The sequence below is a fragment of the Oncorhynchus masou genome, chromosome 18 (genome assembly GCF_036934945.1).
Source record: "Oncorhynchus masou masou isolate Uvic2021 chromosome 18, UVic_Omas_1.1, whole genome shotgun sequence".
NCBI classification, from domain to species: Eukaryota; Metazoa; Chordata; class Actinopteri; order Salmoniformes; family Salmonidae; genus Oncorhynchus; species Oncorhynchus masou.
The window spans coordinates 20,845,104-20,949,661 of record NC_088229.1 but is presented as its reverse complement, the minus strand read 5'-3'; the positions used below and the strand labels follow the sequence as shown (position 1 = coordinate 20,949,661).

At 41.7% G+C, this 104,558-nt stretch overlaps 3 protein-coding genes across 5 annotated transcripts; 2 read left to right on the top strand and 1 right to left on the bottom strand.

The window, feature by feature from the left end:
- Positions 1-12,663: 12,663 nt before the first annotated feature.
- On the top strand, positions 12,664-16,889 carry LOC135504175 (transmembrane protein 198-like). Of its 2 annotated transcripts, XM_064922517.1 has the most exons (5): positions 12,664-12,919; positions 14,041-14,515; positions 15,425-16,000; positions 16,146-16,285; positions 16,472-16,889. In XM_064922517.1, the coding sequence occupies exons 2-5, from the start codon at positions 14,326-14,328 to the stop codon at positions 16,628-16,630; spliced, it is 1,065 nt and encodes a 354-aa protein (XP_064778589.1). In that variant the 5' UTR covers positions 12,664-12,919; positions 14,041-14,325; the 3' UTR covers positions 16,631-16,889. The 2 variants fall into 2 exon arrangements, with proteins under 2 accessions (XP_064778589.1, XP_064778590.1); XM_064922518.1 differs by lacking the exon at positions 14,041-14,515.
- Positions 16,890-22,555: 5,666 nt separating this feature from the next.
- LOC135504176 (partner of Y14 and mago A) lies at positions 22,556-35,762 on the bottom strand. The gene is made up of 3 exons (XM_064922520.1): positions 35,655-35,762; positions 33,622-33,715; positions 22,556-23,574 (listed from the first exon to the last, which is right to left on the bottom strand). Exons 1-3 carry the CDS (start codon positions 35,683-35,685, stop codon positions 23,091-23,093), a joined length of 609 nt encoding a protein of 202 aa, XP_064778592.1. The 5' UTR covers positions 35,686-35,762; the 3' UTR covers positions 22,556-23,090.
- A 117-nt stretch (positions 35,763-35,879) lies between these two features.
- LOC135504174 (spermatogenesis-associated serine-rich protein 2-like) lies at positions 35,880-88,401 on the top strand. 2 transcript variants are annotated; one of them, XM_064922516.1, is made up of 13 exons: positions 35,880-35,965; positions 62,580-62,917; positions 66,194-66,273; positions 77,808-77,916; positions 78,052-78,101; positions 80,457-80,682; positions 80,815-81,000; positions 81,218-81,353; positions 81,726-81,784; positions 83,200-83,309; positions 84,859-84,961; positions 85,368-85,516; positions 85,654-88,401. In XM_064922516.1, the coding sequence occupies exons 2-13, from the start codon at positions 62,893-62,895 to the stop codon at positions 85,954-85,956; spliced, it is 1,536 nt and encodes a 511-aa protein (XP_064778588.1). In that variant the 5' UTR covers positions 35,880-35,965; positions 62,580-62,892; the 3' UTR covers positions 85,957-88,401. The 2 variants fall into 2 exon arrangements, with proteins under 2 accessions (XP_064778588.1, XP_064778587.1); XM_064922515.1 differs by lacking the exon at positions 35,880-35,965 and adding an exon at positions 57,606-57,689.
- The last annotated feature ends 16,157 nt before the right edge of the window (positions 88,402-104,558 follow it).

Here is a 104,558-nt window from a genome sequence, read left to right as displayed (position 1 = left end):
CACTGCCAGTGTCGGGATGGAAGAATGACCATATTAATCTAGACCACAAGTTTCAGGCTGTGCTCAGCCTCTTGGAAGTTGAAAATATTTCAGAAGCATAACACGCTCCAAGCTGGAATGCCTTTTTCAGATCCAGATACTTCCTCTTGATCTCAGAAAGTGACAAGCCTTTTTCTAGGAAAGAAGGCCTACTCAATCAACAATGGATCAAGACGTCATCTAAAACATCTTTCCTAGCAGCACATCAAACAGGAACAATTCATAAAATGTTGGGGTTAGTGTAAAGTTTGTTGCGTGATATTTGTATGTTTTTCCTTTGTTATTATAATGTATAATATAGCTATTACAAGTAAACATACAATGCGTAAACTAACCAAGGCATGTTTGGTGCCTGCGGACTGCAAACTTAAATGTGTTCACAGATTCAACTTCAAGTGTCTTGTAAAAGACCACCAGCACCAGGAATATTGCAGTGAAGTGCTGTTGAACTATACCATCTGGGATTGGAGCCTCAAAGAAAGTCTCCTGCAGAAAAACAATTTCCTGTGGACTTCTATTTTTAAATGACTGCCTTGTAAGCTACAGTACACATACTAGTACACATACTAGCCTTTTGCTGCACAGTTCTTGTTTTAAGCAGATGTCTTAGCCAATATTTTATGAAGTGTCAATGGTATGTCCCGTCTGCTCAGTCTAGTAGATGCTTTGTTACCTATAATTGTGACTGGGGGGGGGGATGGTGTGACATCTGTCAGAGGAAGCAAAAACAATAAACAATTATCATTTTGGAGTTAACACAATTATTGATTTGTTAATCAATCAGTGGCTATGGTTGTTTTTAGAGGTGGATGACTATGTTTTCCTTTGTCAGCATTCACATTAAGTAAACCCCAGTTAAGACAATTATAGACACCGTCAGTCACAATGTGGAGATGGAATAAAATCATGAGTCATCCTTTAATACGTCCATTTGCACAAGAGCAAATGCCATAACAGCTGTCTGATGCTTCTACTCAAAGTCATAAACCTAAAGCAAATATTGACAATCGATTTGTGGCCATCACACGGTACCCTGACCTTTCCATTGGGTTACATGTTTGGTTTTGTTGTTAGTGATGTTAGTCATGTTCTTTCGAATGGTAGATGCTCTGTCAATTTCTATGATTCATCTCCTATAATGATCGATCCTTCTATCTGTCTATTTCACAAAATAATCCAGCAGTTCCATCAGTTCTGAGGATTTCAATGGATTTCAAGCAATTTCCAGACTGATATTTCTAACTTTCTACCTCTGGAAATCAGACACTCCTCTGAGGCGCTGAAGTCTTGTCAGCCAAGGCTTACAAAAATAGCTTTGAAGTTGTACTGTATGCCTGGAATCTGCACTTCTATTCTGAAATCCTCAGGGACAAAATTAAGATAGATGTCTTCAGACTGAGGTGACTACTTTAATGGATTGCGCATTGTACCATTGCCTTGTATCAATAAATATTGTTAGTGATCAACCATATTGATATGCATAGGTGATATAAAAGTTATACACTGCTTTATAAATCTGTTATGACAAAATGTCCTAAATACAATGTTACACTATTCTTTATTCTAGCACTAACACTTATTACAACCAAAGAGCCTGAAGGCAAAGGAATGTGTAAGTGGGTACAACAAAGTCATTTGCAATACAGCTAAAATCAGTCATGCCCACATTTCTGTCCAAAGCGGTCATGTATTTTCTTTCCCTTCCTGATTAGTAACCTGACATCGGTGCTACAGAATAAACAGGTGTATTTACCTGGGAGAAAAGTCTGACTGATGATTTCCATTTTGTGATTCTTTCCACATTAAAAAGTCTTATCAAAACATCACTGGCTACAAATGAATGTTCTGGATGTATGAGTAAACTGTGAAATGTGATCTCATAAATACAGATGCATTCATCTACCCTTTTCTTGCATACTTAACAGAGAGTTTGAATGGCTTATGACTACAACATATTCAATTAGAAGCAAAACAATGGAACCAATACAATTCATAGCAACACTGTCCAGATGGCAAAATTAATATATTGTGCCTTCATACAGTTCACACCTGTCACGTCTGCTCCCGCTCCCCCTCTCTGGTGCTCGAGGGCACCAGGCGACTCATCATTACTCACACCTGTCACCATCGTTACGCGCATCAGTGCTTCATGGGACTCACCTGGACTCTATTACCTTATTGATTGCCTCCTCTATATCTGTCACTTCCTCAGTTTCATCCCTGTGTCTGCATTAATGTAATTTTGTTCCCCCTGTCCAGATGCTCTTGTTTTGTCATGCACATTTACCCATTAAATCTTCACTCCCTGTACTTGGTTCTCATCTCCCAGCATCTGTCCTCACAGATCTGTCTGCCTGGCACCCTCGAGCGACAAATGTGCTTTTCCCACATTTTTTTGTGTTACAGCCTGAATTTAAAAATGGTGGAATTATGTTTTTAGAAAAGCTGAGGCGACCTTCCTAGCTTAGTTGATGGAGAGGAAGAAAACCGCTCTGGGATTTCAACATGAGGCCAATGGTGATTTTAAACCAGTTACATAGTTAAATTGCTGTGATAGGAGAAATCTAAGGATGGATCAACAACATTTTAGTTACTCCACAATACTAACCTAAATGACAGAATGAAAAGAAGGAAGCTTGTACAGAATAATATACACAAATATATTAATATAAACATGCATCCTTTTTCGCAATAAGGCACTAAAGTAATACTGCAAAAAAATGTGGCAAAGAAATGAACTTTTTATCCTGAATTCAAAGCATTATGTTTGGGGCAAATCCAACATAACATCACTGAGTATCAATCTTCATATTTTCAAGCATGGTGATGGATGTATCATGTTATGGGTATGCTTGTCAATGGCAGGTACTAGGGTTTCTTTGTATAAAAAGAAAAGGAATAGAGCTAAGTACAGGAAAAATTCTAGAGGAAAACCTGGTTCAGTCTGCTTTCCAACAGAAATTGTAAGACAAATCCACCATTCAGCAGGACAATAACCTAAAATGCAAGGCCAAATATACTTACCAAGACAATGTTTAATGTTCCTGAGTGGCCTAATTTACAGTTTAAACTTAAATTGTCTTGAAAATCAATGGCAAGACTTGAAAATGTCAATCTAGCAATGATCAACAACCAACATGATGGAGCATGAAGAATTTAAAAAAGATTAATGGTCAAATATTGTACATCCAGGTTTTCCAAGCTCTTAGAGACTTACCCAAAACGACTCACAGCTGTAATTGGTGCCAAAGGTGATTCTATCATGTATTGACTCAGTGGGCTGAATAGATACTGTATCTAATCAAAATATATTCCATTTTTATTTTCCATTATTTAAAGCAGTTTATTAACATTAGAGTATTTTGTGTAGATCGTTGATAATTTAAAAAATGTAAATCCATTTGAATCCCACTTTGTAACAGCAAAATGTGGATGAAGTCGAGGGGTGTGAATACTTTCTGAAGGCACTGTAAATGTAATTCACTACAATAATCAACAAGGTTTCCCACAAAGTATAAATTGCAAGTGCAGACTTTGTAGACTTCGTGAAATTGCAATCCATCCAATCCATTTTAGATGTGAATATACTAAATATTTGGCAGATGGAGGAATGAAAGACTTTCAAAAGAAAACAGAGGGTGTCCTGAAATGGACACTACATCTGAGACTGCAAAGGCTGGACACATAAGAAATACATCAGTACACTTCCATTTTACTAGTAATTTCTGTGGCCATTTTTTTCAATAGAAGTGGACCTTACAGAGAACCCAAGGTTATTGTTGGGTTACTGCTGCATAACAAACTATATACAGTACATCTCAAACTTCATTAAACCGTTCAGCGATATGATAACTTCTGGTCCACAAGCATCTAATGGCTGTAGTATGGTGTAGGCCGATTAGATGTTATGGAAATCTATTTGATATACAGTGTCACAAGACTGGCTGGAGTGTTTACGGACATTCAATCTCTTCCTATCCCAGTCTGCTGTCCCCACTTGCTTCAAGATGTCCACCATTGTTCCTGTACCCAAGAAAGCAAAGGTAACTGAACTAAATGACTATCGCCCCGTACCACTCACTTCTGTCAGCATGAAGTGCTTTGAGAGGCTAGTTAAGGATCATATCACCTATACCTTACCTGACACCCTCGACCCCCTTCAATTTGCTTACTGCCCCAATAGATCCACAGACGATGCAATCGCCATCGCACTGCCCTATCCCATCTGGACTAGAGGAATACCTACGTAAAAATGCTTTTCATTGACTATAGCTCAGCATTCAACACCATAGTACCCTCCAAGCTCACTCTCTGTTCACCCATGACTGCGTGGCAACGCACACCTTCAACTCAATCATCAAGTTTGCAGACGACAACAATAGTGGCCTGATTACCAACAAAGTTGAGACAGCCTACAGGGAGAAGGTGAGGGCCCTGGCAGAGTGGTGTCAGGAAAACAACCTCTCCCTCAACAAAACAAAAGGGCTGATCGTGGACTTCAGGAAACAGCAGAGGGAGCATACCCATATCCACATCGACAGGACCGCATTGGAGAAGGTAGAAACCTTCAAGTTCCTCAGCATACACATCACGGACACTCAAATGGTCCACCCACACAGTCAGTGAGGTGAAGAAGGCACAACAGCACCTCTTCAACCTCAGGAGGCTGAAGACATTTGTCTTGGCCCTTAAGACCCTCACAAACTTTTATAGATGCACAATTGAGAGCATCCTGTCAGGCTATATCACTGTCTGGTATGGCAACTGCACTGCCCGCAACCGCAGGGCTCTCCAGATATCGGTGTGGTGCGGTCTGCCCAACGCATCACTTGGGGCACACTGCCTGCCCTCCAGGAAACCTACAGCACCCGATGTCACAGGAAGTCCAAAAAGATCATCAAGGACATCAACCACCCGAGGCATGGCCTGTTCACCCAGCTATCATCCAGAAGGCAAGGTCACTACAGTTGCATCAAAGCTGGGACCGAGAGACTGAAAAACAGCTTCTCTCAAGGCTATCAGACTGTTAAATAGCCATCAGTAGCCGGCTAACACCTGCTTACTCAACCCTGCACCTTAGAGGCTGCTGCCTTATAATCATAAACATGGAATCACTGGTCACTTTAATAATGGGACACTAGTCACTTTAATAATTGTTTACATTCTGCTTTACTCATCTCATATGTATATACTGTATCCTATTCTACTGTATTTTAGCCAATAGCACTCTGACATTGCTTGGCCTAATATTTATGTGTTTCTTAATTCCATTCTTTTAGATTTGTGTATTGTTGTGAATTGTTAGATACTACTGTACTATTGGATTTAGGTACACAAGCATTTCGTTACACCCACAATAACATCTGCTAAATATATGTACAGTGGGGAGAACAAGTATTTGATAACCTGCAAAATCGGCAGTGTTTCCTACTTACAAAGCATGTAGAGGTCTGTAATTTTTATCATAGGTACACTTCAACTGTGAGAGCCAGAATCTAAAATAAAAATCCAGAAAATCACATTGTATGATTTTAAAGTAATTAATTTGCATTTTATTGCATGACATAAGTATTTGATCACCTACCAACCAGTAAGAATTCCGGCTCTCACAGACCTGTTAGTTTTTCTTTAAGAAGCTCTCCTGTTCTCCACTCATTACCTGTATTAACTGCACCTGTTTGAACTCGTTACCTGTCTAAAAGACACCTGTCCACACACTCAATCAAACAGACTCCAACCTCTCCACAATGGCCAAGACCAGAGAGGGTGTAAGGACATCAGGGATAAAATTGTAGACCTGCACATGGCTGGGATGGGCTACAGGACAATAGGCAAGCAGCTTGGTGAGGAGGCAACAACTGTTGACTCAATTATTAGATAATGGAAGAAGTTCAAGATGACGGTCAATCAGCCTCGGTCTGGGGCTTCATGCAAGATCGCCTCGTGGGGCATCAATGATCATGAGGAAGGTGAGAGATCAGCCCAGAACTACACGGCAGGACCTGGTCAATGACCTGAAGAGAGCTGGGACCACAGTCTCAAAGAAAACCATTAGAAACACACTACGCCATCATGGATTAAAATCCTACAGCGCAAGCAAGGTCCCCCTGCTCAAGACAGTGCATGTCCAGGCCCATCTGAAGTTTGCCAATGACCATCTGGATGACCCAGAGGAGGAATGGGAAAAGGTCATGTGGTCTGATGAGACAAATAGAGATTTTTGGTCTAAACTCCTCTCGACGTGTTTGGAGGAAGAAGAAGGATGAGTACAACCCCAAGAACACCATACTAACTGTGAAGCATGGAGGTGGAAACATCATTCTTTGGGGATGCTTTTCTGCAAAGGGGATAGGACGACTGCACTGTATTGAGGGGAGGATGGATGGGGCCATGTATCGCGAGATCTTGGCCAACAACCTCCTTCCCTCAGTAAGAACATTGAAGATGGGTCGTGGCTGGGTGTTCCAGCATGACAACGACCCGAAACACACAGCCAAGGCAACTAAGGAGTGGCTCCGTAAGAAACATCTCAAGGTCCTGGAGTGGCCTAGCCAGTCTCCAGACCTGAACCCAATAGAACATCTTTGGAGGGAGCTGAAAGTCCGTATTGCCCAGTAATAGCCCCGAAACCTGAAGGATCTGGAGAAGGTCTGTATGGTATGGAGGAGTGGGTCAAAATCCCTGCTGCAGTGTGTGCAAACCTGGTCAAGAACTACAAGAAACGTATGATCTCTGTAATTGCAAACAAAGGTTTCTATAACAAATATTAAGTTCTGCTTTTCTGATGTATCAAATACTTATGTCATGCAATAAAATGCAAACTAATTACTTAAATCATACAATGGGATTTTCTGGATTTTTGTTTAAGATTCGGCCTCTCACAGTTGAAGTGTACCTATGATAAAAATGAAAGACCCCTACATGATTTGTAAGTAGGAAAACTTGCAAAATCGGCAGTGTATCAAATACTTGTTCTCCCCACTGTATGTGACCAACAAGATTAGATTCGATTTATTTTCTAGATCAGGCCTATGGACTGAACATTCTATCGTCTTCAATTCATTCTCATGAAAAAAACAATGCCTTGCTTGAAAAGCACCTATTATTTCTTTGCCATTATTGAAACTGCGAGTGATGCAACAAGTGGAACTCAATGGATTTTCTCATGGATTTCCCAAGGGTAGAGTATAGTCAACAAGTTACGATACTCTTTGACATACAGTATATTCACAAGAACTGTAGAATCTGTATTAAATGAAAACTGTTCGGTCCATAAAAATTGTCACCTCAAATCTTCTGCGTACTGTACTTCTAGGGATTTCATTTTTCAGGTTCGGTCTTAAAAATATTGCAAATTCTGCTCCTAGTGTATACAACTAAATCTATTTCTATATCGGTTTCCCAAACTTAGGCTAGATGAGTCAACTGAAACATCAGACTGAATTTATTCTCTGACTTTGCCCATGCTACAGCCATTTTAAATTCAAAGTCGATGCCACCGTTCCTCGGCTGGACGGTGTACCACTAGACCATTAAAGTGAAAAATGCCTTCCATTTATGGAGGTGAAATGGTAATTCAATCAATACACTCTCTTCTTTCCAATCAGCAGTGCCATAAAGAATCCCACGTAGAAAGGTCTTGAGAATTAAACTTGCAGTTTGATATGTCAGTGAGCAACAGTGCCCGTAGGTATAAATTATATTCTGCATATTTTTCTCTGTTGAGGAAAATCTTTTGCTACACGTGGTGTGGTCATATTTGACATGGCTAGGTGGCAGAAAAAGTCAATTGGGACAACTAATAAAATCCATAGTCCAACAGTGTTACAAAGAATACCAAATGTCTATTTAAATGTACTTTTCAATATTTTGGACATCTGCTTATGTATAGCTGCTTGAAGAGGCCAAGAGGGTGATGGTATCACAACAGGAGACAGCAGAAGCAGAATATAAGCTCTGTCTAGGTCATCTCAACATGCAAAAAAAAGTATTTTTACACCTTGTTAAATAGGCATGATCTCCTATCTGAGTAATTCTACACAAGCAGAAACTGTGCACTCAGTTATAATACTGAGCAATAAAAGAGAGTGCATAATGTATCCAAATCTATCTTTATCATAAATCCAATCCTGCAATTTGACACCTGTTCATAACTCTCTACTGAGGTTATGACACCTCTTCCCTGTGCAATATGGATTAAGGCAGTTCATTTTTTTTAAATTAACATCAGCTGTGGTGAGTCTGGTGACTCTTCATTAAACTGCATTCAGTTAGAATCTTGGAGATTTGAGCATCGGGTTCTTGGTCACCTCCATGACCAAGGCCCTTCTCCCCCGATTGCTCAGTTTAGCCGGGTGGCCAGCTCTCGGAAGAGTCTTGGTGGTTTCAAACTTCTTCCATTTAAGAATGACGGAGGCCACTGTGTTCTTAGGGACCTTCATTGCTGCTTTGGTACCCTTCCCCAGATCTGTGCCTCGACACAATCCTGTCTCGGTGCTCCACGAACAATTCCTTCAACCTCATTGCTTGTTTTTTTCTCTGACATGCACTGTGAACTGTGGGACCTTATATAGACAGATGTGTGCCTTTCCAAATCATGTCCAATCAATTGAATATACCACAGGTGGACTCCAATCAAGTTGTAGAAACATGTCAAGGATGATCAATGAAAACAGGATGCACCTGAGCTCAATTTCGAGTCTCATAACAAAGGGTCTGAATACTTATGTAAATAAGTATTGCAAACATGTCTAAGAACTTGTTTTCGCTTTGTCATTATGGGGTATTGTGTGTAGATTGCTGAGGATTTTGTATTTATTTAATCCAATTAAGAAGAAGGCTGTAACGTAATAAAATGTGGTGTCAGCCTTAGTTTTCTGTATACTCCACAACCCTCATATACCTCCATGATGGGGTCTCACTATATGTGATTTGTAATGAGTAGTAAAACATACCGGCAGGGTAGCCTAGTGGTTAGAGCGCTGGACTAGTAACCCAAAGGTTGCAAGTTCAAATCCCCGAGCTGACAAGGTACAAATCTGTCATTCTGCCCCTGAAAAGGCAGTTAACCCACGTCATTGAAAATAAGAATTTGTTCTTAACGGACTTGCCTAGTTAAATAAAAAGGTAAAATAAATAAATACCCACTATATATCAAGCGGTTCAAAAAGGACAGTCAGAGATTCCCCCTTTGAGAGCAGGTTTGAGTTATCCAGTCAAATTAATCGCTACAGTGTCAACCCTCTGAGGAGACTTCCCTTTGTCTTTTAAACCCAATATTCTTATCCTGGCATTACTTTTGAGGGATATATATGAGTCTTATGAATGTCATGGTGGCCTTAAAGAGTTTATTTCCAAAACGCTATATCTACCAACTTCATATTTGCTTTTTTTCCATCAGAAATGATTGCTTATGGTGTATAAATTATGATTGTTCTAAAAAAATAGATTAATATATTTTGCTAAATGCTATATATCCAATGTTTAGCTGGAATGGATGGTTTGTAAACTGTATATCTGACTGTGATATGTGGTTGTCTCACCTAGCTATCTTAATATGAATGCCCTTACTATAGGTCGCTCTGGATAAAAGCATCTGATAAATTACTCAAATGTCAAATGTGAATGTTTTACATACAGATCTCATATTACGGTATTGAATTATTATTATTTATTTAAATATTGATGTCACAAATTAATCATTTGTACATTTCTTTATAACATTTTTAGTTATTTGTTACATTTGACTGTGTAAAACCTAGCAGTACTGATTATTTATCTGAGTGTGAGGCAGATATACACCGAGTTGAACAAAACATTTGGAACACGTTCCTAATATTGAGTTCCACCACCCTTTTCCCCTCAGAACAGCCTCAATTCGTCAGGGCATGGACTCTACAAGGTGTAGAAAGCGTTCTACAGGGATGCTGGCCCATGTTAACCGCAATGCTTCCCCCAATTGTGTCAAGTTGGCTGGATGTCCTTTGGGTGGTGGACCATTCTTGATACACACGGGAACCTGTTGAGCGTGAAAAACCCAGCAGCGTTGCAGTTCTTGACACTCAAACCGGTGCGCCTGGCACCTACTTCCATACCCCATTCAAAGGCACTTCAATATTTTGTCTTGCCCATTAAAAACAACAACAACCCAACAGTTAATTACAAAACGCTATTTATAGCGTTTTGGAATTAAATTCTTCAGTTCTCTTTAAGGAGCATCAAGATTCCATCTCTTTAAGAAGTGTCTAGAATCATATCTTTAGCTTTATCTATCCTCAAATGGGAGGGGTTGCCACTGGTACGGTCACATCCAAATTATTGACACCCTTGATAAAGATGAGCAAAAAATATTGTATAAAATAAATAATACAAATACCGAGCTATATTGTATGCTATATTAAAAATATATATATATTATTTTATACTCATTCAGTTGCTCAGAGGGAAATATTTAATTTAATAGTTTATTATTACTCAAAAAGATAGGGGTGCCAATAATTGACAACTAACAATTATTTTAATCTGTATTATCATTCCCCCAGCTATAAGTTATATTATCATTCCCCCAGCTATAAGTTATATTATCATTCCCCCAGCTATAAGTTATATTATCATTCCCCCAGCTATAAGTTATATTATCATTCCCCCAGCTATAAATTGTATTATCATTCCCCCAGCTATAAGTTATATTATCATTCCCCCAGCTATAAGTTATATTATCATTCCCCCAGCTATAAATTATATTATCATTCCCCCAGCTATAAGTTATATTATCATTCCCCCAGCTATAAATTGTATTATCATTCCCCCAGCTATAAATTGTATTATCATTCCCCCAGCTATAAATTGTATTATCATTCCCCCAGCTATAAATTGTATTATCATTCCCCCAGCTATAAATTGTATTATCATTCCCCCAGCTATAAATTGTATTATCATTCCCCCAGCTATAAATTGTATTATCATTCCCCAGCTATAAATTGTATTATCATTCCCCCAGCTATAAATTGTATTATCATTCCCCCAGCTATAAGTTATATTATCATTCAACTTTTTTTGTTTATCTCAGTTTAACAAATGGCATTGTAGCCTTTAATGGCTTCCTGTGTCCGTATACAAATTAGGTAACACACATGTAAAATCCATTTGTCATTCATCACCATGGGGAAAGGCAAAGAGTTCACAAATGAAGAGAGACAAATCATTGTTGACTTTCATAAATCAGGCAATGGGTACACTGGAACAGTGGTAAACTTGCCTGGTAGAGGGCCCAAGTGTGTCTTGTCCCCATGCACAGTGAGGAAAGTGGTTCAGGGGGAAAAGAAAATTCCAAGTGGCACAGATGGAGAATTACAAAACTTTGTCGCATCTTGGGGTCACCAAGTCTCCAAATCTACAATTAGACGCCACCAAACCAATGTGCTATTTGGAAGAGTTGCCATAAGAAAGCTTTATTGAGAGCTACCAACAAAAGTAAACGCCTGGAGTTTGCTAAACGGCATTGGCTCTTGGATTGGAACCAGATGCTATGGTTAGATGAGACAAAAATAGAGCTCTTTGGCCACGGACACGGGTGATGGGTTTGGCCTTGAAAGAAGGATGCATATGCAGAAAAGAACATCATACTTACTGCAAAATATGGAGGCGGATCTTCGATGTTATGAAGCTGTTTTGTTTCCACTGGTCCTGGGGCCCTTGTTAAGGTCAACAGCATCATGAACTCTACCAAGTATCATGCAGGACAATTTAGCCTAAAACCTGGTTGCCTCTGCCAGGAGGTTGAAACTTGGCCGCAAGTGGATCTTCCAACAAGACAATGACCCCAAGAAAACACCAAAATCCACAAAGTAATGGTTAATTAACCACAAAATCAACATTCAGTCTCCGGACTTGAACCCCATTTAAAACCTGTGGTTTGAATTGAAGAGGGCAGTCCATCAGCACAGACTGAAGGATATCAAGGATCTGAAAAGATTCTGTATGGAGGAATGGTCTGAGATCCTTCCTAATGTGTTCTTCAAACTCATTAAACATTATAGAAAAAAAGGCTGAGTGCCGTTATCCTCGAAAGGGGAGGGTGCACTAAGTACTAAAAAAAGGGGTGCCAATATATATACATTTTTAAAGAAAATATTTCTGAGCATGTTCATTCCTATAAAATATTATGATTATTTGAGCATACATCCTAGCGCCGTATTTGTATTATTTATTCTATACAGTCTTTTATGCTAATCTTTTTCAAGGTTGACAATCATTTCGGATGTGACTGTATATGCATATTCCCGTAAAAAAATCTTGAACCTACAGAATAAATCCCAAGGCTCTTTTGTCCGATTTTTGACATCTTATTTTTTTAATATTTAATATTCACTGAGATATGAGACTACATGAGTTTATTTAATTTAATGTGTATTTAATGGATGAGCTGTTGACTCATCACATCCTGAATCTCACCTCTTTTCTGGACCACTCACTTTTCCTAGAACGTAAACTTTCATATTCCATCCCTGACATGTTAACTTACATCATGCCTGACTCATGACGAAACATGTCTGGCAATGGGTTCAACCAATCTTACATTTTCCTCTGTTGCAAATCTGTATGACCAGAGAGACATCATGTGGACAACAACAGTATTCCCTCACCTCTGATCTGCACAAGCTTGCGACAGATGGTCACTTCTTGCACTGATGCTGTCAGCCGTCCAGTGTCCACAGATGAGAGGAACGCACGCATGAGTAGGATGTCCTCAACACAGCAAAGACAGAGGGAACAGATATAACTCCTCCACCTAGAATACCATACAAAGGGACAAATCAGTAGCAGTCTTATTTCTTCTCATCACAGATTGTAATTCTGACAAGGATAAGCCTCATGTCCGGTAAGACTACTTATTTTCAGACTCTAAAAACAATTCATGCAAACAGTATTTGTAAACTCATGATCACAAATACTCTGGTAGGCATATGTCTGTTATGTCTGATCAAAACACGTGATCCCACCTATTAATTATCAAAGTGGAAGTTGCTATTCAACTCATGTAATGCCTGTTGTATATGACTATTTAGTAATAAACTGATAATGAGGTCATGCGTCTGACTATATAAATATATAGGGAGTCTCTTTTTGGAAAATGGCTGTGTCCAGTTTTAATTCGTTATCAAAAATGCAAAGTTTATCATCCTGACATCTTAATTATATTCTAATAGTGGAAATCACTTGATTGGTGCCATAGAAAGTGATAGTGTTTTCTGTGTGACTTACAAGCAGATGTCAGGACAGGATGACATGAGCCAAACTAGACTCCACTAATAGGCCTCTAATTCAATTATCTGGGGATCTGCCTAAAAGCTTATAACATAGAGTATACTCTGTTGATTAACGCAACCCAATTTATCCTTGTGTGCAGAGGTAAGTATGCGATCAACAAGGTACATGTGCACATTGAAAGTAATGGTTTGAATGCTGAAGGTGTTGCTTTTTTTGTCCAGATTTTTGGTTTTCTTTAATTGTGTTACATAGTTTTCAATATTTTTTCCAGCTTTTGAGCCCACCTGCAAGCGACATTGTGTATTCAAAAATATACAATGCCTTTTTGGGGTTTTGGAACGGTATGTCCTACTGTTGGGGTGTTTGTTTTCTTAGCATTGTTCTGTGACTGGAGATCTTTACCATATGTTCAAAACAAAGAGGCCCAATGACTCAGTCGGCATCAAGCCACCCTTCGTTTCCTCATCTGCATCCTCTATTTTAACAAAGGGTCAAGAAAAAAAAAGTGTGACCCAGATAAAATCTCAGTTTCCTTTTCTGGTTCCTGAGGATAGGGTTATGGAGTACAGAGGGATTTTTCTTGAAATACATCGTATTCATGCAATCTATTATCTACCTTAGATGTAAATGTGAAGTCTAGATATGAAGAGTCCAGTTTGATCATTTATAGTCTGCCTATTACAGATGTCATATAATTTTCTCTGGCTGTATTTGATTCTCCTCTCGTTGCAGGTGCAGGGCAGGAAATGGTCTGATTCAAACACATCTCACAGGAGCTTCCTGTTTCCTCAGCACTTTCATTCTAACAACATGAAGCATTCGTCACATTCTTTCATTGAATTAATGAAGCAAAGTCCTGTCCCAATGGAATAGTGACAATATACTGGCTTGGTGTTGACTGTTGACGTATGCTCCCAAATGAGATTAAACCAGGAAAACAACACGGTTACACGGATGGCCTTAATTGCTAAATAAAAGCACAGTAATTATCCAGACCTGTTGAACGGCTGCTCCAAGATGGCAGACCCCAGCTCACTCTTGGTCACTGATGGGGCAGTGCTGAGCAAGGCTGAAGTTGATCAATATATCCTCTCTGGCTTGGCTGAAGTGGATGCATGTGAGTTGGGGTTCACAAGGAAGTATGACCTCATCCCATCCATCGTCTGCTCAGTATGCCTTTTGTTAGGCCTAATCTACTGCTTTTTTGGTAAGTTCCTGACCTGTAATAGAGGACAGTTGGAACTTCCACATGTGTACTCTCAAGACTTACACATTAAAGACATGATAGGCATATCTGCAATTAAATTGCAGTATTTCCACAAAACACTAATGCTCCACTAGATACATCAACATTTAATTCCCAGCTGACATTTAACCTCATCATACTAACTGAAGTGATTTCCTCAGCTCACTCTAAGCCTTATAGTAAAAACAGGAGGGCCAGGTATTTGACCTAGACTAGACAGGGTTATAATGGATAAGCTCCAGGCTAGGAGAGGTAGATGGGTCACCTGGTTCTGTTGCATTCCTCTGAGTCAGAAAACAGCCACCTGGGATGATGCAGGCAGCTTTCTGGCCTGGTCCAAATCCATTAAATGTTGATGTCTGATATAAGAAACGCTTAGTTTTTCTTAAGCTTTCTCTCTAATATTCTGTAAACTGTACAGTATACCAAACCCTGACATCTATTTTTAATAAAAAACAATCCCTACTCAGTCAAACCTAGTTCACTTTACCTTGTCTCATCGCGCACCAGCGACTCCTGTGGCGGACCGGTTGCAGTGCGGCTAACCAAGGTTGCCAGGTGCACGGTGTTTCCTCCGACACATTGGTGCGGCTGGCTTCCGGGTTGTATGCGCTGTGTTAAGAAGCAGTGCGGCTTGGTTGGGTTGTGTATCGGAGGACGCGTGACTTTCAACCTTCGTCTCTCCCGAGCCCGTACGGGAGTTGTAGCGATGAGACAAGATAGTAGCTACTAAAACAATTGGATACCACGAAATTGGGGAGAAAAAGGGGTAAAATAAAAATAATTAATAAACCTAGTTCACTTTAGTACATTTTGTTTCCTTCTCCATCTTGTTACTTAACATCCCTCTACTTGTCTCTCTTTCTTTAGGATACCGCTGCTTTAAGATGGTCATGTTCCTGTCAGGCTTCATGTTTGGATCTGCGCTAGTCTGCCTGTTGTACCTTAAGGAGCCTGTGCTGGATACCCAGTTGACTATAGAGACCAAAGCAGGTATCCTCCTGGGAGTGTCTGTACTCTGTGCCCTGGTAACTATGCTGGTACAGACTGTGGGGCTCATCATTACTGGTCTAGAGCTGGGGTTTCTGCTCACCCTTGCCAACCTACTGGTTGTCAGACAGTTTTACAGTCTTACCCCACTATGGGCACCTCTCGGTGCACTCCTAGCCACGAGCACCTTTTGTGCCACTCTCACACTGCAGTGGCAGAAACTATTCACTGTGCTCGCCACGGCTGCAGTCGGAGCCGCTGTGGTGATGGCATGCGTGGACTACTTTGTAGAGACGTCTCTGCTGGCTGGCCATGCGTACGACATCCTGTCTCAGGTTCCCCCTCGGCCCCTCTGCTGGTACAGCTGGGTTATAACAGGCGTGTTTCCTCTATTTAGTCTGATGGGGGTAATGGTGCAATGGATGCTCACTGCCAAAGGACTGTCACACACAGAAGGTGAGTGGCACAGTTTCATAAAAAATATGGAACGCTTACTTCCTCGATGCCATTACTACTTAATTCGATACTTAGGTTAAACTGACCGGTTACAACATAATTCTGTTTTTCTGTCTAATGCTATTTTACTCTGAATGCCCTCCAGTACCTGTCAGTGGACGACAAAGACAGGTCCAACTGATGCGAATCAGACAGAGAGATGCCCAGAGACGACCCCAGCTGGGCACTTACCGCCATCGCAAGCCTCCAATTCTAAAGCGTTATGCTGGAGACGTCCTGGCCCCAGTGAGTTACTTCACTCCTAATGGGCATGATTTAGCTTGATTGAGACACTTTTTTGAAAAACTTTATGCACATAGCTAATAGACAATTAGTTGCATGTCATGTTTTAAATATTGCATTTTTTTCTATCATCCGAGACAGAGGATCAATGCAACAATAATGTTTTTTCTTTACCACTTTACCTTCCAGAGTTACATCCAGAGCCTTCGTGACCGCCAGATGGGTACAGGCTCCTCTAGCAGCAGCATCATCAGCAACAGCACAGTCAACCACACCACGATAGACTTCGACTTTGAGACAGGCTTCATGGTTCCCCTGAATGCCTCCTCCCTAGTCTACAGGGTCTGAGTGACGAACACCAAATAGTAGGCATCACCTCCCAGTTCCACTAAGATGCCCACCACCTCTCTCCAGCAGACAATTCATACACTGTTGTAAAAAGAAAAACAGACTGATTCTTGAGACAAGAGATTCAGCCAACTAATTCACCTTGTTGTTTTGTTTATTATTCTGTCTTTCTAAAAGGTATCTGACAGTCAATCATAATATAACCATTGATCATTCCTCAAATAAATAAAATGGCTTTATTTTGGTCAGTTTGCTAATATACATTTTTGTGAAGATATCCATTGTTACAGTTGTTAGGTTCCAATTTTGAGTAAATAACTCACAGACACTAGAGAAGCTTAACCAAGTTTAATTCTTCCCAAAGGGTCATTATAGCTGTAATTCAGGCAAAAAAAACATTTCACACAAGTACTAATATTTAACCCTGTCTCCTAGGCTGAGTCTCCTCCACAACTGAACAGCCAACGCATCTCTGTTGCTAGACAGAACCTTAGTGATATGTTCTTCCTCACTTCATCTAACCTCACCTCTACCCAGTGCTCACCCCTCCCCAACTCAAGGCTGTCATGGTTATTGATACCAGACTGTGTCTCTTTTCCTCCCAGAGGATCCCTGATGCCTAACAATAACATATCCTGACACAATGTAAACGCTATAAACTCAACAAAAAAAAAGAAACGTCCCTTTATCAGGACCCTGGCTTTCAAAGATAATTAGTAAAAATCCAAATAACTTCACAGATCGTCATTGTAAAGGGTTTAAACACCGTTTCCCATGCTTGTTCAATGAACCATGGTGCTTGCCTACGGAGCTGTGAGGGGAACGGCACCGCAGTACCTCCAGGCTCTGATCAGGCCCTACACCCAAACAAGGGCACTGCGTTCATCCACCTCTGGCCTGCTCGCCTCCCTACCACTGAGGAAGTACAGTTCCCGCTCAGCCCAGTCAAAACTGTTCGCTGCTCTGGCCCCCCAATGGTGGAACAAACTCCCTCACGACGCCAGGACAGCGGAGTCAATCACCACCTTCCGGAGACACCTGAAACCCCACCTCTTTAAGGAATACCTAGGATAGGACAAAGTAATCCTTCTCACCCCCCCCCCTTAAATGATTTAGATGCACTATTGTAAAGTGGCTGTTCCACTGGATGTCAGAAGGTGAATTCACCAATTTGTAAGTCGCTCTGGATAAGAGTGTCTGCTAAATGACTTAAATGTAAATGTAAGCTAGTTGCCTTCTGGAAGGTTCCAAAGGTTCTTATAGTTAAACACACATATATTGAGTATGTAAGACTGCCAAGCTGAAGGACAGCCTAAAGAACAAGAGAAGAGAGAACATGCTACGAAGTGTGATTTTTGATGGTTACCTCAGTGCCCCTGTCATTTCCTAAGTCTGATCAACTTGGCTCATACTATTATTCAGTGGGATGTGCAGGTAGCCATAGGTCCTTAAATAGACCTAAGGAGATGTGGCACTGGCAGACATGCTAACATTAACAGTATTAGTAGGTACATGTTTGGCATGACAACAAACGAACACAAAGAGGAATTGGCTAAAGCTCAGACCAGGCTGATTAGTAAATAATGAATTGCAGCAGTTCTCATTGATAACCTATTATATGGGACATTCTTACCATGGCTTCCATGAGTTCCTCCCTGTTCAAGGCAATGGATGACACTTGTCAGCGAGACAAGAAACAGCATGTACAGTCGTGGCCAAATTTTTTAAGAATGACACAAATATTAAGTTTCACAAAGTCTGCTGCCTCAGTTTGTATGATGGCAATTTGAATTTGCATATACTCCAGAATGTTATGAAGAGTGATCAGATGAATTTCAAATTAATTGCAAAGTCCCTCTTTGCCATGCAAATAAACTGGATCCCCCAAAAAACATTTCAGCCCTGCCACAAGAGTACCAGCTGACATCATGTCAGTGATTCTCTCGTTAACACAGGTGTGGGTGTTGATGAGGACAAGGCTGGAGATCACTCTGTCATGCTGATTGAATTTGAATAACAGACTGGAAGCTTCAAAAGGAGGGTGGTGCTTGGAATCATTGTTCTTCCTCTGTCAATCATGGTTACCTGCAAGGAAACACGTGCCGTCATCATTGCTTTGCACAAAAAGCGCTTCACAGGCAAGGATATTGCTGCCAGTAAGATTGCACCTAAATCAACCATTTATCGGATCATCAAGAACTTAAAGGAGAGTGGTTCAATTGTTTTGAAGAAGGCTTCAGGGCACCCAAGAAAGTCCAGCAAGCGCCAGGACCGTCTCCTAAAGTTGATTCAGCTGCGGGATCGGGGCACCACCAGTACAGAGCTTGCTCAAAAATGACAGCAGGCAGGTGTGAGTGCATCTGCACGCACAGTGAGGCAAAGACTTTTGGAGGATGGCCTGGTGTCAAAAAGGGAAGCAAAGAAGCCACTTCTCTCCAGGAAAAACATCAGGGACAGACTGATATTCTGCAAAAGGTACAGGGATTGGACTGCTGAGGACTGGAGTAAAGTCATTTTCTCTGATGAATCCCCTTTCCGATTGTTTGGGGCATCTGGAAAAAAGCTTGTCCGGAGAAGACAAAGTGAGCGCTACCATCAGTCCTGTGTCATGCCAACAGTGAAGCATCATGTGTGGGGTTGGTTTTCAGCCAAGGGAGTGGGCTCACTCACAATTTTGCCTAAGAACACAGCCATGAATAAAGAATGATACCAACACATCCTCCGAGAGCAACTTCTCCCAACCATCCAGGAACAGTTTGGTGACGAACAATGCCTTTTCCAGTATGATGGAGCACCTTGCCATAAGGCAAAAGTGATACTTGGCTCGTGGAACAAAACATTGATATTTTGGGTCCATGGCCAGGAAACTCCCCAGACCTTAATCCCATTGAGAACTTGTGGTCAATCCTCAAGAGGCAGGTGGACAAACAAAACCCCACAAATTCTGACAAACTCCAAGCATTAATTATTTAAGAATGGGCTGCCATCAGTCAGGATGTGGCCCAGAAGTTAATTGACAGCATGACGGGGCGGATTGCAGAGGTCTTGAAAAAGAAGGGTCAACACTGCAAATATTGACTCTTTGCATCTACTTCATGTAATTGTCAATACATGCCTTTGACACTTATGAAATGCTTGTAATTATACTTCAGTATTCCATAGTAACATCTGACAAAAATATCTAAAGACACTGAGGCAGCAGACTTAGTGAAAATTAATATGTGTCATTCTCAAAACTTTTGGCCACGACTGTACTCCATCTAATAATCCGTTTTAAGATATTGATGTTTTCAAGTACTGTATCTATTTGTCTATTTCTTATTTATTCAGTGAGTTACAGTGTGATGAAAATAAACTAAGAACTCTATCCAATAAAATAATAAATAAGATAAATAATCCAATAAATATTTCAGGTATATTTTATCCATCTAGAGGAGTCTTCTAAGCCTAGTTCATAATTTTCATTCTGTTGGTCCCGGTCTCATAACGTTCTATGGAACTGGTAGTTTATGGTTTCACATAGTTTTATATCATTGTCTGCCCACTGGGACCTGTTTTCAACCACATAATAAAACAGAGGAATGCATTCTTGGATTAGTTTAGAGCAAATAAATATTCCAGACACCGACAGCAACCCATAAAGTACACAGCCCACTTACACTGCAACTTACAACTATCCCAAAAGCTATCCCCTGTCAACGAAAGACACCGACAGCAACCCATAAAGTACACAGCCCACTTACACTGCAACTTACAACTATCCCAAAAGCTATCCCCTGTCAACGAATTAAATTGCCACTAATATCCTAGATCACGTCAGAGGAACACAAAATAATTAGGTCAATATAACTAACAACTTTTAAAGGTCTATTCTTGGTCAGTTTAAATGACAATTGAGACAGGGTTACAATACAGATGGTGTATTCAATGCACATTATATTGCATAATTAATGAACAATGAAACAGTGATTCACTACTAGGGAAAGACAGTGAAGGATTTACTAAATATATCACTGAAGTTGCTCAATCAAGATGTGTTTCTTTCTACATTTCTCTAGATAAATATGTAGCCTGAGATAAAAAAAAACAACTAATCCTCCAGTAATGTCAAGTTTTACAACTGTCCTATGAGAGAAAAACAACTAACCACATTTCCGTTCTGAGACAACCGTTAATTAGTATGCTTATAAGATCCATTAATTTAACACGTCAATGTCACATTTTTGCCTCTTGATGTCACCAGGGCAAGTTTTTCAAATTGTTTAATCTGGTTCAGAATGATCTGGATTCTGTAATCCTTGCTTTTGCAATGCAAGATCAGATTGATCTAGCTGTTTTTGAGACGGTTTTTCAGCAAATAACCAGATAGGATCATTCTGATTCAGATAACACAATATCAAGATCACACAATCTGGCATTTCAGGCATACACCTTGCCATCTACTGGACAGGCTATGGTACTACTTCAACACTGTCATAATGAAACAGATGTGAGTAAGGGAAGGGAAAGTGGGATAGCTAGTCAGTTGTACAACTGAATGCATTCAACTGAAATGTGTCTTCCGCATTTAACCCAACCTGAGTAAACTATATTAATAAAAGGTACCTAGATTAAAAATGGTCTGCATATCACAAAAGTACATGCATTTATTTGACACTTCTCAATATAACAACTGACCACATTACTTTAAGACAACCAATTTAACATTACCTTTGGTTTTCAGATGCAAAATAGCTTTTTAAACCTTGTCACCTTAGTAATACTGAACAAAAATATAAACACAACAATTTCAAAGATTTTGTTGAGTTACAGTTCATATAAGTAAATCAGTCAATTTAAATAATTTAATTTGGCCCTAATCTATGGATTTCACATGACTGGGCAGGGGCACATCTATGGGTGGGCCTGGGAGGGCATAGGCCCATCATCTTGGGAGCCAGGCCCACCCACTGGGGAGCAAGGCCCAGCCAATCAAACATAAATAGTCCTCAGCACCCCCTTTGATGATTCCGCAGGTGAAGTAGCCAGATGTGGAGGTCCTGGGATGGCATGGTTACAAGTGTTCTGCGGTTGTGAGGCTGGTTGGACATACTGTTAAATTCTCTGAAACAACATTGGTCGAGAAATCAACATTCAATTCTCTGGCAACAGCTCTGGTGGACATTCCTTGCAGTGACCATGCCAATTGCACGCTCCCTCAAAACTTGAGACATCTCCGGCATTGTGTTGTGTGACAAAACTGCACATTTTAGTGGCCTTTCAATGTCCCCAGCACAAGGTGCACTTGTGTAATGGTCATGCTGTTTAATCAGCTTCTTGATATGCCACCCTGTCAGGTAGATGGATTATCTTGACAAAAGATAAAACGCTCACTAACAGGGATGTAAACAAATGTGTACACAAAATTAGAGAGAAATAAGCTTTTTGTGCATATGGAAAACTTCTGAGATATTGTATTTCAGCTCAAGAAACATGGGACCGGCACTTTACATGTTGCATTTATATTTTTGTTCAGTTTACATTAAAATGTCTTGGTTGTAGTGCCATTCACCTTTCTAGAACCACCCTTCCATTGAGATCAAGATAATCCAGAATTTCAGCATCAAAACTATCCAAATCACCTTTGAAAAACGACATTTAATCGTGATGAAAAGGTCAGATTGGATAACCAAATCCGAATCCCTACAAAGAGGACCAGAATCACATTCTAACATTTAATCATATCTGATTGCCGAAATCAGATCAAAAAATAGCACAATCCTCTTTATGCCCTGTAATCACAGGGATTTACATTATTAGTTGTTTACAATGTCGTAAACCATGAACCTCTTCATTATGTACACAAATTCAAACTGTATTTTAAGTAATCCAATCATTGGGAAAATATGTATCATTTCAGTACAGAGATGGGTCAACAAACAGGTATTCTTTTCAATAGGGGATTTTTGTATCTTTAATGCAACTAACTAATATATAATATTTTATACAATTCTTGACAGATCAAGATAAAAAAAAATAAAAAAAAGATACAAAATGCACAAACATACTAAGTACACAAATAAATGATATTACAACTATAATTGAATGGCAAATAAGTTCATAGCCAAGCATAAGGAATCAGTTCAATTGTTTTAAAAGTACATTTTAAATGAAGAGAAAACACCTGGCTGGCTCATTGTTGTTTGGTAATTGGTTTTGGACAAAGTGTGGGAAAAGCATGATCACTTAATTGTCAACAACATAACACGTGAAGTGTTGGGTTTATATACACTTGATATTCCAAAAGCCAAACTTCATGTTCATTGGCTGTCTGATATCAACAAATATCCAGAAACTGTTCAAGGGAAGCTCATCAACGCAGCTGTAAATGTCCATTTCTTTTACAACTGGGTGTTTGTATTTTTGAACAGTCTTAACTTCCACAACTGGTTTGCTGCCCATTTTTACAACATTTTCTATCTCATGAATCCTCCTCAAGCTGCAGTAACTCGTCCTGTAAGGCTTTGGCCCTTCCAAGCTTCTCCTGCTGCTCTTTTGTAGCTTGCTTGATTTCCCCAGAGTCCAGTTTCTGCTGCAGCTCCTCAACCTGCCTCAGCTTCTTTTTTATGTTCTTGATCTTCTTGGCCTTTTCTGCTGTTGCAGATGAAGGGTCATTAGTAGCTCCAGCTGGGTTAGATGCAGGCGTCACACTGTCACCGTCCTCGGCAAACGTCATAGTCTCAACAGCATTTGTTAGCGATTCCACATTGCTATCAGGGCCTTGCTGCTTGCGCTTTTCCTTGCGTTTCATGTTTCGCTTGGCTGTCTTGGAGAGCCCAGCTGTCTCGTTCTCTGCAATGCCGGGGATCCCCTGCTGCTGCCTTGCCTGGGCCGCATTGTCGGGGCTCATACCTGGTGGCAGATCGGGCTTGCCCTTGAAGAACTTAACAAATTTATTCTCGTAGCTGAAAGCAAAGAGGAAATGAGGAAACAACCAATCTACAGCAAAGGCTAATAACAAAATCCATATAAAAGGATGACTTGAGAGAGGTACAGAACCAGTCAAAAGTTTGGACACACCTACTCGTTCAAGGGTTTTTCTTTATTTGTACTATTTTCTACATTGCAGAATAATAGTGAAGACATCAAAGCTATGAAATAACACATATGGAATCATGTAGTAACCAAAGAAGTGTTAAACAAATCATAAATATATTTTACATTTGAGATTCTTCAAAGTAGCCACCCTTTGCCTTGATGACAGCTTTGCACACTCTTGGCATTCTCTCAACCAGCTTCATGAGGTAGTCACCTGGAATGCATTGCAATTAACAGGTGTGCCTTGTTAAAAGTTAATTTGTGGAATTTAAAATACAACAGGTGTAGACTTTACAGTGAAATGCTTACTTCCCTAACCAATTATGCAAAAAAAGGTATTGTGAACAATAGGTAACTAAAGAAATAAAAACAGTAAAAAAGTACAGTACAGGCACTGGTTAGTCCGGCTGATTGAGGTAATATGTACATATGGTTAAAGTGACTATGCATATATGATAAACAGAGTAGCAGCAGTGTAAAAGAGGGGTTGGGGGGGAACACAATGCAAATAGTCCAGGTAGCCATTTGATTACCAGTTCAGGAGTCTTATGGCTTGGGGACAAAAACAATTGAGAAGCTTTTTGTCCTAGACTTGGCACTCTGGTACCGGTTGCCATGCGGTAGTAGAGAGAACAGTCTATGACTGGGGTGGCTGGGGTCTTTGATAATTTTTAGGGCCTTCCTCTGACACCGCCTGGTGTAGAGGTCCTGGATGGCAGGCAGCTTAGCCCCAGTGATGTACTGGGCCATACGCACTACCCTCTGTAGTACCTTGCGGTCAGAGATAAAGCAATTGTCGTGCCAGGCAGTGACGCAACCAGTCAGGATGCTCTCGATGTTGCAGCTGTAGAACCTTTTCAAGGATCTGAGGATCCATGCCAAATCTTTTTAGTTTCCTGAGGGGGAATAGGCTTTGTCGTGCCCTCTTCACGACTGTCTTGGTGTGTTTGGACAATTCTAGTTTGTTGTTTATGTGGACACCAAGGAACTTGAAGCTCTCAACCTGCTCCACTACAGCCCCGTCGATGAGAATGGGGGCGTGCTCGGTCCTCCTTTTCCTGTAGTCCACAATCATCTCCTTAGTCTTGGTTACGTTGAAGGATAGGTTGTTATTTTGGACCACCCAGCCAGGTCTCTGACCTCCTCCCTATAGGCTGTCTCGTCGTTGTCGGTGATCAGGCTATTGTGTCGTCTGCAAACTTAATGATGGTGTTGGAGTCGTGCCTGGCCATGCAGTCGTGGGTGAACAGGGAGTACAGGAGGGGACTGAGCCCGCACCCCTTTGGAGCTCCAGTGTTGAGGATCAGCGTGGCAGATGTGTTGCTACCTACCCTCACCACCTGGGGGCAGCCCGTCAGGAAGTCCAGGATCCAGTTGCAGAGGGAGGTGTTTAGTCCCAGGATCCTTAGCTTAGTGATGAGCTTTGAGGATACTATGGTGTTGAACGCTGAGCTGTAGTCAATAAATAGCATTCTCGCGTAGGTGTTCCTTTTGTCCAGGTGGGAAAGGTCAGTGTGGAGTAAAAGAGATTGTATCATCTGTGGATCTGTTTGGGCGGTATGCAAATTGGAGTGGGTATAGGGTTTCTGGGATAATGGTGTTGATGTGAGCCATTACCAGCCTTTCAAAGCACTTAATGGCTACGGACGTGAGGTCTGTAGTCATTTAGGCAGGTTGCCTTCGTGTTCTTGGGCACAGGGACTATGGTGGTCTGCTTGAAACATGTTGGTATTACAGACTCAATCAGGGACATGTTGAAAATGTCTCTGAAGACCCTGCCAGTTGGTAAGCACATGCCCGGAGCACACGTTCTGGTAATCCGTCTGGCCCTGCAGCCTTGTGAATGTTGAGCTGTTTAAAAGGTCTTACTCACGTCGGCTACAGAGAGCATGATCACACAGTCGTCCGGAAGAGCTGATGCTCTCATGCATGCCTCAGTGTTGCTTGCCTCGAAGCGAGCATAGAAGAGATTTAGCTCGTTTGGTAGGCTCGTGTCACTGGGCAGCTCGCGGCTGTGCTTCCCTTTGCTGCTGCAGAGTATAAATGCATTACAGTTACCAGCCTCAGAAATTGCAGCTCAAGTAAATGCATCACAGAGTTGAAGTAACAGACACCTCCACATAAACTGTTCAGAAGAGACTGTATGAATCAGGCCTTCATGGTTGAATTGCTGCAAAGAAACCACTACTAAAGAACACCAATAATAAGAAGAGACTTGCTTGGGCCAGAAAACACAAACAATGGACATTAGACTGGTGTTAATCTGTCCTTTGGTCTGATGAGACCTAATTTGAGATTTTTGATTCCAACTGCTGTGATTTTGTGAGACGCAGAGCAGGTTAACGGATAATCTCCGCATGTGTGTTTCCTTTTCGTGAAGTGAGGAGGAGGTGTGATGATGCTTTGCTGGTGACACTGTCAGTGATTTATTTAGAATTCAAGGCACACTTAACCAGCATGGCTACCACAGCATTCCCCAGCGATACGCCATCCCATCTGGTTTGCTGCATCAGATGACCTGGCCTCCACAATCACCTGACCTCAACACAATTGAGATGGTTTGGGATGAGTTGGACTGCAGAGTAAAGGAAAAGTAGCCAACAAGTGCTCAGCGTATGTGGGAACTCCTTCAAGACTGTTGGAAATGCATTACATGTGAAGCTGGTTGAGAGAATGCCAAGAGTGTGCAAAGCTGTGTCATGACTCCCCTGGTCGAGGATCAAAGGCCTCAGATCAGCTTGGTAAATAGCTGACAACAACCAGACCCTCTTACCCACAGAAGGGGGGGGGGTTGAAACCTTATCACTCAGTCATAAATTAGGCAGGAGGAGAATCTCTCCCTTTGCTCCTCAGTATTGGGAAAGGAATTCCTTTGTTACAGAGACATTTTGCCGCCCAAAAATATAACACCCAAAGAGTGAACTTTGGAACAAGATTTATAAGATTACATAGTAATGTTAAGAATGGTCCATGGGGATCTAAAGAATAATCCTGTCACATTGTTTATTATTTTGTGATGTTATTAAAAACGGTATGAACCAAATACTATAACTTAGGAAGGACATTCTAGCCATCCAATATGATGATAGAATATGATGAATGACGAAACTGTTCGTTAATATGCTAATGTGATTTTGTTTTTCTAATGAGATAATGTTTTTTCATGTCCGTTGAACATTAACTAAGCCAAGCCCCTAATGAGGTAGAAGAGTGTGTCAGTGTGATGGACGCGCCTTTCTGACCAGAGTGCTTAAAGGGACTCGCTAAGAATTAACATGAGAGCAGCCGACGGACAGCATGAGCTGAAGGATACAAATGGTTTAAACTCTTACTCTCAGCACGAGGTGAGAAGATAACCACACCTATCAGACCAGAAAAGCGTGGAGAGTTGGCCACACATTGAAATGGTTAGAAACTCTGAAACAAGTGAAGATAATGACTAGACCAGAACATTTGACATTCTGACCAGAATATTTAACAGTCTGCAGCTGTGTCAGGATTTGGCCAGGGTTGTTCTGGGTTTTGGTCACTAGATGCCCCCATTGTGCTTTTTGACCTTATGTTTTTTCCCTTGTTCCCCATTATTATTTGCACCTGTACCTCGTTTCTCCTGATTGTATTTAAACCCTTAGTTTCCCTCAGTTCTGTGCTCTGTGTTTGTATGTTAGCACCCAGCCCTAGTGTTCTGTGTTTTCCTGTCGATTCCGGTGGATGCTCTTGTGGAATTCTGTTTTTGTTTTTGAGTGTCTCTTGAGGCTTTTTTGTGCTATTCCTACCACCTTTTGGATTTGCCATTTTTGTATTTAAGGACTTCTCCTTTTTACTTTATTAAATACACCGTCTTAAGTACTGCTGTGTCTGCCTCATCTTCTGGGTTCTGCTGACTATTCGTGGCTCAGTTGGTTAAGTGACTGTTTCTCACTCCGGAGACCCAGGTTCGTAACCGGGTCCTGACAAGCTGTGCATGTAAAGGATCTAGAACTTGACAATTTACCTGAGAAAGGAAAGATTACACCCCATCTCAGACAATCATTGGTGCATCCGAAACAACCACTACAAGCCGGAACTACGAAGCAGATTGTGACCTCTGGTGGACAACCAGAGCGTTACACCCATGCAGCCCCTTCCTCATGGAAGGATTGGTTGGTTCCAACAGAGAGACGACGAACAAAGACACCTAATTACATTGCATTTATTACCCAAATGGGAGGCAGTTCGTGAGCAAAGCATTATCATAACTTCGAGGGTAGTTCCTAAATGTATGATAAGTTTAACTCTCCCGCTCTTCATCTACCCCTCCCTCTCCATATGTGTAGCAGTCATATCTTGTAAGTCTCATGTAAGTCTGTATGTGTATTCAATGTTATTATTTAGTTAGTAAATAAATAAATACATTTGTGTAGAACTAAATAACCAGAAAAGGCTGGGGTTCTTGCGGATTCAAGAGGTCTGCGATGTTCAGAATGAGACTGATATGAGATAATGATTAATAAGTGACTGTTATTGATGTAAGAGTCATCTACAGTTGAAGTCGGAAGTTTACATACACCTTAGCCAAATCTATTTAAACTCAGTTTTCACAATTCCTGACATTTAATCCGAGTACAAATTCCTTGTCTTAGGATCACCACTTTATTTTAAGAATGTGAAAATGTCAGAATAATAGTAGAGAGAATGATTTATTTCAGCTTTTATTTATTTCACCACATTCCCAGTGAGTCAGAAGTTTACATGCACTCAATTGGTATTTTGTAGCATTGCCTTTAAATTGTTTAACTTGGGTCAAGTGTTTTGGGTAGCCTTCTCTAGGAGGAATTTTGGCCATTCCTCCTGACAGAGCTGATGTAACAGAGTCAGGTTTGCAAAGGCTTCCTTGCTCACACACTATTTTTCAGTTCTGCCCACAAATTCTCTATAAGATTGAGGTCTTTGTGATGGTCACTCCAATACCTTGACTTTGTTGTCCTTAAGCCATTTTTCCACAACTTTGGAAGTATGCATGGGGTCATTGTCCATTTGGAAGACCCATTTGCGACCAAGTTTTATCTTCCTGACTGATGTCTTGAGATGTTGCTTCAATATATACACATACTTTTCCTACCCCATGATGCCATCTATTTTGTGAAGTGCACCAGTCCCTCCTGCAGCAAAGCACCCCCACAACATGATGCTGCTTCACGGTTGGGATGGTGTTCTTCGGATTGCAAGCCTCACCCTTGTTCCTCCAAACATAACAATGGTCATTAAGGCCAAACAGTTTTATTTTTGTTTCATCAGACCAGAGGACATTTCTCCAAAAAAGTACGATCTTTGTTCCCATGTGCAGTTGCAAACCGTAGTATGGCTTTTTTAAAACCGCTTCATGCCAATGACTCCTTATATGGCTGTGAATGGGCTACGACTGAGCTTACGCTTTCTACGTATTCCCCAAGGTGTCTACAGCATTGTGACGTCTTTATACGCATTTATGTTGAAGAATATTCGTAAGGGACCACATTGAGCAAGTGGTCACATGATGGCTCCCGCAGAAAATCTTGCGTAAAGTACTGAGGTAGCCATTTTTCCAATCGCTTCTTATGAGAAACCAATTGTCCCGACGGATATATTATCGAATAGATATGTGAAAAACACATTGAGGATTGATTCTAAACAACGTTTGCCATGTTTCTGTCGATATTATGGAGGTAATTTGGAAAAAAGTTTGGCGTTGCAGTGACCCGCATTTTCCAGTCGATTTCACAGCCAAACGTGAAGGACAAACGAGAGCTATTTCGCCTACAAAAATAATCTTTTTGGAAAAAAGGAACATTTGCTATCTAACTGGGAGTCTCCTGAGTGAAAACATCCAAAGTTCTTCAAAGGTAAATTATTTAATTTGATTGCTTTTCTTATTTTTGTGAAAATGTTGACTGCTGCCAGCAGAGCCTAGCATAGCATTATGCCATGATAAACTTACACAAATGCTTGTCTAGTGTTGGCTGTAAAGCATATTTTGAAAATCTGAGATGACAGTGTGATTAACAAAAGGTAATTAGTTTGAGGCGATGATTACGCTCCCGGATCCGGGTTTGAGGTTAAGAGTCTCCTCTGTCCTACACTCGTTACCTGTATAAATGGCACCTGTTTGAACTTGTTATCAGTATAAAAGACCTGTCCACAACCTCAAACAGTCACACTCCAAACTCCACTATGGCCAAGACCAAAGAGCTATCAAAGGACACCAGAAACAGAATTGTAGACCTGAACCAGGCTGGGAAGACCGAATCTGCAATAGGTAAGCAGCTTGGTTTGAAGAAATCAAATGTGGGAGCAATTATTAGGAAATGGAAGACATACAAGACCACTGATAATCTCCCTCGATCTGGGGCTCCACGCAAGATCTCACCCCGTGGGGTCAAAATGATCACAAGAACGGTGAGCAAAAATCCCAGAACCACACAGGGGTCCTAGTGAATGACTTGCAGAGAGCTGGAATCAAAGAAACAAGGCCTACCATCAGTAACACACTATGCTGCCAGGGACTCAAATCCTGCAGTGCCAGACGTGTCCCCCTGCTTAAGCCAGTACATGTCCAGGCCCGTCTGAAGTTTGCTAGAGAGCATTTGGATGATCCAGAAGAAGATTGGGAGAATGTCATATGGTCAGATGAAACCAAAATATAACTTTTTGGTAAAAACTCAACTCGTCGTGTTTGGAGGACAAAGAATGCTGAGTTGCATCCAAAGAACACCACACCTATTGTGAAGCATGGGAGTGGAAACATCATGCTTTGGGGCTGTTTTTCTGCAAAGGGACCAGGACGACTGATCCGTGTAAAAGAAAGAATGAATGGGGCCATGTATCGTGAGATTTTGAGTGAAAACCTCCTTCCATCAGCAAGGGCATTGATGATGAAACATGGCTGGGTCTTTCAGCATGACAATGTCTCTCAAAGCACTTCATGATGACGGAAGTGAGTGCTACGGGGCGGTAGTCGTTTAGCTCAGTTACCTTAGCTTTCTTGGGAACAGGAACAATGGTGGCTCTCTTGAAGCATGTGGGAACAGCAGACTGGTATAGGGATTGATTGAATATGTCCGTAAACACACCAGCCAGCTGGTCTGCGCATGCTCTGAGGGCGCGGCTGGGGATGCCGTCTGGGCCTGCAGCCTTGCGAGGGTTAACACGTTTAAATGTTTTACTCACCTCGGCTGCAGTGAAGGAGAGACCGCATGTTTCCGTTGCAGGCCGTGTCAGTGGCACTGTATTGTCCTCAAAGCGGGAAAAAAGTTATTTAGTCTGCCTGGGAGCAAGACATCCTGGTCCGTGACTGAGCTCGATTTCATCTTGTAGTCCGTGATTGAGTGTAGACCCTGCCACATACCTCTTGTGTCTGAGCCGTTGAATTGAGATTCTACTTTGTCTCTATACTGACGCTTAGCTTGTTTGATAGCCTTATGGAGGGAATAGCTGCACTGTTTGTATTCGGTCATGTTACCAGTCACCTTGCTCTGATTAAAAGCAGTGGTTCGCGCTTTCAGTTTCACGCGAATGCTGCCATCAATCCACGGTTTCTGGTTAGGGAATGTTTTAATCGTTGCTATGGGAACGACATCTTCAACGCACGTTCTAATGAACTCGCACACCGAATCAGCGTATTCGTCAATGTTGTTGCCTGACGCAATACGAAACATGTCCCAGTCCACGTGGTGGAAGCAGTCTTGGAGTGTGGAATCAGCTTGGTCGGACCAGCGTTGGACAGACCTCAGCGTGGGAGCTTCTTGTTTTAGTTTCTGTCTGTAGGCAGGGATCAGCAAAATGGAGTCGTGGTCAGCTTTTCCGAAAGGGGGGCGGGGCAGGGCCTTATATGCATCGCGGAAGTTAGAATAAAAGTGATCCAAGGTTTTGCCAGCCCTGGTGGCGCAATCGATATGCTGATACATTTTAGGGAGTCTTGTTTTCAGATTAGCCTTGTTAAAATCCCCAGCAACAATGAATGCAGCCTCAGGATGTATGGATTCCAGTTTGCAAAGAGTCAAATAAAGTTCGTTCAGAACCATCGATGTGTCTACTTGGGGGGGAATATATACGGCTGTGATTATATTCGAAGAGAATTCTCTTGGTAGATAATGCGGTCTACATTTGATTGTAAAGAATTCTAAATTAGGTGAACAGAATGATTTGAGTTCCTGTATGTTTCTGTGATCACACCACGTCTCGTTAGCCATAAGGCATACACCCCCGCCCCTCTTCTTACCAGAAAGGTGTTTGTTTCTGTCGGAGCGATGTGTGGAGAAACCCGCTGGCTGTACCGCATCCGAGAGCGTCTCTCCAGTGAGCCATGTTTCCGTGAAGCAAAGAACGTTACAGTCTCTGATGTCCCTCTGGAATGCTACCCTTGCTCGGATTTCATCAACCTTGTTGTCAAGAGACTGGACATTGGCGAGAAGAATGCTAGGAAGTGGGGCACGATGTGCCCGTCTCCGTAGTCTGACCAGAAGACCGCCTCGTTTCCCTCTTTTACGAAGTCATTTTTTTGGGTCGCCGGCTGGGATCCATTCCGTTGTCCTGGTTGAAAGGCAGAACACAGGATCTGCTTCGCGAAAGTCATATTCTTGGTCGTACTGATGGTGAGTTGACGCTGATCTTATATTCAGTAGTTCTTCTCGACTGTATGTAATGAAACCTAAGATGACCTGGGGTACTAATGTAAGAAATAACACGTAAAAAAACAAAAAACTGCATAGTTTCCTCGGAACGCGAAGCGAGGCGGCCATCTCTGTCGGCGCTGGAAGTACTTTCAAGGTCCTGGAGTGGCCTAGCCAGTCTCCAGATCTCAACCCCATAGAAAATCTTTGGATGGAGTTGAAAGTCTGTGTTGCCCAGCAACAGCCCCAAAACATCACTGCTCTAGAGGAGATCTGCATGGAGGGATGGGCCAAAATACCAGCAACAGTGTGTGAAAACCTTGTGAAGACTTACAGAAAATGTTTGACCTCTGTCATTGCCAACAAAGGGTATATAACAAAGTATTGAGATAAACTTTTGTTATTGATCAAATACGTATTTTCCATCATAATCTGCAAATAAATTCATTCAAAATCCTACAATGTGATTTTCTGGATTTTTTTTGCTCATTTTGTCTGACATAGTTGAAGTGCACCTATGATGAAAATTACAGGCCTCTCATCTTTTTTAAGTGGGAGAACTTGCACAACTGGTGGCTTACTAAATACTTTATTGCCCCACTGTATCAGAAGCTTCTAAAGCCATGACATCATTTTCTGGAATTTTCCAAGCTGTTTAAAGGCACAGTCCACTTAGTGTATGTAAACTTCTGACCCACTTGAGTTGTGATACAGTGAATTATAAGTTAAATAATCTGTCTGTAAACAATTGCTTGTGTCATGCACAAGTAGGCGCCTTAACCGACTTGCAAAAACTATAGTTTGCTAACAAGAAATGTGTGGAGTGGTTGAAAAACAAGTTTTAATGACTCCAACCTAAGTGTATGTAAACTTCCGACTTCAACTGTATATATCTTTAGAGTTTAATTCGGGAGATGGTAACTCGTTAAACAACTTTTCCTGTGGTGCCCCAAATTCCTAATGAGTTAATTGTTAAATGATTAATTTAAACCGGGTGACAATTAAACGTAGTTCATTTATTCGATAAATAACAGTCATCACATTACTGAAAGTCACTTCACAACAGCTGTCATCAAGGCAAAGGATGGCTACTTTGAAAAATCTAAAATATGTATTTGTTATAACACATTTTTTGTTACTACATGATTCCATGTGTTATTTCATAGTTTTTTCTTCACTATTATTCTACAATGTAGAAAATAGTACAAATAAAGTAGAAACCTTGAATGAGTAGGTGTGTCCAAACTTTTGACTGGTACTGTAACTTTGTTAGGAAGCATTACTTACACAGGGACCTCTTCCTGAGGGGTATAACCATCCTTCACTCTTCGAGGCTTCCTCCAGGTTCCATCAGGTCGCTGTGTAGCAGCAATGTATTTCCCTATAACAGGAGGAGCAAACATGAGCAAATATTATACATTCACTGAAAACAATGCATTTATTTTGAACCAATGTTTTGTTCAGCTGGTAGACTCTTGCTTGCTAAAACATTGCCCTGTGTGTATGTTACAACAATACACTACTGCCTATACTACAGTGCATTTTGAGAGTTAGGAACTATAAGGTTCAATCTGCATTTGTCAAAATTGAGTTAATGACATAGCCCTGTTCTGTTCAATGTTCTCTACCTATATAGTAGTCTAAGTTCACTGATAACTGACACCATCAAATCAATGAGGGTCCAGAACTTTGAAGCCAATTATCAATCATTTATTTGCAGATAGAAACTTATAGTCCAAAACTCTCGATTTGCCACGTTTGCATCAGCAGTAGCATGAACAGTACCGAGAACAATTTAATAGAAATGTATGTTTTATAGTCGTTATTAAATAGGTAACGTTAGCTAGCTAGCCCGTGTACATTTGTCAAGCCATCTAGCTACTGTATGTTAATAGGGGGCAATTCCACAGTAACAGAGTGATGCTGAGACAGATCTCAAGTAGGCTAATGCGATTAGCATGAGGTTGTAAGTAACAAGAACATTTCCCAGGACATAGACATATCTGATATTGGCAGAAAGTTTAAACTCTTGTTAATCTAACTGCACTGTCCAATTTACAGTGAAAGAATAGTATGCCATTGTTTGAGGAGAGTACACCATTTTGAACATTTAAAGCTATTAATAAACAAACTAGGCACATTTGGGCAGTCTTGATACAAAACAGAAATGCAATGGTTCATTGAATCAGTCTGAAACTTTGCACATACACTGCAGCCATCTAGTGGCCAAACTCTAAATTGCACCTGGGCTGGAATAATACATTATTTCCTTTCTCTTGCATTTCAAAGATGGTACAAAAAAAATTACAAAACAACAGTTGTTTTTTTTTTATTGTATTATCTTTTACCAGGTCCAATGTGTTATATTCTCCTACATTCATTTCACATTTCCACAAACGGCAAAGTGTTTCCTTTCAAATGATACCAAGAATATGCATATCCTTTCTTCAGGGCCTGAGCTACAGGCAGTTTGATTTGGGTATATCATTTTAGAAGAAAATTGAAAAAAGGGGGTGATCCTTTAAGAGGATCTATGCACAAGGACTACTTCTATCAAAAACCAAAGTTAAACAAACCATACAACTCTATGAACAAGGATTACTTTTAAACATTTCCACCATACATTTTACCAAAACACATTTACTTTAATAGTGCATATCAAAAGTTTGATAACAGAATAATGGTTTGTACTGTTTGTGCCTTCATACTGTTAACAAATGTAGTATCTGCACGGTTCTTCAAGTAACGTTAAAAGGTTAAAAAGGGGAAATGTTTCAAAGTAGTCCTTGTGCATAGTTGTGTGATTTCATAAACTTAGCAACCATTTGTTTTTGTTTGGCATACATTTTAAAGTAAAAAAACTGAGTTTCGGCATCACTCTGTTACCATGGAATTACCCGTTATTTATAAGCGTAAACTAGCTACCTAGCGTCTTTGCTTAGCTAATGCATTTAAAATTAGCCACTTGCTGCTGCTGGTACTACTAGTTAGTTATCTAACAAACACATTTTGCCCCCATCTTGGCTAGCCAACATAATCAGGTATCATATCGAACTAGTTTGTTAACACAGAGATAGCTACTAACTAGAAATATTAGCTAATACGCTAGCTATCTAGCGCTAGTGTAGTGTGTTGTGTTTCAGCTAGTAACTGGTTAGCCAGCACAGAATACGTCGCGCTGAAACAATTTGTTTACTCCACAAAAATAACATCGTGGGGTTACTTTTCTGGGGTAGCTACGGGTTATTCATGCTAAACTGTGTGTTCATTCTCAAACTTCACCAATATTTAACTGGATGTCTGACTTGAGCCAGCCTTACCAGATTGATCTTCAACATAAGGGGTTGCCATTTTGCACAATTAACTACTTCCGTTGGCAGGAATGACAGGAAGTGGCGTCATCCTTACTGATAGTTCGTTTGTGCGCCAGGAGATTAAGGACCAATGGAATGGTCTAAATACCAGACTCCGCTCAACCGGGGCACCAGGCCATGCAAAATTATCCAACCCACAATTTCCACTGCATTTCGTGCTATACATCAAAGTGGAAGAACTGTCCGATACGCGTACACGTTCATCCGAGAATCACCGTCTGGGACCTCATTCAAACTTCTTCACCGACATGACTATGGTAAGTTTATACTTTACTACATAATTTTGCTCAGTTTGATTAACGATAACTAACTACCAAGTGGCTGAACCATCGGTGTATTCAAGTCTCGCAACGGAACACACGTACTGTTTAAGAACTTAACTGTCGCAAACTGAACAAAACGGGGAGGGACCTACCTGGACTTGTCCAATGGGCTTTTCCTTCTCTTGCGCGGGGTCAAATAGCAGGACCTTCTGAAAATGACTGTTTCCTGTTTTTCGCTTGCTGCAGTAATGTCAGTTGTTGTAGATTATGGGCAAAGATAGAACAATGAGCTTGCTAGAAAAACACTTCGGTTTCATCAAAAGTAATTATCCTGTAAAAAAAAACTTAGCGTGCTGCCATAAAGCTTAATAAGGCTAAGTATACACAATCAAATATCTATTTTTACTTAAACATTACCGTTAAACATGCTTTATATATATATATATAATATAACCACACTGCTAACATTATGCCTATCATTAAATGAAGACCAAAAATAAAATATTGGTTTTCATGAATTTTTACTATCTTGCCAATGTTGATTGTGGGTTGGGAAGGTCTGTGGTAACTAGTGGAAACCCGCGGCCAGCCTCATTAACCATAAGCACTGGTGAAGGCTAGACGGGATCCAGCTTTTGTCAAATTAACGTCAGATTTTACTTTTCGTAACACGTTAGGAGAAATTGACATCGTTAGGATAACTAGGTTATGGTTAGCCAAAACAATGTACTGTTGACGTTAATTTGACATGCTGGATCCCTTCTAGCCATGACCATATGCACAGATAGAACAATGAGCCAGATATCAAATCACATTGTATTTGTCACATGCGCCGAATAGACCTTACCTTGAAATGTTTACTTAATGTTCACTTAACCAACAATGCAGTGACCAGAGAGGTATACTTGCTGGAGCGTGTGCGACAGGTGGGTGATGCTATGGTGACCAGCGAGCTGAGACAAGGGGGGACTTTACCTAGCTGGGTCTTGTAGATGGCATGGAGCCATTGGGTTTGGCGACGAGAATGAAGCGAGGGCCAGCCAACGAGAGTGTACAGGTTGCAATGGTGGGTGGTATATGGGGCTTTGGTGACAAAATGGATGGCACTGTGATTGACTGCATCCAATTTGTTGAGTAGGGTATTGGAGGCTATTTTGTAAATGACATCGCCGAAGTCGAGGATCGGTAGGATGGTCAGTTTTACAAGGGTATGTTTGGCAGCATGAGTGAAGGATGCTTTGTTGCGAACTAGGAAGCCAATTCTAGATATAACTTTGGATTGAAGATGTTTGATGTGGGTCTGGAAGGAGAGTTTACAGTCTAACCAGATGTAACGGATTTGAAACGGCTAGCTTAGTTAGCGGTGTGCGCTAAATAGCGTTTCAATCGGTGACGTCACTTGCTCTGAGACCTTGAAGTAGTGGTTCCCCTTGCTCTGCAAGGGCCACAGCTTTTGTGGAGCGATGGGTAACGACGCTTCGAGGGTTCACTGTTGTTGATGTGTGCAGAAGGTCCCTGGTTCGCGCCCGGGTATGGGTGAGGGGACGGTCTAAAATTATACTGTTACACAGACACCTAGGTATTTGTAGTTGTCCATTCTAAGTCCGAGCCGTCCAGAGTAGTGATGTTGGGCAGGTGCAGGCAGCGATTGGTTGAAGAGCATGCATTTAGTTTTACTTGTATTTAAGAGCAATTGGAGGCCACGGAAGGAGAGTTGTATGGCATTGAAGCTTGCCTGGAGGGTTGTTAACAGTGTCCAAAGAAGGGCCAGAAGTATACAGAATGGTGTCGTCTGCGTAGAGGTGGATCAGAGACTCACCAGCAGCAAGAGCGACATCATTGATGTATACAGAGAAGAGAGTCGGTCCAAGAATTGAACCCTGTGACACCCCCATAGACTGCCAGAGGTCCGGACAACAGACCCTCCGATTTGACACACTGACACTATCAGAGAAGTAGTTGGTGGCCCAGGCGAGGCAATCATTTGAGAAACCAAGGCTGTCGAGTCTGCCGATGTCAATCACCACATCTTCAGAGTCGAAAGCCTTGGCCAGATCAATGAATATGGCTGCACAGTAATGTTTCTTATCGATGGCGGTTAAGATATTGTTTAGGACCTTGAGCGTGGCTGAGGTGCACCCATGACCAGTTCTGAAACCAGATTGTATAGCAGAGAGGGTATGGTGAGATTCGAAATGGTCGGTAATCTGTTTGTTGACTTGGCTTTCGAAGACCTTAGAAAAGCAGGGTAGGATAGATATAGGTCTGTAGTAGTTTGGGTCAAGGTCTGTAGTAGTTTGGGATGACCGCACCTGCTTTCCAATCTTTGGGAATCTCAGACGACACAAAAGAGGTTGAACAGGCTATAATTTTAGAAAGAAAGGGTCCAGATTGTCTAGCCCGGCTGATTTGTAGGAGTCCAGATTTTGCAGCTCTTTCAGAACATCAGCTGACTGGATTTTGGAGAATGAGAAATGGGAAGGCTTGAGTGAGTTGCTGTGGGGGGTGCAGTGCTGTTGACCGGGGTAGGGGTAGCCAGGTGGAAAGCATGTCCAGCCGTAGAAAAATGCTTCTTGAAATTCTCAATTATAGTGGATTTATCAGTGGTGACAGTGTTTCCTATCTTCAGGGCAGTGGGCAGCTGGGAGGAGGTGTTCTTATTCTCCATGGACTTTACAGTGTCCCAGAACCTTTGAGTTAGTGTTGCAGGAAGCAAATTTCTGTATGAAAAAGCTAGCCTTGGCTTTTCTAACTGCCTGTGTATATTGGTTTCTAGCTTCCCTGAAAAGCTGCATATCACGGGGGCTGTTCAATGCTAATGCAGAACGCCATAGGATGTTTTTGTGTTGGTTAAGGGCAGTCAGGTCTGGGGAGAACCAAGGGCTATATCTGTTCCTGGCTCTAAATTTCTTGAAACGGGCATGCTTATTTAAGATGGTTAGGAAGGCATAAAAAAACAGGCATCCGCTACTGACGGGGTGAGATCAATATCCTTCCAGGATTCCATGGCCAGGTCGATTAGAAAGGCCTGCTTGCTGAAGTGTTTCAGGGAGCATTTGACAGTGATGGGTGGAGGTCGTTTGACCGCTGACCCATTACGGATGCAGGCAGTGATCGCTGAGATCTTGTGTGGGAATCTGACAGTCTGTCTTTGGTGGCTGACCTTCAGTGAGTAGTTCAAACAAAGGACATGTTAGACATTTCTTTACTTCTACCACGCAATACAATAAAACACGTGTATAACCGTCACCAGTCTTGCATTGAATTACAGGTAACTCTTTATGTTAGCTAGCGATTAGCTGACTTTTGCTAGTTACAGTGCATTGCGAAAGTATTCGGCCCCCTTGAACTTTGCGACCTTTTGCCACATTTCAGGCTTCAAACATAAAGACTGTATTATTTTTGTGAAGAATCAACAACAAGTGGGACACAATCATGAAGTGGAACGACATTTATTGGATATTTCAAACTTTTTTAACAAATCAAAAACTGAAAAGTTGGGCGTGCAAAATTATTCAGCCCCCTTAAGTTAATACTTTGTAGCGCCACCTTTTGCTGCGGTTACAGCTGTAAGTCGCTTGGGGTATGTCTCTATCAGTTTTGCACATCGAGAGACTGAATTTTTTTCCCATTCCTCCTTGCAAAACAGCTCGAGCTCAGTGAGGTTGGATGGAGAGCATTTGTGAACAGCAGTTTTCAGTTCTTTCCACAGATTCTCGATTGGATTCAGGTCTGGACTTTGACTTGGCCATTCTAACACCTGGATATGTTTATTTGTGAACCATTCCATTGTAGATTTTGCTTTATGTTTTGGATCATTGTCTTGTTAGAAGACAAATCTCCGTCCCAATCTCAGGTCTTTTGCAGACTCCATCAGGTTTTCTTCCAGAATGGTCCTGTATTTGGCTCCATCCATCTTCCCATCAATTTTAACCATCTTCCCTGTCCCTGCTGAAGAAAAGCAGGCCCAAAACATGATGCTGCCACCACCATGTTTGACAGTGGTGATGGTGTGTTCAGGGTGATGAGCTGTGTTGCTTTTACGCCAAACATAACGTTTTGCATTGTTGCCAAAAAGTTCAATTTTGGTTTCATCTGACCAGAGCACCTTCTTCCACATGTTTGGTGTGTCTCCCAGGTGGCTTGTGGCAAACTTTAAACAACACTTTTTATGGATATCTTTAAGAAATGGCTTTCTTCTTGCCACTCTTCCATAAAGGCCAGATTTGTGCAATATACGACTGATTGTTGTCCTATGGACAGAGTCTCCCACCTCAGCTGTAGATCTCTGCAGTTCATCCAGAGTGATCATGGGCCTCTTGGCTGCATCTCTGATCAGTCTTCTCCTTGTATGAGCTGAAAGTTTAGAGGGACGGCCAGGTCTTGGTAGATTTGCAGTGGTCTGATACTCCTTCCATTTCAATATTATCGCTTGCACAGTGCTCCTTGGGATGTTTAAAGCTTGGGAAATCTTTTTGTATCCAAATCCGGCTTTAAACTTCTTCACAACAGTATCTCGGATCTGCCTGGTGTGTTCCTTGTTCTTCATGATGCTCTCTGCGCTTTTAACAGACCTCTGAGACTATCACAGTGCAGGTGCATTTATACGGAGACTTGATTACACACAGGTGGATTGTATTTATCATCATTTAGGTCAACATTGGATCATTCAGAGATCCTCACTGAACTTCTGGAGAGAGTTTGCTGCACTGAAAGTAAAGGGGCTGAATAATTTTGCACGCCCAATTTTTCAGTTTTTGGTTTGTTAAAAAGGTTTGAAATATCCAATAAATGTCATTCCACTTCATGATTGTGTCCCACTTGTTGTTGATTCTTCACAAAAAAATACAGTTTTATATCTTTATGTTTGAAGCCTGAAATGTGGCAAAAGGTCACAAAGTTCAAGGGGGCCGAATACTTTCGCAAGGCACTGTAGCTACAGTAACATCAACCAGTGTTTGCAGCTGTTTGAATTCGAGTCAGAGAGAAGCTAGCAATGCAATGTCGTGTTCCTTAGCTGGCAAGGTGATAAGAGTTTTCGTGTCTACCGTCTGAAAGGCACTTAATGCACGTAGTTAATGCATGTGAGGTTAATCCAGTCAATCGCACCAAAGCGATTTTGTTTTTTGTTGGCAGGGTTTATACTCACAATAGCTGGATTTGCGGAGCTAACGAGCAAACCAATACAGCAAACTAAAGCAAACATTAGCTAGTAAGCTAGCTAGCACCTATTCCATTTATGTGGTGTCGTCAAAGATGGAATCTTTGCTATCGTCAGCTTATTCCAAGATCAGCATGCAGCTGTAGTGCTTCTGAGTCCCTGTGATAAGGTTAGCGATAAACTGAACTCCAAACTGAACAGAACTAACGTTACACTCTCTTCTACCATTGTCTTAAATATATTTAATGGTCTCGTTGCAAAAGCTAAATTGTCGCTAGGTGACTTTGAAGCACCTGTGTGGCGATCTTGGAGTAATCTGACGATAGTAAAGATTATAGCAAACACCACAGAAACGGATTGGTGCTCACTTGCTCTGCAAATTCAGATATTGTAGGAAGCCATCCAATGTAAAAGAAACTATATACAATTCCAAAAAGTTGCAGCTTACATTGTGTAAGTGGTGAGCTCATACATCTGCCAACCCTTGTCACTGCGATTAGTTTCACATTTGCTAGCTTGCTACTAGATCAAAGCCCATTATAGAAGATAATAGATGATAGAAGCCCATCTCCTACTGTAAATAACCTGCACACTGTGTGCATGTGGCCAGCCAGGTAGAAAAATATGGATCTCAGAGCATTTTTCAGTACACCAAAACGCAAAGTAAGAACCCTAGTAGCCTAATATCTCAGACTAGTTGATAAAATGTTCATAAGAAAAAAGTGAAATCCTAATGGTAATGTTTCATAATGATGTCATTAGGCAGAGCAGGCAACGGATGGCATACAGACAGCAGAGCTGGGAACAGAGAGTGGGGGACAGACTGGCTGAGACAGCGAGTCTCAGGTAAATTTGTTGAGTCTTTGTTTGGCAACATTATGAAAGGTTCTCTCTTGTAAAACTTGTAAAATAGGGACATAATTGGACAATGCCATGGATACCCCCACTCAACTTAAACTGGTGACTGAACCAAGATTTGTTTAAGGTAATGGTATTAATGTTGTGATTAATTGTGTAGTTTTGGGTACCGGTAGTTAGGAGTATGGCAAAGACCTTATTTATTTTCCAGGAGACAGACTGTAAGTGAGGGTGGTGAAAGGGAAAGAGCCAGGGAGAGAGACTTCAGATGACCGTGTCACAGCCACGTCAGGACCAGGTATCAACCTTGTTGCCAGCAGCACCACTATATTGGACAGTGGCACAGCATTGTCCAGTTACCTCAGTGATGGCACAAAACCATATCAGCCACACTCACAATTTATAGTACTGCAAACTCTTGCCAACAGTGTGTCAATGTTTCAAGAGAACTGGTTTTGCGATTTCCCCTGGCTACATGGCTCACTGTAGCCAAGGGTTTTCAAGCCAGCCATCTTTTGGCCAAAGAGCGGATGCTGCCTTCATTAGTGCAGGATTTTGGAACTGGAGAAAAGCCATTGTAAAATTTGCAGCACATCAAAACGGACAAACCCACCGCCACTTTGTAACTGTAACAGCACACCAGCTATATCCAATCAGTGCCCAGTTATCCAGTGCGTGGGGTAAACAGCAGGAGGACGCAAGGCATTGCTTGATGAAAATTGTTAGTTTGGTGCGGCATGTAGCAAGACCAGGACATGCCTTTAGAGGCCACATGGATGACAGTTGGAATTTATACCAGCTTTTGAAACTTAGGGCAGAAGAGGATGATCCCATTTTACAGAAGTAGTTACCAGAGCGTACCACAATGTACACAGGCATTACAGCTGAGATTAGGTCTCTGCCGATTTGTACAATTTTCAGTAATTGTTGATGGTACAAAAGATGTCTCTGGTGCTGAGCAGGAAAGTGTCTGCCTGCGTTATGTGTACCATGATCCTGTCCCTCACCATGAGTTTATTGGGCTGTTGGAGACCACAGGCGAGGGATTTGCGAAAGTGGCAACTGATGTGGTGTTGAGGCCCAATTTTCCCATGTCTAGCTTATGTGGGCAGAGTTATGATGGTGCCTCAAACATGGCAGGAAAATACACTGATGCACAGGCAATTGTGAGGAGGCAGCAGCCATTAGCCCTCTATGTGCATTGTGGAGCACACTGTGTGAATCTGATTACACAGGCTGGCTGCTCAGCCTCCCCACTGATCTGGGATTCCCTTTCTTGGGTCCATCAGTTAGGTGTCCTCTATCAATCAAATAAATGTATTTATAAAGCCCTTTTTACATCAGTTGATGTCACAGTCAGGAAAGTTTAAGAGCATGTTTGAATCAATTGCCCCGTCCTAAGATGCACATCTGACCACCCTGAAACCCCTATGTCCAACAAGGTGGACTGTGCCGAATACTGCTATTAGAGCTGTGCTAGGGCAGTATGAGCGGGTACAAAGCAGCCTAGAGGAGATGGCAAAAACTGCATCCAAGACAGCTTCAACTGCCAGTGGCTTATTTGAGCACTTCAGCAAAGGCAAGACCGTGCTGGGCCTCACACTTGCCTCTGCGGTTCTTGGAGAGCTTGAATGCATAAACATTTCACTGCAGAAAGAAACTCAGACTGTCTCTGGTATGCAGGCTCAGGTCGACTGTGTGCAGTCTTCTCTTAGGGGCAAGAGAAATGATGAAAGCCACCTTGCACTGTATGAGAAAGCAACAACATTGATTGACTCCATTGAGACATACGATTTGCTGGCAAAGCAGTGGATCACTATAGTGCAGAATTGTTTTTAAGTGTTGGATCGTGTGAAGGTTCAGTTTGGTGACCGTTTTGACCAGGACAGTCTAAACACCCTGCAAAATTTGGAAAGAGCGCTTCTCACAGGGGAGTTGGACGAGTCTCTAGATCAGTATCCTGAGCTGAACATAGATCCTCTTTCAGTGCAGTTGCATCTCTTTCGCAACAAATACCCCTGTAGCAGCAGTGGGGAGGCAGCAGAGGTCCTCAGGAGGCTTCCAGTGGAGGTGCGGAGGTTGTTTGACCAAGTTGAGGTGCTGATCAGAATTTTGTTTGTGGTGCCAGTGTCTTCATGTGAAGCTGAGAGGAGTCTCAGTGCACTCTGCAGGTTGAAGACTTGGTTACGGGCTAGCATGGGCCAAGAGAGACTGAACACCATAGTTGTCTAATGTACATAAAGACAGGCTGGACAGTCGCAAGAAGGAAAATATCTGCCAGCAATTTGTTGGATCCATCGAAACCCGCAAACATATGTTCGGTTCTTTTGTTCATTAGTTCAGTAGTGTGCATAGCAGTGGTTCCCAACCTTTTTTGGGTACTAGAACCCTTGCATATTTTGAGGCAAGGCAGGCAAGGTTTTGAGCGGTCCTCAGGGACCCCCAACCCCTCTATTATATGTAAAGTTACTGGTGTTACTGAATACGTTCATAACACTTTTTTTTATTTCATGGACCCCTTGCGACTTCAACTGTAAGTCCTGGATGACAGGAAGCTTTGCCTCCGTGATGTACTGGGCCGTGCGCACAACCCTCTGTGGCGCCTTACAGTCGGATGCCAAGCAGTTGCCATACTAGGTGGTGATGCAACTGGTCAGGATGCTCTCGATTAGAGGTCGACCGATTCTGATTTTTCAACGCCGATACCGATTATTGGAGGACCAAAAAAAAAGCTGATACCGATTAATCAGCCTATTTATTTTATTTAACAATACTGAATGAACACTTATTTTTACTTAATATAATACATCAATAAAATCACTTTAGCCTCAAGTAAATAATGAAACATGTTAAATTTTGTTTAAATAATGTAAAAACAAAGTGTTGGAGAAGAAAGTAAAAGTGCAATATGTAAGAAAGCTAACGTTTAAATTCCTTGCTCAGAACATGAGCATATGAAAGAAGTTTTAGGTTGTAGTTATTATAGAAATTATAACTGGATGGAAGCCGTACTCGTATAAATAACTGGATGGAAGCCGTACTCGCATAATAACTGGATGGAAGCCGTACTCGCATAATAACTGGATGGAAGCCGTACTCGCATAATAAATGGATGGAAGCTGTACTCGCATAATAACTGGATGGAAGCCGTAATCTCATAATAACTGGATGGAAGCCGTACTCGCATATTAATAACTGGATGGAAACCGTAATCTCATAATAACTAGATGGAAACCGTAATCTCATAATAACTGGATGGAAGCCGTAATCTCATAATAACTGGATAGAAGCCGTAATCTCATAATAACTGGATGGAAGCCGTAATCTCATAATAACTGGATGGAAGCCGTAATCTCATAATAACTGGATGGAAACCGTAATCTCATAATAACTGGATGGAAGCCGTAATCTCATAATAACTGGATGGAAGCCGTACTCGCATTAATAACTGGATGGAAGCCGTAATCTCATAATAACTGGATAGAAGCCGTAATCTCATAATAACTGGATGGAAGCCGTAATCTCATAATAACTGGATGGAAGCCGTACTCGCATTAATAACTGGATGGAAACCGTAATCTTATAATAACTAGATGGAAGCCGTAATCTCATAATAACTGGATGGATGCCGTAGCATTAATAACTGGATGGAAACCGTAATCTCATAATAACTGGATGGAAGCCGTAATCTCATAATAACTGGATGGAAGCCGTACTCGCATTAATAACTGGATGGAAGCCGTAATCTCATAATAACTGGATGGAAGCCGTAATCTCATAATAACTGGATGGAAGCCGTAATCTCATAATAACTGGATGGAAGCCGTACTATTAATAACTGGATGGAAACCGTACTATAATAACTCATAATAACTGGATGGAAACCATAATCTCATAATAACTGGATGGAAGCCGTAATCTCATAATAACTGGATGGAAGCCGTAAATAACTGGATGGAAACATAATAACTGGATGGAAGCCGTAATCTCATAATAACTGGATGGAAGCCGTAATCTCATAATAACTGGATGGAAGCCGTAATCTAATAACTGGATGGAAGCCGTAATCTCATAATAACTGGATGGAAGCCGTAATCTCATATAACTGGATGGAAACCGTAACTGGATGGAAACCGTAATCTCATAATAACTGGATGGAAGCCGTAATCTCATAATAACTGGATAGAAGCCGTAATCTCATAATAACTGGATGGAAGAATAACTCATAATAACTGGATGGAAACCGTAATCTCATAATAACTGGATGGAAGCCGTAATCTCATAATAACTGGATGGAAACCGTTAATAACTGGATGGATAATAACTGGATGGAAGCCGTAATCTCATAATAACTGGATGGAAGCCGTAATCTCATAATAACTGGATGGAAGCCGTACTCGCATTAATAACTGGATGGAAACCGTAATCTTATAATAACTGATGATGGATAGAAGCCGTAATCTCATAATAACTGGATGGATGCCGCCGCATTAATAACTGGATGGAAACCGTAATCTCATAATAACTGGATGGAAGCCGTAATCTCATAATAACTGGATGGAAGCCGTAAATAACTGGATGGAAGCCGTAATCTCATAATAACTGGATGGAAGCCGTAATCTCATAATAACTGGATGGAAGCCGTAATCTCATAATAACTGGATGGAAGCCGTACTCGCATTAATAACTGGATGGAAACCGTACTCGCATAATAACTGGATGGAAACCGTACTCGCATAATAACTGGATGGAAACCATAATCGCATAATAACTGGATGGAAGCCGTAATCTCATAATAACTGGATGGAAGCCGTACTCGCATTAATAACTGGATGGAAACCGTAATCTCATAATAACTGGATGGAAGCCGTAATCTCATAATAACTGGATGGAAGCCGTACTCGCATTAATAACTGGATGGAAGCCGTAATCTCATAATAACTGGATGGAAGCCGTAATCGCATAATAACTGGATGGAAGCCGTAATCTCATAATAACTGGATGGAAGCCGTACTCGCATTAATAACTGGATGGAAGCCGTACTCGCATTAATAACTGGATGGAAGCCGTAATCGCATAATAACTGGATGGAAGCCGTCATCTCATAATAACTGGATGGAAGCCGTACTCGCATTAATAACTGGATGGAAGCCGTAATCGCATAATAACTGGATGGAAGCCGTAATCTCATAACTGGATGGAAGCCGTACTCGCATAATAACTGGATGGAAGCCGTAATCGCATAATAACTGGATGGAAGCCGTAATTTCATAATAACTGGATGGAAGCCGTAATCTCATAATAACTGGATGGAAGCCGTAATCTCATAATAACTGGATGGAAGCCGTACTCGCATTAATAACTGGATGGAAGCCGTAATCGCATAATAACTGGATGGAAGCCGTAATCGCATAATAACTGGATGGAAGCCGTCATCTCATAATAACTGGATGGAAGCCGTACTCGCATTAATAACTGGATGGAAGCCGTAATCGCATAATAACTGGATGGAAGCCGTAATCTCATAATAACTGGATGGAAGCCGTACTCGCATTAATAACTGGATGGAAGCCGTAATCTCATAATAACTGGATGGAAGCCGTAATCTCATAATAACTGGATGGAAGCCGTACTCGCATTAATAACTGGATGGAAACCGTACTCGCATAATAACTGGATGGAAGCCGTAATCTCATAATAACTGGATGGAAGCCGTACTCGCATTAATAACTGGATGGAAACCGTAATCTCATAATAACTGGATGGAAGCCGTAATCTCATAATAACTGGATGGAAGCCGTACTCGCATTAATAACTGGATGGAAGCCGTAATCGCATAATAACTGGATGGAAGCCGTAATCGCATAATAACTGGATGGAAGCCGTACTCGCATTAATAACTGGATGGAAGCCGTAATCGCATAATAACTGGATGGAAGCCGTAATCGCATAATAACTGGATGGAAGCCGTCATCTCATAATAATTGGATGGAAGCCGTACTCGCATTAATAACTGGATGGAAGCCGTAATCGCATAATAACTGGATGGAAGCCGTAATCTCATAACTGGATGGAAGCCGTAATCTCATAATAACTGGATGGAAGCCGTACTCGCATTAATAACTGGATGGAAACCGTAATCTCATAATAACTGGATGGAAGCCGTAATCTCATAATAACTGGATGGAAGCCGTAATCTCATAATAACTGGATGGAAGCCGTACTCGCATTAATACTGGATGGAAGCCGTAATCGCATAATAACTGGATGGAAGCCGTAATCGCATAATAACTGGATGGAAGCCGTAATCGCATAATAACTGGATGGAAGCCGTAATCTCATAATAACTGGATGGAATCCGTAATCTCATAATAACTGGATGGAAGCCGTAATCGCATAATAACTGGATGGAAGCCGTAATCTCATAATAACTGGATGGAAGCCGTAATCTCATAATAACTGGATGGAAGCCATACTCGCATTAATAACTGGATGGAAACCGTAATCGCATAATAACTGGATGGAAACCGTAATCGCATAATAACTGGATGGAAGCCGTACTCGCATTAATAACTGGATGGAAATGTGGTTTGTCTCTGTTTATCTAAGATGTTTTCCATTTTTGCATTCAACAGATCTTGCCTGGATTCCTGCCTCTTTCAAAGTTATAAGTAGGAACAATGGCTACATGTCTGGCACTGAAATCTGAGGAAGAATTGGGGTTCTTGCTAGAAAACCACAAAAGAGCCACTTACACTTCATTCAATACATGGTAGGTCTGAATGTGTCAATTTATTCCATGCAATTAAATGATTTGTTGATTAGACATTTTAGTCGTTTTTATATATATGTATATGCTTTTTCCCTCTATTGATTTACCTACATGATCACTTCTGGTGATCCTCTAGGTCTGAACATAAAAAGGATCAAATCAAAAGTAGGCTACTTTGGCAAGTGGAGCATTATGCAGACGATGTCCCCGTTTGTGATGGAAAAAGAGCTATCCTTGCATGGCAAAGCATCGAAAAGACCTTCTACAGCTGAGGTACATCGTCTTGTCATTATAAGGAATTCATATATACCCATAGAATTGGAATAGTCTAAAGGCATAATGGGTTAAATAAACATCATATCATAACCCCAAATTAAAGGTTGTAATACTCTGTTGTCAGTTGTGCCTTCTTCATTATTTCTTCACTCATTGATTGGTAACTTCTTCATTCATTGACAAATGTGTCTATAGGAACAGCCTTCAGAACATGTGTATAGCAAGAAAAGATTATATGTGCAGAGGGGCAAAAAAGTGGACTGTCCAGCAAAGCTTTTCATTCGGCATGTAACTAGGTGAGTTAGTTGGCACAGTATAATGTAATGGATGCTTCAACAATGCCTCTCATTTCTCTAAGCTTTGATTAAATATGTATTAAACTGTTTTTTGTCTTTAAGGTATGACACATTTTAGTGTCAACGGGGATGCTTCAAGGGCAAAAAAAACAAGAAGCAATGAAAAGGCTGAAGGAGGTATTGACTCGGACAAGCCCAGCTACATCATCATTCATTCATGTCAAGTTTTCAATCGCTGAAGCACACCAAAATCACACTGTCAATGAAGCGAGTTGCTTTAAAAGGAAGATGCATCCACAAGAAAACATGGGGCAGGACAGAGACGCCAGACAGCAGGAGGAAAACATGGGGCAGGACAGAGTCATGGAAAACCACATCACAGCTGAAGAGTGTGCGTTAAGAGTTGAATTAAACAAAATAATGGATGCTACTTATCTATGTCAAGACATTGAGATCTTACAAAAGACAAAGGAAGCTGTGGCAGACGTTCGAAAATCCTTCATTGGCTCCTGTCTAAAAGGGAATGGTCTTCCGTTGCTGAGCAAAGAGAACCAATTGAGAGAAAACAACCAAATGCATCGATCTCTCCCACCAAGAGTGAGAAAAGGAAAACTTAAGGGACCGTTTGAAATTTATTGGGGTGGGGCGGGATGTCCAAAATAGGGGAGTGATGTCTAACTGTTTTGGGGCTTTGGGGAGGGTTGTGTGCAGGTGCATAATTTTTTTTTTTTTTTTTTTTTTTTTTTTTTTGGGGGGGGGGGGGCAAACCCCCCCCCCCCCCATTTTAGAAACAAGTCAATTTGACCCCTCAATAATATACCATGAGTATGATTGATTGGGAGAAAAAAATCCCCACTGTAAAGCGCCAGCCAGCTACTAGATTTGTGACACAGATAGAACAATGAGACAGATGTTTTACCGGATGCATAAATCTGAAGCTTCAGGTTGTCATTTCCACTTAATCTCATTACTGAATTTGGTGGTAAACCCAGTGGCCTGCAGTGGAATTTTGACTGACATTCTGCAAATTTTTCTCATTGATGAAACATTTGCTCTCAATACAGTTTTCTGTTCCCAAAACTAGAATCTGTTGACTAAGTTTTGTAGACTTTCCCTTTGTCAAAATTTCTAAAAATGGTGTTGTTTAGGAGTGCAAGGGCGATATGCGTTATTGTATAAGCACACTTCACAGAAATGGAAACCACAGGATGTGGTCTATCAAAGGTTTACAGTAGAAACATATTTGATAGTGCTACTGAGTTGCTCATTTTTATGATGTGGTTGACACTGGAATACATTTACCCTGACCCCCCCCACACTCCCAACATGCAACACAAAGTTACGCTCTTGGTTTTTTTTTTACCGGCCACAGGAGATGGTAGTGTTTCCTCCCTGGTTTACATTTGCTTTTTTTAAAGGTTTTACTATGTCATATCTTCCATCCAAGCCAAGTTTCCTCATCTGCTTGCATGCACCTACCTTAACAAGGTGTTTTGTTACTTCCCTTATGCACTTTTCTGCACACTTACTATACCACAGGTCAATATAGTCTACCAGTCTGTCTATCCTGACCTATCCACCATTCATAGTGACAATAGTAGTAGGTGGACTGTTTGTCCAGATCTACAATAGGCAAACTAGTAATCATACCACACAAAATCATTCAAAGCGGCACCAATTTCCAATATAAATCCACAAGACCATAGAGGAATAGCTGATAAGCAACGGAGGGTCAGGTGCACATGAAAGAACAGTGAAGACATGAGACGTGCTGCTCAAAAAGCTCCCCTATTGATCCTGTTTAGGGAAAATACAATTATCCTTACTGGGACTCCCTAAAAACACTGCACTTCGCCCAAAGTGGTTTTCGTAGCAGGTTAGGAAAGCATTTAGGCTAACCCTATCCCTTTTACTTAACTCTAACTCTCCTAACATGCTACCTTAATTATCCTATCCTGCCTAGACTAGCCTGCAATACCACAATGCAATGAATAATTGCGTCATTGTTTTCTACTGAGTACAAAATTCTACTCTAAGCTGTAAACTGCAGTGAAAATGTCATTTTGAGTAAACGGCGCAAAAGTCCTGTGATGTTTCATTCCATTTGGATCAGTTTTGGGTCTACTCTCCAGTTTGTTAGGATCCCCAATAGCGATGGAACCCCGACCTGCCAAGGCAGCAGCAGCTTTTCCTGGGGTCCAATGAGGATTAAAACACTTAATCATAATAAAACAGCCTACATCAAAAATAAAACAATACATTACATTACTCCATCATTACAAATGTACAATATTGGAATCTCCAATACTACAATATGTTTGTGTGTAGAGTGCGTGTTATAGAATGTACAGTGCCTTCGGAAAGTATTCAGACCAAGTGAATTTTACACATTTTGTTACGTTATTCTAAAATGGATATATAAAGTAAAATCCTCTGCAATCTACATACAATAGCCCATAATGACAAAGCGAAAATGGGTCTTTATAAATGTTTGTAAATTTATAACAATTTTAGAACAAATACATTATTTACATAAGTATTCAGACTCTTTGCTATGAGACTTGAAATTGAGTTCTGGTGCATCTTGTTTCCATTTGATCTTCCTTGATGTTTCTTCAACTTGATTTGGAGTCCACCTGTGGTATATTCAATTGATTGGACATGATTTGGAAAGGCACACACCTGTCAATATAAGGTCCCACAATTGACAGTGCATGTCAGAGCAAAAACCAAGCAATGAGGTCGACGGAATTGTCCGTAGAGCTCCGAGACAGGATTGTGTCATGGCACAGATCTGGGGGAGGGTACAGAAAAATGTCTAGCATTGAAGGTCCCCAAGAACACAGTGGCCTCCATCATTCTTAAATGGAAGAAGTTTGTAACCACCAAGACTCTTCCTAGAGCTGGCCGCCCAGCCAAACTGAGCAATTGGGGGGGAAGGGTCTTGGTCAGGGAGGTGATCAAGAACCCGATGGTCACTCTGACAGAGCTCTAGAGTTCCTCTGTGGAGATGGGAGAACCTTCCAGAAGGACAACCATCTCCACAGCACTCCACCAATCAGGCCTTTATGGTAGAGTGGCCAGGTGGAAGCCACTCACTAAAAGGCACCTAAAAAGACTCTGACCATGAGAAACAAGATTCTCTGGTCTGATGAAACCAAGATTGAACTCTTTGGCCTGAATGCCAAGCGTCACATCTGGAGGAAACCTGGCACCATCCCTACGGTGGAGCATGGTGGTGGCAGAATCATGGTATGGGGATGTTTTTCAGTGGCAGGGACTGGAAGACTAGTCAGGATTGAGGGAAAGATGAACGGAGCAAAGTACAGAGAGATCCTTGATGAAAACCTGCTCCAGAGCACTCAGGACCTCAGACTGGGGCAAAAGTTCACCTTCCAACAGGACAACGAACCTAAGCACACATCCAAGACAATGCAGGAGTGGCTTCGGGACAAGTCTCTGAATGTCCTTGAGTAGCCCAGCCAGAGCCAGGACTTGAACCAGATCGAACATCTCTGGAGAAACCTGAAAATAGCTGTGCCGCAACGCTCCCCATCCAACCGGATATAGCTTGAGAGGATTTGCAGAAAAGAATCAGAGAAACTCTCCAAATACAGGTGTGCTAAGCTTGTAGCGTCACCCAAGTAGACAGCAATTATGTAGTGGGTGCCAAAGGTGCTTCAACAAAGTTCTTAGTAAAGGGTCTGAATAGTAAGTAAATTTGGTATTTCTGTTTTTGTCTTTTACAACAACAAAAAAATTGATTTGTCGTTCATGGGGTATTGTGTGTCGATGGATGAGGAGGAAAAAAACATTTAATACATTTTAGAATAATGCTTTAACTTTACAAAATGTTGGAAAAGAAAACACAAAACATTGCATAATACAGAAAGAACATCAATAGACAGGAACCGCTCAAGGTCTGAACTACACAAATGTAAAATAACAATATAACGAAAATTAAAGGTTCTAATGACAGTTGCACACCAGTACATATGTTTGCGTAAGAGTTATTTTGATCCGGTAGGGGAGAGGCGTAGTGCTGTGAGGTCTTTTTTTGTGCTTTTTAAAGCAAATTTAGCGATTTGCTTTAGTAATTTGAAGTGGAAGGGAGTTGCATACAATCACGGCTCTATATACACTACCCAAAAAAATAAAGGGAACACTAAAATAACACATCCTGGATCTGAATGAATGAAATATTCTTATTAAATACTTTTTTCTTTACATAGTTGAATGTGCTGACAACAAAATCACACAAATAATCAATGGAAATCAAATTTATCAATCCATGGAGGTCTGGATTTGGAGTCACACTCAAAATTAAAGTGGAAAACCACACTACAGGCTGATCCAACTTTGATGTAATGTCCTTAAAACAAGTCAAAATGAGGCTCAGTAGTGTGTGTGGCCTCCACGTGCCTGTATGACCTCCCTACAATGCCTGGGCATGCTCCTGATGAGGTGGCGGATGGTCTCCTGAGGGATCTCCTCCCAGACCTGGACTAAAGCATCCGCCAACTCCTGGACAGTCTGTGGTGCAACGTGGCATTGGTGGATGGAGCGAGACATGATGTCCCAGATGTGCTCAATTGGATTCAGGTCTGGTGAACGGGCGGGCCAGTCTATAGCATCAATGCCTTCCTCTTGCAGGAACTGCCTACACTGCAGCCACATGAGGTCTAGCATTGTCTTGCATTAGGAGGAACCCAGGGCCAACCACACCAGCATATGGTCTCACAAGGGGTCTGAAGATCTAATCTCGGTACCTAATGGCAGTCTGGCTACCTCTGGCGAGCACATGGAGGGCTGTGCTGCTCCCCCAAAGAAATGCCACCCCACACCATGACTGACCCACCGCCAAACCGGTCATGCTGGAGGATGTTGCAGGCAGCAGAACGTTCTCCACGGCATCTCCAGACTCTGTCACGTGCTCAGTGTGAACCTGCTTTCATCTGTGAAGAGCACAGGGCGCCAGTGACGAATTTGCCAATCTTGGTGTTCTCTGGCAAATGCCAAACGTCCTGCACGGTGTTGGGCTGTAAGCACAACCCCCACCTGTGGACGTCGGGCCCTCATACCACCCTCATGGAGTCTGTTTCTGACCGTTTGAGCAAACACATGCACATTTGTGGCCTGCTGGAGGTCATTTTGCAGGGCTCTGGCAGTGCTCCTCCTGCTCCTCCTTGCACAAAGGCGGAGGGAGCGGTCCTGCTGCTGGGTTGTTGCCCTCCTACGGCCTCCTCCACGTCTCCTGATGTACTGGCCTGTCTCCTGATAGCGCCTCCATGCTCTGGACACTATGCTGACAGACACAGCAAACCTTCTTGCCGCAGCTCGCATTGATGTGCCATCCTGGATGAGCTGCACTACCTGAGCCACTTGTGTGGGTTGTAGACTCCGTCTCATGCTACCACTAGAGTGAAAGCACTGCCAGCATTCAAAAGTGACCAAAACATCAGCCAGAAAGCATAGGAACTGAGAAGTGGTCTGGTCACCACCTGCAGAACCACTCCTTTATTGGGGGTTTCTTGCTAATTGCCTATAATTTCCACCTGTTGTCTATTCCATTTGCACAACAGCATGTGAAATGTATTGTCAATCCAGTGTTGCTTCCTAAGTGGACAATTTGATTTCACAGAAGTGTGATTGACTTGGAGTTACATTGTGTTGTTTAAGTGTTCCCTTTATTTTTTTGAGCAGTGTATATAATACTTTGTTAACTTGAATTTGTTCTGAATTTGGGGACTGTGAAGAGACCCCTGGTGGAATGTCTGGTGAGGTAAGTACAGTGCCTTCAGAAAGCTCTTGACCTTTTCCACATTTTGTTGTTACAGCCTGAATTTAAAATGGATTAAATTTAGTTTTAGTTTAGTTTTTTTTTGCCATTGACCTACACACAATGCAACATGTCAAAGTGGAAATGTGTTTTTCAAACTTTTTACAACTAAAATGAAAAGCTGAAATGTATTGAGTCAATAAGTATTCAACCCCTTTGTTATGGCAAGGCTAAATAAGTTCAGGAGTAAAAATGTACTTAAGTCACATACGTTGTGTTTAACATGATCTTTGAGTGACTACCTCATCTCGGTACCCCACATATACAATTATCTGTAAGGTCCCTCAGTTGAGCAGTGAATTTTAAACACAGATTCAACTTCAATAAGAAGACATTGAATATCCCTTTGAACATGGTGGAGTTATTAATTATACTTTTGGATGGTGTATCAATACACCCATTCACTACAAAGATCCAGGTGCCCTTCCTAACTCAGTTGCGAAAGTGGAAGGAAACCGCTACGGGATTTCACAATGTGGCGAATGGTGATTAAAACAATTACAGAGTTTAATGGCTGTGATAGGAGAAACTTGAGGATGGCTCAACAACATTGCAGTCACTCCACAATACTAACCTAATTAACAAAGTGACGAGAAGGAAGCATGTACAGAATAAAAAAATATAAAAAAACTGCAAAGCAATAAACTTTATTTCCAGAATACAAAGTGGTATGTTTGAGGCAAATCCAATCCAACACATTACTGAGTACCACTTTTCATATTTCCAAGCATAGTGGTGGCTGCATCATGTTATGGGTATCCTTGTAATCGTTAAGTCATGGTAGTTTTTCAGGATAAAAAATGGAATGGAGCTAAGCACAGGCAAAATCTTAGAGGAAAACCTGGTTCAGTCGGCTTTCCACCAGACACTGCGAGAAAATTCACCTTTTCAGCAGGACAAAAAACGAAGGCCAAATCTATACTGGAGTAGCTTACTAAGAAGACAGTGAATGTTCCTGAGTAGCCGAGTTACAGACTTGATTTAAATCTACTTGTAAATCTATTGCAAGACCTGAAAATGATTGTCTAGCAATGGTCAACAACCAAATAGACAGAGCTTGAAGAATTTTGACAAGAATAATGGGCAAATGTTGCACAATCCAGGTGTGGAAAGCTTTTAGAGACTTACCCAGAAAGACTCACAGCAGTAAACACAGCCAAAGGTGCTTCGACAAAGTATTGACTCAGGAGTGTGAATAGTTATGTAAATGAGATATTTCTGTATTTAATTTACACAAAAAAAATTCAGACTGTCACAACAAAATGTGGAATAAGTCAAAAAATTGCAAAATGCTTGTACTTCCTGGAGACACTGTCAAGTCAGCTTAGCTGTCAGAGATATATGTAAATTGATTTATACAAACAATTTGGAATTTTGAACACAATATTGCCACAAAAACAAGAATTGATTCAGTCAATCTCTCCTCTACTTTGCACTGAGAGAGACTGATTACATTGAAGGGTAAAGGTGTAACTCTGCAGCTTTTCTAGGACCTTTGCAGCACTTGACCATATCACTGGGCAATAGCTATGATTAGATAAAACTAGAGTTTACAGGACTTGTTTCATTGAGCAGCCATCACTAGCTCTCTCTCTGTCTACATCGGGATTTACAATCCTATAATCTGCACAGGCCTACGTGCCAGAAATCTGGAATGTACCTTGTAACGTCTCAGGAACCAGTGTGACATAAGATTATTATCTTCTACAATGTGTGTGACAATCAATCTGGAACACACCCTGCCTGGGACAGGTCTTTGCAGTGCTCAAAACATCAAAGACTCTGAAAAGTTATAATATAGTCAAGACTATTGACACATAAAGATAGTATTTTCCCTCTCCTTCTAGAAATGATCAAGAATACATGTGTTGATCATTTCAATTATTTACAAAACATTTTAAATCAAGCCTGAATTAACTTTGTTCAAAGGTTATTTTGGTATGTGTGAGGTGCATGACCGATTTCAATCTGTTCAGGAGTGATTATGTGGAAGATGGGTTTCCACTAGTTATCACAGCCACAAAGTCAAGATTGGCTATATATTTATGATATATTTTTGTAAAATAGCTTTTTATGGTTAGGCAAAATGTTAGCAGTGTGGTTAGGTTAAAAATCCAATTTTAACAAGATAAATAGAAATAGGCTGGATTTATGACACTGTGGCTGTTGTTACTAGTGACGACCGAATAGATGTGCAGTCCGTGAACTGTGTAATTGCAGACCACAATTAGGGGCTTTTTTTTCTGATATCGGCGTTTCTTGATGTCAAGTTACACCCATTAATGCTCGCCATTGGTCCATGGCCGTTTCTTTCCCGTTGGGGGGGACAACAGTTGTTGACAACTGTAGCTAAGCCTAACAAACATTTTCTAACCTGCAACAATGTTATCTTAACGCCCATGTCAAGAAACGCCCCCAAATAGCGGTCTGCAATTACACCATATTGGAGAGGCCGGGAAAATATTGGGGAGTGGAGAACACAGACGACTCGTAACGTTGCAAAAAAAGACACCAAGGTAGGAGCTTAATCACTCCAAAATACAATATTACATTTTATATAGCTAGCTGACAATCGTGTCTATTAAGTTAGTAAACATACCCAGTTAGCTAGCTTGCTGTGTGTCAAACTGGAGAGCTAGCATTGTCAATGTAACGAGCTAACGAAGCTGCTGAGTTGAAGAATGCAGTGATAGGCGGTGACTACACTGCAGTCTCGGGTGGTTTTGAAAATATTTACAGTAGATAGCTAATCCAGTAACGCAACAACTACCTAACAGTTAATTTAGGATTTTGCACATTTATAAGGTTATTTCAACAAAGCGAGAATTGTAGCTAGTTCGCTACTAACTAACGTTAGGTGGTTCTCTAGCCCTAATTATCTATAGCATTACCTAGCGATATTCCGTAGGTAAGGTGGTACCCGGTCAGCTAGTTAACGTTGGCTAACTAAATAAATGCACAACGGCCAGTAATGTACATAATTAGCTAAGTGAGTTACAGTAGCTAATTAGTTTGCAATGCATAAAATGAGACCTTGCAAATGCGGTAGGCTAGCCAGGAAAGGCGTAGCTAAGATGCAGTCACATAGATGGTAAAAATGAGTTTTTAGGCAACATTAGCTAACGTTACCTCTTGGGACTTGACTAACTAATTTGTCAAATGTTTGCTTTTTTACTCCCTAAAGTAGGTCACGTTAGTTTCAGATGGTCTTTTCCAGAAGCTGGCACAGAGGAACGTATTACTATTGGGATGCAAAGTGTTTTTAAAGGGGTAGTTTACCCAAATAACATGTTTCCTTACCTTTACTGAGAGGTATTGTCTGCAAGAGACTAATATATCAGATGTGTTAACTAAGTGCCTTGCTGTGGAAGCCCACAAAGGAATGTAATAATGGTTTGGGAAGGGATTCAAAAACAAATCAAATGGTTTACTCATTACATGCTATTAATCTCTAAAGTGGTTTGGTTGGTTGGGTCAGTGAGCACGAAATAATTACAATTTAGCAATTAAACACTGGAGTGTCAGATGTGCAGAAGATAAATGTGCAAGTAGAGCTACTGGGGTGCAAAGGAGCACAAAACGAAAAAAAAAACTGAGGATAAGGTGGGATATTTACAGATGGGCTATGTGTTTAGCGAGGGCCAGACAACTGAGGCATACAGGTCGCAGGGCTGGGTAGTATATTTGGCTTTGGCGACAAAACGGACGGCACTGTGATAGACTGTATCCAATTTTTTTGAGGAGAGTATTGGAGGCTATTTTGTAAATGACATCGCTGAAGTCAAGGATCGGTAGGATGGTCAGTTTTACGAGGGTATGTTTGGCAGCATGAGTGAAGGATGCTTTTTTTGCGAAATAGGAAGCTAATTCTAGATTTAATTTTAGATTAGAGATGCTTAATGTGAGTCTGGAAGGAGAGTTTACAGTCTAACCAGACACCTAGGTATTTGTAGTTTTCCACATATTCCAGAGTAGTGATGCTGGACGGGCGTGCAGGTGCGGGCAGCGATTGGTTGAAGAGCATGCATTTAAGAGCAGTTGGATGAAGAGCATGCATTTAAGAGCAGTTGGAGGCCATGGAAGGAGAGTTGTATGGCATTGAAGCTCGTCTGAAGGTTAGTTAAGTGTCCAAAGAAGGGCCAGAAGTATACAGAATGGTGTTGTCTGCATAGTGGTTTGATGTATACAGAGAAAAGTAATCCCGAGAATTGAACCCTGTGGCACACCCATAGAGACTGCCAGAGGTCCGGACAACAGGCCCTCCGATTTGGCCAGGTCCATGAATACGGCTGCACAGTATTGTCTTTTATCGATGGCGGTTATGATATCGTTTAGGACCTTGAGCGTGGCTGAGGTGCAGCCATGACCAGCTCGGAAAGGTGCAGCCACGACCAGCTCGGAAACCAGATTGGATAGTGAAGAAGGTAGAGTGGGATTCGAAATGGTCGGTGATCTCTTTCTTAACTTGACTTTCGAAGACCTTGGTAAGGCGGGGTAGGATAGATATAGGCCTGTAACAGTTTGGGTCTAGAGTGTCTCCCCCCTTGAACAGGGGGATGACCACGGCAGCTTTCCAATCTCTGGGGATCTCAGACGATATGAAAGAGGTTGAACAGGTTAGTAATAGGGGTTGCAACAATTGCGTCAGAATTTTAGAAAGAGAGGATTGTCTTGACCAGCTGATTTGAAGGGGTCCACATTTTGCAGTGCTTCCAGAACATCAGCTATCTGGATTTGGGTGAAGGAGAAAGGGGAGGCTTGGGCATGTTGCTTTGTGGGGTGCAGAGCTGTTTACCGGGGTAGCCAGGTGGAAGGCATGGCCAGCTGTAGAAAAATGCTTATTGAAATTCTTGATTATCGTAGATGCAGCTGGGAGGAGGTGCTCTTATTCTCCATGGACTTTACAGTATCCCAGAACTTTGAATAATAATCATGTTTACATGGACACCTCTGAAATCATGCTACTGATGATGGGACTTTTAATAAATGCAGAAAATTGCCAATCAAAATAAACTTTATGCCATAGTGACCATGTTATTTTTGCGAATACTTTTTGATTCTGAGTTCGGACAGAAGGTTTGTATGTGAAAACTGTAAGATGAATACCTAAAAATCATTAATTCCTGCATAAGAGGGAGGTTTGCGCTACTGGTACTCCAATTAAGCTGTTTACATGTTCTAAAAATTCAAAAGATTGATCAGAACCAAGTGATTTAATCGGTGTATGCTTACTTCGATTATTACCTTAAGCCAATTAAGATAAGCAGAGTAAGGTGTTTACATGACTGATACCATACTCTGCCATAGTTAGTTGAATATCGATTTATTAGTGTTCATGTAAATGTACTTACAGTGTGGTGTCCTTTTTGATTACACACAGCAAACTTAAAAAGCTGCCCAAATTCTAAACTTAATAATTTTCTACATTTATTAGGTCTATTCATAAGGAAGCACACAGCCTGGCGTCATTGAGTCTCATGTGGTATAATTTGTAGTCTGCAGTCCTAACAACTTTGATCAACACAGGCCCAAATTTCCAGATTGTGCCCTTTATCTGTGTGTTTTGTGAGTCAAGACCCTGCAGCACTGATTGAACTACAATGCTGTTCACAAGACAGTGGGTTGCCAACATCTTGTGTGATGACCCTTGTCCTTTTGAAGCCTGAGACAAATTTACATCTTATTACAGTTTCATACATTTGCTAGTCTAAAATTCTTCAGGTTTTAGAATCAAGGCTAATTAATTAAATGTGTATTGCCTGGTCCAATTCCGTGTTTTGACTAAATCAACACATGGTGTGTAACCTACTAGCACCATCCCTCTTGATAAACACAACGTGTCCATGTCTTGGCTTACTTGTTGACAGTGCTTATGGTTCGACGTGTTTAAAGGTGTGGTGGCATGCTATGAAATGAGTGCCTGACTGTGACATGAAGGGATAATGAAAAGGGTGTGGATTTGCATAGTTTAAGTTTCCCTTTCCAGGACTGCTGAGTCAAATGGAAACCGAAGTAGGAAACAGCTGGCCCATAAATGACTCCACAGTTTGCTGAGGGTGGTGTTCAAGGTTCTCAAGTACTTGGCATGATCAAACTGATTATGGACATGGCGTCTGTCAGCAAGTTAACTTGGCATATTGGCTTGTGTCAATATGTATTGCTAAATCTTCATTGTGACAAGCTATCTGTATGTCTGATTTTTGAAAAATCCTAACTACCTACTCTAATACAAATTCAACATGATCTCAGAGTACGTTTACATTCACACTAATTCAATATTAAATTGATTATGGCAAATGGCCGAGTATGATGTTAGTCACGTAAACGCCTTACTCTGCTTATCTAAATCAGCTTAAAGTTCAAATCGAATTAAGCATACGCCGATTTAAACACCTGTTTTTCTGAGCAATCTTTCTAATTATTAGGACATATAAACACCTTAATCAGCGTTCCAGAAGTGTATTTGAATGTGCCTGCACCGGTAGCACATTCCTTCCTCTAATGCACATAGTTTTTCCCCCGAACTCACTTCACTAAGTATGCATCTTAGAAATAGTTTTCACATGCAAGCTTTATATGTCCAACTCGGAATCAAATAGGCTTCGCAAAAATAACATGGTAGCTGTGGTAGAACGTTTATTTTGATGGGTGATTTTCTACATTTTTTAAAGTCCCATCAGGTAGCCTGATTTCAGATGTGTCCATGTAGACAGGATTATTGGAGAAATCGTTCATCTTCCAAAGCATGAAAACGTTTTTAACTATTATTAATCTGGCTATCCACAAACGTATTATTGAGTGCATGTAACTTCATATGATTTGTTTTGGAGGGTTTAACAGTTTAATAGTTATTAGTTTAGTTAAATTATTTTAAAACTGCATCACATGCCGCATGTCTAGGTCAGGTTTAACTTCACCCAGAGGAACTAAACTAAATCATGATTAAAAGGTTTCTTCGACTGCATTTTAGTGAAACTGAAAATATGCTGCTGCCATGTACAATATTGAGTCCAGAGTGTCTAGAAGGATGTCCCAGACTGAGTGATTTATTTAAATCTGTTTTTCATCACGTTTTATGACTTTTAAGCAAAGGAATAGTTTTTTGTGAACGTGCATGACTATTTCCAGTTCTAGACAATGCACATGCATTGTCGTCTACATTTCAAGGCATTTTCCCTAGAATAGTCTAGTTATAGACTTAACAGCACCAATGTAATAGTTCTTCTCTGAATATACTAAATGTTACAACCATTTTATTTTGTGTACATAAGTTGGGCAATATTAATTATGAACTACTAGGTTTTTTCTGTCTGTTCACTTAGGTCATCTCATGCAACTCTTTCTAATCCTCTCTGCTTATGACATCAACCCAAGACGGTAACCTTATTTCTGTCTCCTTTTTTAAGAATTGGATCAACTTTGGGGAGAACGGAGAAGAAAAGTTGAATCCAAGCCGAAGTGGTGGAGGCCTGATCTGTCCCTGCCTCCTTTAACCCCTCCCACTGCCAGATTTGTGAGCCTTTGTTGGCATCCTGTCTGAGGGGAAATCAAGGAGGAACATTTCTACACATGAAGAGCTGAATTCTCCATTTAGGGAACTCGTTCAAACTTAATATCTGGAAAATAGTTTTTATTGATTTGCTTTTGACTTGAAGAGCTGTACTCTGGGGCACTTATCAGCTGTGACCTACTTACTTTTTGGATTAGTGGAGTTACAACATGGCGAAGAAAAACAGCCAGAAGGGTATGTATGCTGTCATTCGTCTCTGCTATTTGTTTTTAAAAAACAGATAAACGAGCATTGAACATGCTATAACCAGTGTTACAATGCAACATTAAAATGCATTCTAACTTTTTGGGTGACCGCCGGCCAAATTCACATAGACATTTTAGTTATAGATTTTTAATTTTCATTGAAAGCAAGTCTAAGAAGTGTTAGATCTGTTCTATGTTCGCTGTTTCTATGCTTTCCGTTAAATTTCGTCTTTGCGTCTCTTAGTTTTGTACACCAGCTGAAAATATAATATTTTTGGTTATGGAAAATATATTTCACAGCGGTTTACATGGTACAATGATGGTCTCCACTATACTTGCTTGTTTTGTCACAAACTGAAATTAGGCAAACTTACAATTTTAGCAACCATGAAATGGTGGAGAGATTTCTGCATTGTGCACCATTACATGTGTGAAGCTGATTCTCAAAGACACTTAAGTCAATCGGGACACATTTTTATAGGCCCTCCATTGACCTTGTGATTGTGTCCTGCTAAATAAATGTTTGTAAATGGTGGAGGTTTCATCTGCTGCTCTAACTTGTGTTGCTGTATCTCCCTGCAAGAAGCAGTAGCCTAGCCCTAGATATGTTTGGTCATGTCAACTCCTTGTCATGCCAAACATTAATTGGCACATCATAGTTGGCATGACAAGGAGTTGATACGATAGCACACAGAGCTGGCATCAGGCTAAATAAGCAGCACTCAACAAATTGACATGCAATTTAATCAAGTGTATCATCAAAATAAATCATTCACAGCACATTTTTGGACTCATGTTTATGCGCTGTTGAAACTACCACAACTCAACCACATGGAAACTGGATATATTTTTACATCACTGGTTGGAGGGCAACCTGCAGAATGGTCAGGTGCTTTTGGGAATGTTGCATTTTGATACTGGGGCCACCAGAACAGAAACACTAATGCAATTATTTTCTCAATCCCTCCTATCGATTATCCCGTTGAAATCAATTACGCAAGAGGGGGGAGATGAGGTTCCACATCCTGTTAAAACAGCTAAAATAAAACACAAGGAATCTGGGAACAATGTGTACACCACTGGTTAGAGGACAATTTTAAAGAAGACTGCTAACTACATGTTGAAGTGTTGCATTTTGTTTCAAGTGGGTCTCCAATGCGGTAAGTATAGCATAACACTTTTTTCCTGTTAATCACTTCCATGGTTATCACGCTGAAATCAATAGAACAAGGGGCAAACGTTTGGGGAGTAGTGCTGTTTAAACTAACGCTATTCAAAGGCCACACGGAAACTTGAAATAACCTATACATGGTTGGTTAGATAGAAGCCTTCTATAAATTCTATCTATATTTTGGGATGTTGATTTCGTGAAGCTGCCATCACGGAAAAGGGAACAAACTACTTTTTCTCTTAACTTCAACGAATCACGACCCGCCATACGATATGACGTGACTACAGATGGCTTCTATGTAAGTGAAGGTTAGACTTTGAAATCCGTGTATTTGTGTGTGGCCAGCGACTTTTTATAGAGCGACCATCATGAATTATGACAAAATCAATAGTACACAAGATATTGATCTGCTTTAAGCAATTGATCTTGTCATTGTGTTAACTATAAACTTTTGTAGTAACATCACCAATCCCCCCCCAATTTGATGTTGTCAAAACATCAGCTTGTGTAATGTATTAACACCTACTGTCCACATCAATGGAAAGTAGAGTAATTAGATATGGCAAAATAATTATCTTAATTTACATTTTAGTCATTTAGCAGAGACTGTTCTGCAGAGCGTCTTAGTTAGTGCATTCATCTTTAAGACACATCTCAGTTCCTCTTGCTGCTCCATAGGCAAATACTTTGGTCTTGAAGTGGATGCAAGCTTTGACTGGAAGCCAGTGAAGTGTGCAGAAGAGCTGGGTGACATGGAAGGTTGAACACCAGGCGGGCTGCAGCATTTTGGATACGTTTCAGGGGTTGATTTTAAATAAAGCAAATGCATTTTTTTATATACCCCAATCACATTTCAAATTGAACCATTTAGAGATGTTTTTTTCTGTACAATTTAACCAGGTGCTCTAGAAGAGCGTCCATAGGGGCTGAACGTTTGACGTCCCTACTCAAAGCTAGGAACTCCTGGCAAATTTATATTTTAATATCTGGAGGTTGCATGGTGGAAGTCCCATCAGATTTTCCTGCTCTGCTATTGTACTGTAGACAAAAAAAACATTGACTGTCTCAGACCAAACATCGTTGCCACTGCTGCTTTTGGCCAACCAAACATCGTTGCCACGGCTGCTTTTGGCCAACCAAACATCGTTGCCACGGCTGCTTTTGGCCAACCAAACATCGTTGCCACTGCTGCTTTTGGCCAGAACCGCTTTTGGAAAGGATACATTCCAAGACATCTTATTGCAGTAGAATGGATCCTTTCAAACACAATAGTTGAGAGAGATGGACAGCAATTTGAACTGACAATCATGCAGTCCACATTGGATAGTATATACCCTTTTAAAGGTTCAAACTTTTCTAAGATAAAGTTAGTCTATTTCATGAACTTTCTGAAATAAAGCCATCCATTACGGCTGTTGCAGAGTACTGCGAAACTGTCCTCTGGCATTCTTTGCTCATGCCACATGTCTTTGGGTTGCAGCAACCCATCTGTTTCTCATCTCATTGAGCTTATTTTGTTTAGGGCGGTATTCTTATCCGTCTGATGCGTAAACCCCTGCTTTGCTGACTCAGTCTGTTTCTAGAACTGTACATCCGTTATAACCGGTTCAAATTTAATGCAGATCTCAGATCATTTTGGGCCAGTCCAGATGCTAAGATTTCTTAAGACAAGTTTCATTTCTCTAGGGTTAGTTATTTTTGGTCCTATCCTAAATAAAGCCCATAGAAGTGATGTAAAATCTTTAGGCCTAGTCCTCAAGCAACTTATTAAAAAAGTTGTAAAACAAGTGGATATTTTACTTGAGGTCATCAAGCAAGCATCTTCTCATTCACCCAGTAAGGAAATGTTGAAGTCCTCCTGTCGTCTGTTCCACATGATTTATGACAATCCCTGTGTTCTCAGCCATGGTTGACTTTCAACACATACCTTTTGAATGTACAGGAATGACTAGGTATGAGGAGATCTTTGTTTGAACAAATGATGTGCTTATGCATTTACAATTTGTTTTGCAAATAGACCTAGGTCCAGCAAAAAACTGAGATTCCAAATCCACATTTATTTTTTAAAGCAATCTTTTCTCTCTTTCCCCCCAGATACTTCTGGTATGGTGTTCGACACTAACTTGAAAATGGTTATGTCCCAGGGAGGGACGTTTGAGAGAATGAAGGAGAAGGTAAGGACTGAAAAGGATCATACACCAAAAGATTTCTCTCTAGGTTTGAGTACATTCCAATGGATTTGAATACAATTCCAGTTTTGCTAGGATGGGCCTCTTTTTATATCTGTTGTGTAAATTTCAAAAATATTCTAAAAAATATTGAGAGTTATAAACATGGCGCATACCATACACATGCATGTTTTCCATTATAAAGCCTTCCTAAAACTTGGTGTGTATGAACTAGGATTATAGCCTCGCCTGAAAAATGTCATCATTCACTATGGTGACAATAACACCCTTTATTTGTTGTATAATTTGGAACTATTTGAATTAGTCTATGGAAGTTTCTAAAAATAAAAAGCAATGGTTAATTTTATCACAATTCTGTGTAAGTGTGGGTGGAATGTTTTGATATTTTGCCATGACGTTTTCTATTTAAATATGCATGCTGACTATAGCGAGTGCCATACACTGTCCTTGCATTCTGCAAGATTAATTATATATTCAAAACAATTTAAAAGTAAATGCTACAGCCTAGTGTTTCCTCTGGAGAAAACAATAATGCAGTGGGGGGGAAAGGATGTAAAGGTTATTTTAACATATTGGTCCATGCATATAGCCTATGTATGATCCATATTATCAGGTATGCAATAAGCATTATCACCTGTAGCCCAATTAATGCAGCATAGTGGCTAAAAATAAATAAATTGGGTAAATTGCCAAATGTAGTATTTTAACTAGTTAGTATCCTATTTATTAATTTGATGTCCTATAAAACTTTCATAAACACAGTAAATAGAATGTAGGTCTACCTGTTAGGGTCACTTGGGTAACACGGCCTCTGCCTGTACTTCTCACATAAACCACTTTGTCACAACCCCCCCCCCCCAAACACTTTCCCTGGTTGCCACTTCTCTCGCTCAACAAAAAATGTAATCTGCCCCATCACTCCCCAAAAATTATTTTGAGCTAGGGTAGCATTTTTTTTTTTACCCCAAGTTACCCTACAATTGACCCAGGTTAGATTTAGCTGTACTCTTCCCTATGCACTCAGGGAAAATTGGGTAACCTGCTTTATTATGAAACTGCTAAAAACTCTTGGTTTTAAAATGGTGCAGGTCACGCATATTTAGGAGAAAATCTGAGATCGCTCTCTTTTCAGTGGTGTAAAAATACTAAGCAATTGTTTTGCAGTGACTGTACTTTTGTATTTATACTTGACAACATTCCTAAAGAAAATAATGTAGTTTTCACTCCATACATTTTTGCCTGACACCCAAATGTACTTGTTACATTTTGAATGCTTCGCTGGACAGGAAAATGGTCCAATTCACACACTTATAAAGAGAATATCCCTGGTCATCCCTACCGCCTCTGATCTGGCGGACTCACTAAACACATGCTTTGTTTTGTAAATTATGTCTGAGTGTTGTAGTGTGCCCAGGCTAATAAATAAACAAGAAAATGGCGCTGTCTAGTTTGCTTAATATAACTTTTGATACTTAAGTGTATTTAAAACCAAATACTTTTAGACTTTTACTCCAGTAGTATTTTACTGGATAACGTGACTTTTACTTGAGGCATTTTCTATTAAGGTATCGTATTACTTTAACTCAATTGGGAACTATGACAATTGGGAACTTTTCCACCACTGCCTCGTAACCAAGGCCATTAAAACTGCTGTTTTCCCAGTGATTACAAGAATTGTTGTGCATTGACTGCTTGTAAAAATGCATGTTTCCTATAGTGCTCTTAAATTGAAGGAATATTTTAGGAATATAATTGAGGAATATTTATCTCACATAGAACACACAACAACAAGCCAACTAGGTAAATATTCTGAACAAAAATATAAACGCAACATGTAAAGTATTGGTCTCATGAGCTGCAAAGGAATGTTCCATGCAAACAAAAAGTTGTGCACAAATTTGTTTACGTCCCTGTCAGTGAGCATTTCTCCTTGGCAAGATTTCCATCCACCTGACAGGTATGGCATATCAAGAAGCTGATTAAACAGCATGATCAATACACAGGTGCACCTTGTGTTTGTGACAATAAAATGCCACAAATGTGCTGTTTTGTCACAACACAATGCCACAGATGTCTTCAGTTTTTGAGGGAGCAGGCAATTGGCATGCTGACTGCAGGCAGAGCCGGGCGGCCCTATACGCTCACTACGCAAGTTGCATAGGGCCCCGCAAATTATGCAAGGGCCCCGCCTCCCCCCGTGTCAAAGCGGGTGTCAATGTTTACAACTTGGATGAGAGGATGAAGCGGAACTATCCTTCTGGTCACGAAAGGAGAAAGAAAGAAAAAACACCATGAGAGTGAATTGCGGGAACAGCAATCAGGCAAACCTGTTTTCTCCTCTCCAAGTTTGATGTCGGCAAATAACAGTAACGTTAAGTTGATGTGCTAGATTGCAGTGCATCTCTTGGTCTGTCTGTCTTGCTTGCTCTCCAGCCACTTCTAGGGCTGTGTTCTGTGAATTTGTGCCTGACAAAAGTGAGTGAAATACAACTATTTATTACGTTTGATAAATGACAACGGTGTATATAGACTGCAGCTCGGAAAAGATAACATTGCGCGTGAACATGCACGAAATGAAACTTGCGCTTTCCAGCAGCAACCTCTCCACAGAGGTTGCTGCTGGAAAGCGCAATTTTAATTTTTTTATTTTACCTTTATTTTACTAGGCAAGTCAGTTAAGAACAAATTCTTATTTTCAATGACGGCCAACGACAGATTTGTACCTTGTCAGCTCGGGGGGTTTGAACTTGCAACCTTCCGGTTACTAGTCCAACGCTCTAACCACTAGGCTACCCAGCCGCCCTGCAATTTTCCAGTCCAGACAATATAGGAGTGTGATGGCACTCCTCATAGGCGCACGTCATTTTCAAACAAGACAATGATTATCTAGTCTCACAGTCAAGATTTAGTTATAACTCTGGACTAATGCAAGATGGAAAGCAATGGATTGACATTGACTATTGATTTATATATTGCATTTTAAATGTTGATTAGCTGAGCAAACTGGGCAATATGGAAGCACATCTCTCAGTAAATAATAACCAACTATTCAGCCAAGCCATAGTATTGTATATTTGAAAATGTATAAATGGAAATCTGGGGGAGACAGTTGGAATGGGCTTGATGCAGCTGATAAAATTAACAATATTGTTATCGATAATGTACAGGTGCTATACTTAAGTTTGTCAGTAGAGGAGATGCTGGATCATCAGCCAGTACAAGCACAGACTCAGTTGATCCATATCCAGCCTCAGCAAGTACTAACACAGACCCAGTACTGGCAGCTTCAGCAAGTACTAACACAGACCCAGGTGAAGTACAGGCAGCCTCAGCCAGTACTAGCACAACCAGAGGTGTACAGCCAGCACCAGATACAAGCAACTCAGACCCTAATAGAACAGTTGCTGCTCCACCAAATGACCCAGCAGATTGGCCCCAATCTTAACAGACTTTATGTGGACTGAGTTAGTGCGCAGAGGTCCATTCCAACCATGGATTTTTCGTACCGTAAAGACAAGTCTAGAAGAGGTTTCCATTCAGGCATATTACAAAGACAGCTGTCAAATGGGGAAAAGATTACCAGGAGCTGGTTTTCATACTCAATCAAAAACAACGCCGTGTATTGTTTTTGCTGTAAGCTTTTTTTTTTTTTTTTTCAATTTAAAGTTTAAAGTTTTCTTGTTTTTCAATCAACCAACAAAACACATTCCACATTCACAGGTGAAAGGCTTAAAAAAATAAAAGTCAAAAAATATTATAATACATTTGAAAAAATAAAAATACAATTAAAATGAATGATAAAGTCAAATAAAAACATTTATTTTTCCTAATCTATTTATTTTCCTTGGTGCATACATACACATACTCAAAAACAAAATTAAAATAAAAACACAACACTTGCAGCAGCACTATCAAGGTTCTTATCAGCTATTTCGAGCATTCGCTGAGACGACGGGCCAATAATTCGTTTTTAGGTTTTACAGTACCTTACACAACATGTATCTGCGCATTTCCCTAGTCACCCCGTTCACTCTGTCCAGTTTGAAATATAGTTGAATAGTGGAGACCAGAGTCTATCAAACTTGGGCTGTCTCTTGTGAAGGTCATAAGTGAGCTTTTCAAGAGGAAGAAAGTCAACAATCTGGTCAATCCACATTTTAAATGTAGGAGGGGTATTAGAGGCCCACAATAGAAGAATACATTTCTTAGCAAAGTATTTAATAGTCATAAGCAAATTGTCTCTGTCAGGATCAAGAACAAAGTCCTGCTGGGCATTAAGAAGATAGATACACGGGGTCATATCAAACTGTACCTCTAGTATTTTCTGTGCGTAAGCTCTTTTCTACAAAATAATAAAGGAAGGTGTGAATGACTGGTTAAATATCAACACCATTCTGAAACACCATGAGGGTAGTCCTGAACACAAACAATATGATTAAGTGGAGAGAACTTGATCCGCGCCTAAGTCGGGGACAGACTCTTGACCAGATACCAATTACCATTTGAGGCTGAAGGAAAGGAATTGCGGGATGTCCTTACACATTTAATAAGTACCACCCAGTCTCTGGCTGAAAGAAACCTAGCAGTCAGGGGTTCATCAGACAAACTCTTCCAACCAGATAATGGAAACTTCCTAAAAGAGGTTAAATTACTGGTCAAATTTGACACCGCTATGGAAAATCATCTCAGCAAAATTAAAGATGAAGAAACACATGCTCATTACCTTGGGAGGCACACACAGAATGAGCTGATACAGATTGTGAGTGACAAGATTCTGGAAGCAATAGTGAATCAAGTAAGAGACTCCAAGTACTTCTCCATTATCTTGGACTGTACACCTGACATTAGTCACCAGGAGCAAATGTCCATTATTCTGAGAAGTGGAGCTTTAAAGGGAAAGCCAGAGATCAAGGAGCACTTCCTTGGCTTTGTGAATGTTGAGGTTACAACCGGCTTCAATCTGTCCACTGTCGTCTTAGATAAGCTGAATGAGCTCAAGATTCCATTTGAAGATTGCAGAGGACAAGCTTATGATAATGGGGCCAACATGAAGGGCAAGCATCAAGGAGTACAAGCCAGACTGCTGAAAAAAAATCCCAGAGCTGTGTTCATCTCATGTGGAGCACCTATTCTAAACCTTGTCATTGCAGATGCTGCCAAATCTTTAAAAGATGCAGTTGGGGTTTTTGGGCATGTGCAAAAGCTCTTCACCTTCTTTTCAGCTGCCACACAAAGATAGATTGTTTTGAAGAACCACGTGAACATAACCGTGAGGTCATGGAGTGACACGAGATGGGAGAGTAGGCTCCAAACTGTTCATGCAATCAGGTATCAGGCTTCTGAGGTTCGGGAGGCATTACTGGAAGCCAGACAGGCGATCAACGGTCATGTGGCCAAAGTGGAGGCAGAAGCACTTACAGAGGAAGTTGGGTACTACGGCTTCTTGATTTGCTGTGTCGTATGGTGCGAGACACTGACAATGACAAACAAGGTGAACAAGCTCCTCCAATCCGCCTCAATACAGTTGAATATCGCAGTGAATTTAATCTCAAATGCAAAGGCCTCCCTCACTACATACGGGGAAACTGGATTGTCTGAGGCCCAGACAACAGCGTTGTGAAGAAATCCATGTGGAGGCTGATCTGAAAGAGAAAAGACTGAGAAATAGCAGGAGGCATTTCAGCTTTGCATGTCCTAATGAACCAGTGACTGATGCACTGAAAAACCTTGGAAGTCAACTACTTTAACATTGTGGTCGACTCTGCTGTGATATCAATGGATGAGAGATTTGAAACACTCAACCAGGTGAAAACGAAATATGGAGTGCTGCACTGCCTCAATGTCCAAAGAGTATTTTAAAGGCCCACTGCATGGAAGTTGAAAACACTCTAAGCTTCAGAGATGACTGTGACATCAGTGGAATGAATCTGGCACACAAGAATCAGAATTTACCTGATCTGCCATCAGATAACGACTGCCTATTTGAGCTGCTTTCCTTTCTCTGTGAGAAAAACCTGGAGGAACTATTTTTCCTAACCTTTGGATAGCACGAAGAATTACAGTCGCCCTACCAGTAACAGTAGCATCGGCAGAGAGGAGATTTTCAAAATGAAAGCGCATCAAAAGCTTCCTGAGGTCTTCCATGTCACAGGAACGTTTGAGTGGTCTGGCCATCATGAGTATAAATCATGATGTGGGGAAACATGTCCTATGATGACGACATTGATGATTTTGCCTCAGTGCAGAAGAGGAATATTTTGATGGTAAGATTTAAATTCAAATGTTTGCACACTTAGTAACATTTTAAGATAGCCATGAAGTCGACCAATCAAATACTAATTGGAGAGCTGACCCCGCCCCCTCGTCAGGACGCAGCTGTCTCCAATTACCAATGCCTTCTGAAGCTATAAAAGCAGAAGAGATCATTGCTGGGAGGTCATTGCTGAGAGAAAGATCACTGCTGAGAGTGATTGCTGAGGGTTATAGCATATGTTGGTTGTTTCTCAGAAAGAGATTTGGTATGTACTATGTTAGTTGTTGCTGATTGGTTATGTCTGTTGTGTGTCAATAGGATGCAGTGTTTTGATTATTGAAATTGTTTGTGTTATTATGTTTCATTTGTTCCCAGGGGGGGAAGGGGAAGGCACCAAGAGAGTGCTTAGGCATATACCCGTAGTATAGTCACTGTCTAGGCACACTAGGTAAGACCTGGGCAGACCACCCCCTGTATTTACAGTTCCCGCTCAGCCCAGTCAAAACTGTTCGCTGCTCTGGCCCCCCAATGGTGGAACAAACTCCCTCACGACGCCAGGACAGCGGAGTCAATCACCACCTTCCGGAGACACCTGAAACCCCACCTCTTCAAGGAATACCTAGGATAGGATAAGTAATCCTCCTCACCACCCCCCCCCCCCCTTAATGATTTAGATGCACTATTGTAAAGTGGCTGTTCCACTGGATGTCAGAAGGTGAATTCACCAATTTGTAAGTCGCTCTGGATAAGAGCGTCTGCTGAATGACTTAAATGTAATGTAATTTTGGTTAGGACACCAGGTTGTGCTTTGTTAGGTAAGTAGTGGTTAGGCAGGTATGGTAGGAGAGGGGGCTTTAATATTTACTTTCTTTGCTTTGGTGCCGTCCAGCCCCTTTTCCCCAAAATTACCGTGTGACGGAATAAATTCCTTGTAAACGGTACAATTCTCTGCCTTTTGTCATCCTTACTCGCACCTACAGTCCATACCCCTTTCACTTCACGGAGACCTCTGGAGACCAGAGTTGAGTAGCAGGGTGTTGCGTCCCCTCTTCATAGAGGCGTGTGTAACAGCAGTAATATCTAATAAGTAATCTAACAATTTCACAACTATCTTATACACACAAGTGTAAAGGAAGGAATAAAAATATGTACATTAACGTTTATTACATCCAATTTAATTATTGAAGTGGCTAGAGATTTGAGTCAGTATGTTGGCAGCAGCCACTCAAACAGCAATCACTAACTTGACTAGTCTCTCAAAGCACTTCATGATGACGGAAGTGAGTGCTACGGGGCGATAGTCATTTAGCTCAGTTACCTTAGCTTTCTTGAGAACAGGAACAATAATAGTGGCCCTCTTGAAGCATGTGGGAACAGCATGGAAAATGGTTTACATGGCTCACGGGTTTTGCTTAGGGCCCCAGGGAGGTCAGGACCGGCTCTGACTGCAGGAATGTTCACCAGAGTTGTTGCCAGAGAATTTAATATTGATTTCTCTACCATAAGCCGCTTCCAACATAATTTTAGAGAATTTGGCAGTATGTACGGACATCCACACCTGGCTTCGTCACCTGTGGGATCATCTGAGATCAACCATCCAGACAGCTGATGAAACTGAGGAGTATTTCTGTCTGTAATAAAGACCTTTTTGTGGGGGAAAACTCATTATGATTGGCTGGGCCTATGCCCTCTCAGGCACCCCCTGCTCAGTCATGTGAAATCCATAGATTAGGGCCTAAATTAATTCATTTCAATTGACTGATTTCCTTATATGAACTGTAACTCAGTAAAATTGTTGCATTTATATTTTAGTTCACTATAGATACTGTTCTACTATGGGGTTGTCAATTTTTTTCTATTCATTACTTGTTTTGTTTGCAGAGGAAAAGTACATGTCGACTGTTATAGCATCTTCAAAGTTCGTCTCGACAGAAATATTGTTTGATATTTTTATTTCCGTTGTGGCAGTGCCACAGTTAAATGACTGCAGCGGACACATACAGCCCACACATCTATGCAAAAGACGAATTGTTTTTGAATATTTTATCAATAGATAGAAACACAATCTCCTGCCTTGGTATAGATACTTAAGCACTCTGTGCTCCTATCGAACAGCAATATTATAGTCTACCCATATTGTCAAATATTTTACATACGCTACCAGTGTAATTGTTTGCAGTATGCTTTATTTGGCGAAGGAATGTGATGGCCATTGTTTTTTCTTTCAGAAACTAATTGTTGTCGACCTGTCAGCAGAATGTTTGAACATGTTTTGCATCAACTTTTCCCCCCCAACCTAAAATATGCGGTACTGCCTGTGAATTCTAAAAAATAGTCTAGGCTACTCAAAAAAATAAAAATTGCAGTACATACTTCAATATAAAATATCATCTGTCTGTATAAACCACACTGCCTATGGGCTCGCATACAGAATTTTTAAAAATGCATGTAGCCTATTATTATTTTATTTTTTTCACCTTTATTTAACCAGGTAGGCTAGGTGAGAACAAGTTCTCATTTACAACTGCGACCTGGCCAAGATAAAGCAAAGCAGTGCGACACAAACAACAACACAGTTACACATGGAATAAACAAAAACACAGTCAATAATATAAGTCTATATACAGTGTGTGCAAACGAGGTAGGTAGGCAAGAAAATAGGCCAAAGTGGCAAAATAATTACAATATAGCAATTAAACACTGGAGTGAGAGATGTGCAGAAGATGAGTGTGCAAGTAGAGGGGTGCAATGGAGCAAAATAAATACAGTATGGGGATGGGGTAGTTGGATGGGCTATTTACAGATAGCCCATCTGTAAATAGCCCATAAGCTGCTCTGACAGCTGGTGCTTAAAGTTAGTGAGGGAGATATGAGTCTCCAGCTTCAGTGACTTTTGCAGTTCGGGCCAGTCATTGGCAGCAGAGAACTGGAAGGAAAGGTGGCCAAAGTAGGAATTGGCTTTGGGGGTGACCAGTGAAATATACCTGCTGGTGCGCGTGCTACAGGTGGGTGCTGCTATGGTGACCAGTGAGCTAAGGCGGGACTTTACCTAGCAAAGACTTAGATGGACTGGAGCCAGTGGCTTTGGCGACGAATATGAAGCGAGGGCCAGCCAATGAGGACATACAGGTCGCAGTGGTGGGTAGTATATGGGGCTTTGGTGACAAAACGGATGGCACTGTGATGGATACAATCTAATTTAGAGTAGAGTGTTGGAGGCTATTTTGTAGCTGACATCGCTGAAGTCAAGGATCGATAGGATAGTCAGTTTTACGAGGGTATGTTTGGCAGCATGAGTGAAGGATGCTTTGTTGCGAAATAGGAAGCCGATTCGAGATTTAACTTTGGATTGGAGATGCTTAATGTGAGTCTGGAAGGAGAGTTTACAGTCTAACCAGACACCTAGCTATTTATAGTTGTCCACATATTCTAAGTCAGAACCGTCCAGAGTAGTGATGCTGACCGGGCAGGCAAGTGTGGGCATCGATCGGTTGAAGAGCATGCATTTAGTTTTACTTGCATTTAAGAGCAGTTGGCGGCCACAGAAGGAGAATTGTAATGGCATTGAAGATTGTCTGGAGGTTAGTTAACTCCGTGTCCAAAGAAGGGCCAGAAGTATACAGGATGGTGTCGTCTGCATAGAGGTGGATCAGAGAATCACCAGCAGCAAGAGCGAGATAATTGATGTATACAGAGAAAAGAGTTGGCCTGACAATTGAACCCTGTGGCACCCCTATAGAGACTGCTAGAAGTCCGGACAACAGGCCCCCCGATTTGATACACTGAACTCTGTCTGAGAAGTAGTTGGTGAACCAGGCGAGGTAGTCATTTGAGAAATCAAGGCTGTTGAGTCTGCCGATAAGATTGTGGTGATTGACAGAGTTGAAAGCCTTTGCCAGGACGATGAATACAACTGCGCAGTATTGTCCCTTATCGATAGCGGTTATGATATCGTTTAGGACCTTGAGCGTGGCTGAAGTGCACCCATTACCAGCTCGGAAACCAGATTGCATAGTGGAGAAGGTACGGTGGGATTCGAAATGGTCGGTGAGCTGTAAACTTGGCTTATGAAGACCTTAGAAAGGCAGGGTAGGATAGATATAGGTCTAAAGTGTCTCCCCCTTTGAAGAGGGGGATGATCGCGGCAGCTTTCCAATCTTTGGGGATCTCAAAGAGAGGTCGAACAGGCTAGTAATAGGGGTTGCAACAATTTGGGCAGATCATTTAAAAAAGAGAGGGTCCAGATTGTCTAGCTCGGCTTATTTGTAGGCGTCCAGATTTTGCAGCTCTTTCAGAACATCAGCTATCTGGATTTGGGTGAAAGAGAAATGGGGGAATCTTGCGCAAGTTGCTGTAGGGAGTGCAGCGCTGTTGACCGGGGTAGGGGTAGCCAGGTGGAAAGCATGGCCCAGCTGTAGAGAAATGCTGATTGAAGTTCTAAATTATCGTGGATTTATTGGTGGTGACAGTGTTTCCTAGCCTCAATGCAGTTGGCAGCTGGGAGGAGGTGCTCTTATTCTCAATGGACTTTAGTGTCCCAGAACGTTTTGAAGTTTGTGCTACAGGATGCAATTTTCTGTTTGAAAAAGCTAGTCTTTGCTTTCCAAACTGCCTGTGTATATTGGTTCCTAACTTCCCTGAAAAGTTGCATATCGCATGAGGTCAATATCATTCCAGGATACCCGGGCCAGGTCGATTAGAAAGGCCTGCTCGCTGAAGTGTTTTAGGGAGCGTTTGACAGTGATGAGGGGTGGTCGTTTGACCTCAGACCCATTACGGACGCAGGCAGTGATCGCTGAGATCCTGGTTGAAGACAACAGAGGTGTATTTGGAGGGCAGGTTGGTTAGGATATCTATGAGGGTAGATCTATTTACTAGGCTCAATTAAACGAGAGATGTGTATGGTAATTTGATATAGGCCTATGGCTACTTCGGAAATATGAACCCATCACGGACAGAAAAGGTGAGGAATTTATTCTTCCTATAAAATAGGAAATAAATTCTTAAGTCTAATTATTTTACTTGGAATACAACCACTTGTTATAGTGTGTACGTATGGTCTAAAGTTTGCACAAAATTAAGCACATTATCACAAGTTCAGATTTTATAATGCTAACTTCTGTGTAAACTGGCGCACACATGTTGTATGGTATGTTGTAAAAACGCAATATTTAGAAATGAGGCCCCAGGGCCTTGGGATATGTATCACTATGCTAAATATTTTCCTTAATTTGCCAGATCATTCTCTTATTCGTTCTCTTCACAGATTAGTGCCGTCAGGGCCGTTGTTCCCAACAAAAGCAACAATGAGATAGTTCTGGTGTTGCAGCACTTTGAGAACTGCGTTGATAAGGCTGTCCAGGCTTTCCTGGAAGGTATGGGAATGCCATAGTGATCTTTTTTTTAATGAGTATTTAAACCTTGATAATCTGCAACATTGTCTGCATGTCAATGCAGGCTGTTATGGAAAGAGAGCATTCTTCTTAACTCACAATTCATTTTCCCTTCAGGTAGTGCCATTGATATCTTGAAGGAGTGGAATGTAACTGGTAAAAAGAAGGTAACCTTAACTTTGTCCTTTACTTCAGGGTATTGCATTCTGTATGAACGGGCCACATGAGTATGAATGAAATGTATTATGTGTCATGACATTTTAAGTATGGCCTGTCCCTCACAGGATTATGAGACAACACTTTTAAAAAACAAGTTCAAAGGATATACTTCCAGTGACAGACCAATCCAGACTTTGAGCAACAAAACACTTACTTTAAATCCACTTAACGTTGAACTGTAAATGCTAGTCATAGGAAATGTATGTTTAGTTTATTTGGATAGAGATGAGTAAAAATACATTGTTTGTTCAATCATCGGCTGCATTTCACTATAGAGTTTCTAGCTCACACAAATTTTCAACATCCATCCCAGATAATCTGTTTTGTTGTCACCTATCTCCCATTTTGCTTTGAAGTCAGCAGCTCAAGCTGAACATATCTGGTGTCTGTCATGAGGACCTACATTCTGCTCAACCATAGCTAAACTCAGCAACAACAAAAAAAAATCCCTTTTTCAGGACCCTGTCTTTCAAAGATAATTCGTAAAATCCAAATAACTTCACAGATCTTCATTGTAAAGTTTAAACACGGTTTGTCATGCTTGTTCAATGAACCATAAACAAGTAATGAACATGCACCTGTGGAACGGTCGTTAAGACACAAACAGCTTACAGATGGTAGGTAATTAAGGTCACAGTTATAAAAACAGGACACGAGAGGTATTTTTTTTTTTTTTTTTTTATTGTCTCCCCAATTTCGTGGTATGCAATTGTTAGTAGTTACTATCTTGTCTCATTGCTACAACATTATGGGCTCGTACGTGCTCGGGAGAGACGAAGGTCAAAAGTCATGCGTCCTCCGAAACACATCCCAACCAAGCCGCACTGCTTCTTAACACAGCGCGCATCCAACCCGGAAGCCAGCCGCACCAATGTGTTGGAGGAAACACCGTGCACCTGGCGACCTGGTGAGCGTCCACTGCGCCCGGCCCACCACAGGAGACAAGGATATCCCTACCGGCCTAACCCGGGCGACGCTAGGCCAATTGTGCGTCGCCCCATGGACCTCCCCGGACCCAGAGTCTCTGGTGGCACAGCTAGCACTGCGATGCAGTGCCCTAGACCACTGCACCACCCGGGAGGCCACACTAGAGGCATTTCTACTGACTTTGAAAAACACCAAAAGAAAGATGCCCAAGGTCCCTGCTCATCTGCGTGAACGTGCCTTTGGCATGCTGCAAGGAGGCATGAGGACTGCAGATGTGGCCAGGGCAATACATTTCATTGTCCATACTGCGAGACGCCTGAGACAGCGCTACAGGGAGACAGGACGGACATTTGATCGTCCTCGCAGTAGCAGACCACGTGTAACAACACCTGCACAGGATCGGTACATTCAAACATCACACCTGTGGTACAGGATGACAACAACTGCCTGGGTTACACCAGGAACACACAATCCCTCTCTCAGTGCTCAGACTGTCCGCAATAGGCTGAGGGAGGCTGGACTGAGTGCTTGTAGGCCTGTTGTAAGGCAGGTCCTCACCAGACATCACCGGCAACAACTTTGCCTATGGGCATAAACCCACCGTCGCTGGACCAGACAGGACTGGCAAAAAGTGCTCTTCACTGACGAGTCGCGGTTTGTTCTCACCAGGGGTGATGGTCAGATTTGCGTTTATCGTCGAAGGAATGAGCGTTACACCGAGGCCTGAACTCTGGAGTGGGATCGAGGTGGAGGGTCCGTCATGGTCTGGGGCTGTGTGTCACAGCAGCATCGGACTGAGCTTGTCATTGCAGGCAATCTCAATGCTGTGCGTTACAGGGAAGACATGCTCCTCCCTCATGTGGTACCCTTCCTGCAGGCCCAGGAGCCCGGATCTCAATCCCATTGAACACATCTGGGACCTGTTGGCTCGGAGGGTTAGGGCTAGGGCCATTCCCCCCCCCCAGAAATGTCCGGGAACTTGCAGGTGCCTTGGTGGAAGAGTGGGGTAACATCTCACAGCAAGAACTGGCAAATCTGGTGCAGTCCATGAGGAGGAGATGCACTGCAGTACTTAATGCAGCTGGTGGCCACACCAGATACTGACTGTTACTTTTGATTTTGAACCCCTCTTTGTTCAGGGACACACTATTACATTTCTGTTAGTCACATGTCTGTGGAACCTGTTCAGTTTGTCTCAGTTGAATCTTGTGTTCATAAAAATATTTACACGTTAATAAGTTTACTGAAAATAAACACAGTTAACAGTGAGAGGACGTTTCTTTTTTGCAGAGCATATATGCTTGTTATGTATGAACTCCAAAATATGTAAGGTTTTATTGTAGTGGTTAGTCTGACATTGATTCTACAACATCCAGCCCAAGAAGAAAAAGAAGCCCAAGCCCCAGCCTCTGGGAGAGGAGCCTGCTCCAGCCGAAACCACACAGCCTTCGGAGACTGAGAGTACAGAAGCAGTGAATGGGTTCCATGCCAATGGCTCTGTGTTGGACGGAGACTCATTAGACTCTCTGAGTGAGCAGTTGGATTCTGCCTTCTTGGATGCAGCTGAGCTCGAATCTGAGCCTGCCACGTCGGACATTACAGGTATTGCTATAGAGCAGTCTTTTATTTTATCCGTCAGTCCAACTTTGGTTTGTTGAGACTATACTACACTTTTGATAATCCAAACGCCTACCCATCGGAAAATATCACACTACAGTGTCTTTCTCCTTAAAGGTGTGGAAGCAGACTCTTTTTGTAGTGGCCCAAGCACCACCCCTCATCATGCTCAAGGAGGAAGGAATCACCAGCCTCCCCATGGCAACAAGTTCCGTCCCAGAACCAACTCCCAGCAATCATTCACTTCCTCTGTGCTCACCACTGATGAAAGCCAACAGGGATTTTCTGGAGCCAGGAAGATTGGTTAGTGCCAAATGTGCTTTATTTCCTTATTGTTGATACAGAATATTGTCAAATCCATGGGTTTCCTGCAGTCCGATGGTAGATTAGTAGTCCCAGGTGCCTAATCTGTGTATTATCTTATAAAACTAGGATGTGTGCACTGGAGTGTTAATGACAACAGCTCTAGTAATGCTTTGTTTAAGACAAGTGACCTCTGACCCTGTTCTTTGACACTCAGCGCCCAACATTGACCGCTCTGTGAAGGACCTGCAGAGATGCACAGTGTCGCTTACTCGATACAGAGTGTTGGTTAAGGATGAAATGGACTCCTCTATTAAGACCATGAAGCAGACGTTTGCTGAGCTCCAGAGCTGGTATATCCCAACATTAACTCCACTACATTAGTTTGTAAAGTTGTAGTTAATATTTGGAATATTAAATCGTTATGGTGGGATATAACTTACCACAAATTCCATTATTTTTAAGCAGAATGTTTAGCTAAGCAATTTAAGAGATTTGATCACTGAACCAGTTCATTGCTCTCACATCTGCACTACAGCAACCACCACTAGTACCTCTTTTAGCATTACATGTAGCCTATTGCTAACCAGTGTTGTCATAGTTGACAAATGGTGAGTATTGCCAAAATCAAAGTACAGACTCTTAGAAATGTAAATAATCATGGTCAACTTATCGTAGTAAAGAACATGTCATTTCATATCTCTTTCTCCCAACCTCTCTCTTAGTCTAATGGACAGAGAGGTTACTCTGTTAACAGAGATGGACAAAGTCAAAGCAGAAGCCAGTGAGTACAACACCTTTCAATTAGCATTTGGACTTCAATGTACACTGTGTACAAAAAATTAAGAACACCTGCTCTTTCCATGACAAACTGACCAGGTGAAGGCTATGATCCCTTATTGATAGCACTTGTTAAATCCACTTCAGGGACAGGTTAAAGAAGGATTTTTGAACCATGAGACAATTGAGACATGGATTGTGTAATTCAGAGGATGAATTGGTAAGACAAAAGATTTAAGTGCCTTTGAACAAGGTATGGTAGTAAGTGACAAGCGCACCGGTTTGTGTCAGGAACTGCAAAGCTGCTGGATTTTTCACGCTCAACAGTTTCCCTTGTGTATCAAGAATGGTCCACACCCAAAGGACATCCAGCCAACTTGACACAACTGTGGGAAGTGTTGTAGTCAACGTGGGACATGAATTCCTGTGGAATGCTTTTGACACATTGCAGAGTCTGCCCCAACAAATTGAGGATGTTCTGAGGGCAGGGGGAGTGCCAATCAATATTAAGGTCTTCTTAATGTTTTGTACACTCAGTGTTTATTAGACTTTGTTTCTATTATTACTATGTTTCTATGTTTTTTCTGAAAGCCTTTGTCCCAGTTAGGACATTCCATATAGGCTACCTATAGATGTCACATACTCCCTCCCAGTTCATAAGTTAACACGTAACCAACCAGCATTCTTCGAATGTATGTCCTTAAGGTTATTTTTGGCCTTAGGCATACCAGTCTTCAATGTAGTGAAACATGACAGAGCAAGACTGCATATTTCCACAAGTAGGCCATTCTCCCTTTATTATTTACTGCCTCCAAATACAGTGTTGTGTATCCTGAGCTTGGAAAAAGTGAAGTGTCAGGTTTCAAGGGAGACTAAATGCTTTTTTTGTGTCTAGGTGTGTGGGGAATTGAGGGAAGAAGTGAGGGAACTCTAGAGAAGTTCTTTGACATTACAGAAAGTCAAAATTCCTTCAAATGTACCAGTTTCTGCCCTAATCTTCTTCCCTTCCTTTAGGTGTGTGTTACTGTTAATGGATTAGATTTTCTTCCCTTCCCCTTTTAACCTCATGAGGAGAGAAGTATTTTCTGTCATTTGATTCTCCTGAGCAACTGATAAACAAACCGTACGATTCCTCTGTGGGAGTTTTTTTGTGGTTTTTCTTTTTCCCTTCTCAGTCCTGATATTGGTCAGCAGCAGGAAAAGCCTGTGGAGTTATTTAGGGATACAGTGTTGTATTCTGTATGATTTTATTTTGGAAAAACTAGTCAACTAATGGTCTTACCTTCTCATGTTGAGGACATAGCTAGTCCCAAGTTTCAGTATGGTATTGCTTATGTGTGGATCTCTCTCCGTACAACTGAAGGTGTCTGAATATTTGGTGAGCGAGCAGTTGCCTGATATTGTGTATCTGTGTTTAAGTGGCCATTTTGGATGGCCGTCAAAAAAGAGCAGAGGAGCTGCGCAGGCTAACTGACCAATCAGCATCCATGTCTGAGAATCAACTGAGTGAGCTACGAGCGGACATAAAGGTTAGTTGACAACCGCAATAACACTATCTGATGTTGGGTGATTAGGCCTGGCTCGCAGTCTGCATTCCAATTCTTTCCAAAGGTGTTCAATGGGGTTGAGGTCAGGCCTTTGTGCAGGCCAGTCAAGTTCTTCCACCGGTCTCGACAAATCATTTCTGTATGGACCTCGCTTTGTGCACAGGGGCATTGTCATGCTGAAACAGGAATGGGCATTCCCCAAATGGTTGCCACAAAGTTGGAAGCACAGAATAGTCTAGAATGTCATTGTATACTGTAGGGTTAAGATTTCACTTCACTGGAACGAAGGGACCTAGCCCGAACCATGAAATATAGCACTAGACTAGTATTCTTCCTCCACCAAACTTTACCGTTGGCACTATGCATTCGGGCAGGCAGCGTTCTCCTGGCATCCGCCAAACCCAGATCAGACTGCCAGATGGTTAAGTGTGATTCATCAAATCAAATTTTATTGGTCACATACACATGGTTAGCAGATGTTAATACGAGTGTAGCGAAATGCTTGTGCTTTTAGTTCTGACCATGCAGTAATCTAACAATTTCACAGCAACTACCTTATACACACAAGTGTAAAGGAATGAATATATGTACATATAAATATATGGATGAGAGATGGCCGAACGGCATAGGCAAGATGCAGTAGATGGCATAGAGTACAGTACATACATACGAGATGAGTAATGTAGGTTATGTAAACATATAAAGTGGCATTGTTTTTTTGTTTAACCTTTTATTTTAACATTTAAAGTGACTAGTGATACATTTATTACATCCAATTTTGTATTATTAAAGTGGCTAGAGAGGCTTCCTGTGACATCGGGTGGTGTAGGTGTTCTGGAGGGCAGGTAGTTTGCCCCCGGTGATGCGTTGTGCAGACCTCACTACCCTCTGGAGAGCCTTATGGTTGTGGGCGGAGCAGTTGCCGTACCAGGCGGTGATACAGCCCGACAGGATGCTCTCGATTGTGCATCTGTAAAAGTTTGAGTGCTTTTGGTGACAAGCCGAATTTCTTCAGCCTCCTGAAGCCTCCATTTCAGTTTGTCCGTGATGTGTACGCCGAGGAACTTTCCACATTCTCCACTACTGTCCCGTCGATGTGGATAGGGGGGTGCTCCCTCTGCTGTTTCCTGAAGTCCATCTCCTTTGTTTTGTTGAGTTTGAGATTATTTTCCTGACACCACACTCCGAGAGCCCTCGCCATCTCGCCGTTGTTGGTAATCAAGCTTACCACTGTAGTGTTGTCTGCAAACTTGATGATTGAGTTGGAGGTGTGCGTGGCCACGCAGTCATGGGTGAACAAGGGAATACAGGAGAGGGCTGAGAACGCACCCCCATCGCTCCAGAGAACGTGTTTCCAGTGCTCCAGAGGCCAATGGCAGAGTTTGGAACTCTGTCGATGTTTGTCTATGGAGATCGCATGGCTGTATGGCTGTTTAATACACCTGTCAGCAACAGGTGTGGCTGAAATAGCCGAATCCACTCATTTGAAGGGGTATCCACATACTGTAGGTCTTGTCTCCTCTTTTTCCAGCACTTTGTAAGTGAACGCAAGTATGATGAAGACCTGGGAAAAGCTGTGAAATTCACGTTCGAGCTAGAACCACTGAAGACAAGCGTCACAGGATTTGGATCAGGTACATTCCTTTTTTCTTCTCTTTGGTGTCTTTCCTCTTACAGAAACTCACTGTGATCATACAGTATTGCATTGCTGGGGGCGGCAGGGTAGCCTAGTGGTTAGAGCGTTGGACTGGTAACCGGAAGGTTGAAAGTTCGAATCCCCGAGCTGACAAGGTACAAATCTGTCGTTCTGCCCCTGAACAGGCAGTTAACCCACTGTTCCTAGGCCGTCATTGAAAATAAGAATTTGTTCTTAACTGACTTGCCTAGTAAAATAAATAAAAAAATTAATTGCTATTTAGAGGGTAATTAATCAATTGTCTTGATGGTAACGCCCACAGAATTCAATAGAACACATATTTGTATAATAATACTATGTATCTCTATGGTAACGCCTGCCCTCGTGACACCCTCTCCTTTCAGTGTACCACCCTCAGACAGGCTACTCCAGCCGCTCCCGCTGTAGTTCCACCTCCTCGTCCATCACAGGCCCAGGGTCCCTAGAAGCACCACCTCAGTCTCAGCACCAGGGCTCCAGCTTCGAAGGACACCCTACCCATCCGAACAAAACGGTCAGCTCACAAAGCAATCAAACATGCAACTAAAGGAGTTGCTAACTGTTTTCAGTCATGTTTCCTTCGGAGTAAAAATATTAAACATGATATGATTGCTTTGTGTTTTAAGTGTGATTTTAATCTGCACCTTTCAGACTTTCCAAGGCAACAGGCGGTATACGGCGGGCCCGGGATACTACTCCGGTGGTCAGCGGTATAATGGCGGCTCCTATCGCGACAGGAACACCAATCGCGGAGGCTACCGCTCCGAGGGTTACCAAGGCTACCAGGGCAACCAAGGCCAAGGTGACGGCCCCAGCCATCCTACCAGCACTGTAACACAATCCTCCAACTCCACAAGAGGCCCTTCCAACTCCACTCCATCCTCTTCTTACCGTCAAGACCACCCTTCTCATAATGGTCTGCCCCAAAGGCCTCCGCGGACACACTGCCCCTGACACCGGAACTACCTGGCTTAAAACCCCCTACTAAACCTGGCACTCCACCCTTGATACCCTGCCCCTTCCACCCCACTAACTCCTTTTTGATGAAGAATAGAATACAAGTTTACATCTTTTTGTCAAATGAGCTCTAGTGCCACCCATAGGCAAAACCATTCATCCACCAAACTTGAAAATCTGCTAATAAGACCTATTTTCTCATGCCTGTTGATTGAGCAACATTTTGCTACTTCAGAGGCCAGTGTTATCTGATGATGAGTTCAGCACAGAGACTGAGGTGATTTTTGTGCACTGCTAAAATGCATTTTTATTTAATTTTTTCTTCTCAAGCATCAAATTCATTTTGGTTGCCTTTTTTTTGTTTTGTAGTCCATCACCATTTTAGTTCAATATGTTATGGCATGCTTGCTAGTATGTATGGAAGACATGGCATACAATCAACACTACATAAGTTTATTTGTATCCAATTCATTTAGAGCTTTCCATAAATACTGGTTGTGTCTGTAAATAATATGTACTCCTTGAACTGGACAAAGAATCCGTTTATAATTAGAACTAGAGGCAATCACTTTGGATGTTGCCTGATGGCAGTTGTTTATTCCCTCCCTCACATGTATGAGAATAGTTTAGTGGATAGTTGTCCTGTCCTTCTCTATATTGTTATTGTATAATCCAAGGAGAAGGCTCGATTTCTTTATTACATACATATTTAATTATGAATTATTCCACTTCTCAAGTCTCAGGTATGAGAAGGGAACCCCCACTCCCCTACACCTACAGTCTGAATTTGGACTTCCCTTTGTTAGAAGTACATATATTTAGGTGTTATTTGGTCTACTCTTATTTTCAGTGCATCTCAGACAGGACCATAAACGGCACACACTGTGATACATGGCAAGCATGTCAAGTGTAACTTTGTCTTTCTCGAAATGCAGAGATGCCTGCATCACAAACATCAGTGCACGTTCTTGTGGGGTTTTTTTTACATCTCAAAAAGCGAGCTTTGTCCTTTTTTAATGTTAACTTTCCTCTTGATCATTTCCTTGAAGGGGAAAAAAATCGGATCAAATTTGTGAATGCTGTTTCGATCTCAGTTCAAATACGTTTTATGTCTACTGACTTGGGACTGATTTAAGATTCTTAGTAACGTATACAATAACTTAACAAAATCTGGAGAATTATCTGATTGTTTCCCCTTGTACACTGCCTGGAGGCATAATGTTGCTTTTCGGATTTGCTTTTTTCCCCTGATAATGTTCTTTTGAAATGGGGCTTGGTTCACCATTTACCGAAAGCAAAGCGGTGTCGTTTCAAACTGCAAGGCATGTGTATATAAGGTTATACAGCTGTAACCTCTGTGTACCAAAGGGTCATACCTGATGAGTAGAAGAATTGAGAGAACCCCCTCCATCTCCTCCAATATTACTGGTGGGAAGTTATCCATAGGAATACCTTTGTGTTTTAGATATGTTATAAACATAGGTACTGAAGTCTTCTTTTCATAATATAATTTGGCCATGAGGAAAATGTCTTCATTTTTGTTATATTGCACATCAACATAAAGATTATGTAGTTCTTGTTTGTTCAATGGTTTACAAAGTCTTCTGGGGAAGTACAAAGTGTATACAGCAGGGTAGATCAGTTGGCATGTATCAGCAACTGTGCTTGAGCACATAAAGCTTGGTAGCCAACTCCAGGAGCTTCCTGCCTTCAGCAAATTCTTCCTAATCTCAGATCTGCACTGTAAATTTAGGCCTATTTTCAGTAATCTGAATGCACAGTAGGCCTACTCTTCAATTGCGGAGATGCATGCACTGCATTTTCTCTCCACAACCTATTGCTAGTTGTTACCTTAAGGTAGCTTCAAGCATGTACATGCAGTATTTCTTACAGTTGTCTAAAAACTAGAGTTATTCTCTATGGGTAATTATTTATGCCTGTCCATCTCTTTTACCAAGTGTAAGAACTCACATTCACAACTATCTGGTGATCACCAAAGAGAAAAACATTTCCTTTTTTCTTTCTCTGCCTATAAAAAAACTTCATTGTTTTCCAATTGGATAATCTATTCTAGATTGAGTAGCATGTTAATTTTTTTCTTTTACGTTTTATTTCTTTACTGTGTGTATTTAAAGCTATAATTCTGTTGCGCTCACATGGGGCATTTTGTATGTTATATACATGCTGAGCATATGGTTTACCCCTGAAATAGTTCAGTCATATGGACTGAACTAACAATCTAGTTCAGTCCAATTCTTCCAGTGCAAACTGTAAACTTAAGTGCCTTCTCTTGCCTCCATCCAATTCATACACCCCCCTCCTTACAGCAACCATGAGGTATGGACCAAAGACATCTGCCCTCCCCATACATTCTAATACACCTCCACCCCCATATGCGGAAAGGCACACTTTTAATTTACTATTAAACTTTGCAATACATAAGCAGGTGTCCTTTGTCTTCATATGCTTTTCATGGGCACAGTTCAAGGTGACTGTATTTTACAGATTCATATGTCAATTTAACTGTAAGCAAAGTAAATGGCGATAGTCATATCACTTCTCATTGTATGGTTAACTATATAAGAATTATGTAATTCAATTTGCCATATTTGAGCAAGTAAGGTGGTTTAAGATGTTGTGGCAGAGGCTTGATGGGACAAGTCTAAATCTCAGTTTAGAATATTTGCATGAAAATCTGTCGCCAATTGGATGGAAACCTAGCTAGATAAAGTATAAAATGTAATTGTGTGGCTACCAACCTCAAGAATGAAAACAATGGAATGATAAATTGGATTCTGAACAAACAAGTTTATCTAAACAAAGATGGATGATCATAAGGTCCCAAGATCCAGTGGATCCTCTCTTGAATTATCAGGTGGTCAAGTTAACTATTACTACAGATGGTCCTAGATCTGGTCATGACTGGGTGAAGTGCCTTGGTGATGACACTGGCAATGCTAGTGAAGAGAGACTGTCTTTTGGTGCCAGAGCCAGAATGTCAGTTCTCCAAATGGGTTGGAAGGTGATGTAAAAGGACAGCTGTACTGTAAGTCTAATTAGAGAGAGTTAGTGAGGATCCCATAGTCATAAAACATTTCACCACAGTTCAAAAACTAATTTGCACATGCTCAGCATCCCAACATATTACAGAGTAGTGAGATGGTGACAGACTGCTGACAAATATCTATGGTGTTAACAAGTGTCATATCCTGACATGAGATAAATCAATTCTGTGCATGAGCTAAAATCAGGGCCTAGACCCACTATACCCATCAACAGTAACACTTCAAAATTGTATGGACAAGATGTGTATTCAACAAAAAATGTTTGGGATTTTTTCGATTTACCGTTTATATGATCATCAGAGGTGGCTTCCTTATGAATGATCATAAGTGTCCTCAAGTGGATCCTCTCTCAGAAGATCAAAAGAGGGGTAGATGGCCAGTGGATCCACTTTGTTCTGGAAGGTCATAGAAAAGTGTTAACATAAGTCACTAAGCTGTCAGAAACAGAAATTCTGATAATTCCCAATCATTGTAATTCACTAGCAATTAAAACTGATGGTTCATAAACACAGCATAAAATGTCAAAATAGAGACGCTTAACTAAATAAAGTGTTATTAATTCAAAGACTTTCAAACCATACCTTTGCTTTCAACTTTGGCATCTTCTGCATTTTATGTGTCTTAGGCAGCTTTGGCAACAAGCCAAACCTCTTCTGACTCTCATCCTTAGGGAGTCTATCACTTGCTGCCGCGGCAAGTGATTTGGCATTTCCAGATAATGAGATCGCCTTACTTGGATGTCCGGAGAGAAGCAAAACAGAGGAGAGGAGGAAAGCTGGGGCAGCAAGGAATTCATTGGGGGGAGCAGTGCTTATCTCCTTTACCAGAGACCAGGCTATGACTCTAGGGACCTCTGCACTGCACTGCTCCACTGCCTGGTGCAATTCGATTGCAGAACCCTTTTCCTGCAGCAGGTCCTTGTACACTGCTTCAACTACCTCATCAGGAGGTGCCCGACTAGGGGAAGATGATTCCTCATCAACGGACATTCCGTTGACCTCTGCCAACAGTGTCAACACAGATCCACTGACAGACAGGGCTTTCTCAATCAGCTCTGGCTCTGACTGAGGAGGAGATCCATCGGCATTCTTCCGGATCTTGAAGAGGAGTGCACATACCAAGCTATGCACAGACCCACTGGAGAAGGAAACCACGGGTGTAGATGGAGTTCCTGTAGCTGTGGACTGAGATTGTGTTGTATTGCATAGACTTGGGGTGGCACTGCCACAGACTTTGGGTAGGACTTCTTGGGGACCAGAGGAATTAGCTTTGTTAGACAAAGTAGAAGTGAAACTCTGTTCGGTATTGTTTAGCTTTTTCTTCTTCTGCAGACAAAAGCTAGGGAAATAGGATCTCTCTTGCCTGTTATTGGTTTGCTTTCCTTGAGCAATAGTGTTAAGAGATGACTCAGACATTTTTTCTACGCTAATCACTCTAGCCACAGACGAAGCAATGGCTTTGGAGACTTCTGTACTGCACTCCTCTATTGCAAGGTGCAATTGCTCAACTGATTGGCACAATTCTATGGCAGATCCCTTTTCTTGGAGCAGGTCCTGGCACACGTCATCAACAAACTTAGCTTTGTCAGACAAAGTAGAAACGGAACTCACTTTGGCTTTATTTTGCACCTTCTGTGGACAACAACTGGGGAAATAGGATCTCTCTCGCCTGTTTTTGGTTGTCTTTCCTTGAGCCTTAGTTATGGTGAGAGATGGCTCAGGCATTTTGTCAGTGGTGATTCCCGGAACCACAGACAAAGCAATGGCTCTGTGCACCTCTGCACTGAACCCGCCTGCTGCCTGGTGCAAATCCAACACTGATTCGATCGAATCCTCTTCGACTTTCAAGAGAAGGGCATTCATTACACTATTCACAGACTCATTGCTGATCAATTCCAATGGGGATGAGGATCTTGCCACCGTGAACTGACTTGAAGTGGCCTGAAACTCTTGTACATCTTCCTGGGAATTATATTTATCTGAAGCCAGATTTTTAGTCAGACTTACAAGGGACATTGTCTCTGGTTTCTTTTGACTAAGATCAAAGAATTGGGGAAATCTCTCTGCACTGCAATCTAATGCCAGGTGCAATTGCTCAACAGATTGGCACAGTTTTATGGCAGATCCCTTTTCTTGAAGCAGGTCCTCGCATATGTCGTCAACAAACATAGCTTTGTCAGACAAAGTAGAAACTGAACTCACTTTGGCTTTCTTTTGCTCTTTCTGTGGACAACAACTAGGGAAATAGGATCTCTCTCGCCTGTTTTTGGTTGTCTTTCGTTGAGCCTTAGTGCTGGTGAGAGATGGCTCAGGCGTTTTGTCAGTGCTGATTGCCGGAACCACAGACAAAGCAATGGCTCTGGGAACCTCTGCACTGAACTCCTCTACTGCCTGGTGCAATTCCAAAACTGATTCCACCGAATTCTCTTTGACTTTCGAGAGAAGGGCATTCATTACACTATGCACAGACCCATTGGAGATCAATTCCACTGGGGATGGGGTTCTTGCCTCCGTGGATAGACTTGAAATGGCCTGAAATTCTTGAACATCTTCCTGAGAATTAGTTTTGTCTGAAGCAAGACTTACAAGGGACATTGTCTCTGGTTTCTTTTGACTAAGACCCAAGTAATGGGGAATTCTCTCTGAACTGCAATCATCTACTGCAAGGTGCAATTGCTCAACTGATTGGCACAATTTTATGGCAGATCCCTTTTTTTGGAGCAGGTCCTGGTACACGTCATCAACAAACTTAGCTTTGTCAGACAAAGTAGAAACGGAACTCACTTTGGCTTTCTTTTGCTCCTTCTGTGGACAACAACTAGGGAAATAGAATCTCTCTCGTCTGTTTTTGGTTGTCTTTCCTTGAGCCTTAGTGATGGTGAGAGATGGTTCAGGAATTTTGTCAGTGCTGATTGCCTGAACCACAGACAAAGCCATGGCTCTGGGAACCTCTGCACTGAACTCCTCTACTGCCTGGTGCAATTCCAAAACTGATTCAACCGAATTCTCTTTGACTTTCGAGAGAAGGGCATTCATTACACTATGCACAGACCCATTGGAGATCAATTCCACTGGGGATGGGGTTCTTGCCTCCGTGGATAGACTTGAAATGGCCTGAAATTCTTGAACATCTTCCTGAGAATTAGTTTTGTCTGAAGCAAGACTTACAAGGGACATTGTCTCTGGTTTCTTTTGACTAAGACCCACGTAATGGGGAATTCTCTCGGAACTGCACTCATCTACTGCAAGGTGCAATTGCTCAACTGATTGGCACAATTTTATGGCAGATCCCTTTTTTTGGAGCAGGTCCTGGTACACGTCATCAACAAACTTAGCTTTGTCAGACAAAGTAGAAACGGAACTCACTTTGGCTTTCTTTTGCTCCTTCTGTGGACAACAACTAGGGAAATAGAATCTCTCTCGTCTGTTTTTGGTTGTCTTTCCTTGAGCCTTAGTGATGGTGAGAGATGGTTCAGGAATTTTGTCAGTGCTGATTGCCTGAACCACAGACAAAGCCATGGCTCTGGGAACCTCTGCACTGGTCTCCTCTACTGCCTGGTGCAATTCCAAAACTGATTCAACCGAATTCTCTTTGACTTTCGAGAGAAGGGTATTCATTACACTATGCACAGACCCATTGGAGATCAATTCCACTGGGGATGGGGTTCTTGCCTCCGTGGATAGACTTGAAATGGCCTGAAATTCTTGAACATCTTCCTGAGAATTAGTTTTGTCTGAAGCAAGACTTACAAGGGACATTGTCTCTGGTTTCTTTTGACTAAGACCCAAGTAATGGGGAATTCTCTTGGAACTGCACTCATCTACTGCAAGGTGCAATTGCTCAACTGATTGGCACAATTTTATGGCAGATCCCTTTTTTTGGAGCAGGTCCTGGTACACGTCATCAACAAACTTAGCTTTGTCAGACAAAGTAGAAACGGAACTCACTTTGGCTTTCTTTTGCTCCTTCTGTGGACAACAACTAGGGAAATAGAATCTCTCTCGTCTGTTTTTGGTTGTCTTTCCTTGAGCCTTAGTGATGGTGAGAGATGGTTCAGGAATTTTGTCAGTGCTGATTGCCTGAACCACAGACAAAGCCATGGCTCTGGGAACCTCTGCACTGGTCTCCTCTACTGCCTGGTGCAATTCCAAAACTGATTCAACCGAATTCTCTTTGACTTTCGAGAGAAGGGTATTCATTACACTATGCACAGACCCATTGGAGATCAATTCCACTGGGGATGGGGTTCTTGCCTCCGTGGATAGACTTGAAATGGCCTGAAATTCTTGAACATCTTCCTGAGAATTAGTTTTGTCTGAAGCAAGACTTACAAGGGACATTCTCTCTGGTTTCTTTTGACTAAGACCCAAGTAATGGGGAATTCTCTCGGAACTGCACTCATCTACTGCAAGGTGCAATTGCTCAACTGATTGGCACAATTTTATGGCAGATCCCTTTTTTTGGAGCAGGTCCTGGTACACGTCATCAACAAACTTAGCTTTGTCAGACAAAGTAGAAACGGAACTCACTTTGGCTTTCTTTTGCTCCTTCTGTGGACAACAACTAGGGAAATAGAATCTCTCTCGTCTGTTTTTGGTTGTTTTTCCTTGAGCCTTAGTGATGGTGAGAGATGGTTCAGGAATTTTGTCAGTGCTGATTGCCTGAACCACAGACAAAGCCATGGCTCTGGGAACCTCTGTACTGGTCTCCTCTACTGCCTGGTGCAATTCCAAAACTGATTCAACCGAATTCTCTTTGACTTTCAAGAGAAGGGTATTCATTACACTATGCACAGACCCATTGGAGATCAATTCCACTGGGGATGGGGTTCTTGCCTCCGTGGATAGACTTGAAATGGCCTGAAATTCTTGAACATCTTCCTGAGAATTAGTTTTGTCTGAAGGAAGACTTACAAGGGACATTCTCTCTGGTTTCTTTTGACTAAGACCCAAGTAATGGGGAATTCTCTCGGAACTGCACTCATCTACTGCAAGGTGCAATTGCTCAACTGATTGGCACAATTTTATGGCAGATCCCTTTTTTTGGAGCAGGTCCTGGTACACGTCATCAACAAACTTAGCTTTGTCAGACAAAGTAGAAACGGAACTCACTTTGGCTTTCTTTTGCTCCTTCTGTGGACAACAACTAGGAAATAGAATCTCTCGTCTGTTTTTGGTTGTCTTTCCTTGAGCCTTAGTGATGGTGAGAGATGGTTCAGGAATTTTGTCAGTGCTGATTGCCTGAACCACAGACAAAGCCATGGCTCTGGGAACCTCTGCACTGGTCTCCTCTACTGCCTGGTGCAATTCCAAAACTGATTCAACCGAATTCTCTTTGACTTTCGAGAGAAGGGTATTCATTACACTATGCACAGACCCATTGGAGATCAATTCCACTGGGGATGGGGTTCTTGCCTCCGTGGATAGACTTGAAATGGCCTGAAATTCTTGAACATCTTCCTGAGAATTAGTTTTGTCTGAAGCAAGACTTACAAGGGACATTCTCTCTGGTTTCTTTTGACTAAGACCCAAGTAATGGGGAATTCTCTCGGAACTGCACTCATCTACTGCAAGGTGCAATTGCTCAACTGATTGGCACAATTTTATGGCAGATCCCTTTTTTTGGAGCAGGTCCTGGTACACGTCATCAACAAACTTAGCTTTGTCAGACAAAGTAGAAACGGAACTCACTTTGGCTTTCTTTTGCTCCTTCTGTGGACAACAACTAGGGAAATAGAATCTCTCTCGTCTGTTTTTGGTTGTTTTTCCTTGAGCCTTAGTGATGGTGAGAGATGGTTCAGGAATTTTGTCAGTGCTGATTGCCTGAACCACAGACAAAGCCATGGCTCTGGGAACCTCTGTACTGGTCTCCTCTACTGCCTGGTGCAATTCCAAAACTGATTCAACCGAATTCTCTTTGACTTTCAAGAGAAGGGTATTCATTACACTATGCACAGACCCATTGGAGATCAATTCCACTGGGGATGGGGTTCTTGCCTCCGTGGATAGACTTGAAATGGCCTGAAATTCTTGAACATCTTCCTGAGAATTAGTTTTGTCTGAAGGAAGACTTACAAGGGACATTCTCTCTGGTTTCTTTTGACTAAGACCCAAGTAATGGGGAATTCTCTCGGAACTGCACTCATCTACTGCAAGGTGCAATTGCTCAACTGATTGGCACAATTTTATGGCAGATCCCTTTTTTTGGAGTAGGTCCTGGTACACGTCATCAACAAACTTAGCTTTGTCAGACAAAGTAGAAACGGAACTCACTTTGGCTTTCTTTTGCTCCTTCTGTGGACAACAACTAGGGAAATAGAATCTCTCTCGTCTGTTTTTGGTTGTCTTTCCTTGAGCCTTAGTGATGGTGAGAGATGGTTCAGGAATTTTGTCAGTGCTGATTGCCTGAACCACAGACAAAGCCATGGCTCTGGGAACCTCTGTACTGGTCTCCTCTACTGCCTGGTGCAATTCCAAAACTGATTCAACCAAATTCTCTTTGACTTTCGAGAGAAGGGTATTCATTACACTATGCACAGACCCATTGGAGATCAATTCCACTGGGGATGGGGTTCTTGCCTCCGTGGATAGACTTGAAATGGCCTGAAATTCTTGAACATCTTCCTGAGAATTTGTTTTGTCTGAAGCAAGACTTACAAGGGACATTGTCTCTGGTTTCTTTTGACTAAGACCCAAGTAATGGGGAATTCTCTCTGAACTGCACTCATCTACTGCAAGGTGCAATTGCTCAACTGATTGGCACAATTTTATGGCAGATCCCTTTTTTTGGAGCAGGTCCTGGTACACGTCATCAACAAACTTAGCTTTGTCAGACAAAGTAGAAACGGAACTCACTTTGGCTTTCTTTTGCTCCTTCTGTGGACAACAACTAGGGAAATAGAATCTCTCTCGTCTGTTTTTGGTTGTCTTTCCTTGAGCCTTAGTGATGGTGAGAGATGGTTCAGGAATTTTGTCAGTGCTGATTGCCTGAACCACAGACAAAGCAATGGCTCTGGGAACCTCTGCACTGAACTCCTCTACTGCCTGGTGCAATTCCAAAACTGATTCAACCGAATTCTCTTTGACTTTCGAGAGAAGGGCATTCATTACACTATGCACAGACCCATTGGAGATCAATTCCACTGGGGATGGGATTCTTGCCTCCGTGGATAGACTTGAAATGGCCTGAAATTCTTGAACATCTTCCTGGGAATTAGTTTTGTCTGAAGCAAGACTTACAAGGGACATTGTCTCTGGTTTCTTTTGACTAAGACCCAAGTAATGGGGAATTCTCTCGGAACTGCACTCATCTACTGCAAGGTGCAATTGCTCAACTGATTGGCACAATTTTATGGCAGATCCCTTTTTTTGGAGCAGGTCCTGGTACACGTCATCAACAAACTTAGCTTTGTCAGACAAAGTAGAAACGGAACTCCCTTTGGCTTTCTTTTGCTCCTTCTGTGGACAACAACTAGGGAAATAGAATCTCTCTCGTCTGTTTTTGGTTGTCTTTCCTTGAGCCTTAGTGATGGTGAGAGATGGTTCAGGAATTTTGTCAGTGCTGATTGCCTGAACCACAGACAAAGCCATGGCTCTGGGAACCTCTGTACTGGTCTCCTCTACTGCCTGGTGCAATTCCAAAACTGATTCCACCGAATTCTCTTTGACTTTCGAGAGAAGGGCATTCATTACACTATGCACAGACCCATTGGAGATCAATTCCACTGGGGATGGGGTTCTTGCCTCCGTGGATAGACTTGAAATGGCCTGAAATTCTTGAACATCTTCCTGAGGATTAGTTTTGTCTGAAGCAAGACTTACAAGGGACATTGTCTCTGGTTTCTTTTGACTAAGACCCAAGTAATGGGGAATTCTCTCTGAACTGCACTCATCTACTGCAAGGTGCAATTGCTCAACTGATTGGCACAATTTTATGGCAGATCCCTTTTTTTGGAGCAGGTCCTGGTACACGTCATCAACAAACTTAGCTTTGTCAGACAAAGTAGAAACGGAACTCACTTTGGCTTTCTTTTGCTCCTTCTGTGGACAACAACTAGGGAAATAGAATCTCTCTCGTCTGTTTTTGGTTGTCTTTCCTTGAGCCTTAGTGATGGTGAGAGATGGTTCAGGAATTTTGTCAGTGCTGATTGCCTGAACCACAGACAAAGCAATGGCTCTGGGAACCTCTGCACTGAACTCCTCTACTGCCTGGTGCAATTCCAAAACTGATTCAACCGAATTCTCTTTGACTTTCGAGAGAAGGGCATTCATTACACTATGCACAGACCCATTGGAGATCAATTCCACTGGGGATGGGATTCTTGCCTCCGTGGATAGACTTGAAATGGCCTGAAATTCTTGAACATCTTCCTGGGAATTAGTTTTGTCTGAAGCAAGACTTACAAGGGACATTGTCTCTGGTTTCTTTTGACTAAGACCCAAGTAATGGGGAATTCTCTCGGAACTGCACTCATCTACTGCAAGGTGCAATTGCTCAACTGATTGGCACAATTTTATGGCAGATCCCTTTTTTTGGAGCAGGTCCTGGTACACGTCATCAACAAACTTAGCTTTGTCAGACAAAGTAGAAACGGAACTCCCTTTGGCTTTCTTTTGCTCCTTCTGTGGACAACAACTAGGGAAATAGAATCTCTCTCGTCTGTTTTTGGTTGTCTTTCCTTGAGCCTTAGTGATGGTGAGAGATGGTTCAGGAATTTTGTCAGTGCTGATTGCCTGAACCACAGACAAAGCCATGGCTCTGGGAACCTCTGTACTGGTCTCCTCTACTGCCTGGTGCAATTCCAAAACTGATTCCACCGAATTCTCTTTGACTTTCGAGAGAAGGGCATTCATTACACTATGCACAGACCCATTGGAGATCAATTCCACTGGGGATGGGGTTCTTGCCTCCGTGGATAGACTTGAAATGGCCTGAAATTCTTGAAAATCTTCCTGAGGATTAGTTTTGTCTGAAGCAAGACTTACAAGGGACATTGTCTCTGGTTTCTTTTGACTAAGACCCAAGTAATGGGGAATTCTCTCTGAACTGCACTCATCTACTGCAAGGTGCAATTGCTCAACTGATTGGCACAATTTTATGGCAGATCCCTTTTTTTGGAGCAGGTCCTGGTACACGTCATCAACAAACTTAGCTTTGTCAGACAAAGTAGAAACGGAACTCACTTTGGCTTTCTTTTGCTCCTTCTGTGGACAACAACTAGGGAAATAGAATCTCTCTCGTCTGTTTTTGGTTGTCTTTCCTTGAGCCTTAGTGATGGTGAGAGATGGTTCAGGAATTTTGTCAGTGCTGATTGCCTGAACCACAGACAAAGCAATGGCTCTGGGAACCTCTGCACTGAACTCCTCTACTGCCTGGTGCAATTCCAAAACTGATTCAACCGAATTCTCTTTGACTTTCGAGAGAAGGGCATTCATTACACTATGCACAGACCCATTGGAGATCAATTCCACTGGGGATGGGGTTCTTGCCTCCGTGGATAGACTTGAAATGGCCTGAAATTCTTGAACATCTTCCTGAGAATTTGTTTTGTCTGAAGCAAGACTTACAAGGGACATTGTCTCTGGTTTCTTTTGACTAAGACCCAAGTAATGGGGAATTCTCTCTGAACTGCACTCATCTACTGCAAGGTGCAATTGCTCAACTGATTGGCACAATTTTATGGCAGATCCCTTTTTTTGGAGCACGTCCTGGTACACGTCATCAACAAACTTAGCTTTGTCAGACAAAGTAGAAACGGAACTCACTTTGGCTTTCTTTTGCTCCTTCTGTGGACAACAACTAGGGAAATAGGATCTCTCTCGCCTGTTTTTGGTTGTCTTTTGTTGAGCCTTAGTGCTGGTGAGAGATGGCTCAGGCGTTTTGTCAGTGCTGATTGCCGGAACCACAGACAAAGCCATGGCTCTGGGAACCTCTGCACTGGTCTCCTCTACTGCCTGGTGCAATTCCAAAACTGATTCAACCGAATCCTCTTTGACTTTCGAGAGAAGGGCATTCATTACACTATGCACAGACCCATTGGAGATCAATTCCACTGGGGATGGGGTTCTTGCCTCCGTGGATAGACCTGAAGTGGCCTGAAATTCTTGAAAATCTTCCTGAGGATTTGTTTTGTCTGAATCCAGACATTTAGCCAAACTTACAAGGGACATTGTCTCTGGTTTCTTTTTACTAAAACCCAATAAATGGTGTAATCTCTCTGCCCTGCACTCCTCTACCGCAAGGTGCAATTGCTCAACTGATTGGCACAGTTTTATGGCAGATCCCTTTTCTTGGAGCAGGTCCTGGTACACGTCATCAACAAACTTAGCTTTGTCAGACAAAGTAGAAACGGAACTCACTTTGGCTTTCTTTTGCTCCTTCTGTGGACAACAACTAGGGAAATAGAATCTCTCTCGTCTGTTTTTGGTTGTCTTTCCTTGAGCCTTAGTGATGGTGAGAGATGGTTCAGGAATTTTGTCAGTGCTGATTGCCTGAACCACAGACAAAGCCATGGCTCTGGGAACCTCTGCACTGAACTCCTCTACTGCCTGGTGCAATTCCAAAACTGATTCAACCGAATTCTCTTTGACTTTCGAGAGAAGGGCATTCATTACACTATGCACAGACCCATTGGAGATCAATTCCACTGGGGATGGGGTTCTTGCCTCCGTGGATAGACCTGAAGTGGCCTGAAATTCGTGAAAATCTTCCTGAGGATTAGTTTTGTCTGAATCCAGACTTTTAGCCAAACTTACACGGGACATTGTCTCTGGTTTCTTTTGACGAAGACCCAAGTAATGGGGAATTCTCTCTGAACTGCACTCATCTACTGCAAGGTGCAATTGCTCAACTGATTGGCACAATTTTATGGCAGATCCTTTTTTTCGGAGCAGGTCTTGGTACACGTCATCAACAAACTTAGCTTTGTCAGACAAAGTAGAAATGGAACTCACTTTGTCTTTCTTTTGCTCCTTCTGTGGACAACAACTAGGGAAATAGAATCTCTCTCGCCTGTTTTTGGTAGTCTTTCCTTGAGCCTTAGTGATAGTGAGAGATGGCTTAGGCATTTCCTCAGTGCTGATTTCCGGTACCAAAGACAAAGCAATGACTCTGGGAACCTCTGCACTGAACTGAGAATTGGTTTTATCCGAAGCCAGACTTTTAGCCAGACTTACACGGGGCATTGTCTGTGCTTTCTTTTGACAAAGACCCATGAAATAGGGGACTCTCTCACGCCAATTTACAGTTTTCAGTCCTGTTTCTGGATGGTCAGCCTCAGTGTCCAAAGGTTTGTCAGCCATTTTCCCTATGTCACATTCTGTTACTAGCTCATCATAACATTGAATATCCTCAAGCGGCAAAGACATATTTGAAGGATCTTTAAAAAATAAAATGGACATTACATTTTTTTAATGAATATTTTAATTGATTGAAAGTTGCGAAAGTAAGATAAGTACAATAACACCTTATATTCAAATCTCCCTTACATTTGAGATAATATTTAGAAGTATAGAAAATAATGTATGAAATTAATAAATGCCTTACCTTTGCTGAGGGAAACACTTGCATCCACTGACAGATCTCTGGTCAGTGGGATGGAGCCCATTACTTCCTGGACCATGGTTGTTGTGATCAAGGCTGTTGCAGAGACAGTTTCCACGCTTGTCTTAGTACCCTTCAGCTTTGACATCACCCAGCCGGGGATGGAGCGAATACACTTTTGGCTTGAGCCAGAGGCAGGGTGTTGAAAGGGTTGAGATTCATCTTGGGAAGCATTTAAACCCAAACACTTCTGGAGTAGGTTCCCTACCGATGTCTTCACAAAATCCAAAACAAGTTGTTTCTGAAGGTCCTCCTTCTCAGGGCATGATTTCTTGAAAGCCATCTGTGAGTTACTGATTGCCAGGCGTAGTATATTGGTGCTACTGGAATCTAGCATTACCTGCTGGGCCTTTTCAATGAGCACAGTCTCAGTCAAGAAGTCAATCGAATCCTTAGAGAGGACGTTTGCTGTCTCCACAATGGCATGATATAAATTAGTTGTTATAGGCCTAACATCAGCAACCATACATTCGAGCTCTAGAGAACTGCTGCATCTAGTCCCTGCAATAATTGAGGTACTATTGTCAGCCACTCTCTGTTCAACAAAGCAGCTGGAGGCACCTTGTTCTGGCTGTTGATCCACATTCCTGGTGATCAGTAGCTCGAGGTTATGGATTAGGGAGTCCAAAAACTGCTTTGCAAGTGCCTCCCTGGACCCTTTTAACTCGCATGTTGGCAGTTCCTTCTTGATGTTCACCAAGATCCGGCTCAGGATCTCTTTTGCACTGGTTACTACACCGTGTTGACTAAATCCGATGTTGCTTTCAGTGTTGAGGAGCAGTTGTACGGTGAACATTTCCTTCAATTTAGCCTGTACCATTTGAAGGATAATGTCAGAAACCAATTGGACTTGCTCCCAAAAGAGTATAGGGTCTGTGAGAGTATTTAAAAAATCCTTGTTGGCATCAATTACAGTCCGCACACCCTCCAAGATGATATCTACCACACCAAATGCTGCCTCACCGGTGTTGTGTGGGAGCTTTATAGAGGGTGATCCCCCTTGGTAAATGGTGCAGATTTTGGAATCAAAAAGTGTGGTGATCTCATTTACAGTGTTTTCTATGATCTGGCTCACTGCCATTGAGGCTATTTTATGGAATTCCATATTTTTTGATTGGCCCCAAATTGCAGATGGAATGTCTCCAAGGTCAACAACCTCCTTTCTTGACATTGACGGCTGAGGTGACTGAACCACTTGTCTCTCCTGTTCCAGGTCACTGAACTCTCTGTTAAAGTCAGGTGTGGAATAACAGTAGGAGCACAGCTTTATCAGGCTTGAGCAAGACTGGTCTATGGATGAGGTGGTTGACAATAGAAGCTTGGGTTTTGAGTATGGCATTGTGTCCTGGAGAGATTCCATGGATTTGGATGTTCCGGGTTGTTTGTCAGGCTGGGGGCTAAATGATTTGATCTTCAATATCATGTCTTTGATTCTGTCAGACACAGCATGTAGAAATCTACTTAGTTGGCTATTAACATACTCCTGTCCTTCTGTAGTATCCCTTGTGCATTCCTTTCCACAGAGATGAATCATGGTATCAATGACAGAAACAATAACCTGTGCTGTGGCATGAGGCAACTTCGATTCCAGTATCCTCTGCAATTCTACAGGGACACTGGGAAACACCTTTCCTGTCAGCTCAGGGAACAACGGCAGCAACTTCACAGAGACAACGCAAAGCATCTCTCTGGCAACTTGGCTGCTTCTGCTACATTTTCCTTGCAGGAGGACATGAGAGAGGCCAGCGTTGATGTCCCTTATTGCCACCTCAAAGATATCAGAGCTCACAGTCTTGGATGAACTCACTGCTTTCAACAGATTGTCATCTCTAAGCTCTGACGAGAGAATTATGTTTCTTACTGACTCATCAATCTCAGACTGAATGCACTGATAGACGTTTTCTTGCGACCCACCTAACAGAACTACTACTGGTTCCACCAACAGTCTACTTCCATTCCTACTTGGCCTGGACCTGTTTGATCCACAGGGCAACTCACTGTGTTCATCGTCAACCTCATCCAACAAAGCACTCTTGGATCTGCTACTGAAATATCAAGATAGACATTGAAACATGCTATAATGTAATTTATGACATACACAAGATGACATACCAAAACAAATGTTGCTTGCTCACTTTGTTTGTTCTGTTAGCATAGCAATGAGTTCAGAATTGTTGCTTGCTTTCATCTACATATAGGGATATATAGGGCAGAAGTTGTCTAAAGAAACTTTGGCATGTTCAAACTCGAGCTCTTTTGTTCAAATACTCTTTTCAGTTGAGCAATATTGACTTTGACAGATTTTTAATGAACATGCAGAAGTTGGGGGGGGGGGGACATGAAACATGGGACTAACACTTTACATGATCCCCAAAATGTTCCATATGCGCAAAAAGCTTATTTCTCTCAAATGTTCTGCACAAATTTGTTTACACATCTGTTAGTGAGTATTTCTTCTTTGCTAAGATAATCCATCCACCTGACAGGTGTGGCATATCAAGAAGCTGATTAAACGGCATGATCCTTACACAGGTGCACCTTGTGCTGGGGACAATAAAAGGAAGGTCACTCTAAAATGTGCACAATGCCACAGATGTCTCAAGTTTTGAGGGAGCGTGCAATTGGCATGCTGACTGCAGGAATGTCCAACAGCGCTGTTTCCAGAGAATTTAATGTTAATTTCTCTACCAACTTCATTTTAGAGAATTTGGCAGTATGTCCAATCTGCCTCCCAACCACAGACCACGTGTATTGTGTCATGTGGGTGAGCAGTTTGCTGATGTCAACGTTGTGAACAGAGTGCCCCATAGTGGTAGTGGGGTTATGATATGGGCAGGCATAAGCTATGGACAACAAACACAATTGCATTTTATCGATGCAATTTGAATGCACAGAGATACCGTGACGAGGTCCTGAGGCCCATTGTGAGGCCCATTTTTTTTAATGGCATCTGTGACCAACAGATGCATATCTCTATTCCCAGTTGTGAAATCCATAGATTACAGCCTAATGAATTCATTTAAATTGACTGATTTCCTTATATGAATTGTAACTCAGTAAAATCTTTGAAATTGTTGCAATCGAACCCACAGCCATAGCATGGCAAGCGCCATGCTCTACCAACTGAGCCACATCATCTCACATCATCATCAAGTCTCAATATACTCAATTACTGTATTGTGCATTGTTTTTCTTCATACTGATGGAAAGTCTACAGGTACAAACCTAGATGACCAGCCTGTGTACAATACACTAATGTACAAGTGGTTTGTAAGGATGGTAAATTAATACTGCACACAAAGTGGTTGTTTTCCATGTTATTTGATCAAGAAAAATATTTAATTTGATGTTATGTGTCTTTGCCCATAACTTTGCACCTTTTGATGTACATTTTTGAGGACAGGGTTTTGTTGTTGACAAATCCCAGAGAAAGGTTTGAGCCCTGAATGCTGATTGCCTGACAGCTGTGGTATATCAGACCGTATACCACGGGTATGACAAAACACTTATTTTTTACTGCTCTAATTCCATTGGTAAACAGTTTATAATAGCAATAAGGCATCTCGGGGGTTTGTGATGTATGGCCAATATACCACGGCTAAGGGCTGTGTCCAGGCACTCTGTGTTGTGTCGTGCTTAAGAACAGCCCTTAGTTGTGGTATATTGGCCATATACCACACACCCTCTGGCCGTATTGCTTAATTATACAACTACCTTTTTTGCCAAAGCAGAGATACTGACATTGTTTTGTGTGCCTGCGCTACAGATGTCTACAGTGCATTCGGAAAGTATTCAGACCCCTTCCCTTTTTCCACATTTTGTTACATTACATCCTTATTCTAAAATGTATTAAATAAAATCCTCATCAATCTACACGCCATACCCCATAATGACAAAGCAAAAAATGCTTTTTAGATTTTTGTAATTATATAT

Coding starts and splice junctions, on each gene's coding strand:
- LOC135504174 (XM_064922516.1), top strand. CDS start 62,893: ATGGCGAAGAAAAACAGCCAGAAGG. Junction 62,918..66,193: donor GAAGAAAAACAGCCAGAAGG/GTATGTATGCTG, acceptor CTTTCCCCCCAG/ATACTTCTGGTATGGTGTTC. Junction 78,102..80,456: donor ATGTAACTGGTAAAAAGAAG/GTAACCTTAACT, acceptor TACAACATCCAG/CCCAAGAAGAAAAAGAAGCC.
- LOC135504176 (XM_064922520.1), bottom strand. CDS start 35,685: ATGGCAACCCCTTATGTTGAAGATCAATCTG. Junction 33,716..35,654: donor TTATGTTGAAGATCAATCTG/GTAAGGCTGGCT, acceptor CTCCTGTTATAG/GGAAATACATTGCTGCTACA. Junction 23,575..33,621: donor CCTCAGGAAGAGGTCCCTGT/GTAAGTAATGCT, acceptor CTTTGCTTTCAG/CTACGAGAATAAATTTGTTA.
- LOC135504175 (XM_064922517.1), top strand. CDS start 14,326: ATGGCAGACCCCAGCTCACTCTTGGTCACTGATGGGGCAGTGCTGAGC. Junction 14,516..15,424: donor CCTAATCTACTGCTTTTTTG/GTAAGTTCCTGA, acceptor CTCTTTCTTTAG/GATACCGCTGCTTTAAGATG. Junction 16,001..16,145: donor AGGACTGTCACACACAGAAG/GTGAGTGGCACA, acceptor AATGCCCTCCAG/TACCTGTCAGTGGACGACAA.